General features: G+C 39.6%; 3 protein-coding genes and 2 long non-coding RNA genes across 8 annotated transcripts in view; 3 read left to right on the plus strand and 2 right to left on the minus strand.

The window, feature by feature from the left end:
- Nucleotides 1–800: 800 nt before the first annotated feature.
- Nucleotides 801–20,833, minus strand: LOC139692797 (uncharacterized). 2 transcript variants are annotated; one of them, XR_011701791.1, is made up of 6 exons: nucleotides 20,746–20,813; nucleotides 18,369–18,490; nucleotides 17,733–17,817; nucleotides 17,383–17,535; nucleotides 4,809–4,991; nucleotides 801–951 (listed from the first exon to the last, which is right to left on the minus strand). It is a non-coding gene; the product is annotated as an uncharacterized lncRNA (long non-coding RNA). The 2 variants fall into 2 exon arrangements; XR_011701792.1 differs by lacking the exon at nucleotides 18,369–18,490 and having other exon boundaries at nucleotides 20,746–20,833.
- Nucleotides 20,834–21,247: 414 nt separating this feature from the next.
- On the plus strand, nucleotides 21,248–37,019 carry LOC139692792 (uncharacterized). Its single transcript, XR_011701788.1, has 5 exons — nucleotides 21,248–21,336; nucleotides 21,430–21,647; nucleotides 25,258–25,571; nucleotides 27,800–27,980; nucleotides 35,798–37,019. It is a non-coding gene; the product is annotated as an uncharacterized lncRNA (long non-coding RNA).
- A 6,267-nt stretch (nucleotides 37,020–43,286) lies between these two features.
- Nucleotides 43,287–67,667, plus strand: LOC139692784 (replication factor C subunit 5-like). Of its 3 annotated transcripts, XM_071591066.1 has the most exons (9): nucleotides 43,287–43,410; nucleotides 43,819–43,883; nucleotides 43,963–44,090; nucleotides 44,930–45,092; nucleotides 56,717–56,876; nucleotides 56,976–57,187; nucleotides 63,257–63,261; nucleotides 67,203–67,275; nucleotides 67,360–67,667. In XM_071591066.1, exons 1-9 carry the CDS (start codon nucleotides 43,373–43,375, stop codon nucleotides 67,503–67,505), a joined length of 990 nt encoding a protein of 329 aa, XP_071447167.1. In that variant the 5' UTR covers nucleotides 43,287–43,372; the 3' UTR covers nucleotides 67,506–67,667. The 3 variants fall into 3 exon arrangements, with proteins under 3 accessions (XP_071447167.1, XP_071447165.1, XP_071447166.1); XM_071591064.1 differs by lacking the exon at nucleotides 63,257–63,261 and having other exon boundaries at nucleotides 67,360–67,470; XM_071591065.1 differs by lacking the exon at nucleotides 63,257–63,261 and having other exon boundaries at nucleotides 67,215–67,275; nucleotides 67,360–67,470.
- Nucleotides 67,668–82,341: 14,674 nt separating this feature from the next.
- LOC139692791 (ras-related protein M-Ras-like) lies at nucleotides 82,342–109,532 on the plus strand. Its single transcript, XM_071591081.1, has 5 exons — nucleotides 82,342–82,475; nucleotides 82,890–83,139; nucleotides 83,929–84,082; nucleotides 98,069–98,231; nucleotides 109,157–109,532. The coding sequence occupies exons 2-5, from the start codon at nucleotides 82,953–82,955 to the stop codon at nucleotides 109,244–109,246; spliced, it is 594 nt and encodes a 197-aa protein (XP_071447182.1). The 5' UTR covers nucleotides 82,342–82,475; nucleotides 82,890–82,952; the 3' UTR covers nucleotides 109,247–109,532.
- Nucleotides 109,533–125,121: 15,589 nt separating this feature from the next.
- Nucleotides 125,122–144,179, minus strand: part of LOC139692778 (sodium- and chloride-dependent GABA transporter 1-like) — an 82,578-nt gene continuing 63,520 nt past the window's right edge. Inside the window, exons 7-12 of the mRNA XM_071591058.1 lie at nucleotides 141,645–141,883; nucleotides 140,975–141,191; nucleotides 135,315–135,467; nucleotides 134,613–134,816; nucleotides 131,410–131,580; nucleotides 125,122–128,446 (exon numbers count right to left, since the gene is read on the minus strand). Coding sequence (XP_071447159.1) covers nucleotides 128,312–128,446; nucleotides 131,410–131,580; nucleotides 134,613–134,816; nucleotides 135,315–135,467; nucleotides 140,975–141,191; nucleotides 141,645–141,883 — 1,119 coding nt within the window. The 3' untranslated portion in view covers nucleotides 125,122–128,311. The remainder of the gene's footprint in view (nucleotides 128,447–131,409; nucleotides 131,581–134,612; nucleotides 134,817–135,314; nucleotides 135,468–140,974; nucleotides 141,192–141,644; nucleotides 141,884–144,179) is intronic.

The following is a 144,179-nucleotide window of genomic DNA, read 5'->3' on the forward strand; positions in this document are numbered from 1 at the left end:
ATTGATGAGCAATTACCCTGCAACGTTGCATGAATAGATACACACAGATGGATAAATAAATTCAATATAAACTACCAGGTGGTTTTGTGGAGATATTGCTCATGTAATCCATCAGTATACGCCAAAAAAGCATAAAAGCATTGGTCTGTTAACAAGTATATTATTTAACCAATAATTTCAATACAGAAAATATCTTTATAAGCTGATGGAACCTATTACTATAGGTTTAAAACAGAATTGGCAAATGTACAATCTATTTCCTATTGTGTGTAGGCCAATTAAATACCCTGTAAAATTATTCTTCGATTCACTATTGAAATTTGAGTCTGTGAATACATTAAACCTTCCAAACAAGTCATAAATAACAATCCATTCTACCAATTCAATCCACTCAATTCTACCAAAATACTATGAAGCTGCCCCAAGAAAAAGTCAGGAGAGACTGCTGATACATGGAAATCAGTTATCATAGGTGATCAGATTTACGATTTTTCACACCTCTAAATAAAGGTTGCAGCAACAAAACTTCTTTTTTTTGAAAATAGGATTTATGTTGCCGCACCCTACATTATGCCATGATTGCATTTAGAATGATGTCTAAGTTCTAATTTATTTATGGTGCATAACTTCCATTACACTCTTTCTCTAATTCTGGCTACAATGTTCTTTTTTGAATCTCAGATTCAACCACACTCTTATGGATTATCGCATATAAATAACAAATTAAGAATTTAAGAAAAGTGGTAAATATTTTACGGCAATTCTTTATGCAGTTGTTATTTAAAGCAACCTTCAACCACTTTGCAACAAATTTATTAGATTAAACAAACCTAGTAAGAAAGCAATGACTCTTAAATGAGCAAATAGTCAGGAATGACAACTCATAAAACACTTGGATAAAATGGCATAGCTTGGACTGGTGAAGCCATGCTCGGCTCTTTCGACTAAAACCTGTGAAAATGAAGAATATATATAATTATTATTTGTCATCATATAAGAATTGAGGTCTCTTACACATTGCTGAAACGATTTGCTCCATAACTATAATTTCAACATCTCGAACTGTGAAAGCTACTAAATCAGCATTCTCGCATTCAAATGAGACCCTTCAATCAAAGTAACAGCATTCAATTGCAAAATGACTAACTCTGTGACTCTGAAGGAAATACTAATCAATACAGCAACCCTTGCGGTCCTTGGGCTACATTGTGTGCATTTACGACTCATTTGGGAATTTTTCCATGAAGAGCTGTCAATGAAGCATTAAAACTATATTGCTTCCCACTGGCTGAAAACATAAATTATTTATAGAAGTTCGTAATAATGGCAACCATTTCCTATGGCTTCCTTTAGTTACTTCATTTTGAATGTACTACACTAGATTGTAAAACATTACGATAAACTTAGTAGAATATCCAACATATATAAAAATCAAACTTCTTGCATAAATTGGAAAAATATCTCTTAAGGAGTGATATTGAAACTATCATTGCCTCCATCGTACTACAAAACGAGAGATTATGTCAATAAAACTTGTGAGATTAAGTGTAGAGGAGATAGATTTAAGATGTCATTTTTTTCAACAAATAATAAGGGATTAGAATACAAAGGCAAAAAGCAGAGGATGGTGAAAGGGCGGGAGGTTGATGCTCTCCCTTGTTTGATGGTCAGGAGAGGGTAAGTTACCACATAATTCCCATTCTTAATTTCTTCACATCTTTAATTTTGTCAAGTAATAATTTATATTATATTTAAAATACCTCACAAATTTCTACTGAGCTCACGTAAATAACTCATGTATACTTCAAAATAATGTATCATTAATCTCTGGTTTAGCCATAAGACTTACCCTGACAGTGTTAATTCACATGTGTAAATTTGTATTGATACATCTCGCATATAAAATTATTAAAATGTGATGCAATGAACAGAGAATAAACAGATATAGTAAACTCAGAGATATGAAGGAAAATATAAATAATAAAGATTTTAATTATTATTATTATTCCTCATGTTTTGCGGATAAATACAACATTAATATTCCCTTTACCTACTTTCAAAAATTTAAACATATATTATTCATTAAATTTAAGGAAAACTAGTTCAACTGAGTACAACTTTGTTACTTCAAAAAAAAGAATTCCTTGTAAGGTTGCGCATTCACAGGTGATCCAGTCACTAAAACAATTTTACCAATTTTGTTATTAAAATAGGCAAAATATCATTCTCTACATTGGTGATGCACAGAAATGGTGCTTCAAGTGGTACACAGTTCAACCAGTAAAGTGAAATGGCATCATTATTAGTGATGATGCAATTTCACTGGCATAGACTACACAGATGAATGTCAGTTTGCTTAACAGTTATTTAGTACCATTAATTTAAATCATATATATATCAATAAAATACCATCAGTCAAAGGAGGCTGAAGTGAAGCAATATTCTGATTAAAATACTGGTGATATTGTTGATAGTGAATATTTATTATGAAAGCACACCAACGATGCAAGGTTTGAATGAAAAGTTTTGGAAAATGAGATTTATTTGAAATATTGTTACGATGCCTCGATTCAATGAAGTAAATCGCTTGAGCATCGACACATTTTGCCAGCAGCTTTTCCATGACTCAAAAGCTCCCTGGTCAGCAGATTCCGGAAGGTCCTTCAGAGTACAGGCATGCAAGCCTCTTTTGATGGTACTCAGGGTCCCAACATTGTGTCCTTTGAGGGAGGATTTCCATTTTGGGAATATGAAATGAACTCCCCAGTAAATTGCTACATTTCTATAATACTCTGCCATTGTGCATCACAGGTATTTCCCGCAATGGCCACCTCAAGTGTCCCGAGCCCCAATCCCTTTATTGCCTGATGTAAGGGGTTCTTGGTTGAGAACATTTTCTTAACCCCCCAACACTTTTCTCAGTACATGGTACGTCGCAGTCGGTAGGCCTCATTTGCAGATTGACATGAGCCGTACGTCCTGCTCCACTCTCTTGCTTTCTAATGTTTTTCTGTGGCGCCATTGAATTTTTTTAATACTACCCTTGCCCTTGGCCTCAAAATGAGATGAGTGAATTATTTGCTTTGCGGCTTTGTCCTCAGGTTCTGTTTATCTTTATTACTTGAAATGATCTCACTATCAATTTTCTCCGGAACCATTCATGCATCATTCTTTCTTTTCCTTTTGTCATAACAGTTGGGAGGGCCAAAGGCCTCACCACCATCTAGTCTCAGTTGTTTCATATCTTTCTTGAGAGAGAGAAGCAAAAAAACCTCAAGTATAACACTCAATGGATTCCAAAAGGGATAAGCGTTTTTTGAGTGAAGATAATATAGAGATTTTATAAGAAGATTTGGACGTAAAAAGTGAAGTGAGCAGTGTATCTGATAATTCAAGTTCAAGCGAGGAAGTTTGGTTGAGAGGCACTTGGTTGAAAAGATACGGCCCACCAGGAAGAAGCCCAGGCCACAAAGAAATTGTCAGGTGCCCTCTTCATGAGGTAAAAGGCAAGATACAGCATATTGACTCCACCCGACTGAAATGCAGGTCTAAGTTCAGAGAGTTGTTTAAAATAATACCATACAAAACTGAAATTTTGGAACAGAGGTTCAAAACTTAAAGGCAAATGAAGAAGTGAAAATATGAAATATTATGCAAGTAAAATTTTTACTTAATAGAATAAGCAATTTAACATAGGGTTAATTTTTTTAATTTTAGAGTATATATTTAAAAAGATACAAATTATTTTCTGCCATGCTGCAGACGGAGAGATGCCAAAAAATTGAATACTGCAGGTAAGGCACAAGCATTTAAATTCCTATAGCGGCTTAAAGGGTTAACATGGAATTGAGGGGGCCAAAACTCCTTAACCTCATGAATCCTTTAGAATGATGTAGAAATTCGAGTGCCACTGAATGCATATTTGTTTCTTTCATTAAACTTGCACATTTATCCGTCCCTTCCTGTGAAATACCAATCTCCAATCAGCTTGCAAATCCTTGTTTTGATCACACCATCTTGATCACCCTTTCCTTTATAACCTACACCATTAACACCACTGTGCACCAATTCTTGTGGGGATCAAGGTCCTGTGCTGGCTATCGTACCAGCTTCCCACCCTTCAGGCCCTGGGTTCAAATCCCAGGGGCATCCAATATTCTTCAGAGGTAACTCAATCGCTACTTGAGGTGCTTTGTGGTTGAGGCACTTTGAGTGAGCATGCCATCAGTCTGATGAGATGTTAAGCCGTAACCCTTGTTACGGCTTAACATCTCTTTAGGCTTAACAACTGTTAGGGATGTTAACTGGCGCCTTTTGATAAGAGTAAGCTAATGTCGATGCCGAGTTTCTCTCCACCCTTCATCCTTACCTGTGCATATATCTCATGGCACAAATAACCTTAGCTGTCGATTGCCTCCCCTGAACACCACTACTATTACCAGTTCTTATATTATAGATATTATGCCCTGATATTTGACAAATATCCTTTAATATAACACTAAGATAAATGGAAAGCCAGCAGTGCAAAGGCACTTCAAAACAATAAGTTTAACTTACCTAACACCAAATGGTGCTTCAGGAGAAGGCTTATGGGGGATTATCAGAACACTGTCTCACGCTTAACTATGTGGAGTTGATCCATATTCAAAGGAATGACAGCAAAAAACTCTGCAATTCCACAATTCCCTTTTCCTCAAGTTTCTTTTAGATAGTATCCTTTTCTCAAAAGCAATCTCACTGGCTGACCATATTATCCGAGGTTATTCATACCACTCCATATATCAAGCTTGTCAGTTCCTTGAACTTACCTTGACTGCATTTCTCACAAACTTGATGAAGGACACTGTCTCAGGCTGCAGAATTCCTCCATATTCCAAGTGAATGTAGAAAAAACTCTGCAATTTCCAAAACTTCCACCATTCCTTGGAGAGGGACGACCAGTTTCATTTCAGGAAGGGGAGGGGCACACCTGATGCAATACCAGTGGTGAGCTTGCATGCAGAAAGGGTCATTTATTAAAAGTAGGATTCAGAGCTTTTAGTGTAGGAGATAAGGGTATAAAATTATTTTTGTTAACAAAAGGAAAACATGCCCCCCCTCACCTTATAGTTTTATGGATTACTTATTACTCTCTGCCATACAATTCAGTTTCTCATGATTCTATCAATTGGAGAAATATAACACTCGGGTATTTAGAAATAATATTTGAAAGGATTCACCATGAATTTCAACTTAGGAATCTCCAACCAGTGGCTGAAAGCCCAGCCCACTCAGCTACCATGGCACCCAGAGATGCAGTGGAATGAAGCCTTCATTTCTCAATGGATCTCACTTATTTCAACTACAGTATTTCTCATACCATTCATGGATAGATAGAACTATCGATAGAGGTCTTTATCTGGGAAAAATTGAGACCAAATGGTCCCTTCTTCCATTTACTCATCACCATTTACATATTGTAATGGCCATAGATTTTATAACTACATGCACACACAATACCTATACATGTGCTCATACTTTGATAAACATAGAGAAAGAGAGAGACAAACTACACTCAGATTTGCAAATCTTAATAACTATAATTGTTATGCACATACATATACACACATACACAAAGTAAATTACAGTGGAGAAAGAAAACGCGTGGTGTTGCTTACCTAGTTAAAACCCACACAGGAAAAACACACACATAGAAAAAGTGAGTCTAAAAGATGGGTGCAAAAAACCTTTGAATTAGAGGAATGACCAAAATAGGAGCCTTTCCCTGGGCTGGTTATGGTTTCTCAGAGAGGAGATGCAGGATCCCAGAGAGGCTTGCCCAGGAATCAATTGCGGGCCCTCTGGTCAGCAATCCAATGCTCTACCCCTATGCAGGATATGGTGCTTAAATCTGGGCAAATTAAACTTTTGTTTAAAAGCAAATTTATTTTTACAAAAAGAAATGCAAATGAAAAACATAAAAGTAGTTTCTGTCAAGAGTAACATTACTCAATGTAACTTCCTTTAGCCGCAATGACTGCCTCCAAACTTGTCCTGAATCGATTGCGCACACACTTTAAAACAATTCTGTCCATATTCGCAAATGCTGCTATGATAGCGGTGCATAGGGATACACCTCATCTTATTGATAACTCCTTGGACTACGCTGCAAACATACATAACATAATAGTCAAAGGGGTTCAAGTCCGGGCTACTCTGGGGCCGGAACTCTTTTGACCAGAACATGTCAATGTTAACTGAGAGCCAGTTTGGACTGAATGACTGGCATGAGCTAATGCAACATCCTGTTGAAAGACATATTGTCTTCCCGAGGCCACAGTTACCATCCACGGTTTTACGACACTCTTCAAAATTTGCAGATAGACTTCTTTGGCGATGGTTTATCCCTTTTCAAATAAATGTGGCAGCATGATATCATCCTCATTGACACAATATCTGGGACGTGAACACTAGCTGGAAATTTTGTTGGAGCAACAATCTGAATATCCTCGGGGTCCTGGGGAAGCCAGCAATCATTTCTACAGTTGATCTTTGTGTCAATGGTGAAAATGTTTTCATCAAAAAAGAAGCAGCTTCATTTTTTAGAGAACACAACAGCAGGGTGCAGTGAGCGATCCACTTTGTTCTGCCAGCATCAGACAGCATGAGCTGCACCATTTTGTGCATGACTTGTATCGCAGGTCCTCCTCTGCCATCCAATGCATTGTTCCCTGACTAACATTTAATTCTGACGCCAATTTCCTCAGTGCCCACCCTGGGATCTCTGAAAACTGCACCTGAGCCTTCTTGACGACTGCTGCAATGCGTGACATATGTTTCCTTGAATGAAGTTTCCTTGCCGGATTAGCAAAACCTTCCCAAGGCTTCTCTGTAGCATTATGCTTTGCCACAATATAATAAACAGTTGATCTGGGATACCCGAAGAATCGGGCAATTTCACTGGGCCAATGCCCAGCGGCCATTGTTCGGTTCCCACATATACAGACCATATAATTTCTAATGATTCCGCACACCACTTTTCTCACAAACACGCAGCCCTCCACTCCATGATCCACCGCCTCCTACACATCCCCCTTTCCCCCAAAAACTTCAAAATTGAACTCGTGAATATCACTAATATAGCTACCAACAATGGTTTCAACCCCAAACTAGTTGACACATTACTACGGAAAAAACAAAAAGCAATGGCCATAAAAAGCATTTTCGTATCTCAGCCCGCAGGATCTAAAGATTTTAAGTGGTGCTCGATCCCGTTTCTGGGAGATCTTTCATATAGGATTTCCAACTGCCTACCCACCTCACTCAAAGCAGCCTTCTACCCACCCATAACCCTCTCCAAACTTCTAGCCAATGGAAAAGACACCCAGGATAGCCTTCTCAAATCAGGCATTTATAAACTGAAATGCGAGGATTGCAACAGCGCTTATGTCGGTCAGACCGGCAGGAATATCAAGTTACGAGTCAAGGAACACGCTAGGTGTCACAAAAATCAGAATAACAACTCTCTCTTCGCCAAGCATTTACTAGAATTCAACCACAGCAGTGACTTTGTCCCAGAGATATTACACACACTCCCAAAAGGATTAAAAATGGACGCTCTCGAGCAATTAGAGATTAGAAGGCACTTGGTGAACCCCAACACGACACTTTGTAATGAGCAATTATTCCCATACCCCTCCCCACTCCTCTCCGAGAAATTAGCCTGGAAATGGTCAAAACAATCCATCAACGCACCTGCGAGCCCCCACCCCTCTCAAATCCTTCCAACCCTCCCCGCCCCCACTCTGTCCTGAGGGTATATATGCTTGCTCTGTCTGTTTTGCAAATTTGTACCTGATGATGCCGCAAGTCGGTGAAACGCGTCGTGCCGTATAATAAAATCTGTGGAAAAGTACGAGTCTTTCTTTCTATTTCAATAATGGACTTCATTGGTCATTATCTCACCAAACCCTTACAAAAGAAAACCAAGCATCAGGACAGAAGACACAGATGAAGAAGACCAATTCAGTTAGAACAGGAATTTGTAATGTCAGGACAATATTGAGGCCAGGAAAATTAGAGAATATTAAGCAAGTGATGGAAAGAGGATACATAGATATTTTAGGCTTGTGCGAACTGAGACGGAAGGAGAGCTGGGATAACTGGAGTGATACTTACTGAGAAATATACAGCCAAGGGGACGAGAGCCAACGAGGGGTTACCATAATAATGAATAAAGAGGTAGGAAGAAAGCGGAACTGACGAACTTGGTCATTGTTCAGGTATACATACCACCGAGCAATCATAAGGAGGAAGAAGACAATAGGATCTATGATCAGTTAGAGGACATAATCGCATATGTTCCAGCATGAAAATATTTGAGCGTGATGGAGGATTGGAATTCGACAATAGGCTATACATGGAAAATGCCAGGCCACTTAGAAAGGTATCAGTTTGATTATGCTATGGTTAGACACAGATACAGAAAAAGTGCAATCAATTTGCACAGCTTCACGGGAGCGGATGCGGCCTATGACGAAAATTAAGTTGCTATGAAATGCTTCAATTTCAAAAGATAAAACGGGCGGCGAGTTAGGAAGTAGAATGTAGAAGCATTAAATGGATTGACAAAGAAGGACTACCAGCAGGCTGCAGAGAAAATAATGGAGAATGGTAAAGAGCTGAGTATTATCGAAGAAACATGGGAATTTATCAAGAAAGGGTTGTCGAAAGCAACAAAGGAAAATATAGGATCCATTAACATGAAAAGGACTATGAAACCATGTAAATACAGAGTTAGGCAAAATGAAGTGCAAAGAGTTAAACAATAAATTGAGGTGGGCAACAAATAAAGCAAAAGAAGCATGGTAGAAAATGCAGTGCGAGGATATGAAAAGTTTGCAGAGGAAGGGAGAAATTGGTGCGCTATATAATAAGATCAAAACACTAATGGGAACTAAGAAGATCTGGGTTAACAGTTGTGGATAGGTCTGGTAAGGTAATAGTTGACACAGAAAAGATCCAAGAGATATGGAAAGGATAAGGGGAAACACTGTATGAAAAAAGAAATTAGGCCAACAAGGTTAGACATCGAAAATGACCATGATGTAAATGAAGATAGCTTAGGTCCAGCCATACTCAATGATAAGTTAGAAAAGGGAATAAGGGAGATGAAACCAAATAAGGCCAAGGAGGTAGACAAAATTCCTGCAGAATGACTAAAACGCTTAGAAAAATATGGGAGGAAAAGCTTATATGTACTGTTTTCTAGTATCTATTAGGAAGGAATCTGGCCAGAGGATATTTTGAGATGAGCATTAGTTCCTATTCTTAAAAAGGTAAAGGCTACATCATGTGATGACTACAGAACAATAAGTTTGATATCCCACGTAGCTCAAGTTGTTATCAGGATCATCAACAAAAGTATAGAGATTAGGGCATATGATCACCTAGGGGATGATCAGTTTGTGTTTAGGAAGGGGAGAGGTATGAGTTATGTCATTACAGAAATGAGATTATTAATGGAGAGGAATATAGAATACAACCAAGAGGTATTTGCTTGTTTCGTAAAGTTTGAAAAGGCATTTAACAGAGTGAATTGGGAAAACCTATCGAGTATATAGCAGAAAATGGAAATGTATATTAGAGGGACAGTAGGCTAATCCACAACCTGTACATTTCTCTAACTGCTCAGGCTCGAATGGGGAATGCAGAGTCTGGGTGGGCAGTGTTAGGGATAGGCATAAGCAGGATTGCCCATTATCACCATTTCTGCTCAACCTATATTTAGAGGAAATGATTAAAGAGGCATGGGAAGAACTGGAGGTAGGAATGAAAGTGGGCGGGGAAATCTTAAAATCAGTTAGGTTCGGTGATGACCAAGCTTTAGTTCATCAGTCAGCCAAGGGGTTGCAAGCATTGCTGAGTGAATTGGAAATTCAGTGCGACAGGTATAGGATGAAAATCAATATTAATAAAACAAAGATTATTCGTTTTTCTAGAAAGAAAATGGCTAAGCTAAACATTAAAATACAAGGGCAAAAACTAGACCTGGTAGAACAGTTTACGCATCTCGGATGTGTTTTGGACCAACACGGTCAAAGTAGTAGAGCCTGAAGAGAAGAATTGCACTAGGCAAAGAGGCTTTCACAAGGAGGAGGGAGTTGATGAGAGGGACATTGAGTAAGGATATTAAGAAAAGACTCGTAAAAACTTTAATATGGAGCTTAGCTATATATGGCGCGGAAACGTGGTCATTGAAGCAGGAGGATAGACGTTACTGGAGGCTTTTGAAATGTGGGTGTGGAGAAGAATGGATATGGTGAAATGGACAGAGAAGAAAACATAAGAGGAAGTACTTGATATGGTGGGTGAAGAGAGGGGTTTGTTGGGTAAAATCCTATGGAGGCAGGAAAAGTGGATGAAGGGGGTATTGACCGGCAGTGGGATGTTGAAGACTGTAATAGAGGGGAATCTGAAATAGAGGGGATAATGAAATCACGGAACAATGAATTTACTTCAAGTTTTTTATGAAGTTCGGCAAAAGTTATCAAGAAATTTCTGTAATAATGACAGCTGTTTACGGTTATAATACTCTGAAGCAAACATCAGTTTTCGATTGGATTAAGGGTTTTAAAGATGGCCAAGAGATGCCACGGATGATGCAAGGCCGGGACGACCTTCAACCAACTGTGTTTGGTGATAACATTAATCGTGTGAGGTCCCTTGTCCATACCATTCGTCAAAAAACTGTCCAAATGATATTGGATGAACTGAATTTAGGAATCAACAGTGCACAATATTTCAAGGGAACATGATGGATGGATCATTTACCATGACAATGCACCTGCACATTCAGCTTAGATTGTTCACCAGTTTCTGGTAAAAAATTCAATCACCATCCTTGATCATATGAGGGAAGATGTGGACACAATAAAGCAAGAAATGAGCAGTCAACTAAGAAGCCTAAAGCAAGCCGAGGACTTCCAAGGGTGCGTTAAACAGTGGAAAAGAAGATGGAATAAGTGCAAAGCAAACGAACGAAGAATTCTTTGAAGGGGACAAAATGAAAATATCAGCAGAAAATTTGAAAGAGAACCTGAAAATACTTTGGTCGTACCTCATAGAAGTTCAGAGAAATTATTGAACAGCTAGTTAAATCACAAATGATAATGGCAAAAGAGTAAAGAGCAGTTTGTATAAGGCCAGCTTATTCAATTCCTTCTCTCAAAGCATCCTCATCCAAGTCTTACTGCATGTCTCCCATAGCTTTGAAGTTCATTCTCTCTGACGGACGCCCAAAATGGAAACCTCAAATATTGGAATAGAGCATTAGCTGAAAAATATTAAGCCTGGTAAATCCTTTGGGTCCAATCAAATACCTGCTCATGCATGGGGAACTAGCAATAGAAATTGCACCATTCCAAGGAATCAAATTTAAGAAATTGCTAGTAGATCACAAGGTTCCCATTGATAGGAGAATGGCTAATGTAACACCAATATTTAATAATGGAGACAAGGAGGAACCAAGCAATTACAAAACTATTTCCCTTGCATTCATATCATGCAAGATTATGGAACATATAGTTGCTATTTCCATAGTGGGACACCTCGATAGTTGCAAGTTGTTGAATAACCAGCACAGTTTCCAAGAGGGTAAAGCCTACAAAACAAAACTTCCACTTTTTGTTCACAATATGCTTATTTTGGGATAGAGCCATGTTCCAGTGGGCATGGTTTTTTCAGATTTTAAGATAGCTTTCGACAAAGTATCTCACACAAAACTACCAATCTCTTTTAATCATATACGTACAAAAAAAAGTCTTTGAAATCAAGATTGAAATTCATCAGCATCTGTTTTACAATGTTAAATTGTTTTACTTAGGCACATAGTTACACAAATAGTGAAAAAACTAAATATATGTAAACATACATATACTGAGTATATGTAAATATCGGCTACCACATATAAAACAAAACCATAAACACAGTAATCAACCCGAAGGTCGGTTTAGTAGGTGATGGTAGAGATAACCCAGTACTAAGCCCTATACGGCGTGTGAAAATTCACACATCAGGGTAGGGGGGGCCAGTTCCTTTCCCTGTGCGGGTTATGGTTTCCCAGGAAGACCTGGTACCCGAAAAATCACTTTAGCTTGGGTGGAGCTGCAGGTGCCCGGAGTGCCTTGCCCGGGATTCGAACCCGGGACCCTCCGGTCAGCAGTCCATCGCTCTACCCACTGGACTACCGCGAAATATAGTTGGAATGAATGTATATATGGCATTTAAATATAATTATAGAACTCCTACTGTGAACAATGAGAGTGCCTTATTACAATGAATTCTCAGGGATGGCAAAGAGAGAACATCCAAGATACACTGAAAAAGAGGCATTGATTACGTCCCAACCAACGGCCATTACGCACCAGAACACCACAATGGACGCTCATGCCGTGCTTAATCAAAAATATATTTCAGATCACCAAGATTAGACTACCTAAATACCTCCCACAGACACAAACTGTGATGCGATAGAAAACAGGTACTTACTTTTGTGTTGAAATGCATTTTCTCCTATTTGCCACAGCAGTGATCATATGGCAACCAAAACGACAGAAGGATTGCTACTCAATGCTTCCAGATGTGACTCACTGCCATATGCAGACTTATCTGACATGAGTGGCAATCAGCCAAGTCTAAGAGAGGGACTATTAATGCTTGGTTCTGAAGAAGCAAGGCCAAGGCATGCACAGACTCACGCTCTTCATAGAAAATGGTGGATGCAGGGATGGGCTTTCGTGTCTACCTTCACTCAAATAATGTCACAGCAACATCAACTCATCCTGAAATTTATATTTGGCATTAGAGAAAAATAGCTTACAAAGCAATCAATCTACTCAAGGGCATTTGGATCAATTTCCATGACCCACCCTTTCATCATATATGAAAAATGTATCTCCCCATGAATGTATTTCCTGATGCACACATTCCCACCCACTACACATGACACCACGGCACACCACAAATCACATGTCCCGGAATCAATGAAGAAAACTGCTATTATTTCCTTGACAAAATTGCATAAGCATGCTCTAAATTTTTAAATTATTACAAACCTGCCATATTTCCATACATCCAATCGTCTTCTGTATCATCTTGAAGTTTTGGTGACTAGTGCCATAGTGTTGTGGTGTCTAGTGCAGGGTGGCCAAAGGTATATAAGTTTGGAGAGCCGACGTGCTGGAGGTGTAACCCTAAACTGGTCCCACAAACGACAGTGCTATATAACTGGAGAAGACATAGAAAGCTCACCATTTTCCTTTGTATGGGCATGGAATTTCAAGGATGGATTCTCATATGTCACCTATGTGACAAGTGAGAAGGAAGGAGAGACAATGAAGGTCTCTCTCCCTGCCTCTTTCAACAGTTTTGTCTGCTGCTTCTCTGAGAGAACTAACGCCTGCCTAGGACATACCATGCTGATTGATGGAACTCCAAGTAATTTGCAAAGCAAAAGACCCCAGGGGACGCAAGAAAACCCCAAGGAATTAATAGACATCTGCCATCCTGAATTTTGCCCTACACTGACTCCTAATCAAAGCTTTGAAGCAGCACCAGTCAATCCTCTCATCTCAGCTCCCGTGAATAGATCACAATTGGTTTGGAAAGTATGGATTTCGTTTGCACCGTACACACGAACGCTCATACACACACACACACACACACACATTCAGAAGATGACAGAGCACAGGTGATGGGCAGGTGATGCCACGTCCCATTAATCTGCCCCATTGGCCAAATATTCTAACAGTAAGTAATTCAATTCCTTTAGCCCATACAAATCTTTCTTGTTTTCATCCTAATAAGACTGCACTTTTCCTTTCAGTACTTTACTTTTTAGTATGGCGATTAAATACTTCTACGAAGTGAAGCCTGAAACAGTAGAATACATATATTCTATTGTTTCAGGCTTCACTTCGTGGAAGTAATTAATATCCATTACTAAAAAAGAAAGAAAGACTCGTACTTTTCCACAGATTTTATTATACGGTACAATGCGTTTCACCGACTTGCGGCATCATCAGGTACCAACATAATAGTCTACATAGAGTAGAATACATAATTTTCTTTTGTTTATGCCAATTTATGACCTATTAGATATGTTGTCAAAATCAATGCTTCTCTGGTTTTATATGGCACATGGCTTGATTGAGGTTACTTTTTGATTCCCATTTAACATTGAAAATTTTCAGCCAATTTTCCATGGGGAACACCACATAACTGATGGTATTTTACGTAAATGTAAATATGGTTTTTAGGCAGCATGCAGTGTCCTTCAGGGAGGCCGTTATTCCAGCAAGGGGCTGATTTGGTTCAGCTGATTAGGCAGAACTGTAATTGGTAAGTAATCTTTCCATTCAGGCAAAGGGCCTAATGAATAGATAGATGATGATATCAAAGGTCATGAGACAAGTTTATTATACATGATTGGAATGGGTTTAATCTGAACTCTGTAGCCAGTTGCCCACAATCCAGGGAGCAAGGCTCACCACAGGTAAAAACAACTTTGGTTCTTAATGTTAAGGGAGAGAGAAGAAAACCAAAAACCTTGTGAATAACTAGCCAGCAGTAAATGGTACCATTTAACGTCCAGGGACAGCCTTTCAGAAACATTCTCCCACCAGTGATTCCTCACAGCAATCTGGTCCCTTCTCTTCACTAACTTCCTAGCTTTTTCCACATTCCCATTAAATCCACTCCTAATCAATGACCTCCCCCAAGCCAACATGAGCTTTCTTTTTATTATTTGTAAAAGAAGATATACCATTCAAAAAGGATCGCACTACTATCATTGATTTAGAAATTTTCAGGAACACCTTCAGCAACTGAATTTAGTTTTTTTTTGTTGTGGGTACACAATGAATCAGTTAATGTAGCAAAATTTATTTTTCAGCTTTAATGTTCAGATCATTAACCTGATGTACTGACTTAGTGTATAATCCTCAGCACAGTGTAAACACATGAGAGACAATACTACAAGAAGTATATTACTCATATAACAAAAGACATCTGTACGTAACCATTTCAGAGTGTAAAAATCATTTGCCTTGACGGGGATTCGAACCCAGATCCCTCAATGTCCATGCAAGTGCTATAGCCAGTTATGCTATCGAGGTGTCCTCTTAAGCTCGGAAATTTCGGAAATGATTTTTCATCTCTGAAATTGTTGTATTGAAATGCATATTAGCCGATGACTACTTTAAAAGTTACTGTTGCGGCATCTTCCGCAGTTTCTTGGAATTTGCCAAAAGACATCTGAATGCCATCACATTAATATATGCTGAAGGATAGGAAAACATGACCCTACCAACATGGAAATTAAAGAAATAGCAGGAAGGCTAAATTATTTATTTTCTTTCTCGTTAGTAAATTTTACCTCAAGATTGGATATGTATTTACTGATTCTGTTAAGAAAATGAATGTCTTATTGATTTGGAGATTTAATGAGGATTTCCACAAGGATAGGAATACGCATTGATACAACCATTCACCTTAGCCTACCTAAATGATTCCTTTGAAATGCCTTCTCAAATAACTTTGAGGGCTTCAAGAAAAAATCCGAAGCAATGTTATCTGTTTATTTAATATTCAAAATGTTCATTTAAGTACAGAATCACTTACAATGGACTAAATAATAGTAAATAAATGTTAGATATTATAAAAATATATCAAAAGTGATAGCATTAGATATATAATGACTTACAATGTTTAGCGATGGCAGCAGTGAGTGACAATGAAATTGCTACAATGGTGCTTTGATGGCGGAGCACCCTATGACCCTGCAACCTTGAGCATTTTAGATGAAACACTTTCTATACATGTAAACTATTCAACCTATTCTAGTTTATGAATTCTTTTTTTAATATTTAACTTGGCTTCCCTCTTTCTCAATAACTGAGTTATTTTATATTTATTTTCATCCCATACCTATCACACCTGACTGTCCAATGCACTCAGCAGAGGTTGCAAACCCTTGGCTGACCGGCAAACAAAAGCTTGGTCATCAGCAAACCTAAATGATTACATTGAATTCCATACTGACCTTGATTCCAATCTCCACTTCTTCCCATAATGCCTCTTTTAACATTTCCGCCACACACACATTGAACAGCACACGGGTGATACAACCCTGCCTCACTCCTCTTCCTAACACTGCACATCCGGGCCTTCCGTCCACCCCTCACACCTGAGCAGTCTGAGATACGTACACTTTCAAGGATAACTCTCCTATTTCAACCATCTATTCACATTTTCACCAATATTGGTTTTTCCCTATACACTGTATTGAATGTTTTCCTGGAGTCTAGGCATGCTGCGTATAGGAGAAATTAGAAGGATTATATGTAGAATCCCTGGCCTCGTAACATCATGCAGGTTATTATTATTTAGATAGATAGAACCTACAAACAGACAAATACATCCTGACTGTAATCTATGCCCGTTTCTATTAGTTACCCCATTACTGCTATGCCATAGCACATGTCACTCCTCTTTCTGAGCACAAAAATCATCTGCCCCGCTCTCTATCCTTTTGTCGATGACCCTGAGAACCACTTCAGCTGTTTTTGAAATTAAATTTGTTGTTCTTTAGTCATCACATATTCTATCCCTTCCATTTTTCGGACTAGGGACACTAACCGCTCGGACAACATCTTCCAGTAAAATTCCTTGATCATGAACATCATTGCAGAACTCCATAAAAACCCTTCCTCCAAAGCTCTGAGTAGTTCTATGGGAATGTTGTCTAACCCCAATCCTCAATTAATTCAATGCCCTTTCTGGAGCCATTAAACCTATCCTAATTTATCTTCTGTGTCTAAGCTTTGGGCCTACTGTCTTTTCATACAGTTCTTCTGTGAATTCTTTCCATTTCTTCATTCATTCAGTAATTAAGTATTTTGAGTTCATTCAATTATTTTTCTTGAATTATCTTTGATGATTTGTATGAATATTACCTTCCTACTTCCTGGCAGTCCTTTCACATTCCTGCACAGTGCACCCATTTCCCCCTTACTTTATCAACTTTCACATCCCTACACAATCTTTGTCCATGCTTTTTTAGCTCTGTTGGTTTCCCACTTAAATCTGCTATTGAATTCTTTGTACTTTCTTCTACCCATCTCTGCATTTACATTCTTCTCTCCTCTTGCTCTTAATCATATCACCTGCAATCCTTTGTTTTCTTGTCCTCTTCCCACTCCTCAAGATTGGTTTATGGCTTTCAAATTCCTTTTCTTATTTTATGATAAGTTACACCCATGAGAATGACTGACATTAGGCTAAGACTAGGTGTGGACCTCTTTATGGGAATTCAATGCTCTGGAAGACAATGGCACTACGTACCAGCCTGTATCGAACATGGTGAAATGAGCACTTTAAAATCAGTGTTTCCTCATCACAGCCACTATTTGCTCTGCATCTACTGCAAATGCTTCCTTTGTTCTGCCAGGTCACCAGAAGAGAAAGTGCAATTCTCTCATTATGAAGAATAGAATCCTGTGGAGAGAAAACCAAAAATGTGATGCAAAATTTCAATGAATATTACAAAAATGCTTAAATATCTCCCAAAACACTTGGGAAAGAGCTCATTTAGCTCATGAGATAATTAATGGATAAAACAAAAAGCCAAAAAGGTTCCAGAATAGTGGTATGTCATGAATGAATTCTACATTAGGATTTGATATTTTACTTACAGATGTCTTATGCAGTCATCTCTGAATCCATTCCTTTGAACAAGCCATCACTTGCGAGGTTGTCTCTGGCTATTTTGAGTGGAAACTGTGAAAGAGTATGGAGAGAAAAGATTAGATAGAGTAAGAATTAATCTGCCCCGCATTTTGCTAAGCCGTTTCCCCCAGAAGCAGACACTTAGAAGATTATTAGGATTAAAGATAATAAATGATGAATTGTTTAATTTTTGCTGGTATACAATTGAACGCATTAATCTTCATTCCTAAATCATAAGATTGATAAATGTGTCAGTGCCTCAATCACATCAACGAGTGTCGAGTAGACTGTGCCTCAATCACATCAACGAGTAGACTGACTAAATCATGTAAAAATGCATCCATTTATCACACTTACAAGACCCCCTCGCGAAAGAAACTGAGGATATTTATCAATATTTACCCAAGTCCACTTTACATATATTTTGCTGACAACTTTGAAAAAAAAACATAATTTTTCAATATTCAATTGTTCCCGGCTAAACTTAGTGGACATTCATTTTAATTGAATGAAAAATACAATGTATCTTTCCACTGTCCTTAAGGACAGAGGAAAGATACATTGTATTCTTCATTTAATTAAATTTTTTTTTAAAGACTCACTTGAGCAACATTAAATTGCATCAGCCTGACTTCCTGCACTCAGCTTCAGATGCTCTGCACTGCACATATGTCCTATGGTATCTCTGGGTTGAGAAAGGGTGCAATGAGGGAAGAACAATCACCTGAAGGGAAAGTGAACCCTGAATATAACTCCGGGCCCTCCAAGTCAGGGGTTAGGCATAGGGCTAGCAACCCTACCCTTCAAATATTCACTGGCTATGAATCCTATAAACATGCCTCGGATACATAAGCATGGATTTTCAAGGTATCGACCTGGCAAACAGACAAGGACAACACATTCATGGAAATTAGCAAAATGGAATGTTAGAACATTGTTGAAACCGGGTAGAATGATTGAAGTTGCCAATCAATGCTGAAATGTGGTTTGGATATTACAGCCCTACAGGAGGCGAGATGGGTAGGAAATGGTAGAATTGGTGAGAAGAATTTTACAGTAGTATACAGTGGACCCAGCCATTCAATTGGGTTATATGGAACGGCTTTCATGATTAATGCAAGGATAAGAAACAGTTTGATGAATTTTGAGCCATTAGGGGACAGACTATGTAAAATAACCTTAAAAGGAACATTCCGTAACATCAGTCTCATATCAGCCCTTTCCCCTACCAAAGGAAAAACAAAGGAAGAAAAGCAAGAATTTTATGATAAACTGGAAAGATAATGCCAAAAAATACCAAAATATCAAACAATTATCATTCTTGACATTTTAATGCAAAACTGTTGAGGAAGACTCCTTGCATTCTGTAGCAGGAAAGTACTCTTTGAATTATCTGACAAGTGAAGATGGAAGGCCTTTCTGCCAGCTTGCTCTGTCACTCAACATGCTCATAAAGACAACATGATTTGAGCATAACAATATTCACAGAGGTACCAGGAAAATACCTGGGACAGGAATTGTGAATCAAATAAGGTCTGCACGAGGACCGATTTGTGATTCCGATGATCACTATCTAGTGAGAGTAAATTTTAGTGAACGACTGGCACTCTTGGGTACGCTCAATAGACCAGGAGGGGTTAAATGGAATAATAAAATATTAAGAGAACTTGGGCAAGCTTTGAGGTACAAAAATTAAATAGGTAGAAAGTTAACAAGGAATGAGGAAGAGCAGATAGAGCAATAGTCTGTGGAATATCAATGGCAAGAATTAAACAATCTGTTTTGTCCACCGCAAAGGACATAATAGGTAACATGAAAGTAAAAGGCATGCAGATTGGTTTGATAATGAGTGTAAACTTGCAATAGAGGAAAATAACAAGGATAGATACAATATGTTACAAAAGGAGACTAGATTTACAAGAGAGAAGTATAGGAAGAGCAGAAAAGAAGCTGATAAATTACTGAAAAGAAAAAAAAAGAGTGCTAAAAAATCAGATGAAGGCTGTAGAAGAGCTCCATAACGCTAAAGAAAGCAAAAAGTTCAACCAACCAGTAAAATGCACGACTAAAAGCTAACAACCATAGTGCACTCCTGTGGAAATAAAAATGGTCAAGCCATTGAGGACGAAAATGAGATGATAGGAAAATGCGCTGAATATTTTAATGGCCTGTATGTTAAGGAATTAACTCCAGGGATAGAAGAGTAAGAACAAAGTCACATAGAAAATCCGGTAGTGCTCACTCCAACAATAGAAGAAGTAATTGAAAGTAGTGGAAAACAAAGGAATGACACAGCACCTGGAGAAGATGGAATAACAGCAAAATTAACTAAAAATGGAGGTCAAGATTTAAATAGAACAATACGTCATCTAATTTGTAGTATTTGTAAGTTGGGTGAGTTCCCAGAAGACTGCAAGACAGGATTGATTTGTGCAACGTATAAAAAAAGGTGACAAATGTGATTGCAAAATCCATAGGTGCATTACATTACTGAATGTATCATATAAAATTTTCACCAGTCTTCTCCTGACATCCATAAGCACCTATGCTCCAGACATACTGGAAGAATATCAGTGTGGCTTTAGAGCTGGTAGAAGTACCATTGACCAGATATTACCGGTAAGGCAAACAATGGAGAAATGCTATGAATATAACGTTGACTTGAATACACTCTTCTTTGACTTCAAAAAAGCTTTCGACAGAAAATCTCTTGTCTCAGGGGTAACTCATAAAAGAACAAAAATCAACCGTAGGCTTGACCTACTATGGAAAAATAAGGAGTCCAGTTCAAAATCAACAAGTTCTCAGTGTGACCATAAGTTTGGGCCTCAAATTGTTAATCTTTCCGGACATTCCTTTTCTAATAGTGAGATATCTTTGCTAGAAAAGGGCTTAAGTACGCCACATTAGTAATCACACTTATAATTGACGGAAGTTGATCAATAACCATCACAAATACTATTAGTTCGAATCACTTACTTGAATTCCCTACTTGCACGAAACGTGACCTTCGATATCTTGATCTTCAATCGACGACTTGTCAAACGGTCGCGGCCAGAATCAGCTGACCGCTTGAAGACCGTCAACTGTTTTCTTTCCGGCCCCCGCTTTGCGCATTGGCAATTATATATTTCGGAGAAACTCATGCCAATTTTATTCTAAAACCAGAAATTATGAATTAAAAAATGGACCTAACATCAAAATTCAAATCAATTAATCAAAAATCCTAGGGAATGCCAATTTTAGATTTATTGATGTAGATTTCTCATGAGGGCACAATTCTTTGCAAAATGCCACAATTCCAAATTAGTTCTTTGTTTATTGCAGAGCCAGGTACAAGAAAATAACGATGCATCTTTGGAAGAGCTGCTTATCAAAAATTGGCATTCCCTAAGTAAAGATTTGTTTTCACATAGATATTTAAAAAATTAAATGGCTCTCGGAAAGAAAACAGTTGACGGTCTTTAAGCGATCCTTGATGTCAGCTGATTCTGGCCGCGACCGTTTGACGAGTCGTCGATTGAAGATCAAGATATCGAAGGTCACGTTTCGTGCAAGTAGAGAATTCAAGTAAGTGATTCGAACTAATAGTATTTGTGATGGTTATTGATCAACTTCCGTCAATTATAAGTGTGATTACTAATGTGGCGTATTCGTTTTCAGACCATGTAATGACGAGGAGGAGCCAGTTGCTCAATGAAGTTGATTTCGGCAAATCAAATGGATGCCCTCGGGAGTTTATTATTCCAATCAATGCTTTTTTAAATATTCTGTGTGTTGATGGATAAGTGAATTATATGAAATCATTTTATGAAAGACGTGTGCCTATGGGAACAACATCGAGTGAAGGCTCTGGTGGAAAGTACCCATGATCTCATCAGGTAATCGTTTTATGGTAGGAGTGATTTACACTAGGCATTAATTTTTTTTGGGAGGATATACTGAATCACTGATTGTTGTCATTGAGCGTTTTCCGTTTCCAGTGAAAGTAGTTGAAAATCGTTTTGTTTGCAGGGTGTTGGCGCTGTTTTGAGTCAATCAGAATTATGGGTGTAGTGTCTTTTATTAATTTATCATTAAACCGGTTGTCATCGATGACTTCGTTTTTCTAACGAAAACACATAAGTTTTATTCATGCGAGGAAAATATAAATGCACTTGTGGACTTTCTCAAAGAATGAAAATCGCACTTCTGAAGAGTAAGTGTGGGGCACAACTTATTTTTACCTGGCATGCAACTCAAGTGGATCAAAATGAAAAGAATTTTTACTGAGATACTTATCAGAGTATTTCCTCGGTTAATTTGATCACCTGCCTGCCCATTACAATCTTTCTTTCCTCCAATCTTTCTTTCCAACAATCTTTCCTCACCCCTGAAATTAGTCTATGGAGTTCCTCAAGGATCAGTCCTTGGCCCTCTTTTATTCCTTATTTTAATTAATGACCTACCGTCAAATGTCTCCTGCAAGTCCATACTCTATGCTGATGATACCACTTTTGTTCACGAGTCTAAGAATGTTAATTCTAGTACTATAACCAATTGGTGTTTATCAGAAGCATCAAACTGGTTTTCTGCAAACGGTCTGGTTTTAAATAATGATAAAACTCAGTCCCTGGTCTTCTCACTAAGTACCATATCTAATCCCCCGAGTACCATTAAATTACTTGGTTTCGAACTCGACCAAAAATTGACTTGGGAGCCTCACATACTGGGCACACTTGGAAAATTGTCAAAGGCTGTGTATATGTTACGTAAACTCAAATATATTATTCCAAAAGAGTTCCTTATTCAGGTATACTATGCTTTATTTCATTGCCACATTTACTATGGTATTGCACTTTGGGGCCACTCACCTTCCACAAATATGTTATTTAAGATGCAAAAAAAGGCAGTCAGAATTATTTCCTTTTCACCCCCAAGAGAACATTGTAAACCTCTGTTCTGTAATTTGGGCATCATGACTCTGCATAGTCTGTATATCTATAAATGCCTATGTAATGTCAAGGAAAACCTTAGCTCCTTCGAGAAAAGGTCTAACTTCCATTCTCATAATACAAGGAACAGCGATACACTAGACATTCCCTATTGCAGATTAGCCAAGAACAGCAATTCTTTCAATATTCTAAAAATTCGTTTGTTTAATAGATTGCCCTCTGAGGCTAAAGTTGTGAGTGTGCCCAAGTTTAAGAAAGTTATCCGGAACTGGCTGACTAAAAAAGCATTCTACTCAGTAAATGAGTTTTTTGATTCAAAAATTGTGTGGTCCATGATAGACATACAATCATTTGTCTCACCAAATGTATTTTGACTGTAATATGTAATATTTGATTTGTAATATGTGTTTATGTAACCATAATCTCTAAACTATGTATCTCTATGACGAAGACTATTGCAAAACTGTTTTGTTTAATGTCCAATAAAATTATTATTATTATTATTATTATTATTAGCTTAACTAAGCAGCAGTTAGCATATAAGAAACATAGTAATTACTCCCACCTTATGGTGAGAGCAATTATGGAGTCCGTTAATATTTACAATAGGTGCAAGTTAAATGCCATTCAATATAAGAAATTAATTTAATGGTAGTAAATAATAAATTTTCTGAAGACTCATTGAAAGGATATCACAAGACTGAAAGACATATTCTTTAATATTATAATGCAAAAATTTGTTTGTAAATATCATTTGCCTTTGCCGGGATTCAAATCCGGATCCCTCGACTTCCAGCCAAGTGTTTTAGCCAGTGAAGCTATCGAGGTGTCCCCTTACCCTCTGAAATTTGAGTGGCTTTAAAGGTACGAGACGCTGTGATGATATACCATGCATACAATGCCACAGGCATTCGTAGTTGTGCGCATTGAGCCGCAGTCCATGGGGTTTAAGCCAACTTTAAATACTAGGGGTGGTTTACCTTTGGCATATTCCGAGAAACTGTGGGACATACTGCTACAGTAATTTTTTGATGGAGTCATTCACTTAATATGCATTTGAATGCATATCACTTGGGGATAAATTAAATTAGTTTTGCTCTCGGGAACTCTAAAGCAGTATTAATTTAGAGTGTCACTCGGTTGCTCATGGAGGACAAAGTGGTCACTATACTTCTGGAAGTTTCTCAGTGAAATCTTTCATTAAAGCTTTGATTCAGGTTTGATGGATCAGAAACTTGTGTGTACATTCAAGATTTCTCTTGCAATTTTTTTTGTCAAATATAGCGCAGAATGTTTCAGGATTTAGTAAATGTGAATGCATTGGATGCTTGCATGTATTTGTGACCACTCGAAATTCAAAGATGAAAATGATATGCAATATATTTCTTGATGCATGGTTTTTCATTTGTGCTCTATTTGCGCTATTATCTCCCATTTGCTTTTTCCATTGCTAGAGATCCCGCGGCTTAAATATGTTCACTAAATACTCAATACATATTATCCTTTCTTCGTATATTCGTGCACCACCAAATACTTCTTCCTTAATTTTGTCTATTGCCTTCTCAATATTAGCATTAAACATCACGGACAACATAGAACAACCCTGCCCTAATCCTGTCTTTATTTTGGGTTCTCCCATGTTTTAACCACGTGGTATCAGTACCACCTTCTGCCTACAAGCTGGTTCAACTAAGGGAAGGCCCAATTTTTCCTCAAATTTCACTCTGTTGCTGGTTAATCGTAGTGTTTAATGCATGTTCGGAACAAGTTTCATAAATTTGATTAGAATATGGCATCATGGGCCTCCGTTGAAATTTGAAACTTGTTCAGTTCATCTGTGGAAACAATGGAGATATCCTTACATTTTACCCCAGATTACACTACTTTGGATTTTTTCTTGTAGCCTACAAAGTCTTTTGAAAAGGAATCAACATGTTTCCACTGCTTCAAATACTATTTCATCTCTGGGGCATAGTGGTGGACCTATATTTTATCTGTGGACCAAAACCAGCGAAGAAAATATTGTTGGTTGCTCATGAAACGGGTCAAACATTGTTCAGAAATTTCCATTCTGATGGTTTTGTGAAGAGTCATGGCACTCATCTGGGAGATAATTTTCTCATATCCAATTGTTACTCGTACTGGATTAAACCAGATATTTTATTCTCTTGGTTTCATTGTTCTACCTCATTTGTTCTTCAATGATGATTTACTAAACGATTACATCAGGTAGTCTCAATCCTTGGGTTATTGAGAGTAATATGGCCCTTGTGATAATTGAAAAATTTAGAGCATGTTTGTACGTTTTGTGGAGGGAACACTAGCAGTTTTTTTATTTATTCCAGGACATGTGGTTAACATGTAAAGAATGTTTTTGATATTTTGTTTATTGTCAAATTTTAATTGTTTAACATAAGTGCATCAGGAAATACATTCATGGGGAGATACATTTTTCATATATGATGAAAGGGTGGGTCATGGAAATTGATCCAAATGCCCTTGAGTAGATTGATTGCTTTGTAAGCTATTTTTCTCTAATGCCAAATATAAATTTCAGGATGAGTTGATGTTGCTGTGACATTATTTGAGTGAAGGTAGACACGAAAGCCCATCCCTGCATCCACCATCTTCTATGAAGAGTATGAGTCTGTGCATGCCTTGGCCTTGCTTCTTCAGAACCAAGCATATAATAGTAGTCCCTCTCTTAGACTTGGCTGATTGCCACTCAGTGGCTGAACATGCTCATGTCAGATAAGTTTGCATATGGCAGTGAGTCACATTTGGAAGCATTGAGTAGCAATCCTTCTGTCGTTTTGGTTGCCACATGATCACTGCTGTGGCAAATAGGAGAAAATGCATTTCAACACAAAAGTAAGTACCTGTTTTCTATCGCATCACAGTTTGTGTCTGTGGGAGGTATTTAGGTAGTCTAATCTTGGTGATCTGAAATATATTTTTGATTAAGCATGGCATGAGCGTCCATTGTGGTGTTCTGGTGCGTAATGGCCGTTAGTTGGGACGTAATCAATGCCTCTTTTTCAGTGTATCTTGGATGTTCTCTCTTTGCTGTCCCTGAGAATTCATTGTAATAAGGCACTCTCATTGTTCACAGTAGGAGTTCTATAATTATATTTAAATGCCATATTTGCATTAACAGAATTTACATATGCCTGTATTTCTGGCGATTGTATCAGGTCCCATATAATTGCATGTCATTCCAACATATGTAGAAGCCCATATTTACGCAATTTCAATTTCAGTTTCTCCAATATCTATCTCTCCATGTGCCGAGTAAGAAAATTTCCATGGGAAACATGTGTTGATGAATATCAATCTTGATTTCAAAGACTATTTTGACTCTGCTTTGTACATATATGATTAAGAGAGATGGGTAGTTCATTATGACATACTTCGTCAGAAGTTATTCTGTTCACTCCTATTTTTGCTTATTTTACCAAGATACCACCAATTGTTTGGGTGCACACCTCTTTTATGTGTGTGTAGAATCTTATTTTGGTACATTGCGGAGAATAATCTTATGAATAATTTTGTGCTAGGAGAGTGTAAGTACTTAGCAATGCCCTTAATAAAAATATAGCTGTCTGCATGAATGCAACTGTGTTATCGTAGGTCGTTCACCAAACCTTGGCAAAGTGATTCACAGTTTCACTATGTAGGCTGACAAAGTAACAAAACTATCAGAAATGAAAAAGGGCCAACCAAGAGTAATTGTAGGATAAATATCGCATTAATGCTAAGCTTAACTGACAAAGATCAAACATTTCAAGAAAAGTACTTATAGATATTAATAGACTACACACGACACATAGCATATCTTAAAACAATTATTGAAAAGGATTAATGATGAAAAAATACCCTGGATTAAATTGCCGTATAATAAACATAACAGTTTCAGGTTTAACTTTGTGGAATTCCTTCATTATGAGGGTAAAAAGAAACTTCACATGTCCACAATGAAGATTTCATATTTCACGACTATGTTCGACCATGACCAACTGAGGACATTGGATATTAGGATCAAAGAACACCGTTAATACTTCAGAAAGAAAGACATAAAATCCCAATTTGCCAAATACCTCTTGGATAGAAATCACACCAGTAACTTCATGGCAGACATTCTTCACGCTGACATGAAGGGATGCAGGTTGAATGCTTTGGGGGAGTTGGAAATTTGGCAATCCCTTCAGTCTGACAGGTTTGAGGTGGTCAATGAAACATTATACCTCTCGCTGCTGTTCCGCCCTCCTAAAATTCTTAAAAGACTCCAATATCTTTCCACCCCATCCCTGCCCCCACCACGGCAGTGATGATCATCGAACATCCCTCAATATAGATCAAACCATTGCAGACAAAGACCCCCATTGATTAAATGAAGGACAAAATGTGTTTGATTTTTTTCCGCTGCTATTTCCAAGAATGGTGGAGTGTTACATTGTGTTTTTCATTTAATGGTCATCTAATTAATTTAAACTCACAAATTTGAGCCAGTAACCTTCCAATTCATTCCTTCCCCTTCTCCTAGCCCACTAATAGGTTGCTGCACCTAACCTCAAATTACCCCCTCTCCCTTACTCCCCCTACCTTAACCCCTCTCCTCTCCCTCTTGGAGCCAGACTATATGAGTTGAAATAAATGCTGACGTATGTTACCTGATGTTGATGCGCAGAATCGAAAACATGGTCGTGAAATATTATATCTTTATTGTGGAAGTGTCAAGTTTCATTTTACCCTCATACCATGTAATAAGATAAAAAGTTTTTTACTTATTGATAGATAATACCATCAGACCTAATAATTAAAGCAAAATAAAAAAAACGGATTATCTATAGACAAAATATGGTCTGAGTAGAGAAAATGGATGGGAAACTAGTACCAGAAATCGCCCAGGTCACAAAATTAAAAAAAGAAATGGAAGACTTGATTCAGAGAGTGCTGGATGACTTGTGAAGTGAAATCAGAACTACGCAAAAACCATTACCTGCTCTCACAACTGCCCAAATATGTTCGCACAAGCTATCTAAATTATCAAAATATATGTATTTACATTCAGACATCATCTTTGCATTCAATATTCTTAGCTACATGGATGGCAGTACTACTGCATAGGGTGTCCAAACTGAAGCTGCCTCTTCACGAGGCACCTTACGTCCACCACTGAAGAGTATCCAGCCCCGAACCGGCTCAGATTTTTTCCTGAGGTCAATGCTGTTGAAGAGTCATGGTGCTGTGGTTTTGACGCCAGAATCAAATAACAGTCAGGTCAGTGGAAAACTTCATTGTCACCTCAGGCAAGAAAATTTCTCTAAGTGAAATCAAACCTCAAGACAATGCTCATTTGTGTTTTGATGTGAGAGGAAGAGTGCATTTCAAATTCATCCCACGAGGTCAGAGTGTTAATCATTTTATGAGGTCTCATTGTTAACTTTTCAACATTTTTGTCAATTGTAGAAGTTTGAATTTAGTACATAAACCATCTATCACAATTCACTTACTAAAATGTTCAGGCAAAATTTATAGGCTTTGGATTTTTAAAACGATATTAAAATGCCAGTACACCTGACAATGGCCCAACCTGAAGAAGTTGAAAGGAAAATATCTTTTAAAATGGAGAATGAGACCAATATATTGTCTCAGGTGACCTGCGGTGTTAGTTTAACCTTGTGCTTGCACCCCCTGCTTACATGTTGTTAGTTGGATCGGAGGGTAATTACTGTAGAGATGTAGATGGAATGCGGTCATTGGGAAATACTTCATTTCTACCGGTGGTCTTCTAGTTCCATCAAGTGCTGAGGCAATTGTGATGACATTCCTTGCACTTTCTTCCCCTTCTAATCCGTACTGCAGTCTGGTAATTAATGGATATTTGGGAAAACCAAATCTCGTTTGGAGAGATGGAAAGGATAATCAAGTATAATAAAGGCCGGGATGCTGGGGTAAGGTTCACAAAAATATAACTGGCTGCATCAATTTCCCCACAAACATTACTGACACGGAAGTGTAGTCTTTTCTGTGATAATATGTTGGGATGATGGGGAAACTGGTACTGCAAATTGAGGCAAGTTGATGATGCAGAAGTGAAATAATTATTTCGATGAGCATTATCTTTGTAGACAAAGGGAGTGGGAATCACTTTTTAAATTCTCTTTGTAAACAAAGGTAATGTGAAAGGTGACGTCTGCTCCTGTGGCATTCATGTCTGCAGTTTTATGGTGTCCTTATCAACATGACAACCAAGGGCAGTGAAGTGAGTGTTTCACAATAATAATCAGACGTGCTCCTAGTCATTTAATCTCGCTCTGGAGGGGTCTTTTAAAGAATTGTTAAACTCATGTCAAGCACTCACCCTTTGCCACCCTCGACTAACTTGGCTTGGGGAATAGGTATCGTGTAGGTCACTTTGTTTTTTGGGAACATTGGCTGCTCATTGAAAGCTCACTTCAACCTCTTCATCATCATTCGCAGCTCCACAGCCTGGTGTGGGCCTTGGCTTCCTCTTTGATATGCCCCCATGCAAGAGTTCTTGTTCTTGCTTTACCCTTCCATCTTGTAGCTTCCATTGCCCTGAAATTATTCTCTGCACCCTGTAGCCATCTCTTCCTTGGTCTACCTCTTCTTCTGACCCCTTCCATCTTGCTATTAAGTATCAGTTTGGGCATTCTGTCATTTTCCATGCTTTCTACATGGCCCAACCATGCCAGCCACGGTGACTTGGCAAATTTAACTATGTCCTTCCCTTCTAGTAGTTCATTAATCTCCATGTTTATTTTAATTCTCCATCTCTCTCCTTCTCTAATTGAGCCATAGATTCTCCCAATGATTTTTCTTTCCAATTTTCTTGGGGTTTCTTCATCCTGCCATGTCCATGTCTCAGCTCCGTAAGTTACAACGGGTCTAGTATGCAATCAATAGATCTTCAGTTTTGTATTCATTGATAGTAACATTGACATGAGGAGTTTGACATTCGCAAAATATGCCTTGTTACCTTTCATTACCCTTGCATTGATCTGCGTGGATATCTTATTTTTATTGTCAAGTCGGACTGCTAGATAGGTTAGCTCCTTGAAACCCTCAAACTCATAATTCCCAATTATTATATTTTGCAGGTCCCGCTTGTTCTGAGAAGCTGTAATTTTCAAGTATTTGGTCTTCTCCTCACTAACCTTCAGCCCCACTTCTTCACCAGTGTTTTCTAAAATGTTAAACATTTCTTTCGGGCCATTCACGTTTTGTGTAATTAGTGCTATATTGTCTGCATACTATATGTGAATCCTTGCTGGGATTTATGTACAATGGTCCCTCTTGAATTCAATTCTTTCATTGTATTATGTAGGGCCAGGCTCAATGACAGGGCTGAGACAGCATCTCCTTGTCTTACCCCTGAGGTCATATTAAATACTCAACTTGCTCTTCTCCCAATGAAGGTTTTACATTGTGATTCTGCAATGTCAATTGAACCAGTTTAATCAGGAATATCATAACCCCTCAACACAGGTAACATCTCTTTTTTTCCACGCTGTCGAAAGCTTATTGAGATGAAATGAAATAATTGACTTTGTAATTCGACGCACTTTATTTTAAAAACACAACCCAGGTTTCAAGGTCTAATGTCATCATCAGGTGGTCCTCATAGAAGCAAACTTGGTAGATATACCATCTGATCAAGGGAAGGGAGGGTTGGTCAGAGAGGGAAGGTGGAGGAGGGGTAAAAAGGTTACAATGTAGCCGGGAAGAAAAGAGAATTAAATCTTTCGGTGTCAATCGTTGACTTGGAAGGGTGGTAGGTAGGTCTAGGAGTGGGGAGGGAGTGGGAGGGATACAAAGTTCCATTGAAAGGTTCATCTTTGCAACGGACACATTTCAAACTTTCCAACTGCTCCGAAGCATCATGCCTCTGACCTTTATTTTCAAAATAAATAATTTTAGTCGTAAAGTCACTTTAATGGTCACTTTCGATGAGGTGTTTTGCAAAGAGGGATGTTATGTTCTTACTTTTGAAACATGATAGGTGTTCTTGAATTCTCTCTTTAAATTTCAGTCCTGTTTGCCCAATATACTTTGTGTTACACTCTGAGCACTTCAACCACACACTCCACTCCTCTCGTTTTTGGGGACCTTGTCTTTAGTTTGAGAGATGAGGTTTTTAAGGCATGAACCACAGTAAAAGGCACATTTAATTTTTTCTCTAGGAAAACATTTAATAATGGGATCTTTTAAATGTTCGGGGTTGTAAATGTGGCATAGGACTGTTTTTGTAAGTTCATTCCGGTAAAGTTTTTTAAATAGATCTTATGAATAGCCATTGTTTACTGCTAATGTTTTAAATACATTAGGTTCCTGATTTATATTTAACATAGATATAGGGATAACGGTTAAACAGTGGATCATTGCATGAAATGCCGAAAACTTTTGGGCAAAGCAATGCCTTGAAGAGAAATGAATAGATTGGTCCGTATACATTTCGGTCTTAAAAATAGAATACTGTAACCCGTCTTTGTCTTTACAAATGGATGAGTTGAGGAAATTCAGGGAACCTTTTTCCTCTTTTTCACACGTGAATTGTACATTAGAATTGACCAAATTTAAATGTGCTAGAAACTGATCTAGTTGCCTTGCGGAATCTGTCCACACACAGAAGACAGCGTCTACATAACTAAACCAACAAAATACATTATTACTGAGAGGGTGAGCTGAGGAGAACAAATATTTTCAAAATTGTCCATATAAATGCCGTCCAGGAGTGGGGACAAGGGCAAGCCCATGGCTAAACCATTGGGCTGTTGGAAATATGAACCATTAAAAATAAAATAATTTTGAGAAACACACGTCTTTAGAAATACACAGAGTTCACTTATAACTGGCAATGGGTTGGATTTTAGGAGGATGATGTCTTTGGCGAGGTTCACAGCTTCCATGGGTTGGGTCACGTTGGTGAAAGGTTGCGTACATCAAAGGAAACAAGCATGCACTTTTTCAGGATGACCTCTTTCATTAGTTTTTTGACAAGGTCCAATTAATTCACTAAACCATATTCTGTGGAAAATTTGGACTGGATTTGTATCTTTCTTAATTTCTTTTTGTACCACTGGATTCAATCACTTTCTTAATATCTTGTTGAAACTTGGGGGTTGGGCCTGAACGAAGTACTTCAGTATTATTGTCCCAGATAAAGTCTTTGCATTTCGTGTTGTAGGTGTTTCGTTCTAATACAACCGCTGCGCTGACTTAATCTGCTTTTTGGATGATCAAATATTTATCTGTCACTGAATTTCTTCCCCAGTTTTCAAACAAATTTCCATCGGACTAAGCTCTCTCCCCCCCCCCCCCCCGCCCCCCATTTCCCTTTCATAGTCCGTTCCCCGGATACCTTTCACTTCCCCCCCACCTTCCTCCCTCCCCCCCTTCCTCTTTACCAATACGTTTAAAGTACTCCTCCCCTTTCCATCTTCCCACTATTTCGATTGGCCCCCAACTCCCACAGTTTCTATATATATTTGACGTTTGTCTTCGGTTGTTTACTTTCAACCATGTGCTGGAGGTGTTTTCCCTTTGCTTCGCTGAAGAGCGCCACATTGTGGCCGAAACACGTGTGTTAGATGCATATCCTCGTTTGCGCTCTATACCTGTGTATAGATTCTCCCAGAAGCTGTGCCCTTTTGAGTGTGTGTGTATTTCTTGAGTGCTTGTGTGTGTGATTGGTCTCTGCCAGTCAAAAAGCGTGTGCTTGAGAATATCCTCGAATCTTTTACCGGAGTCTTCTCTACAGCATAATGAAAGATTCCATCTCCATCTGAAATTCTTTAATGGGGTCTCACAGCCTCGTGAAGGATTCCAGTCAGGATAGTGTGCGTGTGGCTGTGTGTTGGTCCCTGACGCGGATTAATTTCCTGTAAACCACCACAGAGGGGATTCTGGTGGAGAGGTTGTGGTTGGTCCCTGACGTGGTTCCCGTTAAACCAACACAACAATTGGTCTGACGAGAGATTGGCAACTAATTATCACGGCCATTGGAGTTTCTTCCCCTCCTCCCCTCTTATTTTAACTGAGAGGCCATAGAGCTCATTATTTCTTGCTAAAGGTGCCTAGTATGTGTTTACTAATATGTTATAAACCCAAACTAGTTGACTGATTCCTAAGTACCCATGTTTTGTGAATACATATTTTGATAATATTCAATTGATTAAATTAAATAATTTAATTAATAAAAAAATTTTAGCTCCTCTTTATTTAAGCTATGCCAAATATGGTGCATGACAATAATGCTTTTGCCTCAATGCTAAGTATAACTAATAAGGGAAATGTATGCACAAACATTTATGCTACATATGTGTATAAACTTTAGTGAATGGTGCCAACCTAACTCTGATGCCAACCTAATTCTGATGCCATCCTTACATGCAAGGGTAATTTATTGATAGTTGTCTGATTTTAGTTTATCACTCATCAGTGATGATTGTGTCTGAACGAGAGGTGTGTATCATTCCTTTGACGGATTTATAAATGGACGACTAAAGCTGGAGCGTATTAAACATTTTGACACCAATTCATTCAATCAAGGGGTGTTGTCTTAAGAACCATGCCTAACTTTTAATGGGATTATCAATTGTAACATCATTGTTTGGCAAAATTCTTATTAGTTGTAGCTTTTCTAGCACAAAAATATTTTCAATCCTTCTTTCTCAAGATTAAATGAAGGCTCCATTTAAAATGATAGCAAGACTGCACTTAGAGCAAGGGCTTCAGTTTGCTACTTTTTCAAATTAAAACAAAATGCAACCGAATGTTTACTTTTTTTTTCAATAGAACCCCATGTAACAGCACTTGCAAACATTAAGGCGTTTACTTGACTAGGGAACTTGGATGGGGAGTTCGAGTGGATTCTGTGATGCGTAAGGCATAGAGAGTGGTTCATTGGGTAACTAAGAATTTAAAAGGAAGCAGTGTGGTAACTAAAGAAAAAGCCAACGAGGTCAAGGTTTGCCCCCTCCTGGAATACTCGTCCATAGTATGGGGCGCACATGAGGTGAGAGTTTAAAAAGATAGAAAGAGTGGGGATCGGGATGGTGCAGTGGCAAGTGCACTGGCCTCCCACCCAGAGGTCCTGAGGTCGAATCCTGGAGACATCAGTTTTTTCAGTGGTATCCCGATCCCTCCTTGAGGTGCTTCATGGAGAACACTTAAGAGTGAGTACGCCGTCCGTTGGATGGGACGCCAAACTGTGTTACCCCTTGGCGCTTTTCGTCGAGAGTAGGCTGATGTCGGCGCCGGGTTTCTCTCCGCCCTTCCTCCTTCCCCATCCATCCCCAATGGTGCAAATAACCTCTGCTCTCAGCGGCCGCCTCCCATGATAATAATGGCTGCTACTACTACGATAGAAAGAGTGCAACGGAAGGAAGGCAGATGGGTAGGTGGGTGCAAAACTCGGCGTACCGGGCATGTTGGGTGATCTGAAATGGGAGAGTTTGCAAAATAGGATGAAGAGGAGTAGTTCTGGTGCAATTGAAATAATAGTTAAAGATGACAAAGCATGGGAAGATTTGAGGAAGGAAATAGAAAAACCAAATCGTAATGGGAAAATGACCACAGTTGTAAAATAAAAGTAACACCAAAGCAAATAGAGAAAGTTTTCATTTTCAAATGGAAGTGTAGCGGACGGGAGAGTCGTTTGATCCCTGAAGAGCAAACGTTAGGACCGACCGGGTGCGATGTTGGTTTGTGAGTGACGTGGATGGAGTGAGGAGTGTTTGATGGTGAGAGTGGGTACGGTGTTGGATGGCGAGTGATAGCGAGGGATTACTTACTTTGCATTTTCCTTCATTACCTGCATGGCAGTTTAGTTTTGGTTTTGTTAGTGATTGTGTGAATCTATTTAATGATCCCTTTCGTTGTTGTTCTGTTTAAAAGTAATTGTGATTCCAGGGACTTGTGCACTACATAACAATGTCTGTTTTGGCATGTTTTAATTATTAATAATAATTAGGCTATAGTCACTTTTATAACCATGAATGATATCATTTGCAATTTGTATTTTTTGTTGTTCTTCATAGTTCATATATCAGGTTTATTTTGTGTCCATCAAAGGTGACCAAATGAGAAACTAATTTTTCATTATTTTTGGATTCATCTATACTAATTTTTAAGTTAATTTTACTGATTTTTATTCAATATAAGTGTCACTTTTACTTGCATACATATTTAAATGAATTACCTTTGCATTTTAATAGAGCTGCAGTGTAGAGAAGATGTGTACGTCTTATTAAGCATGCTGTCTTTTTTATTTTGTGGTTTTAATTGTTCTGATATGGACCAAATTTGTACATAATAAATCCTGTTCTTTCAGCCAATGCATACTGAGGAAGTAGCATTTAGTAGACCTGTGGTTGATGGATCAATAGTCTTCCCAAAATAACTAGCAAACATTCTAATCCTGTGGTGTATTGTAAGTACATACTACCTTCCTACATAAAAACTCTTTCTTGAATTATGATCTAAAATTTTTGGTGATGGTGATATAAACTTTACTTCTATCCTGTTCTTTTCCAAAACTGGCCAACATGATTGTACACATTTTATTTTTTCATTTTTGGTAGTTCAAAAACATGTTTGATTTTTACATCAGGTAGCAAAGAAAGTGAGCAGTCGTTATAGTGTATGTGTGGTTACCTATTTCATTATTAATGCCAATATATAAAATCAAACAGACCACAACTGTTCAAGGAAATTATTTTCATAGCTTAAAAAGTGTGACACACAAATGGACTCGGGAATATGCGCAAACCATCCTCCAAAAATGTTGAATCTTTATGATTTAAAAAAATGATAGACACTCTTGAAGAAGGCTTTTCTGCCCGGACATATCTGGTGGCCTGTGTGCCCTTGACGAGCCACCCTTGACTTTTCATACGGTGGTGCTTCATGGCCCCAGGGTCAGCATGAAACCCATACCTGAGCTGACGCACAATCTTGGGTTAGCAGGTGGGCCTATCAACCCTCCTAGTAACGTGACTGGGAATTGAAGTTCTCTAATTTAGCCTAGTTTTTGTGGAAAATAATCTAATAAATCTGCACCAATTTTACAGAGGTCAGACAACTTTTACCGGCCATCCCAGCATTCCGTTGCCTATTACCACCGGCAGCCATCCCAGCCGGCGCCCTCCGGCGGAGGTGGCATGGGAAGCATTTTCACCACGCTCTCCAGTGGATTCACAAGTCTCATGGGTCAAATATTTGGCTAGTGTGATAAAGGAGCCTCATATATTTAATTGCATGCAATATCTGTCCGCCCCCACCCTCCCTCCCTCCTGCAAGCACCCTTCAAACCTCCAGCAAGTGGAAGAAGTGAACTGCCAGCACAGAGATAATATGGTAGAGATGCATTCACTGCTCTGGAAATGATGGCCCCGCACAAAGTGCTGGGCACTCCCTAATTATATGACTAGTAATACATTCAATGTGTGCAAGTAATTGGCCACTGGGCCCTGTGACTCATCCCTTTAGCTTCGGGGATATCTTGCCCTGTCAAAACCCATTTTAGGTGCCTTTTATCACCAGTGTGCCTGTCTCTCATATGAAAGACTCATTTCATGGTGATCCATTGTTAACCCAGGAGAGTTTGTAATAATTTACCCAAAGGCATCATTCAGTGAGAAGTTCTCTCCACAATGTTATGGAGGAATTTTCCCGCTGTGAATTTCCAATGTATTTTGTTGAAATTTTACATAACTAAAATGAAGCAATACCTTATGTAAGTTAATTTTTATGTATGCAGTTGTTATTGCATACAACAGAGGGAAGTTCCTATGTTGCTAAAGTATTTGTAAATTTTTTTTAACTAATACATCTACAGCATAATCCAATAGATGCATGTGTGGTCAGAAGTGATTACATGCACATTAGAGAGTCATAAATATTTTATTTTTCTTTAATTCTCTGAGAATGTGCAAGAAATATTTCATAGGGATATTTTTATTTCTATATGGTAAAATTATAATTCAGGTTACTAACTGCTAATTTAGAGGTACAATTTGAGGAGGAAATGTGAGCATTTCAAAAGTACTCTACTGCAAATCAGAAAAAATGGATTGCAAGTAGCTGAGGACACTATTGATACGCTACGTATGGATAACTAATGTCATCACAAGGTTGGTGGTTGTTAGAGGTGATTCCAGCAAAATTTAAGTTGTTCTTATCATAAAATTAAATTTTTGTATGGATTTTGGTGGTTCATGTGAAGAAATATTTCCAAGTTGTTAGTTGTTCACAAAAATTTCAACTGTATTTAACAATGAAAATGTTTTAATTGAAGTCATACATCAGTATTTTGCTTGTAAACACATGATGTTTCATGTATTTTGCCCTTGAATCACTCAATAAAAATATTCAGCTTTAAATGAAAACTGATGATGAGAATGAAAACAGAAGAATACCATGTCAGAGTAATTATTAATTGATTAAATGTATGTACCTCTATGCTTAATTAGAATGGCTCATGCTTGGAGCAGTTATCCTGATATCACTTGAAAAGAGTGGTGATGACAGGGGTATGGCAGCTAAAGGATTTGGGAAGAGATGAAATAATTCATTACTGCTCTCAAGCACAGTAACCTGCCCTTGATATGGACCACGAGGAAGGTCTCATTTGTTGATATTTTTATTAAATGCCAGGTTTTTCTACATTTCAAGTTTTGCTGTAGACCATAACAAGTTTCATCAAATATTTTCATCATAATTGCCACCCTTCCTTATCAACACACATTATTTTGTCATTTTTAATTTACTTGAGAAATATAAAAATTAAAATACGAGGGTCATCCGGAAAGTAGTACCCGTTCGTGAAATAAAAAGACAAAAGTAAATATTAACAAACATAAAAAATTTTATTTGAAAGAGGATACTTTAAACTACTTCTCAACATAATCTCCAAGCAAATTAAGGCATTTGTCATAACGTGTGACAAGTTTCTGTATTCCTGCTGCATAGTCCTTCGCCGCCAGCTCATTGAGATACGCGAGGGACCCATCTTGCACAAATTTTTGCATAATGCAGATGGTGTTTAACAATTTCATGAACAATTGTTCGAGAAACATTGGGAAAATGCTCACAGATGTCATCAATTGTGACGCGCCGATCGTTCCTCACGAATTCGTCAACTGAGCTCACCAGTTGGTCTGTAATGACAGACGGTCTCCCCGAACGCTCATCGTCGTGTGTGTTCCCCCTCCCCATGTTGAAGTTGCGACACCACCGCCGAACAGACGACTCGTCCATTACATTGTCTCCATACACCTCCTTTAATTGGCGATGAATATCACATGGGCGAACGTTTCTTGCATTGAGGAATTTAATCACTGCCCTCACTTCACAACTGGCGGCGTTCTCAATTTTTTTAAACATTGTAAACAATCACAGAAACAACACAGGCAATGCTAGCGTCACGCAACTTGGCTCAGAGAAGGCAGACAAGCCACTGAAGCTATCTGACCTCGTCCAGCGGCTACTCGCATCGTCAGCACTTCATGCGGCACGAACGGGTACTACTTTCCGGATGACCCTCGTATCAATTATTTAGTTTTCTATTGTTTATGTGCATTTTCTAATGATGGTGGCTATGGTATTTTGCTTTGGCTGTTTAAAATTCCAAATGCCACAATGCTTGTACAATACAAGGGGGTAACCTAAAGTTTTAATCATGAATGCCTGAAAAAATAATTGTTAGAGGCACTTCATTTTCATTTGTTATTCTTAAGACTTGTTTGTCTACATAGTCACTATCCAGAGTTGAGCATTTCTCCTAGCGCTTCATGACCTTTCCAAGGCCATCATTGTAAAACTCAGCAGATTGCAATGTCACAAACTTTGTGCAAACTGAATCCCAATTGCTCTGCCTCCTGAATGACGTTATTTGTGTTGGCCAATCCCCGACCCTACTATGAGTTTTTGAGTAGCGGGAATAAGAAAAGTTGCTTGGGGCAAGATTCGGAGACTATGAAATATGTGGAAAAATTTCTGAGCCACATTACTTTAGCAGTCTCACAATTTGCGAGCCTCTATCTTCTTCATATAGTGAGTTACTTCACTTTATGGCTACATGAAACTAAACAAATCAATATTAATATCTGTAATTTACAACAGCGTGTAAGTTATTATTTTATAATTATTAGGTAATCTACCAGCTCTTCCCATGCCTCTTTAATCATTTCCTCTGCATACAGGTTGAACACCAACGGTGATAATGGGCAACCCCGCCTTACACCTCTTCCTAACACTGCCCATCCGGACTCCCCGTTCCCCACCCACAACTGAGCAGTCTGAGACATGTACAGGTTGCGGATTAGCCTCCTTTCCCTCCAATCTATTCCTATTTTCTGCAATATACTCATTAGTTTTTGCCAATTCACTCAATCAAACGCTTTTTCGAAATCTACGAAACAGACAAATACCTCCTGGTTGTGTTCTATATTCCTCGCGATTAATAATCTCATTACTGCAATGGCATCACGCGTACCTCTCCCCTTCCTAAACCCAAACTGGTCATCCTTTCAGTAAACATTTACCCTACTCTCTATCCTTTTGTTTATTATCCTGAGAACAACTTAAGCTGTGTGGGAAATCAAACTTATCGTCCTGTAGTCCTCACATGATGTAGCCTTTAACTTTTTTGGAATAGGAACTAAAACTGATCTCACAAAGTCTTCCGGCCAGATTCCCCTCCTCATAAATACTATGGATCAGCCCATATAGCTTCTTCCTCCCACACTTTCCTAAGCATTTTAAAAGTTCCACCGGAATGTTATCCATCCCCACGGCCTTATTTAGTTTCATCTCCCTTAATACCCTTTCTATATCATCGTCAAGTATGCCTGGACCTAAGCTATCTTTCACTACGTCATGTTCCTTTTCTATGTCTAACTTTGTTGGTCTAAGTTCTTTACTATACAGTTCTTATATATATCCCTTCTATCTCTCTTGGATCTTTCCTGTGTCAACTATTATCTTACCTGCCTTATCTCTAACTGTTACCATAGATCTTCCTTTCTTACTTCCTGATAAAGATTTAACTCTGCTGTACAGTTCTTTTGCTTTATTTGTTGCCCACCTCAATTTATTGTTCAACTCTTTGTACTTCATTTTGCCTAACTCTGTGTTTACATTCTTCCATTTTCTCCTCTCATCCATCTTTGTAATCATCTCATCCGTGATCCATGGTTTCCTAGTTCTTTAGCGTTAACGTTTCCAATAGTGTCTTTTGCAGCTTTCGATAACCTTTTCTTGACCCTTTCTTTCTTTCCCATTTTTCTTCGATAGTACTTAGCTCTTTACCATCCTCCATGATTTCCTCTACCGCCTGTTTATATTCCTTCCTTTTCAAACCATTTAATGCTTCTACATTCCATTTTCTAACTCGCCGCCCCAGGGTTATCCTTTTGAAATGAATGCTACATTTCATAACAACTAAATTGTGGTCAGAGTCCGCATCCGCTCCCGGGAAGCTGTGCGACTTAATCACACTGTTCCTAAACCTGTGTCTAACCAGGATATATATATATATATATACTACCTTGATCAAAAAGTTCCCGGAATAACCACCGTGTGGCGCTCCCATCGTTCCGATTTGAGTTCTGTTTTTTTTTGTTAAATTGGTACATCTGTTGTTGATATTCCCTTTAAATCTTAGTGTCATAACTTGACATTTGCAAAAGTTACGTAGCCAAGAGTACATCTATCTCTGTGTGTGTTGGCGATTTTTTACAATTGCAGAAATGGATTTAAATTTGCAACAACGAACTTGTATTAAATTTTGCGTAAAAACGGATTTAGTGGCGCACGGACGTTGGAAATGTTGGAAAAGTGTTTCGGCAACGATTCTCTAAAAAAAACGGTCGTTTACCAGTGGCACGAGCGGTTCAGAAGTGGTCGTGAGTCAATCGAAGATGATGAACGCAGTGGCAGACCATCGACATCGAAAGTCGGTGAAAAAATTGATAAAGTAAAAGAAATGTTGGTCAATAACCGCAAATTAACCATCAGAGAAATAGCGGAGGACTTGAACATTGCCTATGGATCCGCCCAAGACATTGTGGTTAATGATTTGGGTTTCCGTCGTGTAGCATGCCAAAAGACCTCAATTTCATGCAAAAAAGAGACCGTGTTGACGTCGCAAAAGACATGATTTGCGAGGCTGAATCCGATCCCACATTCATCAAAAGGATCATTACTGGAGACGAGACGTGGGTTTATGAGTACGACACGCATTCCAGACATCAGGCAAGTGAATGGCGTTCACCAAATGAGCCGAGACCAAAAAAACCACGTCGTTTTCAGTCAAAAAAGAAGGCAATGCTGACGGTTTTCATGGATTACAACGGTGTAGTGCATCATGAATTTTTGCCAGAAGGCCAGACAGTAAACAAAGAGTATTATTTGGGCGTTATGAGACGTTTGCGTGAAGCAATTCGCCGAAAGAGACCAGAAATGTGGGCAGAAAACTCGTGGATTTTGCACCATGATAACGCACCGTCGCACAGTGCTATCATTATTCGTAATTTTTTGACGAAAAATGCAACAAATACCATCCAACAGCCACCGAATTTACCTGATTTGGCTCCCTGTGACTTCTTTCTGTTCAATCGAGTTAAAAAACCATTACGGGGAACGCGTTTTAGCAGCCGAGAGGAAGTAATGGAAAAATCGCAGGAAGCACTGATGGACCTACCGAAAACCGAATATAAAAAATGTTTCGAGGATTGGATCAAGCGCTGGCATAAGTGTGTTGCAGTCGATGGGGATTACTTTGAAGGGGACAATATAGATTTAGATGAATAAACTTGTATTTTTAATTTTCTGAACAAATTCCGGGAAATTTTTGATCAAGGTAGTATATATATATATATATATATATATATATATATATATATATATATATATATATATATATATATATATATATATATATATGGCAACTAGAAACATGTTGCAACATTTTCTGAGTTAATTCCTTTGAAGGTAGCATTTCAATTAACAAACACTAGTGGGAGATATTTTGTATAAGCAAGAGGGACTTGGTGCATCGAGCACAAGTCTTGCGAGCAATTATGAGCCAAAGTAATAATGGTAGCCACCCTTGGGAGTAAGGAATTATGGGGAATATAACTGCTGTGACCTATGTTTAAACTGCAATTTATATGCTCACAAAAATAGTAGAAACACCCTATTAGAATCAATGATTAGTGTACAGAATTACTGAAATAAGGAAATGCATATCATGAAAAAGGGAATATTTGGATGAAATAAATTTGCATTTTTTGATAAATTGGAACTAATCAATTATTTATCATTAGAACTAGTTGCTTACTATTGATTTTATTTATTTTAGTCATTAGGCACCTACCTAAATTAAAACAACAGTGTATACATTGAGCCTGGTTCATATAAGTTTGCTGAGCAGATAAGTAAATTTGTCACATTTGACAAAATGTTTAAAAAAAACCTTTGAGGCAGCTAGAACCCAAAAATTTGAAAAAAGACTCTGAGAAGTCAACCTTGTTTTTGATAGGGAACACTGCAAGCAATATCAATCATTCTCTTTTACTCCAAAAATAAATGCATCTGTTTTTGTGAGCTTGAAACTTGAAAAGAGCAGCCTCTTCACTTGTTCCAGTTACCTGCAATGGCAATGTGAGGATTCATTATGCATATGGTTAGGATATTAATAGAAGTGTTGAAAAATATGCCAATAAAAGTTCTGCAATTCAAAGGTATCAAAAAAATTAATCATATGTTGAAAGGAGGTAAGTGTATTGATGCATGATTTTTGATATTATAATGACATCCGCTCTTTTTTATATTAAACAATTGTCACCTTTCAACTTTTTTGGCATAGATGGGGATATATTGGACACCCTTGGTCAAAATCAAGAGATTGAGCTAAACTCTAATTGAATTTTGGCAGGTAGAGATATTTCCCAGTGTGCCATGAGTATCAATAGATTAAACCCGATCATTCAGCACGTCTCTCTCACCTCATCATACCTAGAATATATATATTTATATTTTAATATTGGTATTTATAGCAAATACAAAGAAGTAAAGGTTACCTTGACTCATGTAGCTGTTTGAAACGAATTCATCAGTAAATTAGAAAAATATAACGCCGCAAAATATATACAGGTCACAAAAATATTATCTGAAGAAATAAACACCAAAAATGCAGTTTTATCCATCCTTTACAGAACTTCGACGTTGTACATTACAGCAGTAGATCTTTAGCAGAACGTCAACAGCCCAATGTAACCAGTGCTAACCCTGAATAGGTCGGCATACACATGCGGATGAATATTATTAACAATATTTAAAAAAATTGTATGCCCAACAATTACTTTTGTGATAGGTAACATGGTAAAGAGTAATTCTATTGCTCAATAATTGTTGGTAAAACAAATTTGAAACTGCCTCTCTCTACTTCACCAATCATAGGCATATCGACCTATGAGATAGCAGATAGCCTCGACATCTATAGGGGGAAATGGGTAGTTTTCAGATGAAGGAAGACCTGCGTGTCTTCACATTGTGGCGGCAAACCGTTTTCCGGTGGTTAGTTTGGTCATAGGTGATGTTGTGTTGGTGACGTACAGGCAGTTTCTTTTAGCAGAGTAAAAATGCCCGAACTGGAAACAGCCAAAACCAATCTGCCTTGGTAAGAGTTCCATGTTGTCTTTACTTTATGTGATGCTGAGGTTTTCTTTGCTTGTTTATTGCCTTGAAAGGTTAATTAATCTGTAAGTAAAATTATATCGTGAATTCAATTTAGTGAAAAAAATCATCCTATAGTGTTTAAAAACAGTGCCATTTTTGAAGTTTTAGTGAAATAATTTCAATCGTCTTTCTAAAGTTAGTAAATTGTTTTGGATGATGAACATAGTAAAGTGGAAAAAGTACATTTTTTTGTTATATTTCTCTGTAACCATATCGCGCCTGAATATTCCAAAATTTACGTATAAAATAGCAGATTTTTAGGCGTAATTTGCATTTTTGATTCGAAAGCTATACGTATTGAAACATTTTAAAGCCTTAACTAATAGTTATATTCACGTTTTCATGAAAGGGTAGAAAAGTATCGTCCCAAGGGACTAGATGAGCTGATATCGCATGCTGATGTTGTGCGAACACGTACGTATTTATTTACATCGTAGCTGCCTGTAGCCGTTGTCAAAGTTATGGAAATCAAATTGGTATATTCTTGTTATAGTGGACAAATTTATAAATGATGAGCAATTACCACACCTCCTTTTTTACGGCCCACCGGGCACGGGGAAGACCTCTACCATATTGGCGTGTGCCAAAAAGATGTATTCTCCCAGTAAGCTAAACTCTATGGTGAGTAAAAACCTAGTAGAATGGTAATATATTTAATATCTACTCCATTTTTTAATCGATGTCTTTAGTTTTCATTGCTTGGTCACGAACCAAAACAGATACCGCAGAACAGTAATAATACTCGGAACAAAAATGTTAGAGTAACAATTAACATATTCATGAACGTATTACTTAAATGCCAATTCACAGTGCCAGTCTCAAGAAATTCATTGGTTGAGTAACAAAAGTTCGGTTAATAGCAGTAGTACAGTTTTTGTTTCAAATGATGAAATATTAGTGCTTTATGCAAAACATGGTTGTTAAGTAAGTGATACATTTCAAAGAACCCTGTTTATTAGCTAAATTAAAATATGATAATTCATTGCATGTTGTGTCTGGTTTTGTAATTTTATGCAGTTGATCTTATCAAGAGGCTATTTACATTTTCTTTTATATCTTATTTTGTTTCTGTTCTGCTTTAATCTCTACAAGTAATATTTTGAATCTGTTGCTTGCTCTATGTTGACTACATTCGTCTTACCTTATTAAGCAATATTACGGCAACCCCTCCCTGGCTCTTGTTCCCTCTGCTGTATATTACTCTGATCATCCCCACCATCCTTTCATTTGACCTCGCATAGACCTAAAATATCTATACTTCCCTGTTCCATCTCTTGCTCTATATTTTCTAACTTTTCTGTCTTCAACATTGTCATAGCATTCCAAATTCCTGTTTTTAACTAAATTGGTCTTCTTCAGTGTCTTCTGTCCTGTCACTGTCTTTAAAAATCTTTGCAATGTTTTCCTGAGATGACCACCGCGGTAGCATTATTTATTGCCCTTAGCCTTGTTTATTACAGGTTTTGGAACTTAATGCTTCAGATGATCGTGGTATAGGAATAGTGCGAGGGGTCATAATGAACTATGCCAGCACTCGGACAATATTTAAAGGAGGCTTTAAACTGATTATTCTGGATGAAGCGGATGCTATGACCAGTGATGCTCAGAATGCTCTCAGACGGAGTAAGTGATAAATATATGGATATGTGTATGTATATCGTGGGTCGCGGTAGTCCAGTGGGTAGAGCATTGGTCTACTGACCGAAGGGTCCCGGGTTTTATTCCCGGACAAGGCACTCTGGGCACCTGCAGCTCCACCCAAGCTATGTGATTTTTCGGGTACCAGATCTACCTGGGAAACCATAACCGGCACAGGGAAAGGAACTGGCCCCCCTGCCCTGATATGTGAATTTCATACACTGTCGGGCTTAGTCCTGGGTGAACTCTACCATCACCTACCAAACCGACCTCCGGGTCGATTACTGTGTTTTTGGTATGTATATCATCATTAGGCAATCTACCGGTTAAGGTAGGTTTTTGGATGAACACAACTACCAAATAAATATTTTGTGACACCTAACAAAACACAACCCAACATTCTACTCTACAGTCCCTCTTCATCTCTGAGTACTTCATGCCTCCCTTCATCCCATCCAGCATCCGTATCCTGTTCGTGCCCTATCCTTGTTTGCCTAACATTCTCCCTTCTATTACTTTCTTCAACATCCCACTGTCAGCCAATACGCCCTTCATCCATATTTCCTGCCGCCTTAGGACTACTCCAAACAAACCCCTCTCTTTGCCCCCTACACCTAGCAATTCTTACTTAATTTTGCTTTGTGTCCATTTTACCTTCTCTATCCTTGTCTACACCCACAATTCAATAGCCTCCAATCTACACCTATCCTCCTGCTTCAGTGACCATGTTTCCATGTCGTACATCACTATGCTCCATATCAAACTTTTCACGAGCCTTTTCTTGATAGCCTTACCCGACGTCCTTGTCTTCAACTCCCTCCTCCTCATGAAAGCCTCTTTCCCTAGCGCATTTCTTCTCCTTAGGTCCCTACTCTTTTGAACATTTTGGTCCAAAACATTCACAAGACTCGTAAATGGTACCACCTACTCAATTTTTGCCCTCCTATTTTAATGTTTAGCTTAGCCTTTGTCTGTCTGGAAAACCATGTAGCGTTATTTTTCTCAATAGTTTCAGCCTCAACTTTGTGGAAGTTCATTTTAATAAATGAAAAAGAAAAACTTTGTTCCAATCCACCACTTTATTTCAGGTACGACTAGTTTCGACGCTACGGCGTCATCCTCAGGTACAAAGTTTAAAGTCACAATCATTGTATATATACCCTCTTCAGGAAAGGGTGGGGGAGTTGTGGGAAGAGGGGGCGGGGAGGGGAGTACGGGGGTAGGCACGAAGGAATGTGGGAGAGGGTAGGAAACACCAGGAAAAGCGTTAGTGAGCGGGGGGGGGGGGGATTGGAAGGTGGGTTAAGAAAGGGGAAAATTTCGTTGGTCGGTATAATTTGAGTCAATGGCTAATGGGGATAAAGGTACGGGTTAGGAGTCAATGGGAGTTAGGGGGAATGGGTTAGAGGTTCTGTTTTTCTGTTATTGCTAGGGAGGCTTCCAGGAGAGGTGATGCGTTTTCAAACAGAATTTCATTGAGTAAAGGATGTTTCTTGATTGTTCTCCGGATCTCCAACTCTTCCTTCTTGTCCATCCTCCTCCCTTTTTCTTCACGATGTAGAATTTTGGGGATGAAATCACTGGTGTGATTTTCCTCCCACAGGTGTTTGGCAAAGTGGGATTGGGCTAGGTTACACTTCTTGTAGCACCTCTTGTGTTCCTCCATTCTTGTCCGCACCGCTCGACCACTCTGCCCGATGTACCTCGCACTGCAATCCCCGCAAACCATTTCATATATCCCACTATTTTCCAGTGGCTCAACTTTATCTTTAGTTTTATTTATGAACATTTTTAAATTTTGTTTGTTGTAGAAAGCAATTCTGAATTTGTCTTTCGGGAACAATTTGCTAATTTTTTCGGACGGGACACCATAATAGGGCAATTTTACCCACTTAAGTTTTTCCTTAATAGTTTTCCCTGAATTGTAAAGTAGCCGTTGGGCTCTTATGGAGCGTTTCTTGCCGAGCACTTTGTCCACCATTTTTTCACTGTAGCCATTTGTAGTTGCTATAGATTTGATTGTCACCAATACCTCGTTAAATTTTCCTATCGAGAGGGGAATATTAAGTAGTCTATTCAGTAGGAAGTGGAATGTGGATAACTTTTGGGATATATGATGGTGGGAGTCAGCAGGAATTACATGGTCTGCAGTGGTGGTTTTGCAATATAATTGAAACTCGAATCCTTTTTCCCTTTTAGTCACTGTAACGTCCAGAAAACTTAGTTTTCCTTCATTTTCTTTTTCACACGTAAACTTCATATTATTACACTGAGAATTTAAAACCGACAATAAACTGTGCAGTTGTCTTTCAGTGCCAGTCCATTTTGCAAAGATGTCATCCACATAGCGGACCCAGAAGTAAATGTTTTTTGTGTTAACTGAACTATTCATAAACAATTTTTGTTCGAACTCGTCCATGAAAAGGTCGGCTAGGAGCGGTGACAAAGGTGACCCCATGGCTAAACCTTCTGTTTGTCTAAAATAATCACCATTAAATTTAAAATAGTTTTGCTCCACACACACTTTGGCAAGGGTCACTAGGTCACTGACGACGTTTGTGTCCGTCACTGTATTTGATAAAACTTTCTTTGCCACATTGACTGCTTCCATCGCCGGGATGTTGGTAAAGAGGTTCACCACATCAAAAGACACTAAAAAATATTTGGTGGTGGGGGGTTTTATTTTGGAAAGTTGCTCACAAAAAGCCACAGTATTCTTCACTCCATATCTTGGCTGGAAATTAGTCAACTCTCTAAATCTAGAATTCAGCACCGCCGCGAGTTTTCTGGAAGGGGAATTCACACTGGAGATGACTGGTCGGATAGGAATGTTTACTTTATGCAATTTTGGGAGGCCGAAAAAGTTGGGAGCTCTTGAATTCATAGTAGTTGCTTTGTAAATTTCGCTGGACTTCAGAAAAGTTGGAGTGGAGGAAAGCGATTTTTTCACAATTTCTTGGAATTTTTTAGTGGGGTCCGATGAAAGCTTTACTATCTTGTTATTCTTAATGAAGTCGTAACATTTATCCGTGTAGTCCTCTCTCTTCATCACTGCCATTTCGTTCCCCTTGTCCGCCTTTTCAATGATTAAATTGTTCTCTCTCAATTGCTTCTGAATAGAACTCGGGGGAGCGCAAAGTTATTAGTTCTATTCAGAAGCGATTGAGAGAGAACAATTTAATCATTGAAAAACTATTTCAGTGGGCAAACGTCCAGTGTGAATACATGATAATAGCGGCTCTTTGATTGTTCTCCTCATTAATGCATAGCATCTTGGCCATTTTGAGGTTATGACTGTTTACTAGATGTCTATAGCTATCAAGAAGACCAATTGCAACCTCCAGGGGAACTATGATATGGCGGGAAATTCTAATTGGAGTTCGACTGGTTTATACATATACACATAAATCGTTACGTGTATATTTAGCAATATGCCTCTTCCCTTTGTATTGGAAAGCTCTCGAGAGGCTATTTTATTGCTGACGCTTCAAAATTTTGTAAAAAGGCAAGAGAGTTATAATTAAAAAAATTTATGACGGGCATCCCCACTGCCTTATTATGACGGAGCCCTCTTTGTACAAGGTGTGATCCATAAAAGATGGGACTGATTGTATAACTTTATTTCAATGGATACAACCCAATTGAACTTGTCGCCCTCATACTACATGTCTTGGCTGACAACACACCTTTGCCAACGTCTCGCTCTTGAACCCTGCCTGGTAAGCCATCTTAGGCGTCCTCTTCAGTTCTGCCAGTTTAATGCCCGCAATAGAGTCGAATCAGTGCCCTTTCAAGGTTGATTTTAACTTTGGATGCAAACAAAAGTCTGATTGAGGCATGTCTGGAGAGTAGGGTGGTTGCAGGATCACAGAAGTTCTGTTTCTGGCGAAAAACTCTGTCACGACCAGTGCCGGCACATTATCGTGGTGGATACGCATTGTTTCTCCACATGTTCGGCCTCTTTCGGCTCACTGCGACCCTCAACCTCTTCATAACCTCTGAGTAGAAATATTTGTTGACGGTTTGACCTTAAGAAACATATTCGTAATGAATCGGCCCTTGCCAATCGAAGAAACACACCAGCATGACTTTCACGTTGGACCGGGACATGTGAGCTTTCTTTGGTCGCGGAGAATGAGGACCTTCCCACTGAGAAGACTGGGCCTTTGTCTCAACATCATAACCGTAAACCCAGGTTTCTTCGCCGGTTACGATGATTTTAAGAAACTCTGGGTCGGCATTGGCTCTGATCCAGGAGTTCCTGACAAATGTCCACACGTTTTTGTCTTTGTTCATCTGTCAGCACCTGCGGGACAACGTTTAACCTTTTGCACTCGGATGTCGAGTGTGACTCGACACAGTTAGCAACGGCAGCAGCTCGTATGTCGAGCCACACTCGACACGGAGTTTCACCACGAGGGGAATTGGGTTTTTTGTCTATTTTTCCAATAACTTTTCTTGTAATCACCTGCATGAAAGGAAAAGGAAAGTTGGAGCTTAATTAAAAGCATGGCTTGTTTTATAAATGAATAGTATCGACTCATTATGTCATCGTTGACATAAATGCCGTCTCCCAAAGGATGCCACCACCTACGCAGATGTTTTTTGTTATCTATTTACTGTGTTTGTAAGTTCTTTTTCATTTGTATTGTATGCTTTTCATTACTTGGAAGTCAGCTAAATGTAAAGCAATGTCTTTAGAGTTTATCGGTGCCTGGAAAAAGATCGCCAGAATGTAAAGTTACCTCAGTCAGCTGATCCTTAGTTCATTGCTTTCTAGTTTTGACTCTTTCATTTCCTTTTCTTCCTAGTGTCCGCTGTCTCATCAAACATTCTGCCTGCTCTTTTCCTATCTATTGCATAGTCAGGAATCTTGAGTAGGAGGGTCCAAGATATGATCTATTATATTCATAGTAAAACACGAACCTTAGGCCTTTTCCTGGAGTCGTGCTTTTTTGAGGTTGCATCATCCTCCTGTGGTAAAAACACCTTCCTTATCTTAGTCTCCGAGGTTTACTTACGTTTCTAGAAGCATAACGCAGGTGTTTTCCATAATGGCAGAGGGTTCTCTTACAACAGATGCCTTCCCTTTGGACGAATGCTTTACCAGCTAGTAGTTGCTCATTCTGAACGATTTTCCCCTCCTCACGATGGATAAGTATTCCAAAGAATTAGAAAGCAGCTGTTTCATGAGGAAAACTCTAAAATGGCGGCGTAAATTGTTTTTCTGGGGGCTTCAGGTCAGTGTTTTAAATTCATTTATATTGTATAAAGAATGCCAGCGAAGAGAAAATGAAAAACCGATCTCGCATGTGAAATTTGTTAGGAAACTAGTACACAATCTCTTTGGAGAATTCCGAGATGGTGCACAAACGTCCAGGGTTAGATTACCATCCACAAACATAGAGCAACGTTTAGATGGAAAACTCCATATAATCACACCTTCACCTAACAAAAAACATAAAGATTGTGCGGTTTGCTCTGACCGAAAAATCTAAGGAGGAAGAAGAGAGATGATATATATCTGTGAGACGTGTGAATGTAAACCAGGTCTTCATGTTGGTGAATGCTTCCAAAAATATCATACCATGAAAATTTATAGAGTTTAAATTATGGTTTATCAATCAAGTTATCAATAATTATGTCAAAAAATCCAAAAAAATAAGTTTATATGAAAAGAAACTCCAGTTTTTCATTCTAGTGCCATGCTTAGCTAATTTGGGGTATTTAAAAAATTGGATCCCGAGTAGACTAAGGCAATCGAGGAAAAAGCACCCGAGTGCAAAGGGTTAATGCGATGTGCGTCATGCCCTGTCAAAATTGTCTGACAGGATCCAAAACTAATGTTCACTTCCTCGGCTATCTCCCTAACAGTTAAAACGGCGATTTTCCTGCTCTTAATCGTTCACCAATTTGACATGGTTGGGGTCAGTCAAAGTGGAAGGCCGCCGGCATTTGCGAACCATCATCTGTCGAGGTTCTGCCCGATTTAAGACGACTGTGCCACTCAAAACACTGGTTTTGACTCGTAGCTCATTGAACAAAGGCTTGCTGAATCACTCCAAACGTCTCCGTAGAACAAATGTCAAGTTTGAAACAAAATTTCACGCTCACACGCTGTTCCTCCAGCTCCTTCATTGCTGCCGTCGCACGCAGCGACGAACAGGTTAAGACACGTACCGCTGCTCTTGCGTTAGGATTCGATGTCAACAAAAGCAACATGCTTTACCATGACTCACAGTGCTGTAAATGTTGGTTCTTCTCTTAAACTTCTAGAACCACCTTGAACCACCTTGAACCATGGCTTGCCTTAAATACTTCATTTTCATCCCCTGATGATCCTGACATTCTCTTGATGAGGGCAGCAAAAATCTCTCACTTCCTCACGATTTCACGTTACTGGCATCACATTGCAATTGCTTTTCCTTTTAGCATATGAGAAGCAACCTTTAAACATCATTCAGAATATGTAACCATTCCTTAGATATTCTTGTCACTCCCTTTGAAGCATCCATTCCCTTAATGTTTTCCTTACTTCATAAGGGAAGTACAAGTAGGTGTTGTCCACCAATTGTATCCGGTGTGCATGATAGATTGGTGATGCTGACACCTTGTTCTCGCCTTTTGAATGATTTCACTTCTCTACGATTATTTTTGTTCCTTTTTTGCCTGTCTTCTTGCAACTTTTTCTTTGGGGACATTTTTAAAGCTATTCATAGAATATTATTAAACTGTGCTCATAAAATTGTAGATAACACATCTGAACTCAAATTGGGACAAATGTGTGATCACTAGGAACTATTTGATGCTGGTGGAACTTGTGCTGAAACAAGAAGCATCAACAGCCGTCTCAATCGCCCCACAAGTCCGCCTATCCCCGCCACTCACCAACCAAGCGTTATTCTTGAGCACAATTTTTTGCTTGTCTTGCAAATTACTGTCAGAGGTGCTTGTTAAGCAAGACTTCACTGAATATAGATTTACAAAGTGGAACCATCATGTTTCATATAAGCTAGTTTTTAAACTCAAATTTACCATGTGCCGGGTGGAAAATTATATATAACGTTTGTATAAAAAGTATTGGTAACAATTTTTTCCTGATATGTGTGTGAAGTGCTGAATTCAGGCCATCGATTAACAAGTGTGTACTTGATAACATCTGGTATTTGCATTTATAAGATGACAGTGCACATCATTATCACAGAAAATTCAACATTGCTGAAGGTATGCGCTAAACTTGTCACGAAGTTATTTGGATGGACGAACAAGAGCCGGGTCAAGTGTCTTATTGCAAAGACCTTCTGCAACGGTATCGCGACAATTCCCCAACCCCTTACAGTCCTGACTTGGCACCAGCAGACTAGTTCCCATTGCCAAAAGTGAAATCCTCCCATAAATGATACCGCCGACATGGGACCCTAAGTGCCGTCATCAATGAAGCTTGTATGCATAACCTGAAGGGCCTCTTCCTGGAATGCACCTACCAGGGAGCCTTCGAGCCGTGGAAAAGCCACAGACACGAGTGGCTTGATACTCAAGGGATGTACTTTGAAGGATTTTGAGTCAATGTAGCAATATCTGGAATAAGTCTATTGTTCAGAAACTGTTTCCGATACGTATTATACAAACCATGTGTATAAAACTGCTACCAATAAGGCTTTGCAACAAAGTTAAAAGACACTTTAAGTTGAGGAAATTTTACCCAAGCAGCATTGAACCTGCACCCTTCATGATAAGAATGTTACTAGCTTACCTATCTTTGTCGGGTTAACAGATCAGTCACATTTCCTTGCCCTATTGAAATGCTGTTATCGTCAACTATTAGATTTTTATGCCCATAAAGGGCAATTTTGTGTCAGGGAGTTGAGGCGACATAATTACCAAGTCTCAAGAAAATCTGTTGTTCATGGATCTGGTCCTCCCCTGGTCAAACTGCTCAGGTAGAGGTAGCAAATGGATAGTTGGGATGGGCGATGCTTGGCTGGTGAAAAAGGCAGGAATGTCTGTTATTTTAGGAATGTCTTTTATTGCTTTTCCAATCCTTAAGCTATTTGAATTTGATGGAGCCAATCCTTAAAATGATGCCATTAGAATGAATATAAAAACCCAAAGCCGTAGTCTTATAGGAGTACTCTCATAAGAGTACAGCTTTGGGTTTTTATATTCATTCCATTCATTCGGCCGTAGTACGTTCTATATCTCTTTATTAATGATGCCATTAGCTTGACAAATAATCTTAGGTCTGAGGAAATTTTAAAATAGTGCCGTTTCACCATTGTGTGCCTGAAAGGATTTGCCTTTCCTGGGTTACATTAAACAAACTGCTTGCTCCCCCAACCCTTTCAAAGTGACAGTGTTGCACTCCTACTGAAGGTGTGACGCATTTGAAAAATCAATATTTTTTTGTACCTAAATTATCTCCATTCAAATTTGAGGGCAAGTAGCCACAAAACGATATAAGTTTTATGTAATTATATTTTACTTCTCAGAGGGCAAAAAGATTAGGCAGCATTACAATCCATTAACGTTTCTCACGCTATGAAAAAACTTTGTCCTCACCCTCATTCATGTTTTGTGCAAGCTTTATAACTGTGATCCTATTTTATAGCATAACCACTCATTTTTCACCTATTTATACCCAAGGGCATGACTCGATTAGACTGCTGTATCCTTGCTTAAGAGAAGTGGACTATGTATGCATTGCGTGACAGAGTGAAGTTTCTGTTATACTCTGGCATGTGTGTCGTGGGTTCCCAAGGGAATGCGGACTCTGCCATAATGCTACTTTGGATGTATCATATTCCACCTTCTAACTATTGCTCAAATGGAAATCTACTCATCCATTCACTGCATACATTTTCTGTTTGCTGCTTTTCCTGCTTGTGTTGGATTACATTTTTGTGGCACTGCTGGGTCACTTTTCACGTCTCAGTCTCTTCCATAATATTATATAAATATTATATATTCATGTCCTTCAATGAAAATTATGCGCTATTTTCCTGTTACTTTTATAACCAAAGAAAACATTTGATATAAATTAAATGAAAGTATTTTCTTGTTCTTACTGTTGCAAATGCCATTTCATTACATTTGAGCATTCAGTTTCATCATGTTTAATTATTGTTAACATTGATCCATGGATTTCAAGTTAAATAATTTCACTTTTGTGTAATTATACGAATTCATTTCCCAGAAATATTAAATATGAAAAGGAAATTAGATCATAATTATGAATAGATGTCAGATAATTGGGGGAACGAGAGGTAATAAATACTGTGAATAAATTATAAATAAACCCTCAATGGAAGAGTTAAATGAAAATGGCATGAAATATTTTGTAGTTGATGATGCATGGTATGACATGAGCACATGACTCCAAAGATAACATAAAGAAACCCTAGCTAGCCTAACTTTTTACAATGCAACAGAGGGTGAGATTGACTGAGGGAGATTAGTGTGACGTGTGTGTGTGTGTCTTGAGAGGCAATAAGATCCCGGCATACCCTGAAAACATCTGAGGTAGAATAGAAAATGCTTTATTTTAATGTTATTCAAATTTATTTTAAAACTCCTGGTATGGATTGAAAAAAACACAATAATGCATTATATTCATTTGATGCCATTTTTAAGTCCATGTTTACTGTTGCTACAGTAAAATAGTGTGTTGGCAACAGGCATATGGCAATAGAGCCCAAGGACACAATGTTGGTAAAATCATGAAAAATTTGCTTTCGAAATGCATTGTTTCACAAATATTAGTTCACTTTTGGAAGAGTGTCAGATGAGTGGGGTGTAGTCACTGACGGCTGAGGAATTTCCTTGGAATGGACCTGCACCAACTCACTGCTGAGTTAGAGCTGGTGCCATTTCTTGGATCAAAGTCTTGACAATCTGCCATGACCTCTACTCTGGTGATCAGCGCGATCAAAGAATTCTGTGCAACTTTCAAAGTCTTTTGAAGTCATAAAAGGATTTCGTATAAACATGAAAGTGTGAAAAATAAAATATATTCAGAATGTGCCATTTTATTGTTGGGTGCATTAGAAAAATACTGAAAAATTCTTTGTGAATATGCACATAATTTCTGAAGGAAAGATGACTGTTTAAATATTCAAGTCTTTGGCCAAGGGTGGGTATTCTATATGGAGAATCATGTGTCCTTGCCAAACATCACATCCAACGTAGGTTTGGGCATGAAAACAAATTATGTGGCCTTCTCATTAAAATGAAGGATCTGCGATTGATGGGGGCATGAGTGAGGTCGAGTGCAAAGCTAGTTATAGGACTTTGTAGGACAAACCGTAGGAGCTGCACATCGCAGGATTGAGGAACGCATCCAGGCACTTAAGAATGGCCAAGAAGAGAAATTGGCTGTTGTGGAATGTCTTGGCAGAGCCTGGTTAACTTAATTCAGCCCAAAATCATGGTTGAAGAATAGCAATGTTTCCGAAAAATTTTCCATCAAGCCATGGAAACAATAAGACCCAGGAACAGGAAGATGGCTACACCTTTCCAAATACTTGGAAATGTGTGTTACAGGCCTTGGTGAGTTAGTAGTAGTATTTAGGGGAGGCGACTGACAGTTACGGTCATTTGCACCATTGGGGCTGGACAGGAAAGGATGAAGGGTGGAGAGAAACCCAGCGTCGGCATTTGCTTACTCTAGTCAAAAGGCACCAAGGGGTCCGCGGTTTAACGTCCCATCTGACGGGCGTTGTATTCACCCAAAGTGCTCTCCACAAAGCACCTTCATCGTAGTGATCTGGATACCATTGAAAAACATTAGTTGTCTCCATGATTTGAACCAGGGCCCTCTCTGTGGGAAGCCTGTACATTAGCCAGTGCACCATCCCGATCGCCTACAAGCCCTGGTATTTCAATACTCCTCTCCTAAATGACGTCAGCCAATCGGTGCTGACATCACCGCAGCAGTGTATAAATAGCAGCAATTTTTAATCATTCTCCAATTCAGCCTGGCTTTGGGGGTGTCTGCAGCGAAACAGGCGAAACTTTGCCATCTACAGGATGCCAAGGTATAGGAAACCTGTATAATTTAAATACCTTGCTTTAAAAAATTGCCCCCTGCAAACTCTTTAGAAATGCCCACCATAGCAATCTATAGCCGTTGCCTGGCTTAGTTCAATGTGGTCTTGAGCTTGTGTAGTTCAAGTAGAGTGTATAGGATCCTCACATCATAGCAGGGCCATTGACAAGAAGGGCGAGTTCAACTGGGTTCCACCATTCCCATGAGATGTGAACACTCATGGCCCGATGACATCTTTGGGAGAGGCTGGTCAGGGTGAGACCCAAAGACAGTGCTCACATTTGAATTTGAGCCCCTCCAGTTCTTCATCTTCTTGTATGACTTCTGTCATGAATAAGAATACTCTTCAATAGCAGGGAATCCTGAAGAATGATTTTAAATTTTACATAAAGCTGTGTTCTTGGGTTTCCATTAGTCCGCCTGTAATATCCGGCTCATGTATTTTGAATAGTACACAGTGAGTTCACATCCGCTAACTTTCCACAATAACTCTTGCTCTGTGTGATATTTCTAAGTGGATTAATGCTGTTGCATATAAGTGAATGAAATTATGATTTAATTTCAGTTATTGAGAAGTACACGGACAATGTGAGATTCTGTATCATATGCAACTACTTGAGCAAGATAATCCCTGCCTTGCAGTCCAGGTGTACAAGATTTCGATTTGCTCCTTTAGTTGATGAGCTGATCATGCCTCGGCTCAATTACGTGGTTGAGCAAGAAGGGTAGGTGGTGATGTTTTGCTTGTTTTTGCCAAACTTCAAATTTCCAGTATCCATGTCATAAGTTGCAGTGGAATATGTGATTTGATTTGTTTGTTTCAGTGTCAACGCCACAGAAGACGGCAAGCAGGCTCTCCTGACCCTGGCCAAGGGTGACATGAGGAAGGTGTTGAACATCCTCCAAAGTGCTCACATGGCCTACGACCAAGTGAATGAAGAAAATGTGTATTTGTGCACGGGGCATCCATTAAAGTCAGACATCATACACATTGTGAACTGGATGTTAAATGAGGATTTTGCATCAGCATACTCACGTATCCTTTGACACAATTGCTTGTAGGCCACTCACTCCTTTTTTTTTGTTTTCTCATTATTTTGAAAATTACCTACTCCCAAATGCCCTGGCCCTTGGCTTTTAAGGACGGTACATCTACGTAATACCCTGCAAGCTGCCGTAAGGGCATGTGGTGGGGGGGGGGGGGGTTGGTCACCATCCGTAAATAGGAGCAATTATTGCCTTGAGATAGAATCCAGTACAAATAGATAAAAAAACTCCTTTTTTCCCCAAACAATCGAGAATCATAATAGTAAGTATTACATTAAGGCTGACAAAGGTAACACCACAGTTATACTCGGCAAAGCTGATTACATTGAACGCACCGAAAACACAATCGCAGAAGGCCCATACATTAAAATACATAAGAACCCACTCAATAAAATGATTACAGACACAAAAACCGCACTCAATCACTGTACTACAATCATTGACAAAAAATTACGTTTCACCTTAAAAACGGAAAACCCTATGGTGCCTAAACTCTACACTTTACCCAAAATACACAAAGCCGGTAAGAAAATGAGACCTATCATTTCAGCTTTGAATTCCCCCACCTACAAATTGGCTAAATGGCTCACCAAACAGTACAAACAATTAGGGTCCGAAGAAACCTTCGGAGTCAAGAATAGCAAAAATTTCATCGACACCATAAAACACCTACGCATCCAGCCCCATGAGATTCTTGTCTCTTTTGACGTGGAACAACTCTTCCCGAGCGTACCCATTGATATTGCCCTTGAAAATATCGCAGATTGGCTACACACAAAAGACATAACACCCATTGAAATTAAAGAATACGTTACTCTTACTAAAACTTGCATGGACATAACATACTTTCAATTCAACCAAAAATTTTACAAACAAACGCAAGGCACAGCTATGGGAAATCCTCTTTCCTGCTTTGTCGCTAACATCTTCCTACATTACTTTGAAAAAGACTGTAAACACACGTTTGACTATTTCCCCAACATTTGGCTTAGATACGTAGACGACATTTTTGCCATTTTTGACACCAGCAAGTGTGACATAAATGACTTTTTGGACCGGCTGAACAAAAAACACAATTCCATAAAATTCACCTTTGAAGTCGAACAACATAACTCACTGCCTTTCTTGGACATACTAGTAATTAAAAACCATGAGGGCTTAGAGTTTGACATTTTTAGAAAAAAGACCCACACCGACAACTACATCAAAGCAGATTCACACCACCCCTTTCAACAAAAAATGGCAGCTTTTAATTTTCTCATACACAGACTACTGACGACACCACTCAACAAACAACGCTATTTCAAAGAGTTGGAAAACATCAAACAAATAGCCATTAACAACGGATACACACCCCAAATTATAGACAAATTAGTTAGAAACAAAAAAAGAAAACTTGCCAATAAACATACTACACTTCTACCACAACGGAAAGACAACAATAATAAATTTATCGCATTACCTTTCTTCCCCACATTAACCCGAGGCCTTGATAAGGTCTTTAAACAAATTGGTACCAATGTCACTTACGCGAACCGTAACACTCTTCTTACGTGTTTAGGGAACCCGAAAGACATAACACCACAGTTAGACAAATCAGGTATTTACGAAATTACTTGCTCACACTGCCAACTCTCCTACATTGGACAGACCAAACGTAATCCCAAAATCAGATTCAAGGAACACATAGGACACTTTAAGAACGGACGTTTCGATAGATCAGCGGTCGCCAAACACATTTTTGAAACGGAACACTCTATCACTCCCAACGACTTAACATTATTAAAACCGATACAACACTATAAACTCGATGCCTGTGAGAGCTTACACATACACTTAAACAAGAATAAACTTATGAACAATGAACCAGGCATCATCAACAGTTCACTTTTTAATTTTGTTAGTCATTTCAGAAACAGACAGCCCCCTCCTAATATCCGCCACTCTTCCCCCACTCCTTCCCACGTGACCTCAACAAACTCCCCCCCACCTACGGACCATCACTTAACCCCTCCCCCCTTGCCCCTCCAGGTATATATACCTCACCCCCCGACCTGAACACCCACTTGACTTTGGACGGTGCCTGTGCACATTCCTCTTTTTTAGTTCAAGTGCCCTATTTGATTTTCTCCCCGTTGATGGTCACCTGTGTGACCGAAATACCGGTATAGGAGTTTCTTCTTAATTATTTTTATTGGCCTTAGGATCTTCTTTCTTGAGATTATTAGTTTGAGTGTTTGCATGTGTGTGGGTTGTGATGGTTTATAGAAGAAAGTTTTCTATGTTTTGTTTGTGGATTGGATAAATTCGTGGCTTATGCATGCGGTTTATTTTGCAATTACGGGTGGTACCCCTACACCCCCCACCCCAGTACCCGCCACAAACTGTAAAAGAGAGAGTGGCAGAGGTTTTTGGGCGATCATATGTTGATAAATGATGCAGTTAGAACTTCTGCTACAGTGGGAAGCTCTTACATCGCTGAAATTAACTACAGTTTCTCAATGTCCATGCTATTTTCTTTGGGCGCTTAGAATTTCCATACTGCACAATGTCTTTCCATCCTCTACTCTGTGATATATGAGGTCCCTTGAAAGTATCCAGCCATTTAGAATATATTGATAATGTGCAGCATGACCTCACAAAACAAAGTAGCCAATCACTGGGGACTTAACCGCAACTGTGTGAAAGTTCAGACTCCTTATTCAGTTGTGAGACACCATTGAGTGAGGTTATGTATTGTCTTACCATCACATTCACAATGACTGAGAAACTAGGTGAGTGAATTTGCATAAAGTATTGTTTCAAACTTGGCATTCATCCACAGAAACTATTGGTATGATTGACATGGCCCTTGGGGAGGGCTCTATGAGTGATGCTCAAATTAAAATATGGTAACGATGCTTTAAAAGTGGTTGCGAAACTGTAGGAATCTGTGTCGTGGAACACCCATGTTCTGGAAGGCCATGAAAGAGCCGATCCCCTGAATTGCGTGCGAGCTTCAATTGATTAATATCCACGATTGACAGTGTGAAAGTCAGAAGTAAATTTAAGGATTCCAAGCACTATTCTTTCTGAGATTTTAGCAGAAAATATCTGCATGAAAGGTGTTGTTTCAAATTCTGGTTCTGACTGGCACCTTCACCATGACAATACACCTGCATTGTAAGTATATACTCTATTTCTCATGACGCCACGCCACAAAATATCGAAAATCAAATATATGTAACCCGCAAAAATCCAAAATTTGTGATGTTCGAACGGACTTCGTATATTAAATATAAAGTAATAATAATAATACATTTATTTGTCTGGAGATTTGTTGCATAGTCATACATACACAAATATAGGACACGTCAGATATAAATTTCACAATTTTAGAAGAGTGTATATATATATATATATATATATATATATATATATATACACACACATACATACATATATACTAATACACTAGTATAATTACATATTAATTGTTTAAGCCGGAATTGACGCATAGTTGCAATTCCAGTTATTCATTTACAGAATAGAACATATTAATTATTTCTAATGAGCAAGCATAGGGAGCTTAACTTTCTACGTAATTTGAAAATTGTTCCTTCACAAGGTACTATGCAGGACTACTCCCAGGAATTGGGAACTGGAATTTTGGGGAATGCTCACACCTTCTACATCTTCTGAGATTGCAGATGAAACTTTCTTTTTATTAGTAAAATCAGGCTGGACTTATTTATACTGGGTTTTAGAAAGTTATGAAGACACCATTCTTTGAAAATCTGAGCTACTTCGGCTGCTCTTTCTGTCAAGCTGTCTACTGAGGAGGCTGACACAATGATATTTGTACCATCAGCATACAGTATTGGGTCTATCCCCTTAATGAACTTAAGCTTGTCTGGGAGATCATTGATATAGATTAAAAATAAAATAGGACCAAGTACAGAACCCTGGGGAACACCCAGTGACGATAAATAGACAGCACTTAAAAAACAGTAGTATCCATTTTGAAGCAGGCAACACAGCATTCAAATGATTGTTCTTCATTGAGAAATTCGTATGGGTAACCAATGGGAATACGGGGAAAACATTCAGACAGTAGAATTAAAACACCACCATTTTTGTGAACTGTTCGGCAAAAGCCACTAGCGATGACATACCCAGGCACATGAAGAGATTCAAGTTCACTCGCATTTAACCAATGTTCGTTGACACAGATCACATGGGGTTGGTACTCGTTTACTAGAACCTCGAGGTCCAGTAATTTATTACGTATGCACTGAATGTTTATGTGCAAGAGCTTCAAATAACGGGATAATCCTTCCGGCGCTGGTGGGAGGCGTGGCTTCAAAAAAGAAAAATTACCCACCAACACATTTTTAGGCCAAAAGGCGGCATTACTGAGGGTTTTGCGAAAATCTTGGCACATGGATACCCGAAACGATGTATAATTTCTGCGCGGTACCTTAAGTTGTTCGATCACCAGGTCTGTTGAGGTATCAATCTCCAGGATTTCATCTTTTACATAGTTTCCCAACTGGGTAACTGTTGCATCGGAGGTGAAGTTCCACACATGGAGATGAGAGAGACGAGGGATCCCCGAAAGAGAGCATTCTATCGTAGATGTTCCGATGATCGGCGATGTACGGCGCCTACGTTTGTGGGTGGCTCACAGCAACATCCATCGTCGCCCTCTGCAGAAGGTTCTTCTGCACCACTTTTCTCGTCAGCAATACGAGGTGGCACGGTAGTGATTGAGGGAGTAACACAAACATTTTTCGAGATCGGCATCTGTTGCCCTATCAAGTCACTGCTAAATTTAGTCCGATTGGAGGTCAATTTATCTGAAGCAAAGTCTTTCTCTTGGTTGACTTTTACGGTTTTCGCAAATGATACACCCTTACATACGGTGGTAGCCTTTTTCGTGGCGAGAGAATCTTTTAAAATGCTCATTTCCTGTTTCAGCATGTCGATATCGGATGCCATGTTAGATAGTGGAAGCTTATTGGCACGACAGGAAAAACATTTCCAAAAAATATCTCTGCATTCAAATATGGCTTTCAAAAAGAGATCATTCAGATTAGTGCATTTGGAATGAAAAAAGCGTGAACATAAATCGCAATCAATTACTTTATCCGTAGAATTAGGGGAAATATTGCAGGAGCTACACTGGCTTGTAAGGTAAGCGGCTGCCATCTTGAATCTATTCCGAAGTAATAGTAATGAAGTAAAAATATTTCTCAGAAATAATGACAACATTAAAAATATATTAATTTATATTATATAAAAAAGTCTGGTGACTAGAGTTTTCCTGTTTCGAAGTTTCAGATAACACCAATTGTACTGTACTCAGTTATCTCTTTGCCATGCAACAATTTCAGAGTATAAAAATCATTCGCGTTGACTGCTATTCAAACCCGGATCCCTTGATGTCCACCCAAGTCCTTTAGCCAGTTTAGCTATTGAGGCATCCTCCTACACTTGGAAATTCCGGGGGCTTCAAAAGAACACAAGATGTTGTGACGAAATGCTGTGCATGCAATGTCTCAGGCATTTGTAGTTGTGTACAATGCGCCACTCTCCACAAGGTTAAAGCTAGTTTTATACCCTGAGGGTGTTTATCCCTTGACAAATTCCAGAAAACAAAAAAGTTATCTTGCCGCATCTCCCATAGTTTCTTGGAATCCTTTATCTCTTATTTGAGTTGCATATTCTTTAATCTTCAGCATCAAATTCCAGTCAAAGGTTTCCAAGTTTTCTGGTCTTCTCTAACCTGTATTGGAAAGAAGAGAAAGTACTTAGCTATTCCATGTAATATAATTTTGTTTGTGACCAGTTTTGATAGCAAATATGGCTAATAAACATGGCAAATTCGCAAAGTGTTCAGATGGTGGTGGGGAGCCTTGGAGGTGGGCAGGGAGAGTCCTGGGCACCTGGGTGTCACTGCATGAGACTCCAAGGGATGGAGCATGGTTGTTGAAATATTGTTGAATGCGGCAATCCTTTGTTTGATGGTCCATTTCCACCAAACACGTGCCTCCACGTTGCTGCTCCTGATTGGTAGTAGTAGTAGTATTATATAGGGGAGGCGACCGACAGCTGAGGTCATTTGCGCCATAGGGGATGGACAGGAAAGGATGAAGGGTGGAGAGAAACCTGGTGTCGGCATAAACCTACTCTTTACGAAAGGCGCCAAGGGGACAACCGAAGCTTAACGTCCCATCCGACGGACGGCATACTCACTCTTAAGTGCCCTCCACAAAGCACCTCAAGTAGGGTTCGAGATTCCTCTGAAAAATATTCAACACCGCCGGGATATAAACCCGGGCCTTCTGGGTGAGAGGCCAGTACATTAGCCCGTTCACCATCTCGATCCCCCTCTTGATTGGTTTGTTGTTTCATTGGCAGGTGGCATTACTTAGTGCCACTCCTTCATGATGAGTAAGGAGGAAGAGAAAATAATTTGATATTCAATACAATATAATTTTCTGTGCGAAATGCCAGATGATGATCTTCTTTGTTAAAACTGATCTCCAATTACATAATATTTTGTGGAATAGCATGGTATTTTCCCCTTTTCCCTCCTTATCTTGAAGGAGTTTCACCAAGTGGCATCATCTGATTTTATATACTTCTCTAGTCTGGTATTCTAATGATTATTTCTCCAATCTATGGAGGGCCAAATTCCGCATGAAAGGTTTTATGCAGTGTTTTCTTGTTTGTAAAGCTGAGAGCACGGTAATTGCCTCTGTATTAATATTCTTCTCAGCTCAAGTTAATTTCTTAATTGCTCAAGTCTGTTGAATTCAGTTTAGCTCCTCCTTACATATCCTACAATTATATCTAATGACGTAGGCTGCTTGCTCTAATATTCAGCATCTTGTCTGTTTTTTGTTGCTTGCACGCAGAAATGTATTGGGTTTCTTCTCGTTATTTAAAAATTTGTGACATCAGCATCTTTCAAGGGCTTGTTTCAGTCCATTGAGAGAAGTAGATGTCCTAGGTTATCGTCTGCCATTATCACATCCCCATCTGTGAAAAGAGGAGCCTGCTCATGTTGCTTAATTGTTTACCCTTTTCATTGCATTACGTCGTTCTCCAGGAGGTCATTTCATTGCCTATTCCCATAGTGGTGGTTTGTATGTTGGTTCTTGGAGCCTCTGAAAAAGTCAGGGAAAATTTTGTAAAGCTTTTGAATTTACAAAATATTATGATATAAACAGGAAAGTGCGCATTGTAGATTTTGGATTAGTATTATGTTCAAATATCTTAGGGACTGAGAGGCCGACTAAAGTTATTTGGGGTATGAATACTTAGCAGATGAGTTTGCAAAAACCAATTGATTCCGCAGTGGGCAGGGTTTCCTGACTCCATCGTCCTCCTCTCAGCCACCCACTCCTGTTGCGCTCTATCCGTATGCTATGTTGCCAAATTTGTTTCCTTTGTTGATTTCCTGTGGTTAATTTTTTCTGTTTTTCCTTTACAATTCCTCCTACACTTTCTCATCTCTTGATTTTCTTCTCCTGTCTTTCCCTTTCTCTCTTTCTTGTTTTTATATTGCCTTTCCTTTTTCCTCTTATCTTCACTATCATTATTCATTTTATTTATAAACTTGCCTCATAATGACATTAATCTAAGGGCTTGCCAAGGTTCTTTGAACAGTTTATGGAGATAAATTGGTGACAGGCAGTGGGTTTGTGCACCATTTGTTGACCTAATTGACCGGTCAAGGAACTGTTTTCTGACATCTTTTGTAAAAGCAATGTAATATAGAAAAGTAATAACTGTTTACATGTCCACTTGATAATCATTGGTAGAATATGGGTAGCTGTTTGTGTACACCCAGTGTGTGGCTTCTTAGTGAGATTTCTGTGGAATGTTTTAAGGTGTGTAATGAAGCATTAGTCACTGCCACAATGTGCATCCAAAATACAATCTGCATGACATCAGTCAGTTAGAACTGCCGATTTCAGCACCAATTACCCTCTTATAGCAGCAGAGCATCCTGATCAATTCTGACTGCATGAGGGGATAATGGATGGGTCCTCAGGCCAGGTTTTACAATGTCTTGTTGTGTCCGATCGTTACTCAAGGTGGAAGGATAATACTAACAAATATGATGTTATAAATGATTAAGATTTCCCTTTAGTGAATTATAAATTTCTTACACCTATCTTTCCCGGGATTGAGTGACACTCACAACCATTGAACTATTAAATGGTTGGTTTTCAACTTAACTAGTTATGATGAAACTGAATTTTTGCTTTAACTGGAGGTCAAAGTTAGCCTTCACTTTAATGTACACTGTGTGAAACCTGGCCTTAATGTTATTTTGGTGGAACAAGGGATGATTGTTCTTGCACTTGATTGTACCATTTCTCTTTGGTATTTATGCTGCAATAGCTTTCAACAAGTCTTCTGGCAACTCTCCTATTTCATATATCTTAATTTACAACCTGACTAGATTGTCCATATCTTTTTTATTAATATTTTTCTTAGTTCTGCTGGTCTCTTGATGCACTTGATTCACCTTATCCATTTTCATATCTTTCATAGATATTCTTCCCATATGTGTGTATATATTCTGTGACCCATTCTTTGTTCTCATAGCCATTTCATCTTACCTTTTCACGTTCTCTACTGAAATCATGTATTAGATTCATTTCCTTTTTAAGTACTATATTTTGAGTTCCTAACATTTTATCCACCTTTATGTTTTATTTCTATAGGCACTATTACCTATTTTCCTTAGAAATATGACGTGGGCCTTCACCTTTATCCTATTTTCCATTTGTTTCTATCTATATCGCCAATATCACTCTCCTCGGTTTGATGTGCCACCCTACCATCACCAAAATGTCATTGTCTTCTGTATCTGCTACCAATCAGTGACATGATTTTACCTAGTTCTGTAATTTCATGTGAATCAATGATGGATAAAAATAAATGGCCATTCTTCATGTTCTCATTCAACTGCAAACAAAATGAAAAACCACACCACTATCGAATGTGTGCTTTTTTACACAATGTGAGAACATTAAAGCAATGCAAATATTTGCTTGCTAGCCTAATGAATTTTAATGAATCAGTTCCACTGTATAGAAATCAGTCAACTTGAATTGTACGAGGGTCATCCGGAAAGTAGTACCCGTTCGTGCCGCATGAAGTGCTGACGACGCGAGTAGCCGCTGGACGAGGTCAGATAGCTTCAGTGGCTTGTCTGCCTTCTCTGAGCCAAGTTGCGTGACGCTAGCATTGCCTGTGTTGTTTCTGTGATTGTTTACAATGTTTAAAAAAATTGAGAACGCCACCAGTTGTGAAGTGAGGGCAGTGATTAAATTCCTCGATGCAAGAAACGTTCGCCCATGTGATATTCATCGCCAATTAAAGGAGGTGTATGGAGACAATGTAATGGACGAGTCGTCTGTTCGGCGGTGGTGTCGCAACTTCAACATGGGGAGGGGGAACACACACGACGATGAGCGTTCGGGGAGACCGTCTGTCATTACAGACCAACTGGTGAGCTCAGTTGACGAATTCGTGAGGAACGATCGGCGCGTCACAATTGATGACATCTGTGAGCATTTTCCCAATGTTTCTCGAACAATTGTTCATGAAATTGTTAAACACCATCTGCATTATGCAAAAATTTGTGCAAGATGGGTCCCTCGCGTATCTCAATGAGCTGGCGGCGAAGGACTATGCAGCAGGAATACAGAAACTTGTCACACGTTATGACAAATGCCTTAATTTGCTTGGAGATTATGTTGAGAAGTAGTTTAAAGTATCCTCTTTCAAATAAAATTTTTTATGTTTGTTAATATTTACTTTTGTGTCTTTATTTCACGAACGGGTACTACTTTCCGGATGACCCTCGTACCTTTAGCCATGGCTAGTGGTGAAAACACTGAACAATATTTATACAGATTCATGATTTCAGAGCTCTCTTCGAGAATTGTTCACTTCTGATTATTCTTTCATATCTTTGCTTTTTTCTTAACTTAACTTAGAAATACTTGAAGTCTGTGAAGGGGCTTGCCTTGGAAGACATTTTGACTGAGATACATTCATATGTTCACCGCAGTAAGTAAATTTTTGGCAAAACTATTATAAGCAACTTCAGTCTTCATTTACATTTAATCTCATTTTATCCATCTTTCTGGGCAGTTGAATTTCCTGCTGAAATTCGGATTCACCTTTTGATAAAAATGGCTGAGGTAGAGCATCGACTGTCCCTGGGAACATCGGAAAAAGTGCAACTCAGTTCTTTGGTCAGTGCATTCCAAGAAGTAATCCACAAGGTAGTACATTAGGAGATTGGACGTATAATGTGTTTCACTACTCATTTAGTGATGGTGAACAGTGGACAGATCAATTAATGTTACAGGGGTGCATCAGCGTGTGTACAAACATCAAAAGTATGGATTTCAATTAATTGAAGATCTGGTACATTAAATGCAGTGTGCTTTCAAGTACTTTCTGATAATTTGTTTTGTTTTGAGCCTAATAAAGTGTGAAGAGAATGGATACTGAAAAACACTAAAATAAAATATGTTTTCAATCAATGCTAAACATCTTCAGGAGATTAGATAGAAATGATGACACATCATTCTTGTTCTTCCTTTTGAAGGAAGTAATTTTTATTATATTTTTGTATATGACATTTTTCATCTCATTATTTTACAATGGTAAAATATAAGATATGCCACTCAAAAATGAAAAAATGATTATATACATTTTGAGATTTCATAATAACTAACTTGTGGTCAGAGTCCGCACCCGCTCCCGGGAAGCTGTGCAAATTAATCACACCTTTCCTAAACCTGTGCCTGACCAGAATATAATCTAACTGATACCGTTTTGAGTCTCCTGGCATTTTCCATGTATACCTGTGCCTTATGTGGTGTCTAAACCAAGTGTTGGTGATGACTAACCCCTGCAGTCATTCCTCATTCCTAAACTGTAGTCCCCCACCTCATCACGATCTGTTCCTTTGCATTCCAATCCCCCATCACTCAAATATTTCCCTGCAGGGGTATGCAGGCATATATATGTGTATATATATATATATATATATATATATATATATATATATATATATATATATATATATATATATATATATATATATATATGTGTGTATATATATATATGTATATATATATATACACACTATACTATTTTCATCAACTCTTGTCTCCAGTCTGGTTATTTTCCTGATCAGTTGAGTTTTCCAAGGTCATTCCTATTCACAAACGTGGTGATATCAGTTCTCCAAACAATTATCGTCCTATTACAATTATTTCTCCACTTGCAAAAATCATTGAATCAGTTGTATTTACCCAAATCCTGGACTATTTTGAATCTTTAAATCTATTTACACCGACTCAGTTTGGTTTCAGACCCAACAAATGTACAACCCAAGCTGTTGAATATGTTATAAAGCAAATAATTAAGGCTTTTGAAGGTAATCAACGTTTGGCTCTCTCATTATGTGATCTCTCTTCGGCTTTTGACTGTGTTAATCACACAATTCTCATAAATAAGTTGAAATAGTATGGTTTTAAGGATACTGAATTAAAATTCATTTCTTCCTACTTATCTGATCGTAAGCAGTCAGTTTATGTAAATGGTAAACAGTCCAAACCATTAAATATTAAATATGGTGTGCCTCAGGGCTCTGTGCTAGGACCTCTTTTATTTCTGGTCATGATTAATGACTTGTGCCCCAATATGATTACTGACTGTGTCCTCCATGCAGATGATACTACTTTTCTACATAGTTCCCCACATCATTCTGATGCGATGAATAGAGTTCCTATTATACTTAAAAAGGCAGTGGACTGGTAGTAGTAGTAGTTTTAAGGGGAGGCGACCGACAGCTAAGGTCATTTGCGCCATAGGGGATGGACAGGAAAGGATGAAGGGTGGAGAGAAACCCAGCGTCGGCATTAGCCTGCTCTTTACGAAAGGCGCCAAGGGGTCCACAGTTTAACGTCCCATCCGACGAACGGCGTACTCACTCAAAGGGCCCTCCACAAAGCACCTCGAGTAGGGATCGAGATACCTCTGAAAAATATTCAACACCGCCGGGATTTGAACCCGCGCCCTCAGGGTGGGAAGCCAGTACGTTAGCCCCCGCAACATCTCGATCCCCCAGTGGAATGGTTTTCTGCCAACCATCTCCATATGAATCCCAATAAAACTCAGCATCTTCTCTGTACACTAAAATCTGCTACACCAGATATTGTCCCTGTGAAACTGCTGGGATTTTATATAGAATCCAAGTTAACATGGAGTGCTCATATTCTACACATTAGGAAGAAACTTGCCCGAGCCTTATTTCTGCTCAGGAAATTGAAATTATATGTTAGTAAGGACTACTTAATTAATGCCTACTATGCATTCTCTTACTCACATATCACTTGTGGCATTAGACTTTGGGGGCATGCATCTGATATTAAGCTAATCTTTGTGATGCAGAAAAAGGCAGTCCGTACCTTATCTAATTCATGTCCATTTGAACACTGTAGACCTCTCTTTTTAAATTTGAAAATTATGACTCTACAATTTATATATATTCTATTCATTAGTTCATGTAAAAGAAAATACGAGTATGTACTCCACTAGGGCTGACGCTCGCAGCCATAACACCAGAGCAAAGTCTGAAATGGATATTCCACACTGTAGGCTAGATAGGACTTACAAAGTTGAAGGTCTACCTATCAAATTGTTTAATACGCTTCCAAAATCTGTAAAGTCAGCCCGCAATGTGGTGTTCCGCAGGGTGCGGCGTGATTGGCTTACCTCCAATCCTGTATACTCAATAGAGGAGTATTATGAGCTAGACTTTACTAGCCTAAAATTATAAGGGCTAGCGTGAGTAGAATACTAGGTGTATGTATGCAAATATTTTCAAATAAGTATTTTATGTGATTGTATATTGTGCTGTATGCTATATTATCTATGAACAACTGTATGTTCCTAAACGACGACATCTGCCATATGTGAATATGATTATAAGATGAATAAAGTTTATCATTATTATTATTAAATGTGTGTATATATGTATATATATATGTGTGTGTGTGTATATGTGTGTATATATATATATATATATATATTTTTTTTTTTAAGAGTTCAGGGGAAATGCTTTATGCACTGACAGACAAGAAACCCTCATGTTTCCTGTCCATCGTGTCGGACTCCCACCGACTAAAACCCCTCGTCTCTTCCTCTGTGGTCTTTATTTTCTCCTGCGGTACTGCTGGTGGCTTATTACTTCGCAGGAGAGACCATTAGCCGTAGCTTTTTCCCTAGTACTATGCTTCCGTTTCCATTGTTGCGCTCCTGGCGCGCTCTTCTCGTCGTAGCTCCTTCATGGTGGCGGTAATGAAGTCGCAAATCACGCTCCAGGTTGCTTCCGACGAAATCATATGTTCCACCAAGGTCTCTGGCGTAAGTTGAGTGTTTAACTTTAATACAAGGGCGTCTCGCGATGCACTGAACCGTGGGCACTCAAAAATCACGTGTTCAGCATTCTCCTCGACTCCTTGGCACGTTGGGCAGTACGGCGAATCCTCATGCTTGTATTTATGCAGATACGCTCGATAACACCCATGACCCGATAGCACCTGCGTGAGGTAGTAATTGAGCGCCCCGTGGGACCGGTTTACCCATTTCGCCACGTTAGGGATAAGCCGGTGTGTCCATCTTCCCTTCGTTGATGTGTCCCACAATCTCTGCCATTCATTAACACTCTCTTCTCTTATTTCTTTTCTGGTCTCACCCGGATTCTCCTGTCGATACCAGTTCTTCCTTTCCTTTGCCAGGAGCTCCACTGGTAGCATACTCGATATCACGTTTATGGAGTCCTCAGAAACTGTCCGAAAAGCGCTTGCCACCCGCAAAGCACTAATCTGGTATGGCGCTGCTACGTTCCTTCGATACCCCTTCCTCTGCAGTGCATCAGCCCATATGGGTATCCCATAGGTTAGCACTGAGGTTATAACCGATGCCAGCAGTTGTCTTCTTTTCTGCTTGGGGCCACCAACATTGGGCATAAGCCGTTGCAGTGTGGAAGCCACTACAGAAGCTTTGCCGCTGACTTGCCCCACCTGCTCCTTGAAATTTAGCCTGGTGTCTAGGGTCACCCCAAGATACCGAATGAACGGCCGCGATTTGATCTCGGTATTGCCGGCGTAAAGAGTCACTTTCTCGCACCGCCTTCTGCTGGAAACGAGAAGCGCTTCAGTTTTATGTTCTGCCAATTGCAATCCAACAGAGAAATTCCATTTCTTGATCGCAAAGAAAACCTCCCCGAATATAGCGGTGACTTGCTCCACAAGTTTAGCGGTAATTACCACCGCCAAGTCATCAGCGAATGCCACGAGGCGCACCTCACGCGGTAGTCTCAGCAGCAGTACCGAATTGTAAAGGATGTTCCACAGGAGTGGCCCCAGTACTGAGCCCTGGGGAACCCCTCCAGTCACTCTATACGTCTTCGGTCCGTCTTCCGTGTTGTACACTAGAAACCTGTTATGCAGGTAACTCACCACCATCCTCCGAAGACACCATGGGACATTAAACTCCTTTAGAGCCTCCATGACACACTTCCATTTCACTGAATTGAAGGCAATTTTTGATATCTAGAGTGGCAATCAAGCAGTACTGCTTGGAGCCTCATGTATACCTTTTTCCTGATATAGCGTCTTTTGCAGTATTGACCACCTTACTTATCGCATCCAACGTAGAGCGGGATTTTCTAAAACCATACTGGGTTTCCGCCAGCAAGGGATCCACGACCTCCTCGATCCTGTTATAAATGATCCTTTCGAAGACTTTTCCAACCGTGTCCAACATACAGAGCGGACGATAGGATGATGGTTCGTCCGGAGGCTTTTTTCCTTTAGGCAGTAGAACTAATCTCTGCCATTTCCACTTATCCGGGAATGTTCCTTCCTCGAGACATGTGTTATACATATCAAGGAACATCGCAGATGCAGCCTTGATAGCTATCTTCAGGGCCACGTTTGGGATTCCGTCAATGCCAGGAGCTTTGTTGTTTTTCACCCTTGTTGTTGCAGTGAGCATCTCCTCTTCCGTGATGGCTGGAATTTCCCCGTCTGCCTTCTCCTCGATACCATAACTCTCCTCTTTCTGTTCAGGGAACAGAGTTGATACAATTCTCCTGAGTAGCACTGGACAGGTAGGCGATGGCATGGGCTGGCTCTTGAGTCGACTCATGACAACCTTATACGGCCTGCCCCACGGGTCGCTGTCAACCTCACTGATAAGCTCTTTCCAGCTTTCGGTTTTGGCTTCCTTGATGGCCTTTTTGAGTTCTCTTCTAGCGTCCTTGAACTTGTCCTCCATTGTGGCAAACGTGGGCTTCCCTCGGGCCCGTTGAGCTAGTCTACGGGCCCGGTGACACTTACTTCGAAGACTTGCAATCCCTTCGCTCCACCAGTGTACCGGAGATCGACTGTCATTATAGTTCTTCCGCGGCATAGTTACATCACATGCTTCAGTTACCCTTCGCATGACCTCCTCCACCTTTTCCGTCGCGTCTCCATAATTCACAGGACTAGTGTCCAATGCCTCGCAAAACAGATCAGCTTCGAACAGCTTGGCTCTCTAGCCCCTTGAGTTCGATCTTGGTGGTTTCGCCCCTCGCTTCGCGTCCTCATTTATCTCCCACAGTATGGCCTGATGATCACTGTGTGTGTGTGTGCACGCGCGTGTGTGCGTGCGTGTTTGTGTGTGTGTGCGCGCGCGCGTGTGTGTGTGCGCGTGTTTGTGTGTGCGTGCGCGTGTGTTTGTGTGTGTGTGTTTGTGCGCGTATGTGTGTGTGCGCGTGTTTGTGTGCGTGCGCGTGTTTGGGTGTGTTTGTGCGTGCGCGTGTTTGTGTGTGTTTGTGCGTGTGTGTGTGTGCGTGCGCGCGTGTGTGTGTGCGTGCGCGCGCGCGCATCCGCCTTGCACTCCGCGATTTTGTGACCTTCTTTGCCGCATTTGATGCAGCATCTTGACCTGTCTACTTCACTTTTGCAGTTCCTAGACAGATGGCCAAAGCCCCAGCACTTGAAGCACTTCAGGGGCCTCACTATCTCTCTTATACGGCAAGAGGTCCATCCAATGCGGATGTGCTCACGCTCCAAGAGCTTCTTGGCCACCAGTGCGGAGTCTTACGACCGCAGTCTGGGTTCTGTCGTACGTGAACCTGAGGGATTTAACCGATGCCAGCGTTATGCCACAGTCTTTGCCAAGGTCGCGCTGGATGGCCTCCAAAACTTCTTCCTTTGTAGTAACTTCGTCCATGTCCTTAATTTCCACATCCAGCTCTTGCATTTTACACTTGATGGTGGCATTCCCACCCAGAGCCTTCTCCATGACAGAACACAGTTCAGACGCCTTTTCGGTGCTCTCCTTCGTAAGAACAAAGAGCAAACCACCGCCCTTTGTGCTACGAATCCTATGCACTGAGGTGCTTACATCATTCAGCGCTTGGTCTTTCTTCATATGGCTTAGGATTTCCGCGTAGCTCATTTCGGCTTTCGTCTCAACAATGAGCACATTCGGCATGACCCTTCTGCGCTGATTTGCCGGCCATTGCGGATTTTTTAGCTTGTCCTTCTTTTGAGGCCTCCTCTTCTTACTCTGCACCTGCCATTCACCTTCTCTTTCCTCCGGTGCTACAAGTTGCGGATACTCCTCTAGTTGTTTTTCCCTCACTTCCACCTGACCCGCCGACTGCGGCATCAGCGGAGTTCTCCCGCTCCCCGCTGCAATTACACGCCGACCCTTTTCAGATCCCCCTGGCTCCACAGCCCCTGTATTGCTCTCCCGCGCACCTCGTTTCTCGCGCCGGGTCTGGGTAGATGTCGTATTTGTAGCCTTGTCTTCCACATTCTTGGTCTGCGTAGAAGTGGAACGTGTACCTGCTGCAAACCTTATCGCCTTCTGTTCGACAACCTTCGTTGTTCCGCCGAGCTCCGCAATCCGATGCCAACTGGATGTCAGACTCGCCACCTTACTGTGGATGGCCTTATGGACATTGGACTTTCCTCTAATAAATTCGCTCAATTCCTGCAGCAAGCCGCCATGTAATTCCACCAAATTCTGCAGCTGCTGTTTCTTCTCCTCCTCACTTGTCATATGCAGAACTAAGTGTTGAGCCACTTCAAGTGATACTTCACTATATTTGTTCACCTTGGTGTCACTTGTAGCATTAGATGCTACAGGGGCCGAGTGACCAACCCCTGCAACACTGCGGTCGTTGGATGACGACGCCTGGGAGCCTGCTTGCTCACTCCCAAACGGCGCCGGTACTGGGGTATCCCTCCCGTGCACCATAACTAATTCCTTCTGCAGGACTACCATAATTGGTTTATTTTCGGGGTTCCTTCCCCTATTTAGCTTTTCTGTCCGCCCCGGGTATTTTATTTCCCCGGTACCCTCTATTTCTAGTGAGCGTTCCCCTATCCGCAACCTGAGGAGGCGCCGGATGGGAGAAGCTAACAAAACTCCACACCGGTGTATGTATGTGTGTGTATGTATGTATGTGTGTGTGTATGTGTGTGTGTGTGTATGTATGTGTGTGTGTGTATGTATGTTTTTTTTTCCTGAAGAGTTGGAGAATGCTTTACGCACCATCGCAAGTCATTGGGACTTACGGTGTGTGGGACTCTCCTAGGGTGGGCACTGCTGCCACCGGTGTCCATCCCTTGGCCTACCCACTAAACTCCCAACTCTTTAGTGCCTGCCCCCCGGAAACCGCCACTAGGCATTACTTCGGTGGGGCAGTCATGCCTTTTAGGCCACCCCCGATGCTCTTTCAAGCTCAGATTGGCTCCGCTTCCATACTACTTTCTGCCTGTCTCCTTAGGCGACTCAGCTCCTCTACAATTTGTGATGCGAACGCGACCCCAGCATTCCAATCCGACTCGGACCTAAGTAGGCAGGACCCTAGCCCTTCTGGTGTCATGGGGCCCTGCCAAGTGCCAGAAAATGAGCTTCGTGCCTCAACAAATCTTGGGCACCGAAACAGGACATGCTCTACGCTCTCGTCCTCACATGGGCAAGCCGGGCACTCCGCACTTCCATACACCCCAATATGGTGCAGAAAACTGCGAAAGTTGCCGTGGCCGGTAAGTACCTGGGTGAGTTGGAATGTCAGATGGCCATGTCCTCTGCTGGTCCAAGCTAAGACATCTGGGACAATCCTATGCGTCCAACTGTGAACTGCAGGCATTGTCGTCGTATTTCAGCAATGTAGTCGTTCCGCCAGTGCACCGGAGGATGGCTGCATCATGCATCAGCTTTTATGGCCATTGAAGCATCACAAGCCACGTAAGTACTTGATTCAGGTGCCGCGCTCTTTCCCCTGCAGTGCCACTGCTTTCGTGTTCTCCAAGTATGGAAAGGAAAACTTCGTGGTCGAAAGAGTTAGTATCCTACTTTCTCCGTGCTTTCGTCTCCCTTCTAACTATTTCACCGCCTTTTTTTAGTGTGAACAGGAGGGCCTGGTGGTCACTTCCTGTAAAATGGTCGCTGACTGTCCAACTGAAACCTGCCCCCATCAACCTGGGGTCGATGAAGGTGAGATCGACTATGGACGACCTGCCAGCCTTCATATACGTAGCTGCTGCCCCTTTGTTCGCGAGCTCTAGCTCTAGCGTTGCAACAGCTTCAAGTAACGCTCGACCTCTGGCATTAGTCTTTTTGCTACCCCACTCTGTCGCCCATGCGTTGAAGTCTCCCGCTATAACCACTGGTAGTCTGGATGACCGAGCACTGGCACCAATGTTTTCAAGTAATCTCGCGAACTCCTCAAAATCATCACTAGGTGGGGAATAGCAGCTATAGATACGCATACCCGACACTTCCACCCACGTGAAGCCGCTAACGTGAGTTGCAGCTCGACTAGATATGTGGAGTCTTCCACTCACCCAAATGGCTGCTGTACCCTTGGAGTCTGATACCCAGTTTGCCGTGTTCGGGTCCTTATACACTTCGCTGATGATGGCAATGTCTGCCTTTTCTTCGACCAAGGTTTGAAATAGCAGATATTGGGCCACAGCGCAGTGGTTCAGGTTTAATTATACGACCTTAGCCATTTTCTGCTTGCATTTCCTCCTGTAGTTCAGTCCGGTTTTTCGAACAATTAGCTGCCTTATGGCCTTCTTGGCCACAACGGAAGCACTGGTTCGTCCGGTCTACCGTACTCGTGCATTTGTATGATATGTGGCCCACCTCATGGCACCAGTAGCACCTTTTGGGCACCCGCCGGAGTCGGACTCTGCAGCTAACCCAGCCGATTCTAATTTTCCCTTTCTGGAGAAGCTTCCTCGCTATCTCCATCAGTAGCCGGACGTTGGCAGCCTGCGTGCCGCTGTATGCTGCCCGGAGCTTAACACTATCAGGCAATATTGCCCCTATGCCCACTTCCGCAGTAATGGCCTCAACAACCTCTTCTACGGTCGTCGTCTCATCCAGGTCCTTGATATTTAGGAACTCTGAATGAGTAAGCAGCTGCACTTCCGCTGTTCCTTTCAGTATTGACGACACTGTTGAATGCAGCTCCAGGGACTCTGGGCCAGGTCGTCCGAGTTCTAGGAGTAGCTCTCCCTTTCTTGTGCGTCTTATGTGGGTAACTCTATCCCCCAGTGTTACCAAACAAGGTGTCGCTTTCACGTGGCGCAGTATCTCTGCGTATGAGCTTCCCTCCATCGCCTTAATCTTGATAGCATCCGGACGGGATGGTCTCAACCTGATTTTGGGCGTCTCGTCTGCCTCCTTTGGTTTTTTTTCCTGCATCGCCAGCTGTGGCTTTTCGTCGACCTTTTTCTTTCTTCCTCTTCCCTTTCTGACGACCGTGGCCCAGTCACTGGCTTGGGCCTTGTTCGTAGTCCTACTATTATCGTAGGAGGTGGCGATGACATTGGTGAAGGCGGGTCATGACCCGCCGAACTCCGTCGTGTGCTTTTTGGGCGGAAGATTGGGGATGTCTGCACTGTTGCATCCCGGTGACGAATTTCTTCCGTCCTCACACTTCCTATGGTGCTCGTCAGTTTGGCATATTCATTGAGGGCTCTATCCATAGCCCGAGCCATCGTTTTGATCTCCTTGTGAACGTTGTTCTTAGGGAGAACAAAATCTAATAGTGACTGCACTTTTTCTTTCAACCGATTGAAAGCCTTCTCGGCTTCCTTTGGTTGTGGGTCACTTGTAGCATTATATGCTGCAGGAGCCGAGTGACCAACTCCTGAAGCACTGCGGTCGTTGGATAACGACACCTGGGAGTCCGCTTTCTCACTCCCTAGCAGCGCCGGTACTGGGGTATCCCTCCCCTGCACCGTAACTTTCTTCTCCTGTGTACTCTCCATATTTGGTTTATTTTCGGGGTTCCTTCCCCTATTTGGCTTTTCTGTCCACCCCGGGTATTTTATTTCCCCGGTGCCCACTATTTCTAGTGAGCGTTCCCCTATCCGCAACCTGGGGAGGCGCCGGATGGGAGAAGCCAACAAAACTCCACACCGGTGTGTGTATGTATGTGTGTGTGTGTGTGTGTGTGTATATATATGTGTGTGTGTGTATGTATGTGTGTGTTTGTGTATATGTATATATGTGTGTATATGTATATATGTGTGTATATGTATATATATGTATGTATATGTATGTATATGTATATATGTATTTATATGTATGTGTATGTATGTATATATATATATATATATATATATATATATATATATATATATATATATATATATATATATATATATATATATATATATGTACTTTTTTCTTTTCTATGTGCAAATCTGTGCTAAATGAATTGGTCTGTCTATATGTATTTATGTGTACATATGAATGTAACTATAAGTTTAATGCCTAATATAATATGTATACAACAATGGGTTAAATGGAAGAAGAGACCATTTGGTCTCAATTTCGCCCAAATAAAGACCACTATCTATCTATCTATCTATCTCCCGCATCTTCTGTCCTGCTGCTGCTGGTTTTCCCTTGCAAGGGTTTCGTGGGATGACGACCACAGAAGCCTTGCCTCCCCCGCTGCCGGGCGCGACACACGGCCGATTGGGCCGAGCCCCGTAGTTGTCAGGACTCAAAATATCTGTATAGTCCATCATGTTAATCTTGGGAATTATAATTGAGGCGGTTTCCCGTTGCCTTCCTCAATAGTGTTTTTAACGTGACACCATCACTTACTGGCTGCCCCACTGGAGTCAGACGCCATTGCAGCCACCTCACTGAGGAACAGATGCTGTGCTGACTACCTTTTGTCTGGCTCCTAACCTTCGACCTATCTGGCATGGGTGACCCTACCAGGAGCAATTATTATTACTCCCGCCAGCACAGCTCTAGGGGTTATCGGAACGCACAAGCCCTTCCACCACGTCAAGGTTGTAGTCCGGGAAGGGGCATTGATTTATCAATTTTCAGTTAAATGTAAATCCCTGCTTTCTCAATTGTCAATCCTTATTTAGATGTTATGGTGTTAGTTTGCTATATAAAGGCTTTGAAATATTGTACTTTGCCTAAATTTTCTGTGATGTTACGTGAATGATTCAATAACTCCCTAGGAAACCTAAGAGTAGGCACTCTTAGCATTGTAAAAGATTTGTTTTAAGTCAGCCTCATCTCTCACCAGACTCCTGCTCAAGTGTCTGTTATATCCATAGTATGGTTTCATTTTCATTGTCAATTGAAGCGTCAACTATTACCTTTTTTCCCAGTTACTTTTTTATTTCATAACTTGAAAAAATGGCTTATTATTTTTGTTTGGTAGTCCGCCAGTTAAGGTAGGTATTGGATGGACAAATACGTAAAAACCCTCTTATTTCTGGCCCTTTCCCAAGAGGAAATTGGACCCCACCCTCCCATATACCATTCTTCAATCCTGTAAATATCCTTCGTTCCATCCAACATCCCTATTCTTTTCCTTCCCCTTCCTTGCTTATCTAATGTCTTCCCCTCTATCACAGTCCTCAATTGCCAATCAATATACTCTTCATCCATTTTTCTTGTCTCATCATGATTTCTCCCAACAATCCCCTCTCCTCTCCTGCCTCATTCTTCTTCATTCACTTTCCTTCATGTCAATTTTATCTTTTTCATCCTTCTCCACGCAACATGTCAAAAATTTCCAATCTTAGCGTATCACCTTGCCACAGCGACCCAGTTTCCAAACCATACATAACCAAGCTCCCCATCAAGGTTTTTATCCTTAACTGCTTTACTCAATGTTCTTGTCATCAGTTCCCTTTTCTTCGTGAAAGCTTCATTGACTTACAAAGTTATTCTTCCAATGTCCATACTACTTTGACCATCTTGGTCCAAATCACTTCCAAGATAGGTGAAATGGCCTGCCTGCTCTGGTTTTTTCTCTCTGGTTTCAACAATGGAGCAGTCTGAGTTAGAGATGAGTTTATGTACAGGTCACTTATACCCAGTGTATTCTTACTAATTTTCTGAAATGTGCTAATTATTTCTATCCTTAACTATACCGCTTTGATGTTCACAAAACAAACAAATACATCCTGATTGAACTCTAATGTTCCTCTCTATTACTCGCAGTGTCCTTGCACCACTCTGGCACCAAGCATTTTTTCATCTCCTCTTGCAGTACCCATACTGATCATCCCATAAGTAATTATTTGCCCTGCTCTCTATCCTTTTGTTGATGACTGTTTAGTACCACATTAGTTTAACGTGAAATTAAACTTTTTGCATAGTCCTCGTGGCTTTCTTTCCCTTATTAGGGATGAGAACGAACACTGATCTGACAACATCATCGGGCCAATCCCTGCCTCATGAATGCTCTGAAGGAGCTCATAAAAAACTTTCTTCCATTTTTTTCGTATACTCTTAAGTAGTTCTGAAGGGATGTTTTCTGACTTCATGGCCTTATTTGATTGCAATTCCGTAATGTCCTTTCTATCTCTTAAGTATGCCTTCACTTCAGATATCTACATCATATTCTCTTTCTCTTTAAACTTCCAAGCCTAATATCCTTGCCATGCAAGTCCCTAATGCACTCCTTCCATCTATCCTGAGTCAATTAGTAATTTCCCTCCCTTTTCCTTTTTTGTGTATTTGGATTATCCCTTCATTATTCCCCTCTACCTGCTTTGCATAGTTCACCCATCTGCTTTAAATTCTTCATGTCTTCATCCTCCACCATGCTTCCCTCGCCATATTGGTGTCCCAGCTCAGGTTATTATTCAACTCTTTGTGCTTCCTTCTTTCTAATTCTCCTATTCCAACACTCATCTATCTTTTTAATCATCTTATCTCTAAACAATGGTTTCCATGCCATTTTCTACCTACCAATCCTACAATTTATGGCTTTTGATATTCCAGTCTTGCAATATTTCAGTCTCTCTTCTACTTTACCTGTCTGCCTGTCCTAATTCATCAATTTACTCATTGTCTCCAGGCACTTCTTCCTTTTTGTTCCAGCCAATGCCTCTATATTCATTTCCTCATTCCTCTACCCTGTTTTGTCCATTTGAATGTGGCATTACATTTCATTTGACTGTTTTTTTTAATCTGCCCTAGCTCCTGGGAAACTGTATCAATTTTGTTAGTCCTAAATTTCAGCCTAACCATAATGTGGTGTTATGACTATCACTCAGCTCTGAGACATTTTCCATTTATACCTATGTTTTTTGTGGTGTTTAAAAAGTGTGTTTTAATATTAAACCAGTTCTCCTCGAGAACTTCACTGCTTTCTTCCCATGGTCATTCCTTTTTAATATAGTTTCTTAGCTGACTCTTATCTCTCCCTCACTTACCATGGCATTTCAATCTTCCATCATTATCAAATGTTTCCTTGCAATAACACAAGTATCTCTTCATGTCATTTTCTTTCTTCCTTCCTATGTTTACTGGTCGGCATGTAGACCTGAATAATGACCAATTTAATTGCTTAACCTTTCAATTCAACTGATAATGTTCCATCTCTCACTTGCTCTGTGCTTACTTTGTATCTACTTACTTTTTGGTCCAAACGAGGGTAAGCTGAAAAGTTCCCAGCCTGACAGTGAAAGACTGGGATTTTCAAATTAAAGATAATTTTATTTTTCCACATAGTCGCCCTTGTCTTCAACACAGTTGGTCCAGCATTTCTCCAGCATCAGTATTCATTCCCGGAAGTGAGAGTCTGGAAGGCTGTGAAAATATCCATCCACGGCCTTCTCAACTTCTTAATTGGACCCGAAGCGCTTCAAAGAACATGGTCATATATATATATATATATATATATATATATATATATATATATATATATATATATGCTTTCGTAGACGTAACACGGAAGTGCCGAATAGTGCATTACACAGTAACAAACAATATAGAAACACAAAAAAAGGAACACTCGCACGTTATTTCTTGATAATTTCGACGGAATTCTACTCCGTCTTCATCGGAAGATAGAGAAGTAATGACTGCTCAGTCAGAGCAGTCATTACTTCTCTATCTGCCGATGAAGACGGAGTAGAATTCCGTCGAAATTATCAAGAAATAACGTGTGATGGCTAAAGAATCGGGGCGCTTGGCGACATATTAGACCCACGGATCTCAGGGTAAATTATGTTTCCTCGATAGCTCAAGTGGTTAAGAGCATCCGCCCGGCAAGTGGAAAGATCCGGTGTTCGAGTCCCGGTCAAGGAAATATATTTACTCTTGTGATCCGTTCGATTCCGCCTTCCCCACCTCTATTGTGTTCGTCCTTTATGTGTGTTCCTATCCCTTTTCCTTATATCTGTTTCTATATAAATGAGTATATATATATATATATACAGGTACATGTGTAACCAAACTTAACTTACTCATTTACTTAACAAAATATCCTTTTAAGTACGGATTGCCTGTGGCAGTTTTTTCTACTTGTCACCACTTTAATGGTGAATCACACAGTTTAAAGATTCGCAACATTATTATTTGATTTAGCTGTGATTCTTGCCCTCCATAGAAAATCATGTTGATCTATCTGCAATTTAGAAAATAATGAATAAACCAGGGCGCAAGAGTAAATGAGATGAATACTAAACGCTTATTTGTATTGGGCGCCTAAAGCGTAGTAGGCCAAAGGATTCGCGTTTCAAACTTCACTTGGTCATCTTCTGTCCTAGCTAATGGTCAACATTGCTAAAGGCTGAGTAACAATCAAGGAAATGAATTTATTGTTTTAAGGGAAGCATCACCGAATAAATGGATCACTGATGGAAAACATCCCTCCGTTGTTTTACTTCGAAAAGGTATAATTAACGTATTAAAATAGTGTCCAGCCGTATGTTAGTCGTAATTCGTGAAACTTTGCCGTTTGCATATGTTTTTGTTACCTTTACTTCTTCCTAGGCCTCAACGATGCATAATTTTCGCATCTGTTTAGTTGTATAAATATTTGGATGGAAGTAAAAGTAATGATTTGCATTCAAATGACTCCTGGAATTGTGTTTTCAATGATGCCTCAATCAAATTTCTTCGTTGGTCTATATTTGATATATCGCAGAAATTAGTTCTTAACATGTAAAATAATATTAGGCACTCAGTTGTAATTAATTGATTCCGAAAGTTTCAAGTGCTTTCTTTGGGATGCATTTATTAGAGACTTTCTTCCATTTTTAGCTTTAGGGTTGTGTAATGCCGTATGACCAATTCTATTTTTGCAGATGAATCATCGTGGAGCATTAGGTTAGCCGTGAGTTTGAAGCCATCAACAATAAACGTCTAAAATGTCCAAGCCGCCAAATGAAAATCTATTAACTTTTAAATTAGTGGTTGTTGGTGATGGAGGTGTCGGAAAAAGTGCTTTAACCATCCAATTTTTCCAGAAGTTGTTCGTCACCGATTATGACCCCACTATCGAGGATAGTTATATTCAGCACACGGAAATTGATGGACAATGGTGCATTTTGGACGGTGCGTATTTAAATTTTTGTTGGAATTTGTAGCTAATTGCTTGAAGAAAAACTATCATTAAATTCCAAATGAAGCTCTAAAATATTCTTCTGTTAAACCCTCGTAATAGTTTCAGTTTACTGTTGACATATTCAATGCCTCCTGGACTTGTTAGACGGTCCATGGGAGAAAGCGCATTAAAATGTCAGTGTGAAAATATTGTTGATATAGAAGAAGGTTGACCTAGTGGTTTTAATTCAAAATCATAAAAAAATCACCATTGTTTCAAAGTACATTCTTAATAATCCATGATGAAAATAGAATTTACTTGTCGTGCTGAATGCAATGCAATGAATGTTTTGAGAATTTGCACCTCTCAAACGTGTGACTCCAGATTGCGTGTGCACCGTGTATTTTCGGCTCTAAATCGTGAAGTCTTGGTTTTCGAGCATGTGGAAAGCCTTCCTTTTACCGGCAGGGAAATCACAAAATGAGATGACGGCTGGGTAAAAAATATATGTGAAAGTATCAGTATAATGTCGTCCTAGTCACTGTTCAAATTTATAAATTTAATACTCTTGGAATTCCTTATGAAAATGTGTGAACTTCAGTTTTTCTTATCTTTGATTTACATCCAAGCAGAGATTCTTTCAGCCATCAAGAGTAGCTGGGACTCTGGATGTACGCCGAAATCAATAAGATGCCTCGCATCCTGCATGCCTTGAATACATACCTCTTATTGTGGTCACTATGGTGACCGCCCATTCCAGTGTTTGACATTGCTTATTATTTTTCCTATTTTCTTTGCAGTGTTAGACACCGCCGGACAGGAAGAGTTCAGTGCAATGCGGGAACAGTATATGCGCAAGGGAGATGGCTTTCTTCTTGTTTACTCTGTTACTGACAAGCAGAGCTATGAAAACATAATCAACTTTCATACACAAATTTTACGGGTGAAAGATAGGTATGAGATTTTCCTTAAGCATATCCTATGTCTACTTTATTTTTCTTACTTACTTTGTAAAATGCTGGCCGATTCTTCATCTTGTAGAAACAAATTCAGTAGACTTTTGAACCAATGCACTTGAAAATCAGTTGGGAATAGTTGCCAGTCTGAGGAACTGCAAAGTGGACGGGGAAGTATGTCATTTCCTGGAAGCATGAAGGACAAAACACTTAGGCGAATTCCATCTGATCACTAATGTTTAGGGCTAAAAAGTATGAGTTTCGACTCTTACTTTTGAGACTGATCCAAACCTTTTAATTTTCATGCAATGTAATATCCACCAGTTTTCTTTGCAAAGGTATCATGTTCATTGGGAGGTGACAGCAATGTGTTGAAACTCAGTTGAACCAAAAAAATAAATTGCATGAGAATTACCAAATTTGCTTCAGTCTTTGAGCAGGGATTGTCACCGAGTTCAGTATGAAACAAAGAGGATTTTGAACTGTTTATTGCTAATTCATACACCTTTAATAAAATGCAGTCAGTTTAAAGAAAATGATGCTGCTACTGTTTTAATAATGGCAACTCGATGATGAAAAGCTAATGTTTATATTGAAAAAATGTTGTTCTACTCATATATTTGGTTTTTGCATGAGTCATTTCCTTGACAGCTGCATCTTAGTGTGCAGAGTGAGTGAGCAATCTTGAGATATATGTAGCTGTAGAAGAGAAGGGGGCATGCAAGAGTGGCCTTAGACTTCAGAACCAATCCCTTCTACCCTGAATACTGTTCTTCTTAGTGGGAGGCACTGCATGCCTGTGGCCTCAACTATTTTGCACACTTTGATTCGTCGATCAATCGCAACCGTATCATTGATTTTGTAAATCTTTTCGGAAGGAGTCACCTCCACTGGATGTCCCAAACGATGTTCACCATTTGTGGATGTGTGGTTGGCTATGTTTAAACCCATTCACTCAATGGTAAATGGTCGCAAACACAGGAGCAGATGTGTCATCCAAGGTGTTGTGCTTTCTAAATAGAAGTGTGTAATCACCCCTCGAAATTTATTTGTTTTCCATTTTCTAAGTGAAGAAAAGTTTGTTGCTTCAGCTGAAAATAAAACTACATGATGGATGTAGCTAAAACTTAAACAGCAGTCTAGTAAGAGATGAGGCTTTTTTAAAGCAAACCTTTTCCAATACTACAAGCACTATGAGGATCGACTGAAAAGTAATGCATACATTCTTGTAGAGTGCAACCAAAAACAAATAGCAAGACCAGGCAAAAACTACATTAAAATGAAATTCTGAAGTTTTTAAATCACATATTTATTTTTCAACATAGTCACAGTTAAGGCGCTCAAATTTCTCCCAACGTGTAACAAGTTTTTTCATTCCTTCACTGAAAAACTCTTCCGACTTTTCTCGAATCCAATTGACTTGACAGCTGCCTTCACCTCATCGTCCGAGGTGCAGTGATTACCCTTGAGGTGTCTCTTGAGTTGAGGAAAAAAATAAACACTGCAAGGTGCAAGATCGGGGGAATAAGGAGGGTGTGGAATCGGTTGGAATTTCAGGTTTCGCAGAGCCTCTCCAGTTGCGAGTGAGGTAGCCTCTCCAGTTGCGAGTGAGGTGTGTGGACGAGCGTCGTCATGTTGAAAGATTACTGGCGCCAGGATGCCTTTAATGCAGCAAACTTCTTCCTTGGATATTCCAATATGGTTTGCGATACACTTTTGAGTGATTTGCCAGTCATTTAGAATCAAATCTTTGACCAGTTTGGGATGCTTATAGCCTTTGGCAGTGATCAGATGTCTGCTGTGTGTTTCGTCAACAATTATGCCTTTTCCAGGCTCCCAACCACAAAATTTTCCTCCACCATCGATTTAAAGTAGACCTATCAACAGAATCGTCACCATAAACAGCCTTTAAGCGACGATGAATCTCAGTAGGAGTCACTTTTTCAGCAGTGAAAAATTCGATAACTGCACGCTGTTGAACTTGCGTTGACATATATCACTAGAACACGTCTCCATACTTAGGCTTCTTGAAATACACTGGATGAATGAAACAACCTCAAACCTGCGCATGCGTGTTGAGGGGGACTGTTACTTACAGATGCCACCAGGAGTGCTTCTGAAGGTCATTTTATTTGTGGTCTTCAAGCATGTGCATTAGTTTTCAGCCTACCCTTGTATAACTTGGGTTTTCTAACGAATTATTGAAGGACCCATGTACCCAGCTTGTATACACTGTTGCACTTTTATTGCCACCAGGAGTACTTGGCCTACAGAAGGCCATTTACGTATCATGATGCCAAAAATTCATCAATAGTTACTGCCAGAAAATACTGTTTTTCATAGAATTTGAAAGAATGGCTTTTAAGACAGAGGCACTTAGACGATTTAGACTGGGAAAATTTGGAATATTATGCATAGCACTTAAGAAAAAAAAATTTCTTTAAATTTTAATGAATATTGCAACTTTGTTATTAAATTCTTGGCCTATACCCATGGTTATTGAAAGAGGAGCTTGTTGGGAGATTTGCCACAGCATGTACATTAGTGAGGGCTCTAATTAATCTCATGGCACTCACAATGCTCTTCTCCTCTCTCTTTAAAACGCTGGCGGTCTGCTTCTGGGATGCTTTCAAATGCCTCGATAATTAGGAACAGGTGAAACAGGAAAAGTTTGTTTATTAGATCCACTTGCTCCGGCCTTTCTCCTTCCACTGCAATATTTGTTTCCTCATCTCCACCAACGTTCATCACTTTGGCCGTGCTCCTGTTCATCATCAAGCCATACTCTTCCTTCACGCCATTGAGGTGTTCTTCTTCCTCTGCCAAAAGGATCTTGCATTCTTCTGGAGCCATCGGTGCTGCTCCTCCTCTGAAGTGTTCTCCTTCATGATTTGGTTCAGCCTTCTGTTCAGTACTCTTAACAGTCAGTGCCTTCGCTGCATGAGCAATGACACTTACGATGGTGCGATGCTCCCTGCATTTCCTTGTACCTTTCATCTTTGGTAATGGTATCAGTCCTGCTCCATCTATACCCTTCCATTTTTCGTCTCTTTTGACGCTGCCTCACTCTGCAAGATGGCCTCTCCAATGCAGTCTGTGTCCACATGGTACTCCTCCACATTTAGCTGCTGGGGTTTTTCACTTTCCTCGTATGGATCTCCCATCTTTCCATTACTTCTTTTCTATTACATTTTCTTCCTTGCTCCCCACCTCCACACCTCCTGGCCGTGCTCCCGATGATGTTCCAGTGCCATCCCACGTAATATTCTTCACTTTGTCGTGCCTTCCAGCCCTCCTATTTCTGCACATTCTTTGTTCAGCCATTCATCCCTTCTCCTCTCAGTCCACTATTCAGTTTTCTATTCAGCTTTCTTCCCTCCGCTTCCCTGGTACTCTCTTCCCTCTGTCAATCATCACCCATTTGGCTTGTTTGTTCTTTTCCCTTCCCTGTAGCCCACTGATTCTTTGCTTGTCCCTTCACTGCCTCTCTTTATTCTCTCCCACTCTTCCTCAGTCGTTGTATTCATTCTCTTCACCTCTCCCCATTCATATTCACTCCAATGTCCTCCTGGTCCATTCCCTTTAGTTTATCCAAATCCCACTTCTTGACCTTTTCAGCTCTTTTTATCCTTTGCATATCGTCTCGATTTCGGCACCAAGTGGCAACTAATGGTCACTGTAGATATCTGCACCTGGGACACCACAAACCCGCTTCACTCTGTTTCTGCATCTATTTCCCGCCCATATAAAATCTCTCTGCCTTCTCTGTATGCATGTGCGCTCTTCTGGTGTGCAATCTTCTCTCTGGAATGGAAAACATAGTGTTTGTAGACATAAACTTATTTTCCCTGCATTGCTTGACCAGCCTGCACCTCCTCTCTTGTTCCTCTCTCCGTACTAACCAATCGTTCCCATCACCACTCCTTTCCCTCTGCGTACGTACTTGCATTCAAGTCGCCCATTACAGCATTGTAGCATCCATCTCCTTCGCAAACTTCCTCCTCCTCATCACTGGAGTCGCCTCCTGGCATGCGCACCTGAATGACTAGAAGGGTTTTGGTTGCGGACTCTTCATATCTTCATACATATCGCACCCTCAATGCCGTACATCAACTCAGAGGCACAAGCCTTTGCTTTTTTGATTTACAATGAGCCCAACTTGGTTCCTTCCCTCTCTCTTTTTCCCACTCTATAATTAAATGAAGCATCTCTGCGTTGTTCTTCCGCACAACATCCTTCCCACCTCATTTCGCTCATTCCTATCATGTCCACCCTGTTTTCCTCCATCTCCTTTCTCTAGTTTTCCATGCCTTAGGAAAGTTCTTGCATCCCATGTTCCAGTTTTTATTCTTTAATTCTCTTCTTTTCTATCTCCTTGCATGTTGTCTTTGTGTACAGATCCTCAGGGAAAGCCAAGTGAGGGGCTATTTTACTTACAGAATATTTCACTTGCAAAGATTCCACGTTATTTTCTTTTTGCCTAGTTGAGGCCACAAGTAAACTACAGTGTATACAATAATATTTCCCTAAATAATTGTAACTGCTCTGTTCTAATGGCTATCTCAGTCTCAGTTGTATCTCTCTAATCATATGGGAAAGGGAAAATGGGATAATGGGAAAGGGCATGGCGGTGGATGTAAAGTGTATTATTTGCCGTAGAAAATTGAGAAATGGAGTCCAGTGTAGTGGGTGTTGCTCTTGGTACCACTTAAATGGCTCTAAGAGTAAACTGGAGGATTGCGTGAGTGATAATTGGCAGTGCAGTAAGTGTGAAAGTCAGAAGAATCGAAGAGGTTTAGAAGAAAAAGAGGAGGTAATTGAAAAGCTGCAAGCGGATTTAAACATCGCTCGTAAGACAATTTTCAGTCTTTCTGCTGAAAATGAGGAACTGAAAGCATCGTTAACAGAGATGAGGCGGCGGGTGAAACAGCAAATCTAAGATGATCTCCACTTTGTCCGAAGGTGTGATAAGAGGAAACCGGAAGATTTAAGGCCGACCAGAAGTGGAACAAGCTCATGTGACGCGGATGCCGATCAGGCTGGAGTAATACGGGAAAGTATCCTACGGAGAGAGCAGCCAAAGAAGCGAGGAGATGGAAGGAAGGATAGGATAGATGTGAGACCGAAGAGGGAAGTGCTTCCGATGAGGGAGGTCATAGTGTCAAGGGAGGGGACGTCTCTTGGTGATCCAGGGCCACCCAAAGTGAAAATATTTGGTGATTCCATAATACGTTTCGTCGGAGATTGTGGTGAAAGTATCAAAGAAGGCATTCAGTGTTTTCCGGGGATAAGACTGGAACAATTGGACAATAAAATAGCTAATATGGCTAGTGATGGTGATGAAAGTGTTGTCATAATTCACGTAGGGACAAATGACGTGAAAAGTGCTAAGTCCATCTAATCGGTTTTATTTGGGATTTGGCGACCTCGGCCAAAAATAAGTTCAAAAGTGATCAAATTGTTATTAGTGGAATTCTTCATAGAAGGGACATACATTGGGAGAGAATTGACGCCATAAACGAAGGAATAGAGTGGGTTTGCGTGCGACAAAGTCTGACATTTGTGGACCCGAATTGTTGGGTCGGTGATAGACACTTGGGCCGTGATGGAGTGCATTTAAACAGGATCCCTGGTTTTGTCAAATCTGTTTAAAAATGTCGCACTAAAGCTCAGTGAGCAGGGAAACCTGTAATGGGCACAAGAGGTGGACCTTGCAATACTGAAGGGAAGGAAGGTAAGGGCTTAATAGTTTTCCAGGTAAACTGCCGAAGTATTCTAAATAAAGTATGCCATTTCGAGACGTTAGTTGATGCATGTAATCCGGATATTGTGATAGGCATGGAGTCGTGGCTAAGTGATCTCATTATGTCAAACGAGATTTTTCCCCAAAATTTTTCAGGCAGGCAGTTTACAGAAGGGATAGCAATGGTCGTGGAGGGGGGATATTCATATGTGTAGATAAAAGCCTAATAAGTACATTGGAATGGGTAAGAAATGATTGTGAGATGATGTGTGTTCATGTTAAAGGTAGGAATGGAGGGAAAATTTTAAAAATAGTTGCTATGTACAGAAGCCCCAACAAAGGGATGTACGCAGTCGAGGTATTAGTAGACATATGCTCGGCTAACCCCGAGGATCACACCCTCATAGCGGGGGACTTGAACCTTCCAGGTATTCAATGGTCGGCAGACGAGGTCACGGTGGGGGGTGGGAAGGCCCAAGAAATCGTTAGTCGTCTTATAAACGAGGAGGGTTTTGTATAGATGGTGGAAAAACCCACGCGTGGGGGAAACATCCTCGACGTCATACTTGTGAGACTGAAAAAGTGTGTAGGGGAAGTCGATGTCCTTCCGGGAATAAGTGACCATTCAGCTGTGCGTATGTATCTAAACTGGGAGAGGGCTCAGTATAAGGGGCTAGTAAACAAAAAGATAGTTTGGCAATATAAACGTGGTGATAGGGAAGGGTTCCAGACCTTTTTAAGGGAAAAGTATTCGGAATGGGTAAGTGGGGGGCAGAATGTAGAATAAATCTGGAAAACATTTAAGGGGATAATGGAGGAGGGATTAAATAAATTTGTCCCAAAAAAAATTCTTAAAGAAAGTACTGATCCAGAGTTCTACAACCGCAAAATTAGATCCTTGAAGAAAAAACTGAGAGTGATTCACAAAAAACGGAACGAGAGCTCGGAATGGCTCATAATTTACAAAAAATTAATACGTGAATTGAATAGAGAAAAGAAAATAGCCGAAGATAGTTTTCTACAGAAAATAATCGGGATAGATAATGGAAATATATTTTACAAGTACCTCTGGAGGAGGAAAGACAACAGGGAAAACATAACAGCTTTAAAAAAAGAGGATGGAACACTAATCGTTGATGATAAGGAAAAGGCTAATGCGTTTAATAATTGGTATGAAAGGGTATTTAAGGTTATTGTAAATAAAAAGGATTCTGTAGATACATCTCTGAGTCAACAAGGAGGCTAAAAAATATTAAATACCAAAAGTATTAAAACGACGAGCGCAGAAATTTATAAAAAAATCATAAAAATGAGGGCGAATAAATCAAAAGGGCCAGATAGTATCTCAGTTGACTTGCTTAAATTAGGTGGTAGTGTAGTTTCAAATTATATAAATCATTTATTCAATGTTACCTTAAACAATAATGCCCTGCCAAATGCTTGGAAGGAGGCATATGTTACGCCAATTTTCAAAGGAGGAGATAAGGCACTAGTTGATAATTATAGACCAGTAAGCTTGACATCAGTTGTATGCAAACTATTAGAAAAGATAATGGCTGATTATCTCTGGGACTTGTGGGAGAGTGAGAATTGGTTGTATAGTCGCCAATACAGTTTTAAAAAAGGGCACTCTTGCAAAACTCAGCTATTAGGGTTCTGCCAAGAAATGTTGGACTCTATGGATGCGGGAATAGAAGTGGATGCTATAATAGTCGACCTGTCAAAAGCCTTCGACAAAGTTGACCGCGATCGCTTAATGCTTAAGATAGGCCAATTGCCACGACACACAGATGGAAGAGTAATCTCTTGGGTCAAAAATTTCATGGAAGGTCGAACACAAAGGGTCAAATTAGGAGAAGTGTATTCTGAAAAAACAAGGGTAACATCGGGAGTCCCACAAGGAAGCATACTTGGCCCGCTCTTGTTTTTAATATTATAAATGATCTCCCAGTAAATATTAATTCTCAGATAAGACTATTTGCAGACGACTGTATTATCTACAGGAAAGCTGAAAATGACAGAGACTGTGACAAACTTCAAAGGGGCATTAATAAAATGGCAGATTGGTTGACGAAAAATGGGATGGATATTAATGTTAGCAAATGCAAATCCATCACTTTTAGCTACAAGGTAAATGGAAACAATAGGGAATATAAATTCTCAGAAAATGTCATTCCTAGAAGTGATACTTGCAAATACTTAGGTGTATATTTTAACTAAGGATTTAGGGTGGGGGCTAAATGTGGAGTACATCTTTAAGAAAGCTTTCAAACCTCTTTATTGGGTGATGAGAAACCTCAAAGGGAGCATTAGAGCAACTAAGGAAAAGGCGTATCAGACCCTCGTAAGACCAATTTTAGAGTACGCTTCTCTTGTATGGGACCCTCATGAAGAAGGTCATATTGAAACCTGGAAAAGGTGCAAAGGAAGGCTGCCCGATGTGTACTGGGGAAGCATAGGAGGATGGAGAGTGTGTCTGACATGCTAGAAACGCTGGGCTGGGAACCTCTACAAACTAGAAGGGAAGTAAGCAGACTTTGTGTAATGTGCCGAATTCTGAAGGGGGAGAAAGCTTGGGTAGATCTTAGGAAAAAGGCGGGGAACCCAAATTTTATAGGCAGAAATGATCACAAATTTAAGGTAAAATGCCGGGCACAGAGAACAAATTTAAAAAAATTTTCTTTTCTAAATAGAACAATTGTTGATTGGAACACCTTACCTGCAAAAATATTCGAGCCCTTTCCTAACAGAGTGTATACTTTTAAGAATAGATGTAAGGTATATATGTAATAATTTGATTGATGTGTGGTGTATTGTATTATTTCTAATGGCTTAATTTTTTTTAATTTATCTTTTTTTTTCTTGCTGATTAATGGATGTAAATGGGATGGGGATTCACTTGTTTTGTTAAAGAGATTTGTGTTTTGAAGTCTGGTTTTATCTATTATCTTTTGCGATTATTTGGGACTTGTGTGCCACCTGACAATGTCTATCAGCACATGTGTATTTTTAATAATAAATAAATATATTCGTGATCCCTCCGTCCGTAATACGTTGGGGTTCGTATTATGATTTTGATGTCATCGGAAAAGGACCCATCTTTAAATGTTTTTAATGAGTTTTAATCGAAATTGTAAACGCCGCTGTTTAAGGGAATCCCAGCCTAAATTTTCTGGCAAAGTAGTTACGCTACTACGTTGGTCATAACAATTTTTGACAAATCTAGCCCCCCTCTGCTGAACTTGATCCAATTCCAAAATTAAATTTATCTCTTGAGGACCCCATATACTGGCAGCATACTCTAGGTGGGGCCTGACTAGGGCAAGAAAACATCATTCCTTCACTTTTTCGTCACATTTACCCAGCACTCTTTTTACAAAACCCAAGTTTTTATTAGCACGACTGCATATTTCCCGTATGTGCTTTCCCCAGGACAGATCATGAGTAATTGTTACACCCAAGTATTTAAAGGAATCTACCCTCGCGATTTCTGTTTGTTTCACTTTGTAACTAAATGGGAGTGAATCACTCCTTTCCCAAAAATGTATTACTACGCATTTTTTCAAATTGAATTCCAATTGCCATCTCTTCGTCTGACTCTTGGAGTGAAAGGACATGCCTCACCGATCTCCGGACCTGTTCCGCTGCTACCTGCAGAACCCCTTGCGACACCTCCAGAATAGCCGCTTAGTCCTAGCTATATATTAAGAGTAGTGATAAGCAGTACATATTTTTAAGTATATATATATTTTAAATAACCTCATTTAATTTTGTTCTTGTAACATAAAGTGCTTAGCTTTATCGTTAGTTATACTATTACAAAGTTGATTGTTTCCCCGAATTTAGCTTTTTTGCTGTGATAGTTGATCGTTTGCTCCAGTAATTGTATTGTAGTCCTTATCTTAGATAACTATTTCAACTAATATCTACTTAGTATTTAGTATTGTCTTCGCGTTTTGTTGAAATTGTAGCATTGTTGTTCCAGTTGGCTCTACCCTTGCATATTATTTTTAGCGTATTTTTGTTATATTACATACTCTGTTCAACTACCTTAAGTTTGAGAATCAAATTCTTAATTCTTATGTAGGAGGGAATTTGCATTAAATTTAAGATGAATTATAAGCTTAGTGGTATAGAGCTGCTTGTGATTTACATGTGTATTTAGCCTGTACTCATCTATCTACGGTTTTGGTGTGTTTGAGTGTTGCATTAATTATCCTTGCTAGTTCTTAAGTATATTTCTAGAGGTACATGCTATAAATATCTATAATATATATATATATATATTTTTATTATATATATATATATATATATTATTATATATATTTTTATATATATAGTTGTGTGTCTCCTCTGTGTTCCAGTGCCGCTTCTTTTTCTTTATATCAACTAGCCTTAAGTAGATGTAAGTGTGTTCCTCGCGGTTTATTCATATAGTTTGACTACTATCAATTCTCTTCGTATTTAAACTATTTAGTTGTAAAGCGCACGCGAAACCAGTAGTAGTACGCTTGCACTTCTCCTACTCTCCCTAAATTCCTTAGTTTCCCCTCTCCATTGTACACTCTGCTCGCCTTCAACCAAGGTCACCTTCCCCGCATCAACAGCCTTTCCCTTGGGTCACCCACCAGCTACTTAACCCCCCGCTGCGAGGGTACTCCACCCTCACTCAACCACTTATTTGCAATAAGCCTATACTTTCGCACATATCGAACTTACCCACCTACTTGAGCTACTTGTACCTCGCGAGCGCATTTTCCACACCACTCGAGTTATAACAGTGTAAAACCTAGGCGTTAAAACCTATATTAACTTTTACAAAGTAATCGAGAATAGGATGGCTACCCAAGGGTCCTCCGTCCATGACTCGAAAGTAGCGGCGGAGAGCGAGCTCTTAAGGGCCCGCGTCGCCGAGCTAGAGAGAATAGTGGCGGAGCTCTGCTCCAGGCTGACGGGGTGTGTGGCCGCCTTGGGTCTGGGGGCCTGCCCCGTTGCCTCCCGGACCGCAAGCAGCACCAGTTTGGGGTCCCGGGTGCAAATGCTAATAAGTCGGTCTTGAAGGCGACGGTGGCCAGCCCTTCTCGCCCGGTGGCGACCCCTTCCCCTCGGCCAGAGGAGTGGAAGGTGGCAACCAAGAGGCGCGGAGCAGTGGCGAGGTCGATTCTGGGAGAGGCACCCCGATCCTCGGCGTCTTCCATCCCTAGGGGTAGTCGCGCTGGGAGGGGAGGAATCTTATTGCTAGGGAGTTCCAACGTCCGGCGGTTGGTGGCCCCATTGCGGTGTGGTAGGATAGGGACGTGATGAACCAGACGGTTACCTCCTACTGTATGCCGGGGGGGTTAATTCATAACGCCAAGGCTGCAGTTAGGGCGGCAGTCCGGGGCACGAACTGCTCCATGCTGCGGTTGGTAGCCCATGTCGGCACCAATGATGCTTCCAGGTACGGATCCGAAAGGATTTTGGGCGCCTTTAGGGACCTAAAATCCGAAGTGGATCCTGTGCGGGAGGCATCTGGTGTGGACTTACGGTTGCCCATATGCAGCATTGTCCCGCGGACTGACTGCGGTGCTTACGTTTGGAGTCGTATTGAGTCTCTAAATGCTGCGGCTGTGGAAATTCTGTCGGGACATGGGGGCCGAGTTTGTGGCCTTGAGACCGGTGCTCGGGTCTTGTCGCGCTCCCTTGAACCGCTCTGGGGTCCACTACACCCCTGAGGCGTCGGTTCGGGTGGCTCATAGGATCTTCGAGCACTGTAGATATTTTTTAGGCAAATGAGTAGATTAGGAAGTGGAGTAAATTCAAATTTAAAGATAAATTTCCCTGATAGCGATATTATAAAGTGTAGGTATATTAGTGGGTCTCACAATACTAGGTTACCTAAAGAAATTTCTCGAAGTATGTACAGTGCTAATGAAACAAAAGAAAGAGTTACTTATCAGAATATAGACCGATCGTGTATTAAGACACCCAAAAGACTTATAAATAGCATCACCAGAAAGCAGACCGCAACGAACACAAAGAAGGTTTTAGACGAAGAAATAATTTCCGTAGTAGTAGTTAACTGCCGAAGTTTAAAAAATAAGATACCGGAATTTCACCACCTCATTCATAGCACAGAGTCAGATATCATTATAGGAACTGAAAGTTTGTTAACAGATGATATTGCGGACAGCGAAATACTTCCCAAGTCCTTCACATTTTATAGAAATGAGCCGGTTTATAGAGCCGGAGGAGGAGTGTTTATCGCGGTTAAAAACTCTACCGTCAGAAGAGCTGAGTTATTTCCTGATAACTGTATAGAAAGTGTCTGGTGCTCAGTAAAATAAAAATACCCAGTGCGAAAAGAATATATGTCTGTGCGTATTTTAGACCACCCCACGCTGACGTTAACTCAATACTAGATCTAGAAAGGCAGATAAAAATCTTTACCTCCCACAACAATGAGGGTAGACTAATTATCGGTGGTGATTTTAATGTTCCCACAGTAGATTGGAATTCGTACAGTTTTATAAATGGAGGTAAAGACAAGGATTTATGTGAGTCCCTCTTATTTTGACGTTCACCTCAAATACCCAACATCAATTAGTCACTTCACCAACAAGGGGAAAGAACATTCTTGATCTATTAGCTACTAATAAACCCGGAAAGGTCTTAAATGTAGGAGTTATTGATGGAATCAGTGATCACAGGGCAGTAAACGCTAAATTTTCCCTAAGCGTAGAAAAAGTTAACAAACCTAAGAGAAAAATTTATTTATTCAATAAAGCTGACTATGATGGCCTAAAACGTGAGTTAAACTGTTCCTTTCTTCGATTTGATGAATTAAGCAAAACCAGGAGTGTCGAGGATACCTGGAATAATTTTCTTGTGATAAGACGTTCAGCAATACAGAGATTCATACCTAGTAAATATATAAGAGAGAATAAGGAACCCCGTTGGTACAACTCTGAAGTATGGAAATCACTAAGATGGCGTAGGGTGTGCAATGCCAGAATGAAAAATGCGGTTAAAGATTCCTCCCCCGATAAAATCAACGAAACCATACAGAATTTCAAAGCATCTAGGTCCACTGCCAAGAAGGCCTTCCAGAAGTCAATAGCGGAATTCAAAAGAAAAAATTAGGTGAACATTTAAACGATAACCCAAAGATGTTTTGGTCCTACGTCAGGGAAGTGCAGGGAAAAAAGTCCACCGTAAACTCATTGAACAACGAAAAAGGGGATAAAGGCACAAGTAATTTAGATAAAGCCAACATATTGAACTCATTCTTCCACAGTGTTTTCAATAAATGCTCCCGGAATATACCAGAGAACCTTCCGAAAATATTTCTGTAGCCAATGCAAGCAATCGACTTTTCCACACGTGGAATAGAGTTACTCCTTAAAAATATTGACCCCAAAAATCTCTGGAGCCTGATGAGATACTGGCTCGCGTGTATAAAGAACCATCGTCTGAAATTGCCCCTTATCTTAATATAATATTTAAGAAATCATTAGCAGAAGAAAGCGTGCCAAGCAGCTGGAAGATAGTTTCTGTGACACCCATACTTAAAAATGGAGACCGGGAGGACCCCAGTAATTATGGTCCATTATTGCTCACCTCCATCACCTGTACGATTCTTGAGCACATCATTGTTAGTTCCATAATGAGGTACCTCGATAGCCAAGATGTATTGATTGATAACCAACACGGGTTCCGTAAAGGTAGATCCTGCGAAACTCAACTCACACTCTTTGTTCATGATATAATGCATTCCGGTGAAAGTAATATTCCAATTGATGCGATATTCCTAGATTTTAAAAAAGCTTTTGATAAAGTCCCTCATTGCAAGTTACTCGCGAAGTTGGAAACTTATGGAATACACGGGAGAGTTATATGCTGGATTAGACAATTCTCAAGAGATCATGTTCAAACTGTCTTCCTGGATGGTGTATCATCCGATATCGACCGTCAAGGTCACGTTGGGTGTACCACAGGGAAGTGTCATAGGCCCCCTCTTGTTTCTTATTTACATAAATGACCTCAGTAACGTGGTTAATAGCAGGCTCCGTCTTTTTGCTGACGATGCGGTGATTTATAAGGACATTCAAAGTTGCGAAGACAGAGTCGCGTTAGCTAACGGCCTAAATGCAATTCAGATTTGGTTCGATACATGGCAGTTGGAATTAAATTTGAAAAAATGCGTAGTAATACGCATTTTTCGTAATACGCGATTTATGATGGCTTAACATTGCTCTGCAGGGATCTGTACCCAATGCTCCTGGTGGCCAACAAGGTGGATCTGGTGCACTTGCGCAAGGTGCCTGAAGAGTTGGGACGGGAGCTTGCTCTCAAGTTGGCCATCCCATACATTGAGACGAGTGCCAAGGACCCTCCTCTCAACGTGGATGCTGCATTCCATGAGGTATGTCATGGGGGGCGTCTGGTTGTGCCGGGGGATCACTCAATGGTGATATGCTGGTGGTGATAATGCCGCCTCTCCTCACCTGAGAAGGAACTGCGATGGTGCCGTGGGTGCGCGGATCCTTTGAAATGGAAGCCAGATTTTGAAGAAAAGTAGATTCCCTCAGAATTTCATGGAGAAGAATGTCTTGCAGTTGCTGTGTAATCCTGAATTTGCATGCTTCAGATTTGTATAATGCTGCAATATAAGTAATGCTTTTTTGGTAGAGGTAGGTTATATTCAAAGTCATCTCATTAAAAATCTTAGATATGGGTACCCGAGCGTGAAATTGACGTAAGGTCTTACTGATCCATATTTTTCTATAGATGTCAGTTATTTGACCCGAAGGTTGATTTATTGTAGCAGAGCCCTCATCTGTTGTCCCTTCTCTGCAACGCCAACTCCCTCTGGGAGACGTGGTGTGCCCTTTGGCGGAGAGCTTTTGCGCTGTTGTTGAACATTCTCTTGGCATCAACGCGTATGCGCTGGGTGGCCCCTTGCCCTCCCGCCTCATGGCCACTCCTCATCTAACCACCCACACCCTTTCGTCCCCTGCAAAGGGGATTGTCCCCGGAGGTGTGGATCCAATGCAGCGAATTCTTGTTTCCCTCATTGTGCTCCATTTCATTTTTACCCCATCCAATTTACTGAATACTCAAGTGTTTCTAGTTTTGAGCATTGAAATATGAAGAAAATAGTATCGTGATTCTTTAAATTGAGCGTTCTGCCTTATTATAGGGTTTTTCAAGGAAATTCAAAATAACTATCTATTTTAAGGCTATGTTCAGAAATTCTTGACTTTATAGTGCCCCCATTTTGGGAATACTTTGAGAAAAACCTTTCACACTCAGCATTACTGGAATACATTAAATGCAAGAAAACATTTTCTGCAAAGTGATTGCAAAATGGATCAGAAGACTGTCTTTTGAATGACATGGGCAACACTACAAAGTCTATGGAATAGGGAACGCAATGTCCTTATTTCTAAAAACGGTTGAAAAATAAACATTGTGTTCTTAATTTAATGAACATGGACTTCCACAAAGTTGAGCCATAAACAATGGAATACCTGAAGGACTGTATGCCAGCACTGACTTTTATTCAGGTGAAAGGCTTCATTGCTTCAGCGTCTTCATCAGGTGCCTTGAGGACGATCCAGAAGCACCGAAATTATTGTAAAACCCCTTATTTACACTTTTCTAGGAATCCAGGGAAAAAGTGTAATTTTCAGGACAATGCAAGCTGCAGAAAAAAGGAGGGAAATTTCTCTTTTACATGATTAAATACTGGAGTCAAGTTAAAAATAAGCAATAGACTTAGACAACTGCGGAAAGAGTGGGGTTATTATTGATCACTTAAACTATATTTCTCCTCACATGTTTATGTGCTGAATGAAAGTGACAAAAATACATTGAAAATCTTGTATGCATAAAATATTCAAAAGTAAATAATTGTCATCTTTGTGATCGGGGCATAAAATAATAATAATAATTCATGACTTCACTATATTGCACCAAATCCAGAAAACATGAATAAAGATGAAAGGAGCATCTGGATGAAAATGTACTCGACGGATACCTGTGGACCTCACAATTAAATAGTATCATAATTGTCTCAAATTCTGAATACTGGAATGAGCGTGGGGAAGAATGAAGATGGCTGGGTTATTTCAGTCATATTAGACGTTTGGAACCATTGAAACTATCTGACGATTATCATGATTATTTAATAAGAAAAGTGTTGATATTTTCAACAGTTTGAATTGCTTCTGCATCCTGATAAGGTTCACTCACAAATACCAATTTTATGCAGTTTGCCAAGCATTTAATCGCACCAGTTACTACCTAAGATGTAATTTCTTATAGTGTGAATTTTGCAATTTGCTTGAAGAAGATTCCGGTCATTGCCCGCTGTATTATCACCAGTAACTGCCACGGGAATTTCTTCATCACCATACAATCCTGCCTTCCTAAAGCAGTTAAATGTTGCGGAACCCTTCACTTGCAGCCAAGCATTTGTAAAGTATCCAGTTCATTCAATTTGATTGACTTTATATTCTTACCACAATCATGTCGAGAGATTAATTGCTGTACCTGCATTCTTTAATATTGTACCCTAAAATGAAGGAATAATACCTAAATCCAGTGGTTAAAGGTCACTTGTACAAGTTTCAGGCAAAAATTATTATTGTATGTTTCTTAAGTGTACATTCAGTGTATGGGCTGATGAATGAACAGCAGAACTTTCCTGTTCTGAGGCCCCATTTTGGCATCCAGAGCAGGAAGCTCATCCTCAAATATTGCTGGGGTCATCCATGTTTTGGAACATGCTGCATATCTAGTGGGCAATGCTTTCCCATGCCCGAAGCACCTGTGGCTCTTTGATTGACCGACCACCATTGGCTTAAGCTTCTCAATTCCGTCTGCACTTGTGATTGATGAGACAAAATCTCTTTGTTTGTTCTGCAACCCTCCGTCAACGTTGTTCCCCTCTCAAGCACAAAGTGTTTGTTGAAACACAGCCCCGTCTCGTCTGCATCAAAATCATCTTTTGCCCTTGAAACTTCAAGGAGTTCAATCGATCCTCACACCTTCCACTTATTTATTTAATACTATTTCATCTTGCTATTTTGCAATGTAAAATATAAGATATGTCAGACAGAAACAAAAAAGTGTTAGCATGCATTTTGAGAAATGTTTACAATAATAAATTGCTTGTCGTACCTTGACGAAAAGTGTTCCTTGACATCATAAAAATGACTTGTGATTGAAAAAGATTTTAACTTAGATGTAAACGTCTAATATGAGTTGGTATCTGCTATGGCTGCTCTGATTGTTAATTTCGATGCCGGAATGAAGGGGTCCTTTTTGAAACAAAGAAGTGGAATGCGGTAGTACACGCGTCACCCTTCTGTGTCTTGTGGCACAGTCATAAATACTCTCATTTATTTAAATGGACACTTGTTTTCTCGAACATACACACGCACGTGATATACTACCTTGATCAAAAATTTCCCGGAATTTATTCAGAAAATTAAAAATACAAGTTTATTCATCTAAATCTATATTGTCCCCTTCAAAGTAATCCCCATCGACTGCAACACACTTATGCCAGCGCTTGATCCAATCCTCGAAACATTTTTTATATTCGGTTTTCGGTATGTCCATCAGTGCTTCCTGCGATTTTTCCATTACTTCCTCTCAACTGCTAAAACGCGTTCCCCGTAATGGTTTTTTAACTCGATTGAACAGAAAGAAGTCACAGGGAGCCAAATCAGGTGAATTCGGTGGCTGTTGGATGGTATTTGTGGCATTTTTCGTCAAAAAATTACGAATAATGATAGCACTGTGCGACGGTGCGTTATCATGGTGCAAAATCCACGAGTTTTCTGCCCACATTTCTGGTCTCTTTCGGCGAATTGCTTCACGCAAACATCTCATAACGCCCAAATAATACTCTTTGTTTACTGTCTGGCCTTCTGGCAAAAATTCATGATGCACTACACCGTTGTAATCCATGAAAACCGTCAGCATTGCCTTCTTTTTTGACTGAAAACGACGTGGTTTTTTTGGTCTCGGCTCATTTGGTGAACGCCATTCACTTGCCTGATGTCTGGATTGCGTGTCGTACTCATAAACCCACGTCTCGTCTCCAGTAATGATCCTTTTGATGAATGTGGGATCGGATTCAGCCTCGCAAATCATGTCTTTTGCGACGTCAACACGGTCTCTTTTTTGCATGAAATTGAGGTCTTTTGGCATGCTACACGACGGAAACCCAAATCATTAACCACAATGTCTTGGGCGGATCCATAGGCAATGTTCAAGTCCTCCGCTATTTCTCTGATGGTTAATTTGCGGTTATTGACCAACATTTCTTTTACTTTATCAATTTTTTCACCGACTTTCGATGTCGATGGTCTGCCACTGCGTTCATCATCTTCGATTGACTCACGACCACTTCTGAACCGCTCGTGCCACTGGTAAACGACCGTTTTTTTTAGAGAATCGTTGCCGAAACACTTTTCCAACATTTCCAACGTCCGTGCGCCACTAAATCCGTTTTTTACGCAAAATTTAATACAAGTTCGTTGTTGCAAATTTAAATCCATTTCTGCAATTGTAAAAAATCGCCAACACACACAGAGATAGATGTACTCTTGGCTACGTAACTTTTGCAAATGTCAAGTTATGACACTAAGATTTAAAGGGAATATCAACAACAGATGTACCAATTTAACAAAAAAAACAGAACTCAAATCGGAACGATGGGAGCGCCACACGGTGGTTATTCCGGGAACTTTTTGATCAAGGTAGTATGTGCAAATGGGTTACAGGTTAGATTTCAAGATTTATTAAATAACAAATTCCAAGAAACTGTGGGAGATGCCGGGACTGTATCATTGAACAGAGTCATCCGCCACATGTGCATTACAATGCGACAATTTGAGCGTAGAAATCACTTGGTGCTCGGTTCTCTTTTTGGAATTTTGGCATTATATCTAATAACTTGTGTTCAAATGATGAATGCTTTGTCAACACCCAGAGTGGGACCCTAAAGATGATTCCATTGCATACTTGAGTTTCGAAATGTCCAAGGTAGGCTATTTTTAACCATTTTAGTGCATAAGGCCAATTAATCAACCTTTGAATCTTAGGTGAAAAGTGTAGCGCACGGATATATATCTGCTCCAAAGTAAGCCACTGTTCATGATAAGTAGACAAAATCAATGAAATTTTTTTGTAAGATGATGTTAAATTGTATTTTTTCCCTCAGGTGATAGATGTGATTTAATTACCCTCTGCACTTTTCCCTTGTACCGCTAGCAGGATGTAGCCCTTAGAAGGTTAAAAGTACTTGATCTATGACCGTTGATAGGTTTTATAGGGAATCGGAAATTCCGGAAGTTTATTGCATAAGTGCCTTATATGTTCATTCCAGTTTAAGCTTTCATCCATTATTAAACCTAAAAAGTTGATACTGCTAGCTTTCTTCAGAAGATTATCTTTGATGGAAACATCCATTTCAGGAATTTTTTTTTTGTTAGAATTGTGAATACTTAGTTTTTCCAAAATTCATTCTAAGCTCATTTATTTGCGAGTTTGTCTCTCAAGAGAGCTAGGGAATTTTTAAAATTATACACAAAAATGAATTGTTCTTGTAACTTAGTATTAAATTCATGCCAGCGGCATGAAGAATTATTTCATCACTCTTTACGTACAGGTTGTTAAATCATTAATATAAATTGAGAACCTTGTGGGACCTAGTATACTTCCTTGTGGCACACTGAAGTAAATCATTAATATAAATTGAGAACCTTGTGGGACCTAGTATACTTCCTTGTGGCACACTGAAGTAAATCATTAATATAAATTGAGAACCTTGTGGGACCTAGTATACTTCCTTGTGGCACACTGAAGTTTATTGTTCCTGCAGTGGATTAATAACTGCTTCTTATATTGTTGGAGTGGGTACCTATAACTACCTACCACTACCGCTTTCTGTTTTGGAGGTAGGATTTAAACCATCTGTTTGCTCTTTCCCTTATTCCACAGTGTTCCAATATTTCCAGCAGCAAAGGGTGGTCTACACAGTCAAAGACTCGAGAGATATCATTAAAGATTCCCTCAGTGAATTCATTATGCCTGTCTAAGCCTGGCTCAATTTTAGTGATGAAACAAGCTGAAGCAGATCTGTTGCTTGTTCCCTCTTGGAAACCATGTTGTGCTGAAATCAAAACTTAACTATTTCAAAAAACTTATCAGTCTTTCTTTCATTAAATATTTAACATTTTTGAAAAATTAGACAGCAATATTGGCTGATAATTCCCAACATGCTCCCTCTTTCCCTTTTTAAACAGAGGCTACATTTTAGATATCTTAAGCGAATCTGGGAACTTTCCCTTTTTGAAAGACTCGTTTATTACATGAAAAAAGGGTTTGCAAATTACACTTATACATTTTTTAATAGTATGACTGGATTACTGTCAATTCCAGCAGATTGAATATTTTTGAGATTATATGCAACATTCAATAATTCCTTTTCTGTGACTGGGAAAATAGAAATAGAAGTGGAAGCATGATCTTTACATTTAAAATCAACGTGATTCACAAAGGGCTAGTCCTTTTTAAGTTTTGAGGTATGTTTATGGAATAAGTGTTTATAAAGTTGGCTAAGTATTCTTGTTAGGATATTGGGACGCAATTTTCATTTTTTTACCATAAAGTTTTCTATACTTTCCTCTCTATTTCTTTTGATTTCCCAGTTTACAACATCCCTCATAGTTCTTGTTTTATTTTTGACATAAGCAAGAAAAGAATTATAGCCAACTTTTTTGGAATATTTTAGTAGGGTAGCCTACTCTTTCTTGCCCTTCTTGTAGTCAACAACAAGGATGAGAACACCCCTCTGTCACTTTATCCTACCTAACTCTTTTGAGTGTTTGGCCTGCTGCTTTGACTTAATGTGTTACCCAAAATTTACTACTTGCCACTTTCGGATTGATATTTTTTTTTTGGGAAACAGTTCTCAAATGTAAGTGAAATATTTTCAATCAAGAATTCGTACTCTTTGTCCACGCATGTGAAGTTATGCAAAACAGCCTAAGACACATTTGATAGAATATCGCAGAAGTTTTCAATTTTTTCAATTACCACTGGATGCTGTGAAATCTTTGATTCCAAATCTTGTGGTAATGCGCAATACTTTTTGTCTCAAGATGATGTAATTCACAGGGACATTGAATGCTCTGTCACTAGAAAACCACTCTCTCAGGAATCCTTTTCATTCTTGAAATTCTACACATATTTCATCCTTTTAGTCTGCACTGGTTTGCATGGTTCAGAATTCAATCATCATTTTTCACTTTCGTATTCAGTGTTGGAGGCCTGCATGTAATCTTAGGTGATTTGTGAGTTCTATACTGATTACATCATGAAAATCAACTTGTTCCAAAATTTCTGTTTTGCCATTAATTGGAAAGGTTTTTTTGTCACCTCGTCTTTCCACTGTCGAGCGATTGAAGCATGAGTGATTGAGGAGAACTCAACACATGAGAATATGAGCTACCTCGCCTTTCGACTGGAGCAAGCAGTTGTCCAACTTAGAAATTGTCCGAAGAAAATACCATTGTTTTTGATTCAGTGTAGTTTGGATGAGAAGAAGCAAGTTTCAACACTCTTTAATGTTAAGGAGTCCATCACTGCTACGAGTGTATCTGTTGCGTCGTCTAGGCAGCGCAAGTGATCCCTGTTGTCAGGCAACAGCTCTTGCATTTATCACACTTGAGCGTGTTTGGGTCAGAGTCATTTTCATTCCTCATGTTTCAATCTTTCCTCGGGTGTTCTTTCAATGCAATAAGTCACGTAACTAACTCCCCATCATGCAATGCATTCATTTCATAGCACGAATCTTTATCTGGCAGACTGAGGTTACGAGTTCAAACAGTTCACATTTCTGTCCCTAGTGGCGCTCTGTTCTGTCCCCTCACATTCAAATCATTCGCTAAAACCATTCACATTACTGCTCTCTCCCATTTTTTTTAGGCTTATATATACAAACAGAGTCAAAAAAAGTTTTCTATAAAGGCTGATTTACATGAGGAACTGCTTTAGAAATGTAGAAAATATAGTTAATCCAGCACATAATCATACAAATAGTGGGAAAACTGAAAATGAAATCGTGTACATGAGGGTTGCTATTTTTCCACATGCATTGGACTCTTCAGATAGTGGGCGTATAGGTTTTCACTGTGTTACACCTTAAGATACTGTTTCCGACTTATAAAACTGATTTTATGCGTATATGTGAGCACTGAACCTAAAAGGATGAAATATTTGGGTTCAACGGTAGTTGTACCTGAATAAAATGCAGTGGACGAGTATAGTGTCTTCATAATTTCATGAACATAAATTTCCCACTTAGTTAAGCCTAAAAGCATGAAGTTCAGTGTAAGTCTAGTTGAAGAAACTGTTTTGTAAGCAGTTTTATGAATTCTATAGAAGAGGAAACGGCAGGAAGAGAGTCATCAGCTTTTTCATTGAGCATGGTTCTCTTTTTCCAGGTTGACCAGGTCAATTTCTATTTCACAGGCCATTACTGTGGGGTTAAAAAAGTGCGTAGTCTTCAAAAATTGATTTTTAACAGTGAAGTTGAGGCTGAAGATGATTGCTGACTATGTTTCTCTCCCTGTTCCTGAGCAATCTAAGACATCAGCACAAAACATCTTTCACAGAATGTAGTATTTTGCTATATTACCTTCCTCTTTTTTAAACTCTCCAATTGATCAATTTTATCTCAAATGTGTTGTCATATTGGTTTTAAATATCTTCATAGGAATACATACAAAAGGAAAAAGGAATTTGTATGATGCAGGAATTCAATTCCTGATGGATATTGGAACTTGGAAGACACTGAAGAGCATTTGGAAAAATGAGAAACAGCTAACCATCCAACCCTGTTGCTACCCCCTCCTTTGGAGAATTGGGTGGAGGGGTCGGGCAAGGGGGGGAGGACAAGACCATCTGGCAGAAGGGACCTGACTCACTTTCCTCAAACACTTGTGTCATTTTTCTAATTGCAAACAGTTGAAAATAGGGTAGCAGATGTGCCAAGGACTTCATCTGACTTGGCTTTCATGTCTTTCTGTGTTAAGCCATTTGAAAAGAAGTGTTTAATCACTACTTGAAACCCTTTAATCCAATTTTCTAAATAAACATAAGTTTGTTGCTTCAATCGAATGTGAAAATTAAACCTCGTGATGGATATAGCTTTAACTTTAAGAGCAGTCTTGTGAGAGATGAGACTTACCAAAAGCAAACCTTTTCCAGTACTATGAGCACCATCTCTTGGATTTTTCAAAGAGTTATAGAGTGACTCACGTATATGATGGATTACATAAATGTTTCTGTATTCTAGGAATGCCCATCCACAAAACTGTGGTGCTTGGTCCCTGCTTATAGTCCTTGGAAGACCAAGTGATCCATAGTGAGCATTTCCCTCGTAAGATCTGTTGTGGTTACCCTTGTCACGTAAGCTTCAACCCATTGAATTAAGTAATCGACAGCTACAGGAATGAACTCACCAGATTTGATTCAATTTGAATTGATCAACCTCCTCCCTCCATGCATCCTCAGGATTGCATGGTTCAGAAGGAAAGGGAAGAGGAGGAGGAAGTTGCTGTCCAGCAGCACACTCCCACTGAGAAATGCACACGTGTGAGCATTGAGAGTACGTGTGGTGGCTGCATCCTAATATATTAGAATAATCCTCTGCGTATTTCTCCTTTGTATTAGTCCATGTATATTTTGTAGCCTATTTCCCCTTGCCCTCTGCCCAATACATTTTTAATTCGCTTAGTGCATCTGATGAATTCAGAAAGCCATTTTGGACCATCTCAAGGTTAAAAAGGTTCAGCAGTCCTTCTAAAGCAATTTATATGCTGCTTCCTAATAGGGCTGGCTCGTTACTGGTCTTTTTCAACGGAATGCTGTTCTTTTTCTCTGTGATACTGCAGATTCAATACTATTATTGACTATCTCAATACGATTTCACATCATTACATTTCGAAGTACTTATTTTGGGAAAAAACTGAATTCCATTTGTTCCATACTTTGGATTTTCTTCATGATAAGCAGCACAGGAATAGATTAACTTATCGCAGTATAGGGCCCAGGTAAGCAGCTTTTTCCCAGCATCAGGTTGCAATCATTTGCTTAGTAATGAAATAACTCGTGGTGAATTAATTTCTCCTATTAAAGAAGTTAATGTGGTAAGTGGATGTGCAGAGTATTGTGATGACCATCTTATGCGTAGTTTTGAGGCCTTCATTATCTCTGACACTTTTGCTTATGCTTGGTGGTAACAGTAGTCTGTGTGTGTCTGAGTATTGGATGCCAAAAGCAAATATTGCATGAGTGTGTGGCATTTGTAAAGTGATAGGATCCATGTGCTGTTGGATAGGACCCATGTGCCGTGGATTTGTGGGTGATACTACGGAGGGAGCGTGGGATATGGTAGGGGTCACGCTGGGAGAGCAGCTGCCCATGGCTCTGAGAGTTATCCCTGCAGTTGACCGTCATTGCCCACCTAATTACGCTCATTCGCAACATTTTCCTCGAAAGGAATCCTCTCTCCAAGGGAATCCACCTCTCAGAGGTGATCCAATGCATAGCGCTTAACGCCTTCCTTGCAATCTTAAATATCCATTTGTTCTTGAAGTCAAAAGGATTCTCGTCAGTATTGGTCAGCAATATATATTGGGTCAGCCCTTCTTCTAATATTATTTTCAAACTGGTTTCTTGTGTTATCCAAATATTATTCAAGAAACTAAAATGAATAATTGTCCTTGTTACTGTTTTAATGTTTCTCAAGTAAACATGAAAGATAGCATTTACTTCACATTTATTTTCATTGCTAGTGTACCTTAGTGGTTTTCATTTAATTTGAATTCACCATTTTATTTTAATAATGAACATCCACCAATTTGTTCGCAGCTAATATGTTTAACTTGATGAATAGTAAATATGGTTTTAGCCTGAATATCAGCCGTGGGATGTGGCAGATGGCTTGGGAGGAAGTTGGGGTTCCCTGCCGGCAAAACGCTGATTCTGGGCCGTCGTTGTTTGTTCATTTCTGAGGAGTGATGCAATGCATCGCTCCCAATGTTCTAATCAAATTGAATGTTTAAATCAGCACGAAGCTTGCAGCAAGTTTGATGCTGATTTGAATTTTAAGTGATGTGCGCACGAAAGAGAGGATATCCCTTGTCCGTCTGCCTGGCTGTGCTTGCTCACACTGTTGCGCACGAATGGCCCCGTTCTCACTCTCCACGAGTGCGTTCGAGGGCTCCCCCACCCACCCTCTCGTCTTTTGCCCTTGACCAACAGGTGGTGCGCATCATCCGCAACCAACCACCCGCTGAGAATGACAAGAATCGGAGGAAAAGGAGACGAACATTGCGGTGTAGTCTGCTCTGAGTGTGGGGGAATGGGGGTGGAGGAGAGCAGGTGCGCATTGTTTGTTGTTGGCCATCGTCCAGCCAAAAGGAGGTGTGCGCGCGCGTGTGTGGGAGGGGGAGAGGGGAAAGGGAGGAGAAACAACCCCCTCCCCCCCCCCCTCTTACCTCCTAAGTGCTCAGTTTTGTATTTGATTTTTTTATATAATATACATGCATGTGTCTATACATATACATTAATGATATAAACACACACACGCACAGGAACACACACGTGCACACAAGTTCACACGTACACGTCAGGGAGAGGTGGGGTTGGGTGGGTGGGTGGGTGTTTAGTTCCTTGGCCTGGGAGAACTGTTCCTCTGTGTGTGCAAGAATGTGTTCTGAGTTGATGAGGAGCGACGAGAGAGAGAGAGGGTGCAGGGGAAGAAGGCCTCGTCAGTGTGTTGTCATTCCTTCGAAATTGTCAAAGAATTTGCTGTGCTCCAAAGAGTGACAATTAATCCATTCTCGCTCAACATGTTAATGAGTACGAAGGATTCTGTCATCCTCTCTAATGCCACTGCTTGGGGTATTTTCTAATTAATTTTTTTTTGTGTGGAATTACAAAGTCAGTTATTTCATTTCAATATTTTCTAATTGTTTCCTTCTGTTTGTATTGACCAAAGTGCAATTTTTCATGGTCCTCTTTATGAGTGCATATGTATGTATTAATATATGTACTAATATAATTGCACGAATGGCAAACATGCCTTGTTTTGAAAATTTTAAGTACAAGAGATTATGTTGTACTTTTGTTTAGATGGGTTTCTTGTGACCATAGTTCTGTCATCCGCTCACTGAGAGCTGCTTATTTATTTTGGTGACAAAATTTTTATTTTTTGTCTTCTCTTTTCTACGTGTAACTTGTTTACATATATAACTCATGTTGAACTCATATTTAATGATATATTATTTAATTACAAGTGAATGAATTGTTTTCTGATGCTGAGTTTGCACAAATATTGGGACTTTGAGTTTTGGAGAGCTATTTTGTCACATTTGTGGTGCTAGTCATTATATTGCACTAGTCATTACCTGTGGAACAATGTGTGGCTCAGTTTGGAAATGTTTTGAAGCAAGAGTGGCGGAGAGGGGAAGTGTGTGTGTCCTCCAGTGACTGAGTTAAGTACATCATATGCGAATGAAAATATATATAATTTTTAAAAGCTGAAAGAAAGTCCATTTTGATTACAAATATTCTTGGTATGGTGCTTTAAAATGCAAGTCCCTCAATTTTATATTGTATAAAAACAACACTCTCTGTTTCCCACTTGTACACTTTCTTAATTGATGTTATATTAAATCAGTGTTATTGAAAGAAGAGAATGTCTGCAGTTTTGGTAACCTCTTGTGTGCGTTTTTGTTGATGCTTGAACTAATTAAAGAGTAAAGATGTATTGTGCATTATGTACGGGTTAAAAGTAGCATTTGGCATTGGTTGTATTTGCCTTTGCTTATTCCAGTCTCGGCAAATAAAAGTTTTTGTTTTTGTAAGTGAGATTTTACTGTTCATCAGCTTTGATGCAAAGTCATTCAATGCAAAGGTTTTTCTGATTTCAACGGAACTGCCTTCTTCAAATCTTGTTTGAGATAAATGGTCACAATTTAGATCCATATATTTGCTATGTAGTAAATACATTTGTGTTGAATTTTCATTGAAAAAAATAACTCAGTATATTAAAATACACTTTGATCTTTTAAACCTTTGGCTTAAAGAAAGGAAGATAAAACAGCAGATATAAGCAGCAATCTAATAGGGTACCAGAAGATGATTTAGTCTGTGTACCTCCACTATTTTATAGTTTGAGGTATATTATCAAATTAATGATGATCAAATAAAAAAATGATGGGTTGCGGTAGACCAGAGGAAAGCGTTGGACTACTGACCAGAAGGCCCGAGTTCGATTCCTGGGCAAGCCTCTCTGGTAATCTGCAGCTCCACCCAAGCTGTGTGATTTTTCAGGTACCAGATCTTCCTGGGAAACCATAACTGGCACAGGGAAAGGAACTGGCCCCACTACCCTGGTGTGTGAATTTCACACACCGTCTGGCTTAGTACTGGGTTAAATCTACCATCACGGCTGGCTACCAAACTGACCTTTGGGTTGATTACTGTGTTTTTTATCAAATTAATTCTCTGTGGCTCATCAATATTCTGTGGAAGACTGTCTAAGTCATACTTTCATATGATTTCTTTTCCTGTTGAGATGTGAATGCATGCACTCTTCATGAATAGCATGTGAAGTAGCATTTTCGACAGTTGCTTTCTTCTTAGGGAGGGAAATGCCAAAGATTGTTGATTTAGTGGCTTGCAATTACTCACTTTCCAGGCCAGAGGAGGATGCTGCCGTTGTTTTTATGGGGTTACTGTTGCCTTTGTTTTGATGATACTGGCTAACAATGTTTTGGGAGAAAATTTTTGGTGTTCAGTGGCTCTTGGCCTCCTGTCTTTGAATTTATACAGCCCTTGTTGATTCTTCTGTCTGGGATTTCTATGGCTTGTCATGAAACATTCAGAAACATTCAATTTCAACCCCTAGCCGACATGATACAGTGCATCAAGCAGCAATATCTTGTCTATTTCATTTTAAAATTGGGTTTATTTATTTATTTATTTACACAATTACGTTGCAATTAGGCAAATTTCCTGGTGGCAACGGTCAGGTTAGGTCAAAGATAACTCTACAACGAAAATTACATACGAAGACATAAAAACAGAAGAGATAAAATATTTTTACATAATGACACTTCCACATCACATACAAACAAACTTCCACATCACATACAATATGCCGTCCACATCACATACAAACAATATTTTCATGACTACAATGAAGTTTATTACCCAGTGACTGCTTTACATTTCAACTTAAAACTTCTAAAATTGGATGGAAAGGGCTCCAACAAACCTCCAGGCAGCTGGTTCCAATCAATTATGGTTCTATTTAAAAAAGAGTTATTTTTCTTATTGGTTTTTTGAGTCCTTATTTTTATTTTGTGGCTATGGTCGTTTTTTCCCTTAAAGTTAGGCTTTTCTATCCCTTGCCATAAATCTTCCCATGCTTCTTCCTTTTTAACAATTCTATACATCGTGCCTAACCTACTCCTTTTTCTTCTATTTTTCAACTCTCCCATTTCAGTACATCTAACATATCCGTGACACTATCTGTTCTTTTGTACCTTCCGAGTACATATCTTGCTGCCTTTCTTTGAACTTTTTCTATCTTTTTAATATGTCCCACCTCATATGGATCCCATACTATGGAGGAGTATTCTAGGATAGGGATAACCAGTGCCTTATATGCTTTTTCTTTTGTGGCTACGCTACTTCCTTTTAAATTTCTCATCACCCAATGCAATACTTTAAATGCCTTCCATGTCAAATTATCTACTTGGACCCCCCACCCAAGATCCCTAGTTAAATAAATGCCTAAATATTTGCATTGACTAGTACATGGGATTCTTTCTCCAAAGAGGGTGTAAATTTCCTTTTCTGCATTCTTTTTATTTGAAAATTTTATATGCTTACTTTTACTTATATTAATGCCCATATTATTATTTGTAACCCAGTCACCAAGGTGATCGATGTCATTTTGTAATATTACGTGGTCATTGACATGTTCTATCCGTCTGTATATAATGCAGTCATCAGCAAAGAGTCTTATTTGAGAATGTAAATTGTTTGGTAGATCGTTTACGTAAATTAGGAAGAGTAATGGCCCTAGAACACTACCTTGTGGAACTCCTGCTAGTACGCTCGCCTCATTTGAAAATGTATCCCCTAATTTTACTTTTTGAGTTCTGCCTCTGAGAAAATTTTTTATCCATTGTTTTACCCTCAAGTCCAATGGTAACGAATCCAACTTTAACAATAATTTATCGTGAGGCACTCGGTCAAAAGCTGCCGAAAAATCAACAATTACTGCATCCACTTCCTTTCCTTCATCTATTGCGTCGCCGATGTATTGACTTAATCCCAAAAGCTGCGTTTCACACGAGTATCCCGTTCTAAACCCATGTTGGTGTTTGAATAGCCATCTATCTCTTGCCCACCATTCCCGAATGTAGTCAGCAATTCTTTTTTCCATTATTTTGCAAACAACTGAGGTTATGCTTACCGGTCTATAATTGTTGGCTATTGTTTTATCCCCTTTCTTGAAAATTAGTGTAATATTTGCTTTTTTCCAATCATTGGGCAAGGCATCATTATTTAAAGTTACTTTAAATAGATGACTCAGGTACATAGCTATTGCGGTATCACCCAGTTTTAGAATGTCAATTGAGATATTATCCAGTCCCACTGACTTATTTTTCCTCATCTTCCTTATTTTTTTCACAAAATATGAGTCCTCCAAGATAATACCGTTTGTTGAGGGCAGTGAGCTATTTGGTGCTGTTATGCTGATGAAGTTCTCTGTCGTTTCTGAGCAATTTAGGCAAGCCTTATTTTCCTTTTTGTTTTCTATTCCCCAAAAAACATCCGTAAAGCAGGAGTTGAACATATTTGCTATTTCTACAGTGTCTGTTACAATACCATTTTCCTTGGTTTTTAATATAGTCACGCGTTCCCTGTTATCTTTCCTTGTTCTCATGTATCTATAAAATTTCGTTGCGTTGTCTTTCGAAATTGCATTGATAAGAAATTTTTCCTTTGCCTCCTTCTTTTCCCTATTTAGGTTCCGGACCAAGGTCCTGTAATGGTGTGACATTTCTGTACTTTCATTCTTTAATCTGTGTGCCTTTCTTCCCGCTATCTTTAGTTTTTTTATGGATTTTTGTAGTACTCCGGATCCGTGTTCTGTTTCAAATTTTTTATGGGAACATACTTCATTTGCCCTTCAAGAATTATTTCTTTGAATGTTTCCCATATTTTCTCCACGGTCGCTCCACTAGCTGCCCATTCAGAAAACTTGCCCCTTAAAAATTCCTGGAACCCTTCCCTATCTGCCCGGGTATATTGCCAAATTTTCTTTTCATTTTATTTCTTGGGTTGCATCACTTGGCCCAAGTAATTGTGAATGGTGAGTTTTGGTACTTATACCTGGTAACTTTCATTCTCCTTGACCCATCTAGAGAAATTCAAGGGTGACATTTCTGGATTGATTTCTTTCAAATGGCCGGGCAGTTCTCAGCAAGGAGAAGTATTTTGTGCTACATGTTATTTTTGAGTCTAGCAGGCAAGCAATGAAGTGCTCTTTTTAAATGAGTGACCTGGTACTGAAAATACACAGGTGTGCAAACAGGCTATTGAAGTGCATGTTTGCATAATCGTACACCAAAGTTACTGCATTCAAATACTGCCGGATCGACAAGATCCATTTTTAATTAAGTTTATGCATTAACATGTCGAGCATTTTGGTACTCAATGGAAATGTATTTATTGATATAAAATCATGGAAAAAATGCCAATTAAAGCGTGAAACATTGAATATTACCTCTAATAAAAATTTGCCGACTTAATTCCATAATAAAGTGCAATGAAAAGCTGAAAAGTCACGGTTTACGCTCTGACCCCCGTGAGACATGGAGGCACATCACCTCGGGCAACCGAATTCTGCAACCAAAGACTCAGCTGCATACCACACTATATATGTATACCTTAGGTGGTTGACCAAAGCATATTTAGAGGGGCAGGACAGTCCGAGATGGACAGTCGGCTAAATTGGCTGCCGAGGGGACGTACTGCCAGGTCTCAGTTTGTGACAGTTTCTATATTTGCAAATAATTCATGCACAATTCCATAAAAGCAGGGTCTGCAAGGAGCAGGCCTCTTCTGCAGCATGCCAAGAATGGCCTGGTTGTCAATGTACGTAGAAATGGTTGCGCGATTGGTGTAACCATTGGTATAGCGAAACATTACCAAGTAATGCAGCAGTGGGCTCCGCCTGAAATATTGGAAGTTCTTGCTTGAAGGTGTCGGCGTGTTCGATGGCTAATCTGGGGCAGACTACCGCCCATTGCCATGGCATGGCATCAGAGTAGATCGCATAATAAATGGTGAACCCTGTTAGCACACAATGTTGTTGGAAGAGTTGTTGCTCCCAGACCTTAGTGATCCATTCTATGTTTCTTTGCTGGGCTTGAGCCACCAAAAACGTTGGACGGCTGAGAATCCAACAAATTCATGTCAGGTAACCCGCAACTTTGGGAATATCCACAGCTCTTAGTTGAGGAATCAGAAGAAAGGGCGAATATAAACGTACAAGGGCCGCTGGGTTTAGCCCGTTTGCATTGCTGAGTGTCCATGATGACACCCTGGTAAGAAAGTTATTGCACAGGCTGTAGAACACATTTGCGAATATTTAAGGTAATTCCTAGGTCACCAGTTAAAAAGTTGATCACATTGTGTGCTTTTTGGGTATTGCCGGCATCCAAAATGAGGAAAGCCAGTGGTCGAGTTAAGGGAGAAGAGAGGAGGACACACTTCACACATTGCCGCTCGTGCCCATTGCTGTGGCGTGATAGCTGGCACCACGCAATGTCCCATTGGTAGACAGGGAAAGGAAAAAGTATTGTTTGTTCGCATACAATATGCATATGTACACCTGTAAATGCCATAAAAAGTTTTATATTTCTTATTTATTTTCAATTGAAAGAATGTATTGGTGAAGTATGAACTGGTGGGGATGGGGGTCAGCACATTGGCAGCATGACGCTTTTGGAAGGTTGGTTTGTGATAGAATAAAGTCCATTGGGAGAGATTGTGAATCAAATGGCACCTGCCTGATTATTTCGTGATGAGTACTGCACGGACGGTTCAGGTCAGCTTTTGGCGGCACAGGATACCACGTCGTATGAGGCCCTGTAGATAGTGGTGCAGATTCTGGTCGTTTCCGGAATCTTGGAAAATGTAGGGTGCATCTACTGTCAGCCATGGGAAATCACCTCAATTACTATTCCCAAGACATTATATGGTCGTGGCAACTACAGGACTCAGCCCAATCGGCCGTGCATCGTGCCCGGCAGCGGGAGAGAAGGTTTCCACAGTCGTCATCTCACGAAATCCTTGCAGAAGAAAACTGACAGCAGCCGGACAGAAGATGCAGAAGACGAAGACCAATTTAGTTAGAATAGGAATGTGGAATGTTAGGACAATGTTGAGGACAGGGAAATTAGAGAATATTAAGCGAGAGATAGAAAGAGGAAATATGTGACCTTTTCTTGTTCCCGGAACTGAAGAGGCCCATGAAAGGACGACGCTATGCTACAATTGACGAGATAAAGACTGCATCGACGGAGGAGCTGAACAAGATCACAAATAATGATTTTTTGAAGTGCTTCGAGGTTTGGGAAAAATGTTGGCACAAGTGTATAATATCTAATGGGGATTACTTTGAAGGGGACAAAATAGACATTCATGAATAAATAAATAATTTTTGACAAAAAAAAAACAAGAGGCGTTCTACTTTTTGAACAGACCTCGTACATTCAGAGCAGTATGTTTCAGGGCCAAGGTCTTGCAAATTATTCGCACTCCAATGTTCATTGGTCGCTTCGATCATGAATATAAAATTCAGGAAATAGATGCCAGAACTAGCAGACCCAAGGACTCCTTCCCATGGGCAATAAGGGATAGCAACTGTAGGGTTAGGGGTAGTAAAAATCCCACTTGCCACCCACAGTGTGTAGCGCCTAATTAGTTTTACCCAAATGAATGGACTTTCACTAATCTTTGAGTATCTTGTTGTCAAACCCCTTCCCGTATGGGATTGCCATTTAATGACGACTGTAGTTGCCTGCCTTCTTTGTTCTCAAGCTCCTCCTTGCATCCCTCGTGTCTCTCTGTTTTTTGGGGGACACGACGCTTCCGCTGCCTGCCTTCAGCAGCAGTGCGTCGCATTCCCTACCTGTGTCTTCAGGGGTGGAGACCATGAGTTGCATGTTCTTGTGTTAGTAGAATTTCCCCTTCCTAGTTTTCAATTCTACCTAACCTCTCTTGTTATGACAGAGGCCTGATGTGGTTTCCCTTTTTTCATTTGACTAATAACTAATTTATTAAGTGCATTAACCCTTCCTCCAGCTTGCGTATAAATTTGCATGTTATTTCATTGATCTTTTACTAAATGTATTTCCTTTTCCCCTTCTCTCCCTTATCACCTGCCATTCCCATCTGGTGCATGCACCCCCTGCCACACACCTTTTTGGTGTATCGAAGGGTATTAGTAGTAGTTGTGAGGGAGGCAACCGACAAGTTGAGGTCATTACGTCCCATTCGACAGATGGACGGTGTACCCACTCAAAGTGCCCTCCACAAAGCACCTTCATTGTAGGGATATCACTGGAAAATATCTGCTGCCTCCAGGGTCGAACCCAGGCCCTCTGGGTGGGAAGCCAGCATGCTAGCTGCAGCACCATCCCAATCCCCGTGGGCTATTTATGTCAATTTCAGGAGTACGATACGTAATCAGTAATGAAGGAATGAGGTACAAAAATCAGAGACAAAAGGGGTCATCTAAGGATTAGATAATTAAATTAATTTTTGATGCTGAAAATTTATCCTCAGGGTATGAGATTGCCCAACCTAGATTCAAGCCCATGGCTATGCGGCTGAACTTTCTCCTCACCCTGATCCTTGCTTCCTAGTTCAAATTTTTTATTGCATTGCTCTTTAAGTGTGTTATTTATGAATTAGCCTCACTGACACTGTTCCCATGGTACACTCATTGGGTCAACAAATTTTTAAGAGATGAATATGAAGTTATGGTGTACATTTTTTTTGTTTTACGAGTGATAATCTCTATGTAGATAAGGCGGGTAAGGTAATAGTTGACGCAGGAAAGATCCAAGAGAGATGGAAGGAGTATATAGAAGAACTGTATAGTAAAGCACTCAGACCAACAAAGTTAGATGTTGAAAAAGAAAATGACGTAGAGGAAGACAGCTTAGGTACAGGCATACTAGAGAATGAGATAAGAAGGGCATTAAGGGAGATTAAACTAAATAAGGCCGTGGGGGTAGATAACATTCCTGTGGAACTTATAAAATGCCTAGGAAAATGTGGGAGGAAAAGGCTATGTGGGCTGATCCGTAGTATTTATGAGGAGGGAATCTCGCCGGAAGACTTTGTGAGATCAGTTTTAGTTCCTATTCCGAAAAAGTTAAAGGCTACATCATGTGAGGACTACAGGACGAGAAGTTTCAAATCCAACGCAGCTAAAGTTGTTCTTAGGATCATAAACAAAAGGATAGAGAGTAGGGCAAATGATTACTTATGGGATGATCAGTTTGGGTTTAGGAAGGGGAGAGATATGTGTGATGCCATTGCAGTAATGAGATTATTAATCGAGAGGAATATAGAACACAACCAGGAGGTATATGCCTGTTTTGTAGATTTCGAAAAAGCTTTTGATAGAGTGAACTGGGAAAAACTAATGAGTATATTGCAGAAAATAGGAATAGATTGGAGGGAAAGGAGGCTAATCCGCAACCTGCACATGTCTCAGACTGCTCAGGTGCGGGTGGGAAACGGGGAGTCAGGATGGGCAGTGTTAGGAAGGGGTGTAAGGCAGGGTTGCCCATTATCACCGTTGCTGTTCAACCTGTATGCAGAGGAAATGATCAAAGAGGCATGGGAAGAACTCGAGGTAGGAATGAAAGTGGGCGGGGAATTGGTAAAATCAGTTAGGTTTGCTGATGACCAAGCTTTAGTTTGTCAGTCAGCCAAGGGGCTGCAAGCATTGCTGAGTGAATTGGAAATTCAGTGCGACAGGTATGGGATGTAAATCAATGTTAATAAAACAAAGGTTATGCGATTTTCTAGAAAGAAAAAGGCTAAGCTTAACATTAAAATAGGAGGGCAAAAATTAGAGCAGGTAGAACAGTTTACGTATCTCGGTAGTGTCTTGGACCAACACGGTCAAAGTAGTAGGGACGTAAGGAGAAGAATTGCGCTAGGCAAAGAGGCTTTCACAAGGAGGAGGGAGTTGATGACAGGGACTTTGAGTAAGGATGTTAAGAAAAGACTCGTAAAAACTTTGATATGGAGCGTAGCTATGTACGGTGCGGAAACGTGGTCATTGAAGCAGGAGGATAGACGTAGATTGGAGGCTTTTGAAATGTGGGTGTGGAGAAGAATGGAGAAGGTGAGATGGACAGAGAAGAAAACAAATGAGGAAGTACTTGGTGTGGTGGGCGAAGGGAGGGGTTTGTTGGGAGAAATCCTACGGAGGCAGGAAAAGTGGATGAAGGGGGTGTTGACCGGCAGTGGGATGTTGAAGACTGTGATAGAGGGTAGAATGTTGGGCAAAAGAGGAAAGGGAAGGAACAGGATAGGGATGTTGGACGGGATGAAGGGAAGAAGAAAGTACTCGGAGATGAAGAGGGACCTGATATAGAGTAGGATGATGGATTTTGTGTTTTGTTAGGAGTCACAAAATGTTTTATTTAGTAGCTGTGTCCATCCAAAAACCTACCTTAACCGGTAGAATACCTTTAAAAAAAAAATCTTTATGTTGCTGAATACCATCAGCTTTTTTCAACCCATTAATTTTCAAGTGCACCTGATAGAGTGGAACATCATGCAACTAGTCTAATTTGTTTTGCGATCTCTCTTGTAAAGCGAAATACTCATTTAGTGAAAGAATTATTTGCATATCAATCAATGTAAAATATGATAACTCATTACTTGTGGAAAAAATTACGTGCAAGGTTTAATCAAAGAAAATTATGTATTCATTGCTTAGGATCATGTTCATCTTTTCTTCTTTTGTAGAATGGACCAACCTGGAATGCGAACTCGATATGTAAACCAGAAAAAAATCAAAATAATTTGTCTATTATTTGTAATACATTACTAATTACCTATATTTACCTAGAAAGCTGCCAGGAGACTTTTGTTTTGCTGACGCTTCAAAATTTTATGAAAATACGACTTAGCATTATTAATAAATACATTTCCAGCATGCATAGCCACTGCATGCTACAAGTTTCGCATGAAAGGTACGATACAACAGTTTTTCATGATGTCTACATCGTATTCAGCCTGCTTGGGGACTAAACAATTCTTCAGGGATCTAGGAGTTTCTCAATGGTAAGCAAGTAGGGGTTTAATATTTAAATTGTCACTTCAATTGGCAAAATATTTCAGCATGAGATACCTTTCATTGACTTGTGGCCATGCAATGCATCATCCTTTGCTGGTTTGTGTACATAAATAGGTTTGCTTTGGCATCATCTTCCAGAAGAGACGCATCTCGTCACAATTGATTATATGTTGAAGCAGATACGTAACCCTCAGAATCTACAAGCTTCCTGAAGTCACAGATGAATGACATTGCTGGATTTGAGTTGGAGCTTGCATCATCATCATGGAGATAAACACCTTGAATGATGATTCTTCTCTCAAAATTCTGGAACAATGCATGGCTTTCCTGAAATACGTACTTCTTCAGCCGCTAATGATCCTGGTATCTTTTTTTACAAGGTCAGTGAAGGTTGCTTCATCTTCTCACAAATGATATTCACGTTAGTAGTATCACTTGTAATTGCTTTTCGTATATCTGTATGAAAAGCAACTCTTCTACATCATTGGGAACATGTAACCGCTGCTTATATATTCCTGTCACTCCATTTGAAGTGTCAATCTCCATAATTTTGTCCTTGAAGATAGTGAAGGTCACTGATGGGGACCGATTGTATGTGCTCACGCTTTGTTCTCGCTTTTCAATGATTTTACTTTTCATTTCTAAGGTTATTTTTATTCTCTCTTGGCTGTCTTCTTATGGCTTTTCCTTTAGGGATATTTTTAAAACTATTCACTAAATATTATTAAACTTTCGTTATTTGACTTCACCCTGAAGACGATGGCAGAGTCAGCCTTCGAAACGGTGTACTGCAACCTGACCCGGTGGGAAACCCGAGAGAACTTCTTGAATTATTAAACTTTGCCCTAAAAAAATCAGAAATCATATACTTTAACTCAAGTTTGGAAAAATATGTGATCACTAATGGTGTTAAGATGCTAGCACAAGCAATTCATCATTTTTAGTGAATATATATTTGATTTTTATGCAAATTACTCTCTTTGCAAGGTATTTGTCAAGTGGTGCTCCTCCCCTATTTATGCATGTGTTTATATGTACCCACACACATGTATGTGTGTGTATATATACTCCTACGTTGCTTCAATGGTGGGTCGCAGTAGTCCAGGGGTAGTGTGTTGGACTGCTGACCGGAGGGCCCAGGTTCAATTCTTGGGCAAGCCTCCTAGGGCACCTGCAGCTCCACCCAAGCTATGTGATTTTTCAGGAACCAGGTCTTCCTGGGAAACCATAACCGGCCAGCACAGGGAAAGGAACCGGCCCCCCTACCCTGATGTGTGAATTTCACATGCCGTCGGGCTTAGTACTGGGTGAACTCTACCATCACCTACCAAACCAACCTTAGGGTTGATTACTGTGTTTATGGTTGCATCATTACATACACATGTGATGGCAATATTTAATTAGTCCCTAAGGCTACACATCAGTTACAATAACATATATTACATAACTTTGTAATGCAAACAGTTCTTTTGGAGGAGTCCATTTATCAAATAATTCCAGGGAGTAGGGAATGAATGCCAGTGAATGCCCTAGTTGATGTTAATACATATATTATTTTTATTAACATACTCAGATAGAATTCACTCTTTTTTAAACCCATGGAAATGATTTTTTTCCATTTTGATAGCCATTGCAATCTCTTTTCCTTTGTGTAAATCAGAGGCTGTGAGCATCTGGCCCAAAGATTGCACAAGGCCTGTGATATCATTTGGTTTGGTCCATCCGAGGGAACTGCTGCAGGCTGGTCTCAAAAGTCAATAAATCCAGGAGCCTTTTTCACTGCAACACAAATTTGTAGTCAGTGATTAATAACCACGTAAATTTTGAGGGACAAGCAAACTATTATGGAAAGACTAGGCCGTTATAGTTGAACTAGGCCCATATATGTTGAACAGGTTTTCGAATCCAGTGTGACTATTGTCCACTTCTGTGATATAAGTTTTTTTATCTTAACTATATATCGCTCTCCCTGTGGTAATTTCAATGTATTTATTGATAAATTTTCCAGCATGCTGAACAATGTTTATAACTCAGTTGATAAACCCCTCCTGATTGTCACTGGTGACTTTAATTGTGACCTCCTTCATGGCACCAAAGAAAAATCAGAACTATTAGATGTTCTTTCCCTGTATAACTTAAATGTAACTACTGACAAACCCACCAGGGTCAGCTCTACTTCTGCATCGGCCATTGATAATATTTTTACAAATATTGATTATCGATTCGTGAAAACCGCGGTTATAATATCCCATATCTCTGACCACTATCCATTACTCTCCACATTCTGCATTAATGCCTCTGACAAGATTATAACAAATTACAGGAGAAAGTTCTCTGATGAGAATGTAAATGCTTTCCGCAATTAGCTTATGTGTCATGATTGGACCAATGTTTACTCCATGAGCTCCTTTGAAGATGATTTTAATTGTTTTTACTCAACATATTTATCCTATTTTGATTTTTGTTTTCCTGTATTACCCGTTAAAATTAAAAATTCGTCTTTGTCTAAGGGCAGAAAGTCATGGGTCACTGATGAAATCCAGTATGCATCCAGAGTCATGAAAAACATGGCTCTTCATTACAAAAACAGATCGATGCCTATTGAACCTCTCGAATATAAGGCAATGAGAAAGAATTACAAATGTCTTCTTCATAATGCAAAAAGAACTTTTAATGATCGTAGAATATTTAATGCTGGAAATAGATCAAAAGAAATATGGAAAATTATCAAGGAGTCAAAATTTCCTATATCATTAACCCCCAATCTCAGGTTACTGGACTCTCAAGGTAACGAACTTGAGGACAGTTCTGCTATTGCCATGGCTTTTAATGACTTTTTCACTTCTCACCAGTCACCCAACGTGACTAAACAAAGCTTTCATAGACAAACATCAAGCCAATGTAATTCCCTATTTCTCCGCCCATGCTCTGACATTGAATTAACTAATATCTTAAACAAAATGGGAAATAAGTACACCTCTGGTCCAGATGGCATTCCTTTTATCATCATTAAAATATCCTTTGATGTCATTAAACCCCCTCTATTATTCTTAGTCAATGAATCTCTTAGGCTTGGTCAGTTTCCATCATCTCTTAAAAGCACCAAAGTCATCCCCCTTTATAAAGGTAAAGGAAATAAACAGCACATGAGTTCTTATCGTCCAATATCTATACTCAATCAATTCAGTAAAATTTTTGAATTAGTGTTTTATTCTCAATTAATATCGTACCTGGAATCGCACAAACTGTTATCAACCTACCAGCATGGATTTAGAAAGTCCATGTCCACTACCACTGCTACCTACCATTGTATAAACAAAATATTGTCTGACCTAGACAATAAACTGGAATCTCTTGTTTTATTATTTGATTTCTCCAAGGCCTTTGATTGTGTCAATCACCATATGTTATTGCTGAAACTTCAAGAATCTGGCATAAGAGGTACTCCATATAATTGGATTAAATCTTATCTAAACAACAGAGTGTAAGTGTTACGAAAGATGGAATATCTCATGTATCGCCTGCAAAAACAATATCCTGCGGCGTTCCCCAGGGATCTGTTCTTGGCCCAGTGTTTTTTCTCATATACATAAATGACCTCCCAAGGATGCTTAATTCTGTACCTAATACACTTCCCATCCTGTATGCCGATGACACAAATGTCTTAGTGTCTGCCTCTTCAATCAACGGCCTCGTATCAAGTGCTAACAATACTATCCACCTTTTGCAAGTGTGGTTTGATCGTAATTTTCTTCATATTGATAAGGATAAAACAAATTTAATATACCTTTTAAACAAAAATAAGCCTCTGACAGATATTTCAGTGTCTTTTGACAATGTGATTATTCCAAGGAGTCTCCTTCCTCCTGAATGAAATGAAACTGAAAGAATGCCTCCTTCCTGGGTTTTACCCTGGATAGTAGACTAAACTGGGATAGCCATATTTCTAGTTTACGCCGAAAACTCTGTTCAGCGTGCTATTTGGTACGTTCTATCAGGCAAACTGTAAATAATGAAGTGCTTATGTCTATCTATTATGGTGAGTTTTATGCCCACGTAATTTTTAGTATTCTTTTTTGGGGCCCATTACCCTGTGCTCATGTTCTATTAAAAATCCAAAAGAGGATACTAAGACTAATGTGCAATGCACCCCTCAGAGCTCCATGTCGCCCCCTTTTCAAAAAACTTTGTATTCTCCCTCTTCCCTGTGTGTATATGCTAAGTGCTATTGTTTATGCTAAACGCCATATCTCATTATATACCACTAACAATAGCATTCACAATCATTATACCAGGACCTGCAGTCATCTACATGTGAACTTCATCAGAAATTGCAAGTCTACTTTTCCCCCCATAACATGGGACTCTTATTGTATAATAACCTTCCTCTGGTTATCAAGAGCATAGAAAAAATGTCAACCTTTAAATTCAAAGTGAGGGACTTTTTCATGCGACACTTATTCTACACTATTGATGAGTTTCTGTATATGTAACAATGTATTGTATTTTATGTTAAGATCTTTGACGTGCCGTATATCTAGGAACATGAATGTACCCAGATCCTCAGGCAAATAAATAAATATAGTACAGGGACAACACATGCTTCACCAGGTCAACCACCTTTGGCTTCTCTACCTGTATTGTGACCTGGCTACATTTAAAATACCAGTGGCAGGAAAAAGGTACCCCACCTCTGATCTAATTACATGATTGGAAGTCATTTGGAATGTTAACTGTTAGTATGTGGTGTTTTATATTTTAACTTTTAATATGATGCCTGATAAGGAAAACCACACAACTGTTTGTATACTTTTATTTTAGATGCATCTGACAAATTTATCCGAATGCCTCTGCTCTTAAGAGTATAAAAGTGAACTTAATACTTCAGGAGAAACCAAACAAAGCATTTTTACAAATGTAGGTATACATGGTGAAATAAATACATTGAGCATTTTTATCCAAGGTCGATGTATAATGTTCAATTTTCTGAATAGGATGAGATCTTTCTTAGATTTAAATGATATATACCTCACAGAAGAAACTTACACAGATGATTCAATGTTAGATATTTACAGAGAAGTATATGTTGGAATGTTTATTATCATCAGCTTGAGGAATGCAGTCATTTTCCAGCATGATCATACATCCTAGCAAATATATTGTTGAAGTATTTATATTTCCGGTAAATCTGTGTCAATATTTTACTCATTAAAAATATATATTTATCTTTGATAACAAGAAATATTAATGCAGAAACAAGCAATATGTGTAACCAATGTTTTTGTGCTTTTCCAAATGAAACTTGATATGAAAACACACTCAATGTTTGCTCTCCGAAATCCTTATGGCAACTGAATTCTCTTTATTTTTCAAAACTGCATTGTCATCTTTTTTCCTCATCTCAAATGACATGCATGCATAAAAAATGCTGACTGACTCTTTTCAGATATTTTCACCAAAAACAGTACAAATGTGTTCAGGATATGCAATAAAAGGGACCATTTGGAATAAGTTACTGTATAATCTCACTATAGAAAATGCTGACCACAGAAAAGGTTATAGAAAGATTATTTACGCACTTGAGCAAATAATAACTATGCTGTAACATTTCCACAAAATTTATGTAGAAATTGTTTTTCAAAAAAGTTTTGTTATTAGATCACATGAAATTCAACACTGCATAACATTTTCAACAGGAACTTATGTTTGTAACTTTAACAGAGTTTTTCACTTTTTCTTACTTAATTTTTCACTTCAGAATTTTTTCCTAAATTTATTTCAAAACAATGTTGGGCCGTGGATTCTTAGCTGTTTCAAAACACACAACATGAATTAACATAAAAAATATTTTCCTTTGTTACATTGAAATACTTATTTAACCAATGAGCTATGACCAGAACAAATGCATTCATGTACATTTTATTTCAACTCAACACTTAATCACAGAAAATATCATCATTTCCATTAAAGTTTAATACAGAATGTTGAGTTGAAACTTTTGGATTTTTCTAGCTTGTGTGTGCATAAAAAAAATTTCTAATGACTCTTCAAATAATAACTGTTTCCAAGTAGATTCTTAACGTATGCATAACTAATATTACAATACACTTGCAGGGTTCCATTTCAACAAAAAAATTAGCCTCGAGCAAAATGTTAGTTTTCCCAATTTTTCAGTATTTTTTACCTTAAAATACTCTTACTCTTCATAGAAGGTTATGTAGTCATATTTTTAGGCTGAATCCATGCTCTGTAATCTCAGTTCAAAATGGTTCTTTGGTTGACACAAAAATGTACACTTGTTCGTATTTTTAATACATTTGCCACGTAAACAAGTGATGTAAAAACAGTTGCTAATGTATATTGTTCAAGTCATAACATGCACACAATCATTGATTTGATTTTACTATGAGAAACCAAAAACACAGTGAACATAAGTATATTTATTTTGACGTGGTATCCAAAAACAGAGGAGGCCTTGTTTTGGGCACCTATCACAGAGAACGTCCTCATTTATTGAGGTCCATTTATGTGTTTTTCATAGTAATTTTAATGTTATTATTTGCTGATTTAAATGAACTTAAATTGGCCAAATCAGATGTCTAAGCCTTGAAACAGATTCTTTTACGACACTTATGTATTATTATTAGCAAATTTTCAATCATCTTTAAAAAACGGAATTTTATTTTCAGCATATACAATGAATTAGAATTTGAGCGACGTTGCTAATTACACAAAAAGTATTTATTTTATGCAAAATTTGAAATCACAGTGATTGTTACGTCTAACAGCAAACATGTTTAATTTGGATTCAAACTTCTTTTACGAGCGTAAACAACAACATTGGAAGGACTAGGTGTGTATCACATTCCTTCTATCTTACTTCTTAACGGGTATTATTATTAGTGTGTTGTTATAGCATAGCATCCTTCTTTCATATATTTTTCTCATTTACATTTGCTCACTTTGTTTTTACAAAAAGGCCATTCTTCTAAAAATAACAGAGGCACTACTACAAAGTGATAAATTTGCATGAGTTATGTGCCAATCAATTGTTTTTTTTTTGTGCCAACCAGATTTCTGTTCTCAGGAGCATATTCATGCTAGGGGAGATATATTTTTATTTGCTAAGTGATGTGGCATTTTCACTATTAATTTATAAAAAATATTTACATAATCTTGAAAACATTGCGAGTTTGAATGAAAACGATTTTAAATTATTCTTGATTGAAGAAATTTTTCCAAAACATTTAATGCATTCATTTCTTAGTAGGCCTCTTTTTTCATTGTATAACAGATTTTCAATGGTATTTAATAGTTTACGGAAAAACTATGTTTCTGATTCAACAATGTCTCTCATTTTAAATGTTATTCACTCAGTTTATCTTAAAATATTAAAATGCTTCCCTTTTTTTCACTTAAAAATTAAAGTGATTTTATGAGTATTTTTGGTACAAAATGATTGCAGTTGTTTTTGAAAAACAAATACATAGGCATGATGACATTAAAAAAATCCTTCCATTAGTACAACACCCACTCACTCATTAACTCTGAATGAATCATCTATTTTGTCACAGTGGAGATATCTATTTACTCACATTAATAATCTTTGAAGTACAACCTCTTGGAAGCAAGGTTATTGTGAGTGCTGTCTCATCACAGGACAATTACCCTTGCTGTTTCATCATGAATTGCTACATTCAAGAGAGACAAACTTACTAGCATTTCATACCTAAAAAATTTAATTCTTGAGGAAGAACGTTCTCGTTGGGCCTCACTCGCTTTCAGCACGTAGCTTGAGTGCTTATGGGCTAATATAGACCATGTTAGGCATCACGAGGACAACACAAAGGGACGATTGATGGGCTTCTGAGTTTTACATTTCTTGCTCCTGGAAAGAAACAATCATTGGTGGAAATGAGCTGGCAAAGGGAAGCCAGTCAGTCACGAGTGCCCAAGTCCCCATCTAATCATACGAAGAATTTTCCTCCTCCTACTGCATTTCACTGGTTGAGGAAAGAATTGTTCTTGGAGAGGAGGCCAGCACTGCTCTCAGACATTGGGATGACTGCAGACTTCTCGCCTTTGGGGATTTTAGCCCTGGACTTGATCCTTGGCTGCAGCCCTTTCAGGAAGTTCTGCAAAGGTGAAAATAAGGCATAAACCACAAGTGGCCTCCTTGGAAGGGCTGGCTGAACCTCTTTAATGGGGAGGAATTGGGGAGAGAGTCTTTGGACATGCCACTTAAACGATTCCTCCATCCTCGGAGAATGCATCTAGCTGAATTTGTTTAGTGAGTGGTAGCGGCATAGAAATTCTTTACTTACATCAAGTCTCGTGGTATTTTCAAAACAAAGGGACCCCTTACGTCACTTTTGCTTTCACTTACCCTCGACCACTTTATGACAGAAGTGGATTTAGTTATGGTGGGTAGTCTTGGTGGATGAACGCATTTTTTCCGGTGTTCCTTTGCTGTTTTTTTTTGGAAATAGTTGCGCACATACTATGAACATTAAGAATTGCTTTGATTTCCTCTTTTATATTGAGTGGAAATTAGGCTGGTAGAAAGTACTTAACACTTTCAGGCTTCACTTAGTGCAGTTGTGTGATGTCCATATAAAAGGAGTTGGTAATTTTCCTCAGACTTACTTCGGTAGAAAACTACAAACTTCTTTAATATAGGCCAGCAGTGGTTTCCGTATTTTATTGATTTATAAATTCTGAGTTTTGTTTCTTCTGTATGGCATGTGTTACCCATTCATCACTAGGTATTCCTCCCTTGTGATATCCTGGTCTTGAATGATCTCACCCTGGATGTGCTCTTTGACCTTTCCCACAGTCATCCTATTTTCCATTAGTGTGTAGTTTTTATGGCGTTGAGTTTTGGATACCTCCTTTCAGTGATTGCTTGACATTTTCATAACTGTCTGTCAGTTAGTAGCTTATAATTTTTAGTACTCTTTATTTGCTTCTTTCATAGAATTTTGTTGTGCATAATTTCATTGTATTGTTCATAATTTTAAGTCTTTTGAGTAAGCTATCTACGCATAGAATGGCTGAGATACCACCTACACTGCCTGATGATTTTATAAGTAAAATGCTGGAGTCTGATGAAGAAGAGGAAAGTGTTAGTAAAGGCAGCTCACAGTCAGAAGAGGAGCCCTCTAATGTGTCCGCAGAATATTAGAATTGCACAAGATTTCTAAGAGGGAAACAGAAAGTGAAGTGCAGGATGGTGCTCAAGAGGAAGGCGATACTATGCAATTACATTCCAGATTCTGGTTTGGAAGAGGGACTCCAAGAGCTAGATTCCCGGTTGGACTGGAGGCTACTGGTGCATAAGGTGATCCAGTCGAGACAAATGAGTCAGACGAAACATTGGAACATATGATGATTTATGTAACTACAGAGCATAGCAAAAAATAAACAAAAAAAACTGTGTAACATAGAATGAAAAGGAGAAGCCGCAATGAAGACTGGGTTGACGCCAGCGGGGATGAAATGACGTTGTTGTTTGCAATGATGCCATTGTTGGGGATTATACATAATCCTTAACTAAGCAGTAATTTTATATGCAACCAGCTAGCTCTGGGCAACCCCCATTTTTTATGAAATGATGAGTAAGGTTTTTTCTCCTCTTTGAGATTTCTGCATTTAACGAATAACAAATGGTTTAGTTACACCGTACAAGTATCCTCATAGTTGAACAAAACAAAGCCTTTCTTTGATCGCCGTTGAAGAAAATTTTCTGAAAGCAACATTCCCAAGGAAGAATTCTTTCCCTTTGGCATCTTCTTCCCAAACCGTCTCGTCACAATTACAAACATGTGTAACTGCTAAACCTCGGAATCTACAAGCTTGCTGCTTGATCGTGCCTCACAAAGCCCTTGATGATGAATCTTCTCATTCGGTCTTTGATGATCCTGACACCTTATTAATGAGGTCAGCAAAAATCACCCTTTCCCCTTCTCACAAATAATGTTCTCCTTAATTGTGTTGCATTTCAATTGCTTTTAGTTAATCCATTTGAGAAGCAGTCATGCAACATTATCGAGAATAACTAACCGTTGCGTATATACTCCTGCCACTCTATTTGAAGCATCTATGTCCATAGTCTTGTCCTTGTTTTTGAGGAAAATTCCAATTGCTGAAGTGGACCAATTGTGCATGTGCATACCAGATCAGTCACAATCACACCTTGTCCCAGGTTTTCAATGACTTTTCATTTCTGCCATTATTTTTTATTTTTATTCTCTTATGGCATACTTCTTAGCGATTTTTCTTAGGGGTCAATATTAAGACTATGCTAACAATATCATTGAACTTTGCACAAAAAAATCACTAATAATATGTCTGAGCACAAGTTGAGAAAAATTCGTGATCACTATAGACGCTGGGATGCTTGTGGAATGAGTGATAACACAAACTGCAGTAGCAAGAATATCTACATTCCTGCCCATGTAACTCAAAGTGCTAGAAATGTTTGGGCTGCAGTTGATGGCCGCCCATTTTCACCTGTAGTTGTGCAAAAAAGGGACCAAGGTTTGTGAAGTAAGCAGGTGTGGAAATTTTAAAGACTAATAGGTTCTGACTGAAAATGAAAAAAACAAAAGTTGTCATGACTATTAGCCTCCTCCTTCAATGGTCATCGCTTGGCTGGCAGCATGTGTTTTCCTTCACCACTTCTCCCAATACTCATGTGCTCTGTTTAACTTGGAGCAAGGGCAAAACCCCACACCCTTCACATTTCCTTTGATATGTCCCTGCCTAGGTTTGATTCATGCATTCCTGTGCTATTGCTGATGGTTCCTCGTACCTTGAGACATGACCTATCTGGTAATCTTGTCTTTTGGAATATTTGTAAGGCACGTGAAAAAGCACATAATGGTCACACAAATCACAGTGAAGAACCTTCACTTCACCATTAAGGCACTATCATGACATTGAGTCAAATACCATCATGCTCATGAAATCCCTAGGGTTTTTTTCCTTGAAGATTGAGGTGCTTATATGACACAAGAAATACCTTACATAATTATTATATTTTCATGGAATAGGTGCAAATAATTTGTATCCATTTCATTTCAATGGGTTGACTCACCTCTTTGATTGAACCTGGCTGTGAAATGACATAATACACTGCATATACAGGTATCCAAATCATTGAGGCCACACTCATTCCGACTCCAAGAACCTCAGCCCATACAGGATATTCATAGGTATTACCATATTTGATTGGCTCGTACTGAACACAGTAGAAGAAGAAAATGAACTGAAAAGATATTGGAATTATGTTAAACTCAATTCCTTTCAAAAGTTTGTGGTTGTACAAGTAAAAAGAACCTTAATGGTAGCTAACCTACAATTTTCATTTAAAATCACGTCAAGCGTTCATTTAATCATGCATGTCATATTCAGGGAAATGACCATTCACTGAGCAATGAAGGATTTCAGGTTTTCCCGGGGTATGGTATTCAAGAAGTTCTCTCGGGTTTCCCACTGGGTCAGGTTGCTGTACAACGACGTTTCGATAGCTGACCCTGCCATCATCTTCAGGGTGAAGTTGAACTTCACCCTGAAGACGATGGCAGAGTTGAACTTCACCCTGAAGAAGATGGCAGAGTCGGCTATCGAAACGTCGTTGTACTGCAACCTGACCTGGTGGGACACCCGGAAGAACTACTTGAATTCACTGAGCATTTTTTCATTAAATTTCGTAGAATCTAAAGTCTCATAAATTAAAAATGCTGAATATCCCTCATGAAATAGTTTTATTAATGCCATGGCTTGCTTTAATAAGTTTAGGGTAAGTCATTAAAGATGACTATTATAGTACAAGGGCGGTTCAATAAGTACCCATGTTTGATGGCAAAGGGTGTTCCTGAGGGAAGTTTATGTTATCATCATGTGCTGCCATCTATCAAACAAATTTCAGAGTGATTTAAAGGTTAGTTTGGATTTGGCAGCCATTGAAGTAAGACTTGTTTCGTGATTTTCGCTAACATGGAAAAAGAGCGGTATCGTTCGGTAATTCGCTTTTTGTTTTTGGATGGGAAGAAATGCGAGGAGATAAAAGCAAAGCTGGATGCTGTTTATGGGGACACCTCACCATCTATGACCACAGTTAGATTTGGTTCAACGAATTTAAACGTGGGCGAACATCTGTTTTTGATGAGCCACCAGGACGCCCGGCAGACGTGGTTACCGAGGAAATCATTCAAAAAGTCTACGCCATGATTCTCGCTGATCGACGAATGAAAGTAGCAGAGGCCGTGGGTGTATCGACCAGTACAGCAATTAGTATTTTACATGATCAGTTGGCGATGAAAAAATTGTCGGCCCGATGGGTGCCGCGATTGCTCACGGTGGACAACAAGCTGATCCGGAGTTGTCGCCGCCAAACTGCAAGAACTACGTTATGAATTGCTGCCGCACCCCCCGTATTCACCCGATCTGGCTCCCTGCGACTTTTTCTTATTCCCTAACATGAAGAAATGGCTTGCGGGAAAAAAATTTAGCTCAAACGAGGAAGTAATCGCCGAGACAGAGACATATTTTGGGGAATTCGACGAATCCTATTTTTTGGAAGGGTTAAAAAAATGGCCGGAACATTGGGAGAAGTGTATCTTTCTAAAAGGGGACTATGTTGAAAAATAAAAAAAATATTTTTGAAAAAATGGTTTCTTCATTTCTAACACTGGTACTTATTGAACCGCCCTCGTATGTGTTCACTCTTGGTCGACAATGCAAACAGTAAATAATAGTTTTTATTTCAAAAATACTACCTTGATCAAAAAGTTCCCGGAATAACCACCGTGTGGCGCTCCCATCGTTCCGATTTGAGTTCTGTTTTTTTTTGTTAAATTGGTACATCTGTTGTTGATATTCCCTTTAAATCTTAGTGTCATAACTTGACATTTGCAAAAGTTACGTAGCCAAGAGTACATCTATCTCTGTGTGTGTTGGCGATTTTTTACAATTGCAGAAATGGATTTAAATTTGCAACAACGAACTTGTATTAAATTTTGCGTAAAAAACGGATTTAGTGGTGCACGGACGTTGGAAATGTTGGAAAAGTGTTTCGGCAACGATTCTCTAAAAAAAAACGGTCGTTTACCAGTGGCAGGAGCGGTTCAGAAGTGGTCGTGAGTCAATCGAAGATGATGAACGCAGTGGCAGACCATCGACATCGAAAGTCGGTGAAAAAATTGATAAAGTAAAAGAAATGTTGGTCAATAACCGCAAATTAACCATCAGAGAAATAGCGGAGGACTTGAACATTGCCTATGGATCCGCCCAAGACATTGTGGTTAATGATTTGGGTTTCCGTCGTGTAGCAGCAAAGTTGGTGCCAAAAGACCTCAATTTCATGCAAAAAAGAGACCGTGTTGACGTCGCAAAAGACATGATTTGCGAGGCTGAATCCGATCCCACATTCATCAAAAGGATCATTACTGGAGACGAGACGTGGGTTTATGAGTACGACACGCAATCCAGACATCAGGCAAGTGAATGGCGTTCACCAAATGAGCCGAGACCAAAAAAACCACGTCGTTTTCAGTCAAAAAAGAAGGCAATGCTGACGGTTTTCATGGATTACAACGGTGTAGTGCATCATGAATTTTTGCCAGAAGGCCAGACAGTAAACAAAGAGTATTATTTGGGCGTTATGAGACGTTTGCGTGAAGCAATTCGCCGAAAGAGACCAGAAATGTGGGCAGACAACTCGTGGAATTTGCACCATGATAACGCACCGTCGCACAGTGCTATCATTATTCGTAATTTTTTGACGAAAAATGCAACAAATACCATCCAACAGCCACCGAATTCACCTGATTTGGCTCCCTGTGACTTCTTTCTGTTCAATCGAGTTAAAAAACCATTACGGGGAACGCGTTTTAGCAGCCGAGAGGAAGTAATGGAAAAATCGCAGGAAGCACTGATGGACATACCGAAAACCGAATATAAAAAATGTTTCGAGGATTGGATCAAGCGCTGGCATAAGTGCGTTGCAGTCGATGGGGATTACTTTGAAGGGGACAATATAGATTTAGATGAATAAACTTGTATTTTTAATTTTCTGAATAAATTCCGGGAAATTTTTGATCAAGGTAGTATACCGAGAGAAAAGAAATATTTTTGTGAGAGGCATTAAGTGGGAAATAAACTGGGCTCACCAGTCGGTAAAGAACTGTCAAGAAAACACCTGAAAGTTGATGCCTAATGATAGCATCACTTGGTCTAATGTAATATCAGAAACCCATTTTGTCAGTGTGCTCTCGCATTCCATGGACATCAACTTACCATCATCACTGCTGGAGCAAACACTACCCAACATATGTACCAAAGGAAGTTGGGACGAATCCCCATCATTTGGTGAACACAATCACAAAACTTCTTGGCTCCAAATATCCAAGATATCGCTATTGTCTGGAAGAAGCACACCCATAGCAAAGACATTCCACTGGCCGAGTAGAAGTCCATCAGTTGAAAAATATACGCTCCTCCCTGTAAGGATGTAATGAGTTAATTGCAGCTTTCACTACGTACCTTCAATTTGTTTACCTCTTAACCCCAACTAGATGTCAACATAATTAATGGCATCACATTAAATAAATGGACAGATATTTATTTAAGTTCTACTTTAGGTAACTTTATGCTTGCATGTTTCCAACACGTATAATTTATTCTTCCAGTGGCATGGTGGCTGTGACAGCAATCCAGAGTGATGACCAGTGCTCTCTTTAGAATGTTGAATCACATATTGATATATATGGGTGGCTCCAAAAAAAAACTATTTTTGGCATTAACCTCTCAGATTTGGTTCACGCCTCCAAAGACAATACTAACCATTCAGAACTGAGCCCAATGAAATAAATTTTCAAATAAGCAATTTTTACCTATTTCATGAGCGATTGAAAACATCAAATTGTCTGTAATGCCCAAATTCTAGAAACAATCTCTTTGAACATAAGCAATGGAAGAGTTTTGTTTCAGAGTACTTACATGAGTGACCATTGGTATTCCAAGGCAAAACATTAAACAGCAAATACCAAAAGTAAACTTGTTCCTGTGTGGTCTAAGGAGTTCAGGCCAATTGTCTACCATGCCAGTCACAAATGATTCCACAATACAGAACTCACTATCTATGCCCAGGATCTGTGAAAGACAAGAAATCATTTAACTTGGAAATGTTAACACTATATACTCCAGTGGAAGTTAGATATCCATCAGTCAATCATTGAGTAAAGGCTTTCGCAGTAATCACTCTTTTTGCTATACACAGTGGAACCTGGATTAGTGAGCACAATTCATTCCAGAAACTCACTCATGGGAAACACTAGTTATTCAAATTATTTTTCCCAATACAATTCAATGTAAAATACAATTATGTGTTCCATGCAAAAAAATATTTCAAAAAATGTACTAGGTTTATTAATCAAAGATATTCGTACATATACTGTCAAGGATCATGAATCATTGCAATCTTTTTCATATCGTGGAATGGACTTTTATGGAGAAAATCAATTGTATGAGCATTAACTATTGGTGAACACCATAAAGGTGATGCTTAAAAAAATATATATATACATATATTATATATATATATACCCACATATATATATTTGTATGTATGTATATATATATGGTTATTATTATTTATTATTATTATTAGGTAATCTACCAGTTAAGGTAGGGTTTCGGATGGACACCGCTACTAAATAAATATTTTGTGACTCCTAGCAAAACACAAATAATAATAACAATACATTTATTTGTCAGGAAATTTGTTGCATATTCATATATACACAAACATAGGACACGTCAGATATAAATTTAACAATTTTAGAAGAGATACAATATATATATATATATATATTATATATATATATATATATATATATATATATATATATATATATATATATATATATATATATATATATATATATACATACAAATATATATTTTTAAGGTAATCTACCGGTTAAGGTAGGTTTTTGGATGGACACAACTACCGAACAAACATTTTATTATTCCTAACAAAACACAAAATCCATCATCCTACTCTATATCAGGTCCCTCTTCATCTCTGAGTACTTTCTTCCTCCCTTCATCCCGTCCAACATCCCTATCCTGTTCCTTCCCTTTCCTCTTTTGCCCAACATTCTCCCCTATATCTCAGTCTTCAACATCCCACTGCCGGTCAACACCCCCTTCAGCCACTTTTCTTGCCTCCATAGGATTGCTCCCAAAAAACCCCTCTCTTCGCCCACCATACCAAGTACTTCCTCGTTTGTTTTCTTCTCTGTCCATTTCACCTTCTCCATTCCTCTCCACACCCACATTTCAAAAGCCTCCAGTCTACGTCTATCCTCCTTCTTCAATGACCACGTTTCCGCGCCGTAGATAGCTACGCTCCATATCAAAGTTTTTACGAGTCTTTTCTTAACATCCTTACTCAACGTCCCCGTCATCAACTCCCTCCTCCTTGTGAAAGCCTCTTTGCCTAGCGCAATTCTTCTCCTTACGTCCCTACTACTTTGACCGTGTTGGTCCAAGACACTACCGAGATACGTAAACTGTTCTACCTGCTCTAATTTTTGCCCTCCTATTTTAATGTTAAGCTTGTCCTTTTCCTTTCTAGAAAATCGCATAACCTTTGTTTTATTAATATTGATTCTCATCCCATACCTGTCGCACTGAATTTGCAATTCACTCAGCAATGCTTGCAGCCCCTTGGCTGACTGACAAACTAAAGCTTGGTCATCAGCGAACCTAACTGATTTTATGAATTCCCCGCCCACTTTCATTCCTACCTCCAGTTCTTCCCATGCCTCTTTAATCATTTCCTCTGCATACAGGTTGAACAGCAACAGTGATAATGGGCAACCCTGTCTTAAACCTCTTCCTAACACTGCCCAACCGGACTCCCCGTTCCCCACTCGCACCTGAGCAGTCTGAGGCATGTACAGGTTGCGGATTAGCCTCCTTTCCCTCCAATCTATTCCTATTATCTGCAGAATACTCATTAGTTTTTCCCAATTCACTCTATCAAAAGCTTTTTCAAAATCTACGAAACTGGCAAATACCTCCTGGTTGTGTTCTATATTCCTCTCGATTAATAATCTCATTACTGCAATGGCATCACACATATCTCTCCCCTTCCTAAACCCAAACTGATCATCCCCTAAGTAATCATTTGCCCTACTCTCTCTCCTTTTGTCTATCATCCTGAGAACAACTTTAGCTGCGTGGGATATCAACCTTATTGTCCTGTAGTCCTCACATGATAATTCCGCGGGAATGTTATCAACCGCCACGGCCTTATTTAGTGTCATCTTCCTTAATGCCCTTTATATATCCTCGGGGAGTATGCCTGGACCTAAGCTATCTTCTTCTACGTCATGTTCCTTTTCAATGTCTAACTTTGTTGGTCTAAGCTCTTTACTATACAGTTCTTCTATCCTTATTCCTTCCATCTCTCTTGGATCTTTCCTGTGTCAACTATTACCTTACCCACCACATCTTGTTCCTTTAAAAGCCCCAAAATTTCAGAGTTTAGGAGGACGCCTCGGTAGCTTAAGTGGCTAAAGCACTCGATCAGATATTGAGGGATCTAGGTTTGAATCCCAGTCAAGGCGAATGATTTTTACATTCTGAAATTGTTGCATTATCTCTAACTGTTAGCATAGATCTTCCTTTCTTACTTCCTGATAACGATTTAACTTTGCTGTACAGCGCACTGATTTCACCCTTCCTCTGCATACTTTCCATATCCTCGCACTGCATCTTCCACCATGCTTCTTTTGCTTTATTTGTTGCCTGCCTCAATTTATTGTTTAATTTTTTGTACTTCATTTTGCCCAATTCTGTATTTACATTCTTCCATTTTCGCAGCTCGTCCATCTTTGTAATCATCTCATCCGTGATCCATAGTTTCCTAGTCCATTTAGCGTTAACGGTTCCAATAGTGCCTTTTGCGGCATTAGACAACCCTTTCTTGATCCTTTCCCATTTTTCTTCGGTAGTACTTAGCTCTTTACCATCCTCCATGATTTCCTCTACCGCCTGTTTGTATTCCTTCCTTTTCAAACCATTCAATGCTTCTACATTCCATTTTCTGACGCGCCGCCCCTACCTTATCTTTTTGAAACGACGCTACATTTCATAACAACTAAATTGTGGTCTGAGTCCGCATCCGCTCCCGGGAAGCTGTGCAAATTTATCACACTGTTCCTAAACCTGTGTCTAACCAGGATATAATCTAGCTGTTATCTTCCTGAGTCACCTGGCATTTTCCATGTATACCTGCGTCTTTTGTGGTGTCTAAACCAAGTGTTGGTGATGACTAACCCCTGTCTCCTGCAGAACTCAACTGCTTTCTCCCCGTGGTCATTCCTCGTGCCTAAACCGTAGTCCCCGACCTCGTCACCATCTCTTCCTTCGCCTATCGTCGCATTCCAATCCCCCATCACTATCAAATGTTTCCCTGCAGGAACACACGCGATTATGCACTCTAACTGATCGTATATCCTATCGACTTCTTCTTCCTTATGGTTGCTCGGTGGCATGTATACCTGAATAATAACCAAGTTCGTCGGTTCTGCTTTTATCTCTACTAGTAGTATTCTATCCATTACCTGCTCTATGTTGACTACACTTCTTTCTACGTCTTCATGTAATACTATGGCAACCCCTTGTTGGCTCTCGTCCCCGCCGCTGTATATTATTATATTATATTATATTATATTTTATTATATTATTCTATAATTATCACTACAGTAATCCCCGCTATCCTTCCATCTCACCACGCAAAGACCTGAAATATCAATTTTTCCCCGTTCCATCTCTCGCTTAACATTCTCCAATTTCCCTGTCCTCATCATTGTCCGAACATTCCACATTCCTATTCTAACTAATTTGGTCTTCTTCTCCTGCGTCTTCTGTCCTCCTGCTACTGCTAGTTTTCTCTTCCAAGGGTTTTGTGTGATGATGACCGCAGAAGCCTTGCCTCCCCCGCTGCCGGGCACGACACACGGCCGATTGGGCCGAGCCTCGTAGTTGCCGGGACTCAAAATATCTCTATTGTCCATCATATTTTTCTTGGGAATAATAATTCAGGTGGTTTCCCGTTGCCTTCCTCAATAGTGTTTTTAACGTGACACCATCACTTACTGGCCGCCCCACTGGGGTCAGACGCCATTGCAGCTGCTTCACTGAGAAACAGACGCTACGTGAACTACCTTTCGTCTGGCTCCTAACCTTCGACCTATCTGGCATGGGTGACCCTACCAGGAGCAATTATTATTACTTCCGCCTGCACAGCTCTAGGAGTCATCGGGACGGACAAGCCATTCCACCACGTCAAGGTTGTAGTCCGGGGAGGGATATATATATTCATATATATGTGTATATATATAGTATATATATATATATATATATATATATATATATATATATATGTATGTATGTATATATATGTGTATGTGTGTGTGATTACTTCTATATCTTCAGATGAAGACGGATTGTTTCCGTCGCAATATCAAGAAATAACGTGTGAGTGTTCTTCTTTTTCATACACATGGATATCTAAGGAAAAGGGATAGGAGCACATATAAAAGATTATAATTCACGGTAATGTACATTTCCTTGATAGCTTAATTGATTAAGAGCCTGGCAAGTAGAAGACCTGTGGTTCAAAATTTGGTCAGGAAAAGTTTTTTGCTTTTGATCTGCTTGATTCTGCTCTCCCCACCACTCCAAAGTTTGTCTTTTATATGAGTTCGTATGTTTTTTTCTTATAACCATACCCTTGTGCATGAATATTTATATATATACATATGAATACATATTTAACATTTGACTGCACAATAGAAATACATAAGTGTATAACGTTTAGAAAGTTTATGCATTTGGCCTTCCCTAACTGAAGAATGCCAAAATCTTAACTTTCTAAAATGTGTGTCCTTTAACGTAGATGAATAAAGATTTTCTCTTAATTTTTATCTTTTTAACACTCAGCATCAACCGAAGACATTCTCGTGATCTGATTACCATGGTTGTGAACATTCAACCTCACTGGCACTCGATTTCATGGGGGGTCTAATGCTGTGGAGGGTGCATTAGCAGAGGGAGGAAGATGTGTAACTGATCAGCATTTCTGGCCTTACATGTTGAGTTTCATGGTGTGTTCTTTCATTTCTTTCTTACATTTTGTGGAGGAAATACTGATCTTGTGTGGTTCAACATAATTCTTCAATTATGGTTAAATTTCTGAGTTTAAATTTCTTGAAGCAAGCTGAACCTATAAAAAACAACTGTAGATTTCCAATATCATAGCCCACGCGTGAAATGCCAATGGAATTATGCAATGGAGGTAGTGTGGGGAGAAGCTTATCCAGCGAACAAAGTAGTCCGTCTAAAAGGGTCGTAGCAAGGCGGTTATACATCCGAAGACATTGAGGATATTCTCAATTTTTATTCATAAAGAATAGCTCTTTCTCTTTGTATGTAATAAGCGTTTAATACAATAAGGCTCAATCTGAATTCTGTGTGTACTGGCATATAAGCTTTGGTTATGAGTGCAAGACTAGATTTCCAAGCGCGTGAAGTGCTCTCAGAGAGTTGGGCAGGTGGCATAGGCACCACAGCTCTATACTTACCACGAGCATACTGAAGAAAATTGCTGACCAAGCTACTGAACCAAATAGCTTCAGCACCACCTCGGGATAAGTGAGGAAAACAAGCCCTGGTCCAGACTTGACAACTTGTGAGACATGAGTGTCCTGCTCCAGTGCTATGTGACCAAGGATGGAGAAGGTGACAATGCCAGCCAGAAGGCAAGTCATTGTGTTCACTATGCACGTGATGATGGCATCCCTGGGTGATTGAAAACATTTAGGTCAGAACAGTATGAGAACAGAATATTGCAAATCTACATAATCATACTAGTTTGATGTCAACTAAATTAATCAAACTCTTTGCGGATTGTAGACACACCAGCAGTTATTATTGATGAAATGAAATAGTAATTGATTTTGTTAGGGCATAGCTTCTCATTTAGACGCATGAAGGACTCGAGGAGTTCACTTTAAAGAACTAAATTGGCCTCACAGAACTACCTCAGCTGTATGCCGAATATTTGTGACAGTCTATACTTGCATATGAGTAATCTTTGTTGACCCAGAAAACTTTTGAAGTGGCTATAAAACAGTAAAACTTACATATAGCTTCTTGCCTTGAAGCAAATCAGCAGCAAGAGTTATGGATAAGAGAGGGTCGTTGAGGAGAAGAGGAAAATTATGTGAGGCAATTTCTACCACTCAGCCTTACTTATAGCAGTTGTGGTGGAACTTGTTATAGGAACCAAGTGCAGGCAGAGCACCTGTCCCTATGCTGTATGCAAAAAATATCTGCGTGGCTCCATCAATCCATGGCCCCGACCCAAGGAGTTCCTCCCAACGTGGAGTGATGTAATAAAGTAGGCCATCAGATGCCCCGCTCAGGGTCACAGATCGCACCAATAGGACCATGAGAACAGCATACGGAAATAGTGCAGTGAACCAAACAATCTGGAAGGTAAAGAAAGATATTTTATCTCTAGCTGCGGTTGTTTTAATTATCATTGAAGAAATGGAGAACGATTGTACACAATGTGATTAAGTCTTTGCGGGCATCATAAAAAGACAATTTGTTGCCCATGTGACAAAATTGTGGTTGTTACATTCTATGGAATTTGTCAGACATCTACCCAATCCTTTAAGTGGTGGTAGGAGTTTTGAGGGGAGGCGACCGACAGCCGAGGTCATTTGCACCATAGGGGATGGACAGGAAAGGATGAAGAGAAACCCGGCGTCGGCATTAGCCTTCTCTTTACGAAAGGCGCCAAGGGGTCCACAGCTTAGCGTCCCATCCGACGGACGGCGTACTCACTCAAAGTGCCCTCCACAAAGCACCTCAAGTAGGGATCTAGATACCATTGGAAAATATTCAACACTGCTGGGATTTGAACCCGTGCCCTCTGGGTGGGAAGCCAGTATGTTAGTCCTTTAACTGTTTCCCTGGGGTCATCAGGGGGAGCTTTGATACATCCTATCCCTTAAACTATGAATTTTTGTGACTCCCAACTCCAGGAATAAAACCAGTGACACTGTTAAATTTAGCCAATGGACAAACATCTCTTTTTAAAGCTGGCATCTAATTTTAACTAGGTGAAAAAGGCATTTTGTTTGATATCAATTTTTCAGCTTAACATGGAAGATGAACTTGTTAACTCTGCCAAGCTTTGGGAGTTCACTTATTGCCGGCAGATTTGGGTGGCTCCAGGGAAAACCTCACGCCAGCCTTCTATTTGAAATGCATTGTGATCCTCATCCCTTGTGCTCACCGTGATGCCACCTGAAATCCTTTCCCTCCCCCTTACGTGCTTCTCCCTCAACATTCCATTAGCTGTCCTCCCAAACTTCCCCTTCTGCCTCTTCTAATGCCCAGAGCTACATACCCTTGGCCACATGATACATTGTTTGCTTTGCTCTCTGCCCACTCCTTCATTTCTCCCATCCTCTTCACACCAGTGTCTTAAACACTCCAGTCTAAATCACACTCACTCTCCCTCCACCTGATCCCACAAAAATCTCAACGTTTTCATTGAAACGTTGGCATTTGTTGAGGCTGTGAAGCAAGCACTTTGCTGAATTGATACTTGTGGCTTGTTTGCCACAAACAGAATCCTGCGTGATGCAATGTGTGTTTTGGTTCTTCTCATTTGCAATAAACTGTCCCTTGGCTAATTAGACTTCTTTAACTCTTTGCTTTGAAGGAAAATATTGGCATTGTGAGATTCATCTACTGACTTGAGCACATACTAGATAGTATCTCGTGTTTTTCCTACGTAAATAGTGCCATTTTTGTCCACAACTAAAGAATATGAGGACGTACATTTCACTTATAGCTTTTTTGATGGAAAAGCATCAGTCAATGTTAGGAAATGTCAACATAGGGTGACTCCCCAGCCATAAGATTCCTGGCTAAAATGTTTGCAAGTATGCATGCAGAGTGGCTGTTAGAGGATGGATCATTTGGAATGAAATGCTCTGGTCGGTTCTTTCTAGAGAGGTGTTTCACGGGTGATTTAACATAGGGATTCAGGGGTCATCTACGGGCTTAAGGGGCCCGTGCATGTGAATATGGAGAAATCTGCGGGTGGCAAAGTTTTCATCCCTACCACTCTCAACCTGCGCAGCATCTTCATGAAAGAGATCACAGAGCAAGATTCAATTCGTTTTAATTGGTTAGTAGCAAATTTTAACCTTGTTACCAAATTTTGTTTGCTGGTGAAGCAATGCTTATTCATGATGGGTGAATAATACTGGAAACACAGTCATATGGACATGTACTATCATTGTCAAATTATAGAGTCTTGATTCCAATGATATTTTTCAATAAATGCGTGGCGTGGCATCATTGGCAATTGAGCATTTGGACGGCCAGCTGACTGGAAGGACATACTCGTAGAAGTGTCCGTCTTCTACATCATTTGCTGCTGCTTTCAGAATAAATTCCAACATGAACAAGTGCACTAATGTATCTGCAGCACACGCGATCTCCAGGACATTCTCACCGGATCACTAGGGAACATCTTTAGTGAAGGCATTCAAGCCATTGGATCAACTGCCGATGCCCACATTCCTTGCCGACTGGATTTCTGGATTTGAAACCTCCGCAAGTTTTCCTTAAGGGGGGGCGCATGAAGTTGCCAGTTTAAGCCAAGGAGTCAAAAACACATGTGACACTTCAGGACTGATGATGCAGCTGGGGAGGGCCAAAAGAGTCGCGACTCTTTGCTCTTTTGACCTTACTTCTGGAGTT

Source organism: Hetaerina americana, unplaced genomic scaffold (assembly GCF_022747635.1).
Source record: "Hetaerina americana unplaced genomic scaffold, ioHetAmer1.1.p SCAF_41, whole genome shotgun sequence".
NCBI lineage: Eukaryota > Metazoa > Arthropoda > Insecta > Odonata > Calopterygidae > Hetaerina > Hetaerina americana.

What these genes read in the sequence shown, in the direction of transcription:
- LOC139692791 (XM_071591081.1), top strand. Translation starts at nt 82,953, where the DNA reads ATGTCCAAGCCGCCAAATGAAAATCTATTAACTTTTAAATTAGTGGTT. An exon ending in ATTTTACGGGTGAAAGATAG is followed by an intron (nt 84,083 to 98,068) that starts GTATGAGATTTT and finishes ATTGCTCTGCAG; the next exon opens with GGATCTGTACCCAATGCTCC. An exon ending in TGGATGCTGCATTCCATGAG is followed by an intron (nt 98,232 to 109,156) that starts GTATGTCATGGG and finishes CTTGACCAACAG; the next exon opens with GTGGTGCGCATCATCCGCAA.
- LOC139692784 (XM_071591066.1), top strand. Translation starts at nt 43,373, where the DNA reads ATGCCCGAACTGGAAACAGCCAAAACCAATCTGCCTTG. An exon ending in GCCAAAACCAATCTGCCTTG is followed by an intron (nt 43,411 to 43,818) that starts GTAAGAGTTCCA and finishes TTTTCATGAAAG; the next exon opens with GGTAGAAAAGTATCGTCCCA. An exon ending in CCAGTAAGCTAAACTCTATG is followed by an intron (nt 44,091 to 44,929) that starts GTGAGTAAAAAC and finishes TGTTTATTACAG; the next exon opens with GTTTTGGAACTTAATGCTTC.